This window comes from Lissotriton vulgaris, chromosome 3_1, assembly GCF_964263255.1.
Source record: "Lissotriton vulgaris chromosome 3_1, aLisVul1.2, whole genome shotgun sequence".
Taxonomy (NCBI): Eukaryota; Metazoa; Chordata; class Amphibia; order Caudata; family Salamandridae; genus Lissotriton; species Lissotriton vulgaris.
In genome coordinates this window covers 969,823,825-969,968,003 of record NC_141689.1, presented here as the reverse complement: position 1 = coordinate 969,968,003, position 144,179 = coordinate 969,823,825, and positions in this window count along the sequence as shown.

The window sequence follows — 144,179 nt, the reverse complement described above, 5'->3', positions numbered from 1 at the left end:
TACGCAACCTGGGGGTCAGCTTCAATGATAAGCTTAACCTGGAATCGCATGTCAATAAGCTGGTTGGAACCTGCTACACTCTCATTAGGAGACTCCGGAAGGTGCTACCATTACTACCTCCTCAGGCTAGAGGTGCAGTGGTTAGGAGTGTTATCCTTAGCCGCCTGGATTATTGTAATGCCTTGCTACTGGTGTCCCAGAGGTACTTAATCACGAGGCTCCAGAGAATCCAGGTGGCAGCAGCAAAGCTTGCACTATAAAAAACATGTCAGTCATCAACAACTCTGGCATTACCAGGGGCAAGATGGCGTCCGAGGCGGACGCGTGAGTGGACCTCTCATACCAGACCCTGTAGGAAAGAGCAGCAACGCCTCAAACCCAGACTTATTATGCATTCAAGAGACCCATATACCGTGGCTCAAATGTAATATTCTGAAGGATCTGGGGTTCTCTTTAATATCAGCTTCACAGCAAACAGGTATGATTCGGGGAGTTGCTATTTTAGTTAAACCTAATTTAATAACTATCGGTCGTACTCTATCTGATAAACATGGCTGATGGACTATAGTTGAATGTGGTGTTGGGGGATGTAAAATGACAGTATGCAAAATTTATGGGTCCAATATGGATGATACAGAAATATTAGTAGAATTAAATATGGAACTGGCATCTTGGGAGCAACCTTTAGTAATTTGCTGAGATATTAATATTAAGCTATTGCAGAAGATGGATCAGTCATAGTCACAGCAATATCGTCCGCATAAGCGAATACTGAAAATTGATAACCATGAACCAAAAAAGGGGGAATACAAGAATTATGAGCCAACTGTTCTATAAAAGGATTAATGTAGAGGGCAAATGAAAGAGGAGAGCAGGGGAAGCCTTGTCTGGTACCCCTAGAGATAGATACTACCTCAGAACAAAGACCCATAGCCGGAATTTGTGGAGTTGGTGTAATATAAAGTGCCTGTAAGGCTGTAATAAATCGATTGCCAAATCCACACTGATACATTAATTTCCAGAGATAGTCCAATTCCACTTGATCGAACGCTTGTCCCTCTGTACTCTCATCCCCGTGTCCTACTGGAGGAAGTGTTACTTGCTTGCTCAGCTCTGTGTAAGGTTCACTGACCACAACAGGTCCAGTGTTAAACCTCTGTGGATGTCGCAATAGTGATTCAGTAGGGCATTTTGAGAGTTCTTGTCATATCTCAAAATGCGGATGTCACTGCACACTCATATGACAACATACACATGCACTTTGAAAACTGTGTGGATGGCTCAGTAGTTGTATTTTGTTATTGTAGAAGTAAATCATGAGACCCCCCTGGCCAGATGTGCGAAGATACTGGTTGCAAAAATTAGCGGCAATTTTCCACCAGTATTTTTGTGACTAGTATCTAGTTTTACAAATCGTCCTACATAAAAATAGGTTGGTTCAAAAAGTTCTGAATAAACTTGGGACGCAGTATGATTTGTCTAATTAATATTCATTAGGTATGTTGCAAACTGTGACTCACTTGTATTGGTCATCGTCACAGGGATTGAAGACCTGCAAGTGTCAACAGACCACCAGCTTTTGATTGCTTAAAATGTTTTTTTTGTTTTAAAGCAGCACAATTTCATTAAAAGAAATGCGATTGCTTTAAAAAAAAAGGTATTTAAAAAAAAAAATTTAGTGAGAGTCAGTACCACTGCCTACCTCTTTCCCCTAAACTTGTACATAACATTTGCAACCTATTGATACAATATATACATTTTTTTGTAAAAAAAATTCTATAGCGCAGATTAGACTCAGGGTAGGGCATCAGAGCGCATTACAATGAGTACACAGAACGAATAAAACAAGTATCAAAATGAAGCAATACATAAAATCAGCATGTTTTGTCAAAGATCGGAGGGGCACTGGAGTCAACAGGTAATAGGGGCGAGGGAGTCCTTAGTGGAGGAGAAGAGGCAAGTATGAGGGTGTAGAACTGGAATTTTTCCTGCGAGAGTTTACAGGAGGAATTTGCACACCAGGAATGATTTTGCTTCTCCTTTGAACAGGGGAGTAGAGGAGATTTTTCTGACGTAAGGAGGAAGTTCCATATTCTTGGTGCTGCTCTGTAGAATGCTCTGTCAGATGTCTTTTTCTTGTTGAAATGTGAGGGTTTAAGGAGTAGGTTGTCGATGCTCCCAGAATGTCTGATTCCTCCAGAGAAGGTAAGTTTTTGGGATAGGTACTGGGGCGTATTGTGGTGAATAGCTTTGTGAGTGAATCATGTCATTTTTAGGTGGATTCGAGCTTCATAAGGTAGCCAGTTGAGTGCTTTCAGGTGTGGTGATATGTGGTCAAATTTCCTAGATCATGTTAGGAGTCTTGCTGCGGCCTTGGGACAGGCTTTTGGGGAGGGGAAGTTGAGATTTTGGGAAGCCCCGCGAGGGTGGTGCATCCACACTCCAGCCTTGAGATAACTAAGGACTCAACTGCAGTTTTGAGGTCTGGGTTTTTTGATGAAAGGTTTCATTTTTCTAAGGTAACCAAGGTGAAAGTGTGCGTTTTTAGCTAACAGGTTGATGTGTGTTTGCATGATAATTTTCTTATCTAGTGTAATTCCGAGTGATTTGGTGGATTCCACCAACGTTGGCGTGCAATACAGAGCAGTGATCAACTTGATCCATTCCTTTGTCTCCAGGGAGGTATTGGGGGGCGGGGAGTTTAGAAGAAATTCCATTTTTTGCGAGTTTAGCTTGAGGAAGTTGGTTGTTAACCAGTGGACGGTCTTTTTGAGTACCAGGTTCATCGTCTTTATGTCTTCAATGGAGGAGATCTTGGTGTAAAGTTGAGTGTCGCATGCGTACATATGGTAGGCAATGTTCGCTTGCTGTAGTAGCTCAGTTAGTGGTTCGACATATAGGTTGAATAGGGTGGATGTTAGGGTGGAGCCTTGTGGTACTCCCAGAAGGTTCGGTGAGGAGGGAGAAAGACTTTTGTTCACCATGAACGATTGCATTCTGTTTTCCAGAAAGGATTTGAACCATTGAAGGACTGTGCCAGATAAACCCATCCTGTTTTCCAGTCTTCTTGGAATTGTTTTGTGATTGACCGGGTTGAAGGCTGAGGAGAGGTCAAGCAGGACTAGTAGAAAGGTTTTGTTGTGGTCAAGAGCTAGGAGGGCGTCGTCAACTATGTGCAGAAGGGGCGTTTCTGCCCTATGGTCGGGCCTGAAACCTATTGGGGTCGGCGGAGTTTGCTGTCGGTTTCGTTAATATGAGGGTGACTTGGCCCATTTTTAGGTAGTCCAGTATGTGCCCTTGTGCTAGCGATGGGTTGATGATTTTGGTCCAGAGAGGGGAGATGACTTGGTAGATGTGGGGAAGGCAATTTAAGGGGACTGGGTCATTGAAGTGGTTGTTGAGTTTAGTAGTTGCTGAAGTTTTGATGATGTCATTAAGATCGTAAAGTTTGAAAGTGGACCAGTGACAGTTATTTTTTGGCAGAGGTAGCTTTGGTTTTTTAGTGTTTTCGGTTTGAATGTTTTTTGGGGTGACTGAGTTAGTTGCTGCTCTGTTAAGCTCAAGTTGGAGGGAGCTCGTTTTTGCTGCGAAGAAAGAAGAGAATTCTTCACTGCTAAGCTGTGATTTCAAAGTCGAGATTGAGGATTTAGCCAATTTGTCAGATTGTTGTTTAAGAATTTCAAAATGTTTCTTAGGTCTATTTTTGGCATTGTCTAGTTCCGATCTAAAGAAGTCTTTTTTAGAGTGTAGAATACGTTTGTTATAGGAGTTACTTGCTTTCCGTAGTAGTTTAAGATGGAGGTGGGGGGGATATTGTTTCCATTTCTGTTCTGGTGATCTAAGTTTACGCCTTTCTTCATTCAGGGCTCAGTTGAACCATGGGTTTTTGTCTGGAATTTGTTTGAGTTTTGGTGGAGCAGTTTCTTATCCAATGTTTCAGCTTTTTTTGATGCAGGAACATTTTCATCTGATACTAATTCCGTATTTCGAAGGGATGCCTAAAATGTGCCCCTCTCAAATAACAAATCAGTATCAAATCGCAATCCTATTACAGTAGGTGGAAATATATTGACAGTCTCCTAAAATGGATTTTGTGCATGGACAAAAACGTTTTTCCCATGCACACTTTGAATCGTAGCGTTTGTGACTGCAACGCAGTTTTGTATATCTCTGTCCCTGTTCCTTCCAGTGAGGCACAGCATAGCAGATAGGAACTGCTTCTACCATGTAACAAATATATTTAGCTCCTGTGTACCCATTGAATTTTACATTTAGAGAGCACATGTTCCCATAGGCACATGTATGATTCAATGTTATTTAATGAATGGAAGCCTTTAAATTACAGGAATTGCCTTATAGTTTACATTCGGAACTGAATGTAGTGCCTATACATTTGAAAAACTGTTCTGTAAAGTGCGCTGTTTTACCTCAATTTTTCTTTTGACTTTATTTGACAAGCAGAGCAAATGACAATCGGCACACAATACTGCAACCCAAATTTAAGGGGTCCTCTTTCATTCTGCAGAGATCAAATTGCAGGCATTATATAGTTGAAATGGTACTTAGGTTTTCAGAATCAAACAGTCTTCATCCAGATCCATGGGCGCCACAGATTGTCAGTACCTTCACCACACATTCTTTGGTTTCTGAGCAGGGTGCAACAGGCTAAGAAAACATTAACTAGCAACATGTCATCATTTCAACCATATCTGAAAGGAAGATAATCCGAAAATCAATGGTGTAGCTAGGGGATCATGAGCCCTAGTGCAGACAATTAAACAAGGACCTCCAGTATTAAAATACTGCTAAAAATGATGTGTACACGCCAGTCACATTCCCATCTCTAGACTTTGATTTTTGCTTGCATTTGCTTTTCCTTCGCGAGATTGTTGGACAATTTGACACTCTGATCTTGTTGTTTTGTTTATTCTGCTTTGTATGCTTATGCCCCTGTGATGCATAATCTGTATAATTCCCTTGCGATGCACAATCTGTAAAGCGCTCTGATACCCTCGGTGGCCATGTTCGCACTATTAAAACTTTCAAAATAAATTAAAAAAATTCCCGGACCCCAGTAGTTTACAGGTCTCCAAGTTCCTCATTTTACTTGTCTTTCCTTCTCACCTTCCTATATTATCCCCGCTCTCCTTTCATCTCCTTCAACCATTTATTGCTCTTCTCTCTATCCCCTTCCTCCGCCTCTCTCTCTCTTCCCCCTCTTTTCTCTCACTCATCACCATCTTCTTCCTTATCCCACTCTTTATTGGAGGTTCCTTTCTCTTCCTTTTTGTTTGCTTTGATCATTCTTACCTATTTTTTCTTTCTCGCTCAAACGTATTCCTTCCCGAATTCTGTTCTCTTTTCCTGCACTTCATCTCTTCTTTCACTCTCTCCGTTTCTTTCATACCTTTCCTCTGTCTTCTTTTATGTTCCCTTATCTCTATTCCTTCTGTTCCAGGCCCCCTGTAAAGTAAACACACCCAAACCCCTGGCATGCACTGTGTTAAAAACTAAATAAAGAAAAATCAGAACAGACAGCATCTGAAATAGCATCAGCTGGTACAGGGCCCCTGTTCATTGGATCAACTAGACTAATAGTAGCTACGCCGCTGTCAAAACTCAATCAAAGCACAGCATATCCAGACCATGTGATAACTATCTGCAGCAGCGAGATGTTGTGCATAGCTGGAACCTTGTCAGCTTGACCAGGGCGGGATTACTCTGGGTAATATCCCTACACTGTATGATATTAAAATCTTACATTTCTTTACACTCATTTATTGTGTGCAAATCTATCAAAAAAAATTATAATGTCTTAACACATTGCCCATGGGCCCAAGTTGGCTGCCAGACACCATAATTCTAAAGTAATGTATAAGTGTTAGCCTACCTGCAGCACAAGCCACAATTCTAAGCAAGAAATGTTACTGTGGACCTATGGCGGCTCCCATTTTAACAAGGATCAGTGAGCCCTCAAGTATACTTTCAGTTGTGCATAACCCACAGGGACAAAGCGGCCCAGCATAGCTTCTCCCTGCTCCTTGGTGATGAACATATTATCATTGAACATGTTATCTAGTGATTGCATAACCCTGCATGCCACGACTGGGCGCAGGCAAAATTTTCATTAGGCTGGCATAATCTCCCATACTTTCTGACATTTTGCGTCATGATTATGACACAAATGATAAAAATTACGCCAATAGGAAACATTGCGTATTTTTAAGGAGGAAAATCCTATCAAGGAAGCACAAGAACAACTCGAGTAAACCGAATTTAGGGGCATATTATCAAGGGGGTTTATCTCCGCTTTTTTGGCTTTAAAAGCCAAGAAAGCAGAGATAAAATTATCTCCCTATTACCTAGCTGTCGCTAACACCAGTTAGCGACAGCTAGTAGGAGATAGCGACCATCTTGGGCCCCACTTTGCATGTCAGTGATATTTATCACTAATGACATGCAAAGTGGGCGTGCCAAGATGTTAGCGACTGAAAACAGTCGCTAACATCGCTATCTCCTATTACCAACTTTTGGGGATATTCGCGCTAAGCGCGAATATCTCCAAAAGCTAACACCTGCCCTGAGCAGTTCTTAGCCATGTTATCCAATGGGAGGTGGATAACATGGCTAAGAGCATTAGCTCGGTAATGCATGAATATCGCTGACTTTTCAGCGATATTCATGCATTGCGGCGATTTTTATCGCATTTGCGATAAACCTTGGTAATACCAAGGTTTATTTGCGGTAATAATCGCCGCAGCTCAGCGGTAAATTTTAGTCTCAAACCAAGCAATAGCGATAATTATCGCTATTGCTTGGTAATATGCCCCTTAGCACCTGCTGTTCCTGTCATTTGCAATTTCTCTGTATTTTTTTTATAGCAAAATGTATCCTCACATCCAAAATAATTAAATAGAAATAAACGTGTTTGTAGTTCACATAACTTTGTGAAATTTCAGGCAATTTTCCCAAAATGTTACAGAAATACCCCAAGGGGAATTACGTCAATTATGCACACCCCTAAAAGCGGCAAAGGTGACGATGGTGTTTGCAACCGCACAAACCTGGTGCAAAGTCAAAGTTCCGCAATGTCCATGGAGATGGATTTTATCTCGAACTGAGGCTCAATTTATCAATTCAGCAACATTTCAATGACAGAGACGCCTATGTTGACCCACAGTAATGACACAGAGGAGAGAATTTATGATGGTTTATTAACAAATTAGTAAAATTACTAATTTATATCAAATTAGTTCAATCATAAATCGATAATCATCTCATTACAGCATTTGTAAATATAATCCAGGCAAGTCAATTCAATTCAAAATGCTTTTATTCGGGTTGTCAAGAAAAACCATATAAGCAAAACAGTAAAAACATACATTTATTAGGAACAAGAATAAAACATCAGAGTTACAGATGTCTCGTTACAACTCATGATTAAAACAACATTAGATAACAAGAAATGGTTGTCATTAAATATACTGTACATCCCTCCTTAGTACTATACATATGTACTATGCCGTGCACCTTTCAAAAAAATCTACTATATTTCATTTTTCCATATAGTATTTGTTAACATAAAGTGGCGAATGCAAAAGATTTATACAAAATTTGCATCAGTGCAAAATATAACAGTAAAGTGCCATATGCTTCCAACAAATACAATTAATTTGTGCAAGTTAACTTCAGTGCAAAAATACATTAGTAAGGTGCAGTGTGCTTCCTTATTTACCAAAATATTTGAGTAACGTGGTATATAAAACAGACTCTGGTGACAGCAAAAAGTTTCCATCTAATATACTAGTGCAAATTTAGCAATAAATTAATGGTTGAGTGAATGCTACGCAAATTCTATAAAAATTAATTAAATTTCAACAATATAAAGATACTTAATTCTCACTAACAAGATGAAAATAGGATTTCTGTTTAAAACTTTTTGTGGTTAACCATAAATGATTGCATCAAATAATTATAGATGGCGGCTATACATTTCATTATATACGTTGCAACAAAAAAAAACAGATATCTGGACTTTCTAATGACAACATTAATTTCATAGCTGATTTTGTGGATTGAACATTGTATTTTAAAAAGATAGGTTTTAAATAAAATTTCCGTAAAAAATTATAAAATTTACAAAACAGTAAAAAATGGCAGCAGCTTTGTCTTGAGGGAAAGTCGCATGGAAGTTTGTACCAGTTTTCATGTGTGAAAATGCCACCAAATGATGCACAATTCCTGGCCTAAGACGAGTTAAAACAAATCGATGGGAGTTGTGTGTAACCATGGATAAGTAAGCCTGGAACCTTTGTTTAAATTTAATTCCAGATAAAAACAAATGTTGATAGCTTCCTGGACTGCCTTTCTCTAACCTCCTTCTTATATGATAAAAACCTTTCTTTTAATTCCTTCTTAGTAATTGTAGCTGCAAGCTCGGGTGCAGAGAGGATATTACAGTCAAATAGGAGGTTATACCAGTGTTGAATGTATTTCCACCACAGGATGTGGGAAAAATTATCAAGCCTCAGGCAATCTCTGATTATTTTTTGTGTAAATAGCGTTTCAGTTTTTGACCATATGGATTGCCAAAGTGTCAAAGGGCGTAGCGCTGCTAAATCCGAAATGTCATTTATGCCTACTTCCTCATGTACAAGTGCAGTTGATGTTGAGGGAAGGACACACAACAATCTCTTAAGAAACGTATTTTCGTCGTGTTGTAGAGATTTCCCGCATTGATGTCCCCAGATTCCTGCCCCATAATGCAGATGGCACACATCTAGCGTTGTAAATAGTTATCATATCTTTAATTCTTCTGGACCCCAATTTGGTTGAAAAACTGAATATACTATTTGTGTTCCTGCTCATTTTCAGGCTTATATTATCATGTTCATTTATCCATCTCCCATCACCAGCAAATGTTATCCCAAGATAACAAAAAGTTTGAACTGATTGCAACTTGTTATTTTCTAAAAAGAAAGAGCTAGCTGACTTGGCTTTCTTCCCGCATGACATGGCAAAGGTCTTACTTTTGTTGATTTTAAGTTTCCTGCTCTTTATAAATGTTTCAAAGTTATCTATGAGATGCTGTAGACCAATTTGGGTGCACGATATTAAAACAGCGTTGTCCGCGTATAATAAAATTGGGACCGCTGCACCTTCTATAAGCGGGGCATCTGCTGAAATCTGACCTAGGGTTGAGTATTTTTGGTTGATAAGTAATGAAAATAAAAGACGTGCCAATACACAACCCTGGCGTATGCCTCTTGTAACCTTAAAGAAAGGGGTGCACTCACCAGATAAACATTATCGTACTTTACAAGATAACCTTTGATAGAGCCTCGCTAAAAATTGTACTATTTCCTTGGGCGCACCTTGGTCAAGTAAAATCTGCCATAATATGGCATGATCCACGAGATCAAAGGTGCTGCTCAAGTCTGCGAAGCAAAGGAACAGATTAACCTCCTTAGCAACAGTGTATTTATTGATCAAAAGATCAAGATTAACGCACTGTTCTAGAGTTCCTAAGCATTTTCTGGAGCCGTATTGTGCTTTAGATAAAATATCATGCTCTTCTGCCCATGTGTCCAGCCTCTTTAACATAACTCTACTCATTACTTTGATAGAAGCGTCTAACAAAGAAATGGGGCGGTAGTTACACGCCTCAGTTTTAGTCCTTTTCTTAAAAAGCGGGATAATTACCGATTGACCCCATGATATTGGTAATTGCCCCTCTGCCGCCACATTAAAAAACCTTGCTAAAATAGGGGCCCAGAGGTCCATTTCTGTTTTTGGAACGGTCTACAGGGACCCCATCCGGGCCAGGTGCTTTGCCTCCTTTGCTATTGATTAGGCCCTCATATACCTCGTCTAAGCTTATTAATAATGGTAATGGGTGCCAGGTGGAGACATTGCAGCAAATATAGTATCCCAAGTAGAACCAAATAAAGGTTCTGATCCAGACAATGAGAAAAGTGGTTGATCTGTAAAGTAACTCTATGGGCAAAATATAATAAATCGGGGTCTCATGAGAGGGAAAAGGGTCGCCCTTCTACAAAGGTGGACAAAAGCAACTCTAACTAATTATAGTCTGAGCCCTGTAATGAAAACATGAAATCACCTCTGAACGATACATTGCAGGAGTTCTCCCAGAGAAAGAACTAATCAAATGTACACATTCATGGTGAGTTCCATGTCGGCCTCTTTCACAAGATTAAGGTAAGAAACTGCCCCAGTCCCCTGCATTCGGCGATATCAGACTTCCTCTGTCTCCTCTGACTTCTTTCCTTCTCAGATAAAGAAAGATAACATTCAACTAATTAAGTAGCAAAAATTGCAGTCACATAAAGTTTTAATAAGACCATTTCAAACTAAGAAGATCACTGCACCTCTTTGGGCCTGAAACAAGAGAAATTTGCACAAAAAATGAGAACACAATTCTTCATCAAAATGTTGCGGTTCATTCTGAGGCCTACCACTACTCACGCTAACTTAATGTGAATATACTCCAGCTACAGTTAATTGTTTTATGTGAAACATACACATTAATGTCAATTTAAGTGCTAAATTCCTTGTACATATAATGAAAGTATTGATTATAAGTGTTGTATAGTTGGGGGTGTGGCTAACGCCCAACGAAGATGGCGGTGATTCCGTGACTCTCCAGGGGTGGCAGGGATTCAGATGGAATGAATTTCATAATATTCCACACGCATCCTATTTTGGAGCATAGGATATGCGTTGAAGAAGTCCTCAGTTTTCGGAGGTACCTTTTTTGCGGCTTTTTCTCGACATATGGCAGCGTTCTGACATGAGCATTTCGCGGCGCTGCTCTGATGAGCCCCCGCCCACCATTCTGCTGTTCCTGAGGTTGCTGATGGAGTGTCTCTCCAACGCGACGTTGTATTTTCACGGCTTGCTTCCTGCTCTTTACTGCCTGCGGTGGTCCTCCCGAATTTCTTCAAACATATTTGGATTGCTTTGAAGTATGTAGGTCGCTTTCCTTTTCATCTTCACTACAGCGCGACCCTGCCGAGTGTATATGCGCCATTTCAGGGCTCCTCCACATGACGTTCTTCTCCATGGTGGTGCCTTTTCATGTGAGACTGCGGTAGATAACCACTGCCTGCCATTATTCACTTTCATTTAATTGCACCAAAACTTTATGGGCATATTTCCTCAAATGTACTCGCACTTCTGCCTTTCTATTAGTGCCCTTCGTTTTTTTCCTGCTGTGTGCCACCTCATTAATAAGCGCTGGAGACATAGTCTTGTGCCTCAACTTTTTCCATATCATATTGTATTATTGTTATGATGTTACCTTGCTGAATGTCTTTATTATGCTACCTATGTCATACTTTTTATTCAACTAAACGTACTTTATTGTTTATGTTTATCAACTTTAAACAACTGCCTGTAAGGATCATAGTACATTCATAGTGGCAAGAGCTAAAGGATGCTAGTGGAAAAAACGACTCCAGGCTCTTTTGGAATATTGAAAAGTAGGGTAGGGGGGAGTACCCGACCGTCCTAATAACAACGTACCTGAGAAGGACTGGGTTAACTATTTCAGGCCCCAGTATGCTGAAAGACAGTCTGGCATCCTGATGGCTGACTTTGGGCCTGTTTATTACAAAGAAAACTCTTTCAGTAGTAAGGAAGTAATGATAGCCCTTAGTAAAGTCACTGGCGGTAGAGCCCCAGGCTTAGACGGGATGCTGGCGGATCTCTTTATTAATGATAAAGTGCGCTGCAGTAAGTATATCTCTCTCCTTGTCAATGCAGTGTCACAGGGCGCACATATACCAACATCTTGGCAAGGTGCAGTTATAATACCCGTATTTAAGAAAGGAGATCATTCCCAACCAGGGAACTATAGGCCCATAAGCCTAATTGACACCATTCAAAAGGTGGTTGGGAGGATGGTTGTCAATAGGCTTCTGGACTGAAATGAGGAGAATAACGCCCTGTCTCCATTTCAAGCGGGGTTTCGCAAATCCACCAGTACGGTGGACCAAGTCTTCCGATTTACATTATTGCAGTGGAGAACTGTGTTGCTGGGCAAGGGCAGCCTGTATGCGGCTTTTGTAGATTTGCGGGCTGCCTTTGACCTGGTTCCTAGGTCTAAGCTGTGGTCGGTACTGAAGAACCTGGGCCTACCAGAAGAATTATTGACAATGTTAATGCGGCTCCATGAAGCAAACTTTGCTAAGATTCAGTGGGGGGCAGGGAATGGTCACTGCAGACTTCCCGGTGGATCGGGGAGTTCGGCAACGGTGTTCAATGGCTCCCACGCTCTTCACCCTGTATATTAACGGAGTTGTGGCTCGCATGTTGTCTGCAAATGTGGATGCACCTTCATTAGCTGGTACTAAGACACCGATTTTAATGTTTGCAGACGACACTTTGATTTTATCAAAGACTCCGAGTGGTCTACAGCGTGCACTATCCATTTTTGACCGATTTTGTGAGGAGCACGGCTTAGAAGTTAATGTGGTCAAAACTAAGCTTATGGTTTTTAATCCCCATCAAAGCTTTAGATCTAAGCTAGTCATGAATGATCGCCCACTAGAGACAGTTAATGCCTTTACGTATCTGGGTATCCATGTAACAAATGATCCTAGATGGTCCCAACATATAGATACTGCAGTCCTAAGACATAGACAATTGGCTGGCGTTCTTGGTACAGAGCATAGAAAATCTAGGACTAAACCAATTAAACCGGCACTGCAGGTGTATGAGGCCAAGGTCCTCGGCTCTGCACTATACGGTACTGAGCTGTGGGGTTTTGAGAATCTACAGTCATTACAACTATCGGAAAATAAGTTCTACCGGTCTATTACTGGTCTCCCTAAAAGTACCCCACTGCTTTACTCAGGTATGATCTGGGTAGGAAGGCTGTTGTAGATCTGGCCAGGCTCCGTCCAATTTTATATTGGCGGAGGCTATGGACTACACCTGAGCTTTCACTTTATGCTGAGGGATTTCTAGACATAATTAAAGCGGATGTGTTCCACAAAATAGGTTGGTTGAATGTTCTTAGAGCAATGCTGGGTGATCTCGGTCTCCAAATGCTTTGGGAAAACCAGATTGGAGGCTCATTCCCAACTAAAAAAGTCCTAAAAAAAATCTACTGGGAGAAGGTGGCCGCTCGGAATTGAGAGGTACTAGTGCAGTGTCTATGGCTGGAGGATTCCTAGAAGCAAAGCTAAATCCCAGCCTAGAACTTTACTGGGATGCCATATCTACACCAAGGGACAGGAAGCTCCTTTTCCAACTCAGAGCAGGTGCCCTTCCCCTTAGATCTCTGACAGGCAGGTGGGGGGGTTCATCTATCAGCAATTGTCCAGCCTGTGAAGCACACAAGGAAACAACTGGTCACTTCTTATTTGCTTGCAACACCTATGCAGAACCCAGGCATATTTGGCTATCACCAGTGTGTAAGAACCTAGGTACCACTAGTAGTGTTGTAGCTCTAAGAATCATACGCACTATCACTTTATTGCCTTTAGTAATAGCTACAGCCAAATTCCTTGGATGGGCATGGACCATTAGACAGAGGTTTTTAGGCATCTAATTGTATTTTATTGTAACAAAAGTTAGTCTGTTTTTTACTTGATAACTCTTATCTGTATATTTATCTGTACATTTATATTTTGAAAACGATATTTACGTTTTAAACTATCTGATTGTTATTCAAGTTTTATTTAACTGAAGTGCTTTCTTAATTAATGTTTTTATACTTGTGATCGTACCTGCTTTTATGAGAAAAACTCGAATAAAGCAACTTTGAACTGAACTGATCATAGTACATTCATAGTGGTGCCTACTTTTAGTACAATGTTACTATTTAGATCTCATTACCTGCCCTTTTTAGTATCTTTTTGACACTTATATTAGTACTGTGATGCCCTTATGATAACAAAGTACTTTTTTTGCATACAGTTTTCACCATTAACTTTTATGCTTATGATATGGAGATTTTTCTTTGGGCTGTTGTACTTTGACATGTGATTATTGTGGTTATGTATTATTAATATGACTTGTTTTTAGGTATATGAGACGTTTATCTAGGAATTTGCCCTTCTCTAAACCTTCACCTGGTGGATTTTTGATTCATACCAGTTCGCGTTATAACTGCTTATCCATGGATGACCCAATCATTTCCTCACCTAAAGGTGTATCGACATCTCAGGTAACTGTGGGCTCTAATGTCACTAAAGCTTCAATGAAAAGGCTGAAGAAAGATCCTCCTCCTCCGCCTAAACAATCTAATTCTGTCACAATGGACTTGCTTCTGGAAGAAATTAGAGCCCTGCACCCTTTTATGGAGGAGACCAATTACACACTTCAGATGCTCTCTGATAAATGATCAAATATGGACCAGCGAGTCACTACATTAGAGCAAAATGTTGATTCCCTATCTGCCTCTACTTCCAAAGTGGACTCTATCTGTTCCCAGGTTTCCATGCTCCACAAGCAAATTGAGCATTTGGAGAACAGAAATCGGAGGAACAACCTTCGTATTTATGGGATCCGCCCACTTTCTTCAAATCCTTTCTTCCAAAACTTCTTAAGCTACCTGAAAGCACTACCATGAATATTCAAAGAGCTCATCGTCTGGGACCACCATCACGTCTTACGTCTTCTTCATCATCACAAAAGCCACAAGGAGTGATCTTGTACTTTCTTGAATATACTGATTTATGGAAGATTTTGTCAGCAGCTAGAGCAATCAATTGCATAACTTGGTCAGGAAGTTCCTTATTCTTTTCTCAAGACTATGCTAAGCCAACTGCTGAATGACGTAAAGAGTTTTTGGCACTTCGTCCGCAACTTCGCTCAATTGGTGCAAGATATGGTCTTTTCCACTCCTGCTTATTTAAAGTGACCATTAATAATAGAACCACTACTTATGAGAATCCAATTAAGCTGAAGAGTTGTCTATACTCTTACCACGCTGATACAATGGATACTAACTCTTCACTTAGCTCTACTTAGATAGTATATGGATTCTGTTCCGGTTCCAATCTTTTCATGAACTTTGATTTGGTTCTTGATTCAATTGTTAATTATTAATATGTAAGTGGCAGTTACCTTGTGCTGTTTCTTGTTTTCACCGCTTCTATTTCTTGTTTTTTCTCCAAACAGATTCTACCTGCGTGTTATATCTTCCTTATGTCATGAAGTCTGTTCGTTGTGTCTTCCTTCCCGCCTTCCCGTGTGAGTTCTGGACACGCCATTGTTCCGTGTGGCTTTCCATCCCTCCACCTCTCGTATGTCCTGGATCTTGTGTACGTTTTTTATTCCAATTATTCTTTCTCTTCTTTACGATACTCTTCTTTCTCCTTGTTTCTCTCTCTCTGAATGCTTTATCTTCGCGCTTACTTTTCTCCTTGCTTCTCTATATATTGCAATTTTCCGGTTCCTTTCAGAGGCTGTTTGTTTGTTTTCTTCCCTTTTCTTCTTGCTTTCGTTTCCTAGTTCAATGTTTCCATTTTTATACAGTTGGTTGGTTGAAAACCATATTCTAATTAGTTCAAGATGTTTTTCTTATTGGAGTTTTATGTATCTTCGTAATTTTAATCTATAACTTTAAAAATTGTTTCATGGAACATCGGAGGTTTAAATTCACCCATTAAACGACAGAGGGTTTTCACTCATTTGGCTAAACTGGAAGCAGACATCGCTTGCATACAAGAGTCTCATTTAACAATTGAGGAATCTACTAAATTAAAAAGAGGTTGGGTGGGTGAAGTTCTGTTTTCCCCAGGTGATGTCAAACGCAATGGAGTTATTGTTCTTTTTCGTAAATTCCTTTCTGTTAAAATATTTTCGAATTGTACAGATCAAATAGGTAGATGGGTACTTGTTAAATTTGTGTTGAATAATGTTCCGGTCTCTTTATTGAATATTTATGCACCCACAATTGGTAATCCCTCTTTTTGGAGTTCTTTGACCCAACAAATCACACAATGCTACGATGACAACTTTATTTTTGATGTTGATTGCACTGAAATTTTAGACCCCTTCTTGGATCGAAATTCATCGACTCCCTTTGTACCTCACAAATCCCACAAACTATTTGAACAGATCATAAAACAACACAAACTCATAGACGCTTACAGACTTTGCAATCCTAACCTAAGGGAATATTCCTTTTATTCACCTGTACCTCACACTCAGTCCGCCTAGATTATATCTTCGTATCTCATAACATTTCTCAATCTTTGATGAAGGCAGATATTGGTTCCATTCTGATATCTGATCATGCCCCTGTTACCATACACCTTGACGCTTTGCATAAACCTAAACTGCCCCACAAATGGCGTTTTAATAATGCCCTTCTCTTAGATCCACTCTTTAATCCTCTTTCACTTCCTTTTTTAATGAATATTTCACTATTAATCAAACATATGATTTGTCTTTTCATACAATTTGGGATGCCTTTAAGGCTTCAGCCAGGGACTTTATTATTTGCTTTGTCTCTAACAAACGTAAAAAAGCACAGCAACCTACCAATGCCTTACTAACCAAAATTAAAAAATGGGAACACTCTTATTACTCCTCCAAATCAAAGGATTGCTTATCTGAACTTCTGAAAGTCAAATTTAAATTTATCGGGATACCACTAATAATGCTTCCAATTATTTATTGAAATCTAGCGCAAAATTTTATGGTGGTCAAAATAAAGCTGGTAAATTATTGGCCAACTATTTAAAAGCTAAAACAAAATTAATTTAATATAGAATCTATTTTTGGCATTGATAATTCATTCAAATTTAAGGATGATGACATTTTGAATGTATTCCTTCAATTTTATAAAATGTTATACACGTCTGAAACCCTCTCTTCTGACCACTCTTTCTCTCAATTCCTTTCCAAAATTCATTATTCTTCTGATTTGCGCCCAGATCTCTCTCTTTTAGAATCTAATATCACACAGAAAAACCTTTATGCCGCTTAAAAAATTCTTAAAAAGGATAAGGCTCCCTGGCCAGACGGCCTTACTGTAGAATTCTTTACTCATTTTGCTTCTTTATTGATTCCCAAATTGCATACCCTTATACTTACATTTTTACAATCTGGAGAATCTAGTGGATCTTTTTCTGATGCTCTTATCTGTCTCATCCCTGAAGATGGTAAGGATCCTCAACATTGTAAAAATTATCGGCCTATTTCCTTGATCAACATAGATTATAAAATCTTTTCGAAAGCTTTAGCACAACGATTGGAGTCTCAGTTGCCCGAATTACTAGGGACTGAACAATCCGGCTTTGTTAAGGGGAGGCTTATTACGAATAGCACTCGTTTATTTTTCGACATCCTTTTTAAAGCTTCACATATCTCTCACCCTTTAGCAGCCATAGCTTTGGATGCTGATAAGAGCATTTGATAGAGTTGAATGGCCTTATTTTTTCTGCACTCTTAAATGGTTTGGTTTTGGTCCCAAAATGATTGCTTACATTTTTATCTTATACTCCAACCCAAGAGCTGCTGTGACTGTGAATGGTGGGATCTCTTCTTCCTTTAACCTTGCAAGAGGAGTTAGACAGGGATGTCCTCTTTCCCCGTTTCTTTTTAATATTGCCTTATAGCCTTTTTTGCTTAGAATCCGTCAAAATATTTACATTCACGGCTTTACTTTTCAAGAGACCAATATTAAAATGGCATCTTATGCTGATGACGTACTTTTATTCTTATCACAACACCAAGGTTCCCTCCCTGCCTTTCTGAAAGAGGTGGAATCCTTTGCCTCTGTATCTGGTTACAAATTGAACAGAGACAAATGTGGAATTTCACCCTTGACAAAATATACTTTTAGTGCTGACTTTACTGTTTCAGGTTTCTCATGGAGTCCCCAGTTCATTAAATATTTAGGTTTACACTTTAGTCCATCCATAGTAGGGACGGTGTCACGCTGTATAGAAAATTGCATACATAGATTATCTTCTTTGACAGCAAAATGGCATCCCTTGTACTTGTCTTGGTGGGGTCGTTTGGATACCATTAAAATGATGCTCTACCCCATAGTTTGATACACAATTTCTAATATCCCGTTGCCGATTCCTCTCAAATATTTTAAGAAAATTAATTCCATTTTATCTTCTTTTTTTATGGGAAATAAGAAATAACGTATGCCCACTCGCATGTTGACTCGTCCAAAATCGGAAGGGGGCACACATTTTCCTGATTTCCCTCTTTATCATAAATCTTTCCTATTAACTCAGTCATCACGTTAGCTCTCTGATCCTTCCACAAAATGTCCTCTTTAGACCACATTAGAACGGCCTTTCATATCCCCTTTTTGTTTTCAAGAATATTTACCATTCACATGTAAACCACAATCTGTTTCCACTCCTATTCTTAAACATACTTCCAAAATCATTCCAATGGCTTCCCTGACATCCTTTCTTAATTTTCCTATAGGGCATAATATACACATTTTAATAAATAATAGACCTTTCTTTTGGAAATATTGGAGACAAAGGGGGTTGATGTGGGTGAACCAATTATATAGTCGGGATATGATTATGTCCTTTGCACAAGCTAGCACTGTTTTTTGCTTCCCTTCATCCTTTCGCTCTAAATATTCTCTGTTAACACATGCTATCCAATCTGCCTACTCACACTACATAGCATTCCCTCTTAGCACCTCTCCTACACCTACTCATGCAGATAAATTACGCTCTTTATTACTTCATGAGTCTAAAGCTTCTACTATTTATACATTTTTACAAACTTCACCTACTCCAAGAGACAAAACCAAGATAGAATTATCCTGGGAAAAGGACTTAGATATCTCCTGGACCGTGTATTTTTGGGATAAAATATGGCTTAAACTTAGGAAATCATCTAGGGGCGCAATTAGGACACAAACACTTGTTTTCATATACAACAGACTCTTACTATCTCCCCTCGTCCTTAATACATATTGTTCTGACACTTCACATGCATGCTGGTCTTGTTCGTTACCACATGCTGACCTGTTTCATCTACTCTTTGCATGCAAGTTTGTCTGACTTTTTTGGGAAAGGGTGTGGTCACAGCTTAATTTGATTTTTCAATCTAACCACTCCTTCTCTGTTTTACATATCTTTTTGGGTAGTTTATCTTCTATTTGGGAACATTCTGACACAAATGTAAGAATAATTGAACTATTATTAGCAGTATGGTGGTATGCTGTTTACTACAATCATAGGCTAGACACCACATTTGTATACCCAACACATATGGCATCCAAACATTTAGATTTGTGGGCACCGGTTATATTATTCATTGACACTAGTGCTAAGTGCTTTCCCACCTCTACACCTCTGCAGCAAGAAGTTGCTAAACCTCCATGACTTCCTTTATGTTATTATATAGTTCTATTTATATTTCATGTATATTATAATATTTTATAAATTCTGTAATTTTCTCATTTTTTCACCTTACCGTGGTATATGGTATAGTTATATTGATTGTTTATGTAACATTAGATTGATTCTTTTATATTTTGGATACTCCTCCAATCCAACTGACACAGTATGTATAGTCTTATTACATTCATTGTTCTTATACTCTGTACACTATTGTAATCTTTTATTCTAATACATTTCTTTGTGAACTATAAGTGTTGTATAGTAGTGTGTTATCAAAAGCAAATGGAAAATAGTGACATTGCATCACCAACCCTAGACAAAAAACACTACAGCTGCTCCCATCACAAGAAATCTCACCACACTGAAGAGAGGCAATGCAGGACAGGCAAGTGAGGATGAACACAAAAGATATACAAAAGTTAGACATAACAAAGAGTTTGGTAGCTCTCAATATGAGGACTCGAATCCAAGGATTAATTTTTGTCTGGAGAATGGATAGCATATAAAATAGTTGTGGTGTCAGCCCTAAAACTATAGGTAAGAATAATTATCTCCAGACACTTAAAGTCATTGGTGTTCTAACAAAAATCCACCTCTCCCACAGAACATGCTTGGGGGTAGTTAACTGGTAGACCTACAACTTTTACAATGTAATCATTAATCCAGCAATTGCTGCAAAGTAGTGAAAGAGCTCAGGAGCCATATGCAGTAAGACTTGTGGGTTAACTAAGTGAATTAAATCACTGTGTGGACTATGAGATAATCCACTCAACCCCTGTCTGTATGTTAGTCTCAATGGCTCGGTTGCCAAAGAGACAACTAGTGGAGGCAGGCATTAACACTACCTCATTTCACATTACAGTTTGAAGGTAGGAGAATGTTGTCTGTTGATTTGCACATTAGCCCCTAAGCCAGCATGGTGAAATTTAATCCAGGGGATCCAATTAGGACAAAAACTTAAATATGTCAATACCCATATGATAAAGTCAAAAGCTTTCAATGAATCAATCACAGCCACAACAGGATTCCTCTCCAGCTTATACCGCCTCACCACTGCAAACAATCATGGAATATTGCAAATAGAAGCTCAGCCTACTAAAAACCCGATCAAGCTGTATTAGCACAGGGGTATTCGAAGTATGGCAGTTTTCAAAAGCCTTGCCCAAAACCCAAAATGCTCATGTTTAAAAGGAACAAAAGATGGAAGAAGTCACTTATTGCTGAGTCATTGTCTGGCTTGTGAAGAATAATAGCTTGAACCTCATTCACCATAGGAGACAAACATGCCAAATTGAGAGAATCTTCAAACACTGCCAATAACTGCATACAATCTATAAAACTCTGTAACAGAGCCACCAGCGCCCTGCATCATTTTAGCCACCAAAGTCCTATGACTTGCAGATCCTCAGAAGTAGCCAACTGGACCTCCAGGGCCTCCCTATTATCCCAAGAGAACATTAGGATAGTAAACTGATCTAGGCACACTCACGAACCCACATGTCAAATTTATTATGCTCTTAACTTTTTGCAAAAATTACATATTAATTTCTCATCCCTAATTGCATCTCTGAGGGTGTGATTGCACAAGAGACTAGTGGGCGGTATGAAACAGGACAGTCACGCAGTGAAAATTTATGCACAGGCGTAAGGTAAGTGCAGGTCTAAATCGTAAGTCTCACTATATTCCTTTTTTGATCCCAAGAGGATGCACTTTGATATACCAGGGTGAGTGTTGAGTCTTTAGAATGGAAGATATGCCTTAGTAGCCTGAGAGATAGTAGAATCCAGAAAGTCACGGATGTCATTAGTCTTAAAATGCAAATGAAGATGATTTGGGAGGCAACAAAAATAAGTAATGGCGTTTCCAGCATTATAAGCTCACCAGATATTAGGCAGCTTATAAAACAGGACAAGTCACTTATCAGTACTGCAGACTTAAACTGTTGACACCCTCTGCTGAAGATCAGCTAAGAGTACTGTTGTGAGTCACAATAAGGTTACCAACAATCATAATACCCTGCAAGATAGCAGAACAGCTTAAGTGTAGAATTGTGTCAGAAATTTAAGTGAGTTGAAGTTTGGGCTTTGAAGGCAAGACAAGGCCACAGGTTCGCAAGATCCCCACATTTCACCTTTAGTTTTCATGATACATTCAATTGAGGGAAAAGCATGTCTTCTGGGAAACACTAAGGGCCCTATGTGACGTCCCAGTCTGGTAAGAAAAGTACTCAAACATGCCCCACGAGGTACAAAACACTGATGTCCAAAATCCAGATGAGTCCCCTGTAGCATTAGGATATCCACAGACTATTAACATAAGTAGGTTTCATCTTTATTCATGTACGTTTGGCATCTACCCACCATTCTGCGAGAAAAGCGAGTGGAGTGAAATGACTACTGGAGCCATTTCACACGCCCTTGTGGGCTTTCAAGAACAAATGAAGCACACTGTTATGCCCTGTAAAAAGTCAAACACTGAGGGCCTTAATTAAGAAGCCCTTACGCCGGCGACGAGTTAGTCTATTTTTGCGGTGTTAAAAATGCACCATATTTACAAGGTGCAGCATCTAGGCAGATGCGTCATTTTGTAAACCCTGCTCTACATTAAACGTCCAACAAGTATAATGTATGCAGGGTAGGTATTCTGACAAAGAAAAGGTTCGTAGAAGTGTCGCAGTGAAATCTCGGAGATTTCACTGCCCCACTTCTACAGCCTCACTGCATAAAATCCTTCTGCCTACTTGAAGCAGGCGTAAGGAGTGATGCAGGCCTTTTCACATGGGGATTGCCCCATTGCAAATGACACTTTGCCGGAGTTGCATCTGTTTCCAGACACTCCAGCAATGCTCCATTTTTGCACCGAAAGGTACCCGACGTATCTGTCAATCCTTGAGATATGAAGCGCCGTGGAGTAAATCCGGCGCATCCATGGTGTCCCAAGGAGGGCGCACTGAAAAGTGTAGCATCGCTGTTTTACAGCTGCAATGCAACTCTTTTCATAAATACGGGCCAGAGTGTAGGCAGGAGTGAGAGACAGAACCAGCATCGCTGCTATTCTACTAAAATCCTTTAATAGATACAGACAGCATGTACCCCACTCTGTGAAAAGCCTTGGTTTCAGCTAGATCAGGGCCTCCGCTTAATCAGGTACATGTCAGAGTTTGCCAAGTCTTGCATCTTTAATCTGCAACTGTCAAGGACTCTTCTGAGTTTCCTAAATGTTTAGGGTATAATACGTTCTAGGCTCACCTATAGCAATTTACTAGACATTGGGGATCATATTGTACTTAAGGTGCACTGTCCCTGTGCGCATCTCATTGCACCTTAAACAAGGTGCGCCTTGCACAAACCTAGACAATGCGCCCTATTACATGTAATTTGCTTCTCTGAGGACAGTGCATTAGTGAAACACAAAGCTACTGTTCAGCCCTGCCAAGTACCACTCATCAGGCATTAGACTATCGCATTTCAGTGTGGTGGTACGCATCACCACACTGAAAAACAAAGTCGCGCATTATAAGCACATGTGCCTGCTGGCTGTTATTATAATAACACTAGTGGCAGAAGCAGGCAGCTCGTGTTCCCGCTGCTCGGCAGACTTTTTGGGGGCTGGGCTCTCTGAACTGCCCACTCCAGTCAGCTATAAATTATGAACTTCGGAAAAGGCTGCACAGCAGTGTAAGTTTATTTATGTTGTGGATTTTTTCATTGTGTGGCATAACGTTTATTGGCTGGGATATCAGTCTGATGATTCAGGCGTACTGACTGCTGGGCTCGTGCTGCAGGGATCATGCAGTTGGTCATGGACATACTGCTGGAGAGGGTGTGCGCTTTCCTCGCTGACATGATTGAGGACCCCCTTGCTCTCTCTGCCATAGTCTGCTGTTCCGCTCTGTCCCTGGCTCTCCTGAAATGGATGAGGAAACAGAAAATCCTGAAGTAAATGGAAGGGGCCTGGCATGTGGAGGCCGGGACAACGTAGTTACGCAAGGTGGGGAATGTGGTACATGTTTCAAACAGCAGGTACTACTGATATCTGCATCTTCTTGCACTTGGTGGCCTAACGGAGAAATGAATTTATGCCGAGAAACGTGCTTTCCTTTGTGATACACTTTGGTACAGATCTAAGATGCGTTCGTTTTATGAAGAAAGCCTGTAAGAAAGGATTGCTTATGTGATGAACTTTGAACTATTAAAGTTAACTCAGTGGGTTGAGCATCCGGTCTCTGAAGATATCTGATAATTATTCCCAATGTCAGACCCCGGCAGGGCCAACACATTTCTCCATCCGTCCAAGGACCATATAAATAAGCACCAATTTCGATTTGGTAGTGATAATTTTTAATTGAACACAATTTTTTTTAGGTTTTACACGTTACATTGAGAATTTACCATATTGAAACATAAGTATTAAAGATTGCAGGAATCTGTTAGCATCAGCTGAAAGACATTTTGTACTTGGCAGCCATTCTAGTTAGCCATAATAATCCACATTTGTAAAGCGCACAATTACCCGCAAGCTATTGCCCAGAGTCACATGGTTCTGGGCTAATCTGCCGCCGGTACTGGGTATCATACCATGATCCCCAGATTCCGGAGCCAGTCGCCCTAGCTCTAGCCCTAGCCGCTGCGATGTGCTTGCCATGTGATTTCTCCCTCTTCTAGATCCTTGCACATGCTTAGAGGGGTCTAGCTAGTAGAATGCAGTTGCTCCTAGTATATAACTGTCAGGCTATTCTTGCTGATGTAACGAGAAATATCTCTCTTCCCACTTTCTTGTATACCCATAATAGTCATTTTGCATGTTAGTGTATGCCAGGACCTCCCCTTGGTTTTATGCTGACTAATGCAACCTATGCATATATGAGGCCTCTGTTTTCTGTACTCCTTAGAATGCCTCCTACAGTTTCCTGAAGGTACTGTGTGACGTAGTCTCCCTCATGTGAGGTTAATACATATGTTTTTTTATATTACAGCTTCTGTGCCAATCTCTTCTTTGTTAGTTTAAAAGGACCAGGTGTATCTGTGAACCCCTTAGGAGGTGTATATTTCTTCATAGGGAGGTCAAGGATTTACAGATTAATCAGTTGTGCCCCGCAGGCCTGTCTCCAAGTCTACTCTAGGCATGGGTGATCCATGGGGTGGGACCTGGCCTGCAATTGTCCTGTAAAGGCACCATCCCTTTGGGGGCCAGCAACATCAGGCACATTGCAGATTAGCCCCAGGAAGACAGAACGGCAGGCGGCAGCATTGTTTCTCTTTGCAGCACCTGCCATCAACAGACCAGTAAGTGGTGCTTTCTGTGCCATCTGACCCCATACAGTGTTGCGGGGAGGGTCATGGTGCAGGGTGTTTGTTTTGAACCTGCTAGGCACATGCCCTCCTAAATCCCCAACCAGTCTGGCCATATATTGCTACAGGTTTTTGTAAAAAACATCAGTTTCGTAGCTCTTGCCCTCCAACCTGTGGTTTCAAGAACGGGACACCGTGTTTGTCCATTCTCCTTATCCCAAGCCTTTTTATGTCAGCACCCCACACAAGTGTTTAAGCTTGCCCTTTACTAGCCCAGGCTGTCAACACCTCCAGCTGAGGCTTGTGCCTTCCCCATCCCAGAAAGAAGGCGTCTGGCTGCACTGTAGAACCTGGGAGACAACTCAGCCCAGAATGAGCATGCGGGCAGCCAGAGGCAACAATTTTGGTAACACCTATAATTGCAACACCTTGAAATACCAAATTAGTGTAACATTTATTTTACTACACAATGTATTGCTAACTTACTGATCAAAGGGTATATGCAGCAGGCCCAGCTCCAGGAATTTTTATTTGGATGGGCCATGGGTGCATTTGGGCAGGCCACTGCGGGCCCAATTTGTTGCTTATATGTCTAGCCAGGTCTGCTTCACAGCCCTCCTTTATCTCACCTTAGTCTTAAAAAGGCCCAGTAAAATGCACACTTTTTCAAATCTCTTTCTAAATGTTATCACTCTCAAAACATTTTTTTTTCCATGTAATGTCCCTTTGATTCGAAGGGGAGGTTTTTGAGATGGGAGTATCAGCCAAGTGACACTTCTCGGGCTCTGTTGCGTTTGCTGTTTGAGCTCTTGCAGCAGTGTCTTCTTGTTCCACTCTTTTTATCCTTCTTGTGTGTGATAGTCTCACTCTTCTTGATTCCCTCATCGCCGTTCCATTTCTGCTTTCTTGTGCCACCACCTGTCTTCGGTGATTTTTTTCTTGTTGATGTTGTGTCACCTTTGCTACCAGTTCCATTTCGTTGCTATCTGAAGTTGGCCCTCTGCGCAGCCTCCGGTCAGCATGTGCTGGGTCGTCCTCGGCCGTCATGGCAAATCTGATCTCTTTCAATTCTTTGTGGTGCTCTTCGGTCCATGTGAAACGTTTTCCTTTGTTTGTTAGCCCCTTCAGTGGGGTGCTTGTGGCAGCATCATCTTCTTCCAGTCTTTCAGTTGCCATGAGACCCATCATTTGCGTTGTGATGTTGCTCAACAGGCACGGCGCTGTTTCTTCTGTGAACTTTCTTCGCTCCATTTCCTTTGCATCTGCTGTCGCTCTAGCCTCCGCTCTTGCTAGGGCCAGGATGTTTTCTAGTGATGTTGGCTCTTTTAGTATTTTTGCACGGAACCCCGTGTCATGGCAGCCTTCTATTATTCGCAATCTTATTGCTTGTGTGTTGTCAAATTTGTCAAATTCACAATGTGTTACAAGTTTCCTCAGTCTGGTCGCAAAGTCGTCTGGTGTTTCGTCTATTTGTTGAGACGCAGTTGCGAAAGTGTATCGTTCAAGATCAATATTTCTTTGCTGGTCAAATTTTGTTGTTAAACATTTCTTTAGTTTTTTATAAGTAGTTGTTTCTTTTGTTGGTATCGTCACTAGGAGGTCCTCAGTGTCATCGCCTGCAAAATTTAGTAATAGACCCAGTTTCTTTGCCTCTGTCACATCAGTCACTTCCATGTATCTCTCCAGACGTCTGATCCAATTCTCCCACCTTATTCCTACTTGTGGCTCCGACAAGTTGAATGGTGGTGGTTTTCTATATTGAGCACTTTGTCTTTCTGGCTTGGGGTCTGTCATTTCTTCTTTTCTGTGCTCTTCTTGACACTCTTTCGTGTGCTCTTCCTGGTACTCTTTTGTTGTTTCCCGTGCTCTTTCTGGCACTCTTCTGTTTTCTGTGCTCTTCCTGGCACTCTTCTATTCTCCGTGCTCTTCCGGCACTCTTCTATTCTCTGTGCTCTTCCTGGCACTCTTTTGTTATTTCTTCTGTTATCTTTTTCTTTTGTCCTCTTTTCTTTATCGCCTGTGCTTGTTTCTTTTCCTGGTGCTCAACTCAGCACTTTTCTTTTTAGTCAGCACTTTATCGTCTTTATTTTCTCTTATGTGTCTTTATTTTCCTTTCTTTCTTTTTATTTGTTGTCTTTTTCTCTTATTTACTGTTTTTGTCTTTGCTTGTGCTTTATTAGCGCTCAATTCCCTTAGTTCAATTCTCTTATTCGTCCTTGTCACCCTTTGTTCTTTCTTTATTTTCTTCTTTGTCTGTGCTTTGTTCTCTTGTATCTTCTTTATTTGCACCTGTACGTTGTGCTGTCACCTTCTTTTCTTGTCTTTGCTCTAATGCTGCTTGTTCAACCCTTATTTTCTTATTTTGCCTCTTTTTGCCTTTGCTTATGCTTGTTTGTGCCTTTTTCTTAATTTCCTTTCTTTTCTTTCTTTTGTCCTTTTATTTGCCCCTTTTCTTCTGGTGTTTTTCTTATGCCCACTTGTTGTCGTTATTTATCCTTCTTTGTGCCCTTTATCCTCTTTGATCGGCCCTTTCTAATGTTTTTCGCCCTTTGCCTGACTCCAAAATGGCCGCCGCGCTGTTCTCCACTCCTATTGGTTCATTTCGCCTGACCTTAAGATGGCCGCCGATCTTCTCGTGAGACTTCCTGTCCAATTACAATGCCGCCTGACTTTAAGATGGCCGCCGCGCTTATTCTTCGTTTCTATTGGCTCTCACGCCTGGCCCCAATATGGCCGCCGAGACTCTCGCGAGAGCTCGCGCTGGCTTTTCAGCTCTTCAAACTTTGCGCTCCTGTTGCTGGCGCTTACCGGCTTTGTTGCTTTTTCTTTTTGCGGCGGTCGGGGTGGGCTCCCACGTCGCTACTGATTTCTTGATGGCGCTTCACTCTTCCCTCTTCCTTTTGGCCACGACGCGATCCAGGGTGGTCTCCTGGTTTCAAATCGCGATTTCTGCACGCAGGGACCGGATCCGTCCTTCGTCGCCAGATGTCGTGTCCTACCGCCCAGGAACTCACACAGGACACGATGTGCATCTTACAGGTATTCTCTTTATTCGTTGGCTTACATCATGCATGTATCACGACCTCCTTCCTCGAGGTCCAGCTCCAAAATGTTCCCTCTCCCCGCCCCTTGACCGGATGTGGTGTCCGGTGTCCCCTCGCCCCTGCGCTGTCCCAGGGTCCTAGTGCCCTTGTCCTGGACAGGACATCCCTTATGACCTCCTCCTCCGATTCCCTCACTGCCACGCTCCACCAGCGCCCCTCATCTCTTGATAGCCACTCTCTCATATGCATTTCATTTGTTGCATAGCGCTCAGGGGCGTAACATAGGCCCCCGCAGCCCATGCGGTGCGGGGGGGCCCCTAGCTCCAAAGTCCCCGCTGCACTGAACTCTGGCCGGAAGAGCTCCTGATTGAGCCCGTAGGGGGCCCCCCTAAGTACCGTGCAGGGAGGCCCCCTCACTTTTTGTTACGCCAGTGATAGCGCTACTCATATCAATGTAGGTGTCACAGTACTTTACATTATGCAAACATTATTCAGAGACAATAAATCATTCAAGTATGTAAATCAGTCTACATAGAATGTCACATAAGCCACTGAGGATTATTAGGTGTAGGAATCAAAAGTCATCCATACTGGTGGGCAGTATATTTTAAGAGGATTTCGTCTGGAAAAGCACAAACTCAGGATTTACAGAGTTCTTCAGTGGTTGGGGGTTGACTTTTCTGATAAAAATGTATATGAATAATGAAAGACTGGGGAAGTGCTAACTATATCACAACACAAAAAAGTGAATTTCCTACTATACCATTCAGGTTTGTATGCAGCTCTTTGATGACAGTTCATGGGTCACTGCCTTTGTTAGGATTGTAACTTCTGAACTGCAAGTAAAACAAGAATCTCTGTGACAAACGCAGTAATCACGAGCTATCCACATAATATACAGTTTATCTGCATTTCAAAACTACCAACAGAAAAATGTTTGTTCTCCAGCAGGATCATAAATCATCAGTGTTATCTGGATTTTTTTTTTATTATAAATGAAGCATACACGAAGAATATGTGTCTTGCGGCCCTTCCCTGATTTTAAAGGGAACAAATACCACACATTCTCTTACCTGCTCGGTTAAGCAGCTGCAGGGGACAGGAAAGGTGAAACAGGAAAAAAACTTTTTTTCTCCAGCGTGGAATAGAAAAGGAAATAACCACGCAGCAGGACGGTAGCAAAGGTTACCCGGTGCCAAAGAAAGGATTTGGCTCCTTCACCATGCCCCTATTTTAGCTGCACGAGTGGGCGGAGACACAGTCCACCTTTAATAAAAGGAGATGCATGATTGGTGGTGCCTGTGAGTAACAGCCCAGCCCCAATCACGCAACTTCTAGAACAGGAAGAAAAACAACGTTCTGAGGACCGTTTTAGATTTAAGTGGCCATTTTCTATTGGCCTTCGTGCAGTCACTGCGAGGGCCAAGGCTCAGAACCGGGCGTGATATATAGGCTGACACTGAGATAAGACAGTTGTTATTTGGTATGGATTGCCAGCCGAATTTTATTGAATGCTACTAAATAATATTAGAGCCATGATACTCAAAGTACGTCACGGGGCCGCATGCCATTTACATGCGGCCCCCCTGAGCAGCAGCAGCACTGGGCTGCTGTTTACTCAGCTCAGCACGAACATTAAAAACATGTTAAATATATAGCAAGCACTTAGTTCAGGGTTAATTAAAGTTACACAAAAGGAAGTAAAAGGCCCTTAATTTGAGGAACACCTTCATTTTTTAAAAGCAGCAAACGTAAAAATACCAGAGTCTATTCAAAAAGTGTATTTCATTGACAGTAAAACAATTTCACCTCAGTAAATGAAATTTTAGCAGTGCATTGAGAAGTAATATTTTAAAGTGATGGTTTTCAAACATTAATTTTAAAACATTCATGCTTCCCCCCATCCTGAAAACAAGGGAATTAGTGATTACATCTAAGCACAGGACATGGTTTTGTTCAACATGCGTCCCGAAGTCATGTATTTCAAGATCCTCATATATGTTTTAAGAAAGAAAAAGGAGGGAAATTGAAATTAAACAATTGCCCAAGGTCACACATTTGGCCAAGTGGAGAAGCTGGGATTCATCCCATTTTTTCAGATTTCACATTGCCAGTTGAGTTTAGCCACTAGATGTACATGCTTCGTTTCCCCTACCCCCACTTTACACCCCACCTCCCCTGATGGCATTTGTGCGGCCCTCGGTCACACCAAAGACCAAACTTTGCTGCCACCAGGAAAAGTATTGTGAATACCCATGTATTAGAGGAAGGAATGATATGATAGGAAAGAGCGCAGGGAAACTTCACAAATCATAAAATATCCAATGTCAGGTGTGAGTGGTTTATTTAATCCAGCTACTACACTGTATTTACCAAAACAATATTTGTTTTGTACCATACATTTTCTTAATCCACTGCTTGTTATTAAGTGTCATTGAAGGTGTCGCACAGGAGATGTGAATATGTCACTCATAGGTGTCTTGAAAACATGGAAATGTCACTCATGCGCGTAATGAAAAGTTGGCAGCTATGTTTGGGCCGCGCCGGTGAGGGTCAGGTGACTGGTCAGTGGTGTCGAAGATAGTGTCACTCATAGTCATTGAAATGTCACTCATAATTACACTCAAATTATGAAAATGTCACACATAGCTGAAACCTTGGCAGCTATGACTGTTTAAACTTAAGCATGTCCTCTGCCTTTCATAGTACAGGTGGCACTAACCCAATACTTCAAGAGGAAAGATAGAGATCCCCTTGCAGGTGGATGCAGTGAGTGACATGGAACTTCCTTTTTCCCCTTACGAAGCGCTTCCTAGGGGTGGGTGGAACACTGAGTGTGTGCCACCTCTTTTTCATGGTCTCTTAGCCCCTGTGTCTGCATCATTTATATGGCACAGGCAGAGTGACAAAATGCTTCCCGCATTAGCATGAGGCCACAACCTGTGTTAAAGAGAAGATACAGCTTCAAAGTAGCATCACCACTATCCATATTACAGAAGGGGCAGTAGAAGTTACACTACAGCGCATTGCGCCCCTGGTGCACTGTATGTCAAATGACCCCAGAAGCCGCAGATGTGTAATTGGCCTCTAGTAATGTGTGCAATATTGAGCCATTTCAATTATCTGTATTCCCAGCCCAGGAAACCAGGTGGCAGCAAGAGTGAAACCCCCGGTTTTCACAGTGGCTTAAAGTGCTATGACAGATAGCTGAGTTATCTCACGGAGATGCTACCCAAACAAAGATCATTACCTAGCATTTAGCCTGACCTTGGGAGTACTATCTACATGACCAGTTATATAAAATGTTGGTGGGGGTCATTCCCATAACGTTTGTGGGGCTAGGTTTTGCAAAACCTTAGTGCAGGGTTCTCCAATGTTGGTCCTGGAGGGCAGGATCCATGCCAGATTTTAAGATAATTACATTTATCTAAATGGGAATATGCCAAAAATATTTGGAGAACCCTACCTTAATTGGTCTCCTGTGGAACTGCAGCCACTTGCTAAACCTCAAGTAGTGTTAACTTACTGTTGCTTCCACAGGTTGCTTTTTCTGTGGGCTCTCAGCATCAAATAAAGGGGCTAAGGGTGGGAAAAGTGTATAATATATGATGTCACTAGAGTTTAAAGAGTGTTTCTTGCCAATTCCATTACCCCTGACGTTGATGTGTTTTATCTAGGACCCCGATCAATATTGTGACCTCATGCCCCTATACGGCTATAATGAATACATATCCCTATAAATGGCATAATAATCAGAGCCATATTTCAGTAACTCGCCTCTGCAGTCCATGACAGTCCATGACACAGCAGAAGCCACTTCCTTAGATTTCTAGATAGCACACCAAGTTCTTTCAACATACCAAACCCCCAGCAACCTGGGAAAGCCCCGCTTGCTTTGTTTTGATTAGTAATAGAACTCCTGCGAGCACTGTAAGAACGACCAGTTCTTAGTGACATCTTTATTGACGTCTTATGTCCAACAACTTACGTCAAACTCTGCACCTTTCAGGTATAAATATACCAACGTTGCCTTAAGCAAGCACACGGTGGTGGTGAATACTGGAGCAGAACAGCTGTCCCCTTGCAGAGAGCTCAGCAGATGCGAGAAGCCCACGGATGCTGCCCCTTCTCCTTGACGCGCTGAGGAAGAGCTGTCTTTTCTCTTCCCGAGAAAATCCAGCTCTGGCGTTTCCAGCCTACTCTTGCGGGTGACTGGGATATCGGGTCCTGAGAGGAGATACCAGACCTCCTGCATTCTATTCCAGAGGTACGGTGCTGACTAAACCCTTAGAGAGAATTCTTGAAACAAACTCTTGGCAAAACCAACTTAACTTAAACTGCTACTTACTCCCTCCCATGTATTAGGCTTAGGTCAGGTAGGCGTAGTTAGAAGCACCTGTTGAGGTCGTTAGCCAATGTATATATGAATGTATATATTTTATTCATTTTAACTATCGTATGGCTAAGAAACCATATCAATGCTTTTACAGTATTATTTCGTAATACTCCTTTTACTGTACGCACTTTTCATAATAACAAGTCTTGCAATTGTGGCAATTCATTTCTCTTGCATGAGAAGGACGACTGCTCAATAAATAATATCTTTTATTGAAAACGCCCGTCTCTCTATTCTCTGCACTCTGGTGAAAGTAAATCTGCACAACTGACTGAGTGAAATAGCTGTCTATTGTTTCACACGACTCTAGAGATTGACTCTTATTCCGACGAGCAAAGTTGTCATGTTTATGCGGTTGTCGGAAGCTGAATCCCTTCTAGTCTGAGCCAGGGAAGCTGATCACTTCCTATTCAGTCAAGAAAGTTTCCAGTGACCTCTGAGCTAGCTGGCGCAAACCTAAATTAAGTCTAACATAGTCAGTAGAGACCTAGAAGACCGCAGTCCTACGTCTACACTGTTGTTTATGTTATTCCAATGCGCAGGGCCTATAGGGAAAATAGGAACTACACTACAACGTCAGTTCGAAGATACTGACCAAGAAATGAACACTTCATGAGTGATGCCTTCTGCAGTATGCTCACCATTGCCAGCAAAAGACCTCCCTTTTTCATCTTGTTCAGGGTATCTCTGAATTGATGCCATCAAAGGCCTGGGAGTACTTGAATAAGGAGACATACAATGACCCTCTTTTGAGATCTGGGGTCTCACCTCAAGTGCAAGGACTTAGTTCAATGCATGAATTAAAAATCCATTTCAACTGTAACCCATACACAACTCACTAAGCGATACTGGGCAGATGGGTGTTTTTGCCCATTGTTCGTCCCATTAGATGAGTTAAGGGACACGAAGGAACTACAATTTCTCTTTGGTAATGAATAGCACACTCAAACTAGCACTAAGAAACACAGTTGAAACTTTAAAATATTCATTTTTGAAAACCCAAGCCTAGTTCTTAAAATATGAAGGATAAGCACACAGAATTAGAAAATAAATGTAGTAATGCATGACAAAGCCGGCGAAAACAAGATAAACATTCTTAACACGGTTAGCAAGTTCCTGGTATCCCAACACCCTATCACTACTTCTAGGGTATCTGTTCAAATTTATCAGGAGCAAAAAATATCAAGCCTATAATTAGAGGTTCTTAAGATGGGCAGTTCAGGCTGGACTGTTCCCATGAGGCACAGGGTCAGACTGATTTGCATATGGCCATGTCTGAACTGGGGTGGCAGAGTGGGCTAAAGAACGGTGATGGATTAAACCCAGATCTGTTGACTGGGTGTGAGTGTTTGATTGGTTCAGATGCTCCGTCCATTACCACCCCCTTTTGTACCGCTTTGTTCGCCATAAGTTGGCAGGGTATGCTCAGACGTGAGTCCCTTGCTCACTTTGCCACTGGATTCAAGCAAGCCTGGCTGAAGACGGCTGGAATGCAATGAACCAGTCCTAGGAAACTTGTTTCCGGTCCAGGGAAGGCATGGCTTGGCAGTCCGGGCTGGACTGTTCCCATGAAGCACAGGGTCAGACTGATTTGCATATGGCCATGTCTGAACTGGGGTGGCAGAGTGGGCTAAAGAACGGTGATGGATTAAACCCAGATCTGTTGACTGGGTGTGAGTGTTTGATTGGTTCAGATGCTCCGTCCATCACCACCCCCTTTTGTACCGCTAAGATGGGTAGCACAGCATTTCTTGTCTCAGTAAAAAATAGCTGTTTAGACATTCTGTGTCACAGCCCTTGTGTGGTATGATAAGCTGTACCAGCTGAAGGCCACTTCTGTCTACTGCTCCTGAAGAAGCTCCTGACTGGAGCTAATTTTTTACAGCAAATTGGTGTGACCTGTGTCTTGATAGTTCTGTTGTGAATCCTCCCCAATCAATGGTCAGGTACCTGAGTTTTTATAGTATCTGATTGTGAGAAATGTGGTTGTTGGTTGGTTGGGGTGTGAGACCCATCCTTGTCATGGTGAGGGACACACCAACCCTAAATTAATTTATTTTAGAGTTTTAAATACCCCTATCTAGCCTGAAGATATGTTGTTTGTTGTTGCAGTTTTGGAGTTTTATATAGCGCAATCTAGACCGGAAGATAACTGAGCTCTTTACATGAGAACCAGTTGCGTTACAGATGGACACATTTTTGTTATGCACGGGGAGATTAAGTGATTTGCCCAGAATCACAGGATGCTGAGCATCCCTGGAGACACGAACCAGGTTCCCCAACACCGAGGTCGACTGCTCTGGCCTTTAGGCCACATCCTGTCCCCTATAAGAGCACTTTACATGTTATGCAAAGAAGTTTACTCGAGATACATGTGAGTATTTTTGTGGGTCGTAACAGTTTACCAAAGAAACATAAATAACAATCCAGCATTAAAGTAGTTAACAGTCAACAAACATAAATAACAAAGCAGCATTAAGGTTGTGGCATTAATGGAAGATTATGAGCAGTCACCTTTATGCCCACTTTGTGCTGAATATCGGCTTAAACTTGAAAATGCTTGGCAGGTGTTATCAGAGGGCTGATTAGTCATTGGCACAGACTACAGGCAGCTGTAGTGCTCTCCTGCTTACAACATGGAATCTGGAATATCAAATTTGGGTTGTTTGATTCAAAGATATCAAGAGTTACCGCTTGAAGGAGATGCTTGAACATATAGGGGACCCAAACTAAGACTAACCGGTGCGCAACCCTCTAGTAGCTTGGCACAGAGCAGTCAGAGCTAATTTAGAGGCAATGTGTAAAGTATTTGTGCAACACTTCAAACAGTAATAAAGTGAAACACCACAAAAAGAATCCAATTCCATATTAGAAAATTTAGTTATTTTTAATGATTAAAACACTGAAGTTATGCAATTTTAAATATTTCACTAAATATGGTGCCAAAGCGCACAAAGTGCCACCTATGAATATAAAGTCACGCCGGACTGCGACAAAGTCACAAGTTCAGGCTGACCACAATGGAGCACGACTAAGCTACAGGGGCCCAGTTAGGCCAGCTGATAAAAACGTACCCTAAATTTCAGTTTGAAGAGCTGTGTGAGGGTTTGTGTCAAAGATTCGTCCCACAGCCGAGGCAATGCATTGGTTTCTGAGATGCAGCAAGGCTGTGCTGCAAGGGTGCTAGTGGTGCGAAGTCCATCATTGGGGATGTGCTGTGCAGTCAGATCGATGGGTCAGTTCATGGAGCTGCAAGACTGTGATGCAAAGTCTGCCATTGTCGATGATGCTGAGACATGTTTAGTGGGCTACTTAAGTGGGTGGCACAATCAGGGACACAGGCCTACTGGTAGCAGTTAATTTGCAGGCCCCATGGCACAGGTAGTGCCAATTTACTAAGGACTTATGTGTACATTATATATGCCAATTGGGTATAAGCCAATTCGACCCTGTTTTAAGGTGAGAGCACTTTAGCACTGCTTAGCTATCAAAGTCAGCAAAAAGGCAAAACTTTAGGGGGTAAACCACACCAAGGATGCCAGATCTAACACTGATCAAGAATTGTATCTCACGTTTATCAGTCGTGAGACCCTAAAATCCCAACAAGACAAAATATGTATGGTGATAAATGTGTCATCTGGATTTGCACATAGATAATTTGCATGTATAACTAAAACAGTTGCAACATGGCATCTTTCATTCTAAGCGTCCAAAATGTTATGGCAGTGACCATACTTAGCAATGGAAATATGTCAACCTAGTTTGGAGGCTGATTTGATGCTAACACTTCGGTGCAATTCTAGACTTCACACTCTCTAATTGAAATGAAGAGTCTGCAGGGAAGCACATGATAGAAATAGAATATATTTAAACAGGTCCTGTCGCAATGTTCATGACACCACCTTGATATTGAGTCACAACCATATCTAAAATCAGACTGCTCTTTAAGCAATATATAATTTTCGGTATCCCACTTACACGTAGCAAAGACTGTGTTGGAGGGCTTGACTAAGCCACTGAAGATTGTGGTTGAAGGTTGGGTCAGCTCCGACTGGCAGAGATCCTTTTTAATCCTTCAATGATAGGACCATGAATGCAGTGAAAGTCTGTCTGGGACAATAGCGACAACCCTGTGAGAAAAACCGATGTTAAACTAGCCCAATGAGGTAAATCACTAAAGTGATGGACTGCTCTGTAGCAAAGCTTGGGGGGGGGGCAACTCTATATCTCATGGATTGGTCTATGCTCCGCCATACCTGGCAGGAAGTGGGTTGTGGTTTGGAGTGGCCCCTTCTATGTGTAAAGCCTGTGGCAATGCCATTGATACTGGAGAAGCTGGACATCATTCTGCAGTCAAAAGAAGCTCCGCATATGAACGCTGTGACTGTGAAGCGGCTGCGGCTACTTGGTCGGAGGAGTGAAAGGTGGGCCCAATGGTTGCTCCGCCCACCTGCCAGTTGTTGCCTGGAGACTTCTCCTCCATCTTTAAGTGGTGGACTCACTGAAAATAAAAGAATGGTTTAAAGCAGATAAGAAGCTGTGTTCACTTCTCAGAGCCCCGTAATGTGTGCTTAATGGCCTAGGCAAGGCCTCTTCTTTGGCCCCATACTGTGAGCTTAATGGCCCTGGAGGGTCCTTTGTGAATCCTACCTAAGCCTCACAGACCCTGGTGAGTTAATGGGTAAAGTTATCACTTTGTTAGCCATAATGCAGTGAGTCTGGGGCTGGAGGGCAGGCAGAGAATTCATCTTACAGCCTTGTCAGGAAGAATATTGTGTCAAATGCATGAGTTGATTGACAGTTAACAAGGCAAGCGTAATATAGGGAGGAGGGTGCCATAATGCTGAATCTGCACACCTAATCATCACCTAAGGTGCCACCTTTAACACTTAGTGCTGAACCTGTGCAGCCACAATGTCATCTAAACAAAGTGCCGCATTCAACGTATCTATAGCAACACGCATGAAAGGATTTCAGGAGCACGGGGTTTGATAAGGTGGCAGCGACTATCAGTAGAGAAACCAGAGCAGCGTTTGCACAGGGAGGCCGGGTAAAAGCACATCATATCATAGTGGTGCATGCAGTGCTAGAAATTTAGGCATAAGAAATAAAATTCAATAAATCAATCAACCATTTAAATAGCGCACTACTCACCCATGAGGGTCTAAAGGCGCTGAGGAGGGGGAGTAGCAGCTACTGCTCAAATAGCCAGGTCTTGAGATGTCTCCTGAAGGTCAGCAGGTCCTGGGTCAGACAGAGATTGGTGGAGAGGGTGCTCCATGTCTTGGCAGTGAGGTAGGAGAAGGATCGGCAGCCGGTGGTGGTTCTGTGTATGTGTGGGACAGTGGCGAGGGTGAGGTCGGCGGAGCGAAGCTGCCGATTTGGTGTGTAGAAGGTGAGATGCTTGTTGAGGTATGCTGGTCCGGCGTTGTGGAGTGCTTTGTGAGCATGGATGAGGAACTTGAAGGTCATCCTCTTGTTGACGGGGAGCCAGTGCAGGTCCTTTAGGTGGGCAGTGATGTGGGAGTGGTGGGGGATGCCGAGGACGATGCTTGCGGAGGCGTTCAGTATACGTCAATGTCTTTTCTGGAGTTTGGCTGTGGTTCCAGCTTAGAGGGCGTTGCCGTAGTCCAGTCTCCTGCTGCTGAGGGCGTGGGTGACCGTCATTCTGGTTCCAGTGGGGATCCATCTGTAGATCTTGCGAAGCATGCGGAGGGTGTTGAAGCAGGAGGAGGAGACGGTGTTGACTTGTTTAAGTCATCAGGCATGGAGGAATATACAGTGCTTATCACACACGGTTCAAGAAGTTAAGACAGCTCACATGTTAGAAAAGTGCGCAGAGATCCCTTTTGTGTATCTGGTAATAATAAGGTGCACATTACTCATTGTTGTGTAATTGGTAATAATATCAACAGCCGCAGCTTTTCTGTGTAGGGTGTAACCAACAAAGTAAAATAGGACTGGTTTAGAAGCAGACAGAACGTGAAGCAGAAGCCTGCATGATGAAAAGTACTATAGTTGAACAGGAGGGATAGCTACTGCATGCTAAAGCAAGCCTGCTGTTTTAAGAGCCAAAATACCTATAGTTGTTTTCAGAACTAAGGAGTGTGCGCAGTAAAATACACAAGATCTTGCACAAAGTCCTGTAGCACATAAATCCATAACAGTAGACTAGCTGTTTGAAGTACAAGTCGCCCTCTGCTATTAAAAGTTGATAATGCTGACATAATTGCGAAGAGCAGTTTACGAAAGACACAGCATCTAAAAAACAAAAATCATGGGTAGAATTAAAGTACATGGAGGCCACTCCCACCCACAGCCCCAACCGCTACATTCACCAGACCGTTGTAACCAGGGATCTGTGCAAGGCCATAATATGCAAGATTCTACTGATAAGTTGGATGTCATATTACAAGCTATAGAGCCCTCACGGATGTCAGTACAGTCGCAAATCTAAGATATTTGAGTGGACTTTGGCCTCCTTTGAGAAGATCAATGAAAATTATCCAATATATCAGACATAGTGCCAGGGATAGCAGACCAATTAAGATCACTCTGCAGAATAGAATGCAACTACTGGGGTACCAGGTGGAGGATGCCAAAGGAAGAGTCTGTAGAAACAAGATCTGAGTAGTGGGCATGTTGGAGGGTTCAGCGGGATCTCATAACACAATTGATTTTCTGGAAGAATGGGAGAAGACTTTTACACCAGCACTGACCCTTTCACATCACTTTTCCATGGAAAGGGCACACAGAGTACCTGCGTGCAGGTCACGACCGGGGGCACGTCAATGTACAAGAGTTGTGAAACTGCTTCACTATAAAGACAGGGACGCAATATTAGAAGCGGCCAGAGACGCTGCTCCCCTCTAGTATGAGAACAGTAATTTCTCTATTTTTCCTGCTCATAGATTGTTGACCTAACTGCAGAGCTCCTCGTTTCTCCTTGAGGTAATTGAAATTTTTATGGTCAAGTATGTCCCCTGACGTGTACCCCAACGTCTCCATGTACGTGCTTCAAGTACATGTAATTTCCCTCCATGACCAGATATGAAGACGCAAATACATTTGAGTCCAACGTTAACATGTCCTCTTTCAGATCCACCATGAATGGATCGATAATTCAGTTCCTAACCATGCCATGCCAACGTCTTTACATGGTACACTTTTACGTTTTTCCTGGCTCTACTGAGCTAGGCCCTGATTTCTGTCTCCGAGCCCTTTCTGCTTTCTGCTTTCTGCCTCTGAAAGCTGCAGCATGGACACGTATCCCTGACCCCTACCTTACTTCCTGCCAAGCGACGCGGTGCCTGGCTCAACCTGGCCTGCCTGCCAAGACAGTATTTTGCCTTCAAGTTATCTGTTCAGCCTCCTCGAAAATACATTCCTGTCTAGTGATTTAGGTAAACATCTCCCCGGCTGCAGAGCAAAGAGCAAGCCGTCCTGTCTCCATGCAAGTAATTTACAGTTCCCGTTGCCATAGTAGGCCCATGGCCCTGCACGTAGACACGTAGACACATATGCACGCACTAGCATTCAGTATGGAATAGCCTCTGCCCGAGAGACCTTTTACTCCAGATAATACATCCTCCAAACATAAGATACCAGATATGTTATAGGTCCAGGTCATTCTGACATCCCAGACTTCTGTCTCCTCTACTAGTGTTAAAGTTCTCCCCCGTTACACGACCATGTCACGTCATGCTAGCTGCGCGCGCATCCGCACTTCCTGCTGACTCTGCAGAATACCTCTGTGCACACACCCACTTATGACACTCTCTGTGACGTCTACATTACGTTCACATTATACGCCTCCGTGTACGCCTATTACACGCCTTCTTTCACGCCCCCTGTTACGCACATGTGTTCTTATCTTCTCCTTTTCACCTGTTACGCCTACTGTATTGAATTCAATGATGTATTTTACTATATATAATGTGTAATGTTAATAAATCGTTGACTGTCCCTTCCCGAACCCTAGTGGTGACGGAACATGATCTCCAACCTCGAGGTTTATTTATTTTCCATTAAAACCCGTAAGACTCAGATACCACGGACTCTGCCTCTCATTTTTATGAGCTGTCTTGTAATGATAATTATACGGAAAAACTGACAAGGTAATTTTATTTACCACATAATTTGGCGCCCGAATAGGAACCCCTCCCCCACCCCACGCGCCGGCGATGCGTCGCAGGCCTTGCCCCCTGCCACAGCCGTGACGGACATCTATGCGCATCTGCAGGTTTTCCTGTATCTCCCTCAGGCCTACGGAGGTGACGGAGACTGCGGTCGACATCCAGACGAGGCGGTGAGGAGTGCGGAGGATCCCGGCCAGAGCCCAGCCGAGAGTAGCAGTGTCCGAGGTATCCAGAGGCCCACCTGTTCCGATGTGACGAGGCGCATGCGTAGTAGCAGTACCAGTAGAAGTCCAGTCCAGTCCGAGGCCTTCAAGTTCAAGTTCAAGTATTGCTCCCGGTGAGTACCGTTGCTAGGGACGCATCTAGACGGGTGCATTAGTTTGTGTCCGGTCAAGACAGGTCTGGGTACACAGTCCTGGTCCGTACGTGTTCACTTAGGTGAGCACGGTATGACGTGTCTCTTTATGGGACCGGTCTGTACTGTTTAGCAGTGCATCTAGTGATTCAGTAATTCAGTGATTCAGTAATTCAAGCCCTCAAGTATTATTTTCACGTAATTCCAAATATTGTGTTCTATGTTCTAGACAGTATCTATTCGAAATGTGTTAATGTGTTTCATGTCGTGGTATGAATGACTGTTTGCTTTTCATTATTGTGTTTATTGTATAAGAAGTCAAGGTAAAAATGCCGTTATTTTCAAAGTTACGTCAGATAGGAACTAGGAAAGGGATACTCGAAGAAGCAGTGCCTGTCCCGCCTAGGGACACTCCAGGATATTTTATGTACCACAAGCACGGCCTAGACGCTGTGTTGTATTTAGATTTGTGGGTGGACTACACCAAGCACTTAGAAGAGAAGTTTAGATGGCCTGTCTCAGGGACATGGGATGCCGAGTGCATCATGAGAGTAGAAGAAGTATTATGGAAAAAGAAAGCCAGACAATCTCAGAAAGATGCCATAGAATTGTGGCGTAAAGAATCGCATAGAAGAACAGAAAAAGAATTCAGAAAAGCAGAGAAGAGTAGAGAGGAATCCGAAAAAGCCAAAGAAAAAGAGTTACTAGAACAAGGAGAACAGGTCAGATCAGAACAATTAGACCGTCAAAGAAATACACTCATTACAGGCATGTATCCAGTTCTTGCCGAGGGCCTGCCTAAGGCCAACCCGGAAGTATCCCGTAACTTGCCACCACCATTGGTTCCGACTAAAGTACGTCACCATAAGACCGCAGCAGATATTTTCCTTTCTTCCTATTTAGATGATGTAGCTCCCGCATATACCAATGTACCCGTACAACCTGCTAATAATAATCTGCCACAGCATATTCCTGCTGATCAAGCCACGACCCCCCCACGTCAGCATTTTCCCGCACCTGTTGTCACTCCCCCTACTGTTCTCCCTGTCCCTGGTCCGCATAATCCGTTTGGCACAGCTGCCTTACAGTCAGGTTATGCTCATGCTTCCGCTTCAGGAGGTGCCACAGGAGGTCACCACCAAACCCCGCCACAAGTACAGCGACTGACAATGAGAGAATTAGCTACACTGCGTACCCCGAAAGCGACCCCTTCTGAAACGCTTAAACAATATCTTACCGATTGTAGATATGATTCAGTACCTGGCAAGACAGGACCCATGATGTTAGCCTCGTTACGTTTAAGACGTGTTGCAGATTACCTGATTACACTACCAGGGATGCCTGAACATTTAGACAGGATATATCATTTTATTCAGACAGGAGAAGGCCCTGAAAGTGTTTGTGAAGCCATGGCATATCAGAAAGTTGATACACAAGCTTTAATATTGCAATTTTTGATTAATTGTTTGATAAGAGAACGAGATCGACCAGGTTTTGATCAAGAAGAGATGGAGGGATTGACTAAATGGAGTCAGAATATTGCAGATTGTAAGCATGACAGAGAGAAATGTATAGAAGCCATGTCTAGAAAAATCCGTAAAGAAATAATAGCCATACATACCCGACAGAATGCCGAAAGGACAGCCGAGTCAGATGATAAAGATACCTCAGAGGAGGAAGAACCAGAGAATGCCACAGTAACTCAAGATATGATAGCGTATGTAGGTAGGGCGAAACCTCCTAAACAGTACCCTTTAGGTAATCCTTTTGACAGACCCATTCGTCTAGAAATCAAGAAACGATACCTTTCCCCGATACCAGAGCAATGTTCTCTTGAACATATATTCCAAGTTACTGATAAAATCCTGAAAGAAAGAGTAGGATATCATGAACTCACTACCTTACGTGATCAGGAACTAGCCCGGTCAGCAGTCCAATGGGCCGGGAATGACAATATATATACAGATGACCTAGTAGTGCAAACGTTTTTGAGTCTTACTCCAGAAGAACAGCGACTGGCTGGTATATACATGACCCAACATCTCATTATACAGTATGAAAACCAACAATCTGATCCAGGTCCATTGTATAATCTATTGCAAGACTTACTCTTGAGAAGATGGAGAGGTCTGGGTACCGATTTAATTGACATCATTTTAGAACAACGTCACAAATATAGTACGTTCCTGACTCCACGTCTTGTTTCAGTTCCACCCCCAGTTAGACAACCATATCACCTAGACAGACAGAATCCCTTACGAGAAGTACACCCAATCCGGAAGCCAGATGATACGCTTGAACGAGTGTTTGTATACACTCCTTTGACTAAAATGGAATTATTGGAAATGAAGAAAATTGTTCCTTGTCACGATAAAGATCCTGCAGGGTTCCACCGTGAATTGAAAGATATGTTACTTATGGGCGATTACACATATTCAGACATTCTTAAAATGGTAAAGGTATTATTGCCAGCAGGGATTTATGAAAAACTGAAAGAAAAGGATTGGGAGGTGGGAGATAAAAAGATTAATTGGACTGAATTAGAAGATGAAGAAAAAGGACGTACCCCAGGTTTGGGTCTTGGGGACAAGACTAAAGCATTACCAGGATTGTTAGTACAGGTTTTGCCTAGATTATTGATGGTTAAAAGGGAAGATTGGGATGCAATTTCAGCCTGTAAACAGAAACCAGATGAAGACACTAGTGATTTCTATTCCAGATTCGAGAAATGTTTTATTATTAATAGTGGCCTGAAAACAAGTAGCGAGTCTTTCCCACATCTATTCGTGACCCAATTAGTTGAGAATTCCTTACCCCAGGTTAAGAACAGAGTATTGAAAGTCGAAAGTACATGGCAAGCAAATACGCCTTCCCAAATGTTACAAATGTTACAGTACCATCAGAATAGAATCAGAGAGGAACACGATCATGAACAGAGACGCTTGAAAGACACTAAAATGAAAGTATTAGTTGCCCAGTCTGTTCCAGCAGATGGTCAGAAGAGGGGTAACACGCAGAACACACAGTCCAGTCATTCGGCAGCTCCTGTTAAAGGGAATTGCAATTATTGCAAACAGCCAGGTCATTTTATTAGTGATTGTGCCATTCTGAAACATAATATTGCTACAGGCAAAACGAAAGAAAGACCACGTCAACCTAGGCCAGAATATGTTCAACAAAATATTCAACAGAATCCGCAACCTGCTCCACAACATGTTCAGCAGCAGACCGTAGCGGTACCACAGCCCCAGCCCATTGCCGCAGCACAGCATGTCACACAGCAGATGTACCAGTATGCACAGTCAGAGTATCCAGATTACCAACAGTATTCATGAAACAGCCTAGAGAGGGAAGTGGGTTTGCCTCTCATCGAGATTCCTGTAGATCAAGAGGGTCCTTATGTACATAGTCAGGTATTAGGAAAAGACAGAACATTTTTGATTGACACAGGGGCAAGCAGAACTACCATTAGTCATGACGAGGTTCCAGGGGCACCCCTCTCAGGCTCACAGAATGTTTCCCTTGGATTTTCAGGAAAACCTATTGTTAATGAAGTATCGAAACCAGTTCCCCTTGCAGTTGGTCCATTGTCCCGTACTACAGATTTATTGCTTACGAGGTCATGTCCAGAAAACTTGCTAGGAATTAAAACGCTAAAAGCTCTAGGAGCTGTAATATGTTGTTCTCCGGAAGGAGTGAGATTGTTTTTACGTGACTTCAAAGGTCACTATGTGTTGAGAGATTTTGATCCCCGATTACAGAATGTACCACAGCATTTATGGGCACAAGGCCCCACTGATGTAGGTTGTATGCACATCACACCATATCGTGTTACACTCAAGCAAGGTGTTGTTCTGCCCAGAATCCGACAATACAAATTACCACCTGAGGCTGTAGCAGCCTTATTGAAAATCATTGACGAGCTTATTGCTCAAGGAGTAGTTGTAGAAACTGACTCCAATATTTGTAATTCTCCAATCATTCCGATTCTCAAACGTACTGATCCAAATGCTCCCCCAGTTTATCGTCTAGTGATTGACCTTATAGAGCTTAACAAATGTATCATACCCCAGTTCCCAGTGGTCCCAGATATTTCATCCCTATTGACTGCCATTGATTCTGTAGCGGTGTTCTTTACTGTAATCGATCTCAAGAATGCCTTCTTTAGTGTTCCTATTGATCCGGAGAGCCAGTACCTTTTCGGATTCAGTTTAAATGGCTGAAGCTTTAAATTTGCACGTGCACCTCAAGGGTTCACGGAAAGTCTGAGTATCTATAGCCAAGCATTGAAAAGACAACTTGACAGTATCCACATGCCTGCTAACACTGCCCTACTTCAGTATGTCGATGATCTATTGATCACCGCCCGAAGTGAACAAGAATGTGAACATGCATCTCTGACAGTCCTATTTTTTCTAGCCGACAAGGGACACAAGGTGTCTCCTTCGAAGCTGCAATTCTGTGTTCAGCAAGTTGTTTATCTTGGTCACTTGCTGTCCAAGAGGGGGAGACAGCTAACACCTGATCACATCCAGTTAATTGTACACATGCCACAGCCCAAGACACAAAAGGAGGTACGGGCCTTTATAGGCCTCACTTCTTACTGTAGACAATGGATCCCTCAGTACGCATATCTAGCCAAACCCCTTATACAGTTGACAACCCAGGAGGCAGCGTCATCGACTGTCCTCCCTTGGACTCAGGAACATACACAAGCTTTTGACGATTTGAAGAAAGCCCTATGTCAAGCACCCGTTCTAGCAACACCATGTTACAGCAAGCCTTTTACACTTTTTGTCACAGAGCGCGAAGGTACTGCATTATCAGTTCTCACCCAAGATCAAGCAGGTTCACACAAACCATGTGCTTATTTTTCCAGTACATTAGATCCAGTAGCTCAGGCCCTGCCTGCGTGCTTGAAATCTGTAGCAGCAACAGCTCTAGCAATCAGACAAAGTGATTCCATAGTATTAGGACACCAATTGACAGTACAGGTTCCACATTCCGTGGAAGTTCTATTAAACAGAACACAGACTCAGCACTTGACTATAGCACGACTGACAGGCTATGAATTGACGTTATTCCAGCCACACATAGAAATCAGACGCTGCAATACACTGAATCCTGCTACACTTTTACCGTTAACTACAACAGACCCTTTGTCACATGACTGTGTAGAAGTCATTAACACTATGACAAAACCCAGACAAGACTTGACAGACATCGCATTACCAGATCCGGACCTGACACTTTATGTGGATGGTTCATGTATGAGAACAAGTACAGGAGAGTTAGTGGCCGCATATGCAGTGACCACTGAAACTGAAGTCATAGAAACACATCGTATTGACACACTGTCTGCTCAAGCAGCAGAACTCATAGCTCTGACTCAAGCCTGTATTCGAGCCAAGAACAAGAAAGTCAACATATACACAGATTCCCGTTATGCATTCGGAGTTGTACACGACTTCGGAGTCCTTTGGCAAGAGAGAGGTTTTTTAACTTCCCACGGTGCCAAGATTCAGCACGGTCCCCTCATTCAAGCTCTGTTAGAAGCAATACATTTGCCTACAGCCATAGCCATCATGAAGTGTAAGGCACATACGAAAGTCACAGATACCATTTCCCAGGGTAACGACCTAGCAGATCGAACAGCCAAACATGCAGCTCAGACTCATACTCATACGATTGATATGTCAAAGACAGTAGTTCCAACCCATTGCATGACAGTTAGGGATCCTGCACTAGATGTAATTGACATACAGACACATGCTACTCCAGACGAAATCAAGAAATGGACAGAATTAGGAGGGATCCAGACAGAACAAGGATGGATGACGAAGGGAAAGGCCACTTGGTTTCTCCCCGACTCTATGGTTCAAGGTATCATTAACACAGCACATAGTCCTGCACATTTAGGAGAAAAAGCTATGTTAGACAGTATTCAAAACCTTTGGTTCAATAAGCATTTACGAGCAGCAGCAAAACAGAAAGTGCGTACTTGCATGATCTGTTGTCAGTTCAACCCAGGTAAAGGGATTGCCGTAGAGCAAGGTGGATTTCATCCTCCTGATCACCCTTTTGAAGTCCTCCAGATGGATTATATCCAGATGGACCGTTGTCGAGGATTCAAGTATGTCCTCGTAGTTGTATGTGCACTTTCCCGATGGACAGAAGCATATCCAGTCCCAGATTACACTGCCGTGACCACTGCCAAGCAGTTGGTTCGCGAATTTTTCCCGAGGTTTGGTTTGCCTTGTGTCGTGTATTCAGATAACGGACAGCCATTCTCGTCCGAGCTCATGAAGCAGGTTTCCCTTTTGCTAGGTTACCAATGGAAGTTCCACTGTGTTCGGCATCCAGAAGCAGCTGGTTTAGTAGAGAGATACAATCAGACTCAGAAAACTCGTCTTGCCAAGGTCTGTGCAGAAAAAGGAGTAGACTGGATAGTAGCCCTTCCAGTTGCCCTCTTCTATATGCGAATGGTAGCCCATTCTAGGACAGGGCTATCCCCGTATGAGGTGGTTTTTGGCCGGCCACCGAATATGTGGGGGACGCCTCTGCCCAGTAAATTAACCGATGTTGACAGTAATATGCTGACAGATTACCTTGCTTCCTTGATGTCTGCACTACAATCATGTCGTTCACAGGTCGCAGCAGCCTTTCCAGACAACACCGAGGTGAAGCCACACAAGATCGTCCCTGGTGATTATGTATACGTCCGTAATTTTGACCGGTCAAGCCCTCTGGAACCCCGCTGGAAGGAACCTAAGATCGTTTTGATGACCACAAGGACTGCAGTGAAACTCGAAGGCAGGAAAAACTGGCTCCACTCGAGCCACGTCAAGAAGTGTTATGGACTTCCGCCAAAAACTGTTTCCCAGGACTGCCGCATTCCAATGACTGATACTAAACTCCCCCTGGTAGAGAAAACTCCGTCCCAGGAGTACAGATTAAAGTTGAGGTCTAGTATGTCAGACAGTTTAATTGTTTAAGTCCCCCCCTGGGTGAAGCGGTTAGACAGGTTCCTGACATGTACAAGCTAGACCCACATAGTGAGAGAGATAGACAGGAGATCAAGAAACAGAAATATTGCAAGAATCTCCGCAGTCGCTGTATTGTTACTTTACTTGTCATGTTTTTTCTGAGTCTTACGATTATATGCCTAAGCTATATGTTACATGTATATTTTCCTATACAAGCACATTCTTCTTTCAATGACACTGCAGACCACACCTTTAGTGATCTGCCCCCGCAAGAACTTTCTTACCGACTTGCACTGCGTAACAATTCTTTCATCCGTATGTTACATCATTCACACCAGACCAGCAATGCCACTAATTGCTGGGTATGTGGCCGACTCCCTCCGTACCAGAAAATGACTGGAGCCTTGCCTCTTTTTCCCTACCCGTTTACACACAATGGTTCATGTGGTGCGTGGTTTACATTAATGTCCTCGTTGGACAGTAAGTCCAAAGTTTCCCAAGGTAATTGGATATGGGGAAACCTGAATACAGTTATGAATAAGGCATGTTTTCCTGACAAGGAGGGTCTTCCCCAAATGACAGGTACCGATCTAGAAAACGAAGTATATGGATTAGGTAATTTTACACTTAGCCTCATGATTTTGAATGTCCAGTCAGAAACTAGTACGAACTCACCTTCAATATCAGTCTTGCCAGTGAAAGGTGACCTATGCGTTAGAAAGAATGGTTCAGTACATCTAGGACACAGCGATTGTAATACAGTGATTGAATTCAGTGATAATGGCAAGTCTACATTCAAAGCTTCCTGACATTCCTATTTCATCTGTGGCCATACAGCTTACCTACGTTTACCTCTAGACTGGGATGGTACTTGTTACATTGCATTCCTACTGCCACCTGTTTTTCTAACCCCACCTGATTACCATAGAAATTCTCATCTCGTTCATGTCAGACCCAAGAGAGAACTCCCGATTGTCGATTACACTGAAACCACATGGGAACAATACACAGATTTCAATAAAGGATTCTTTCCTTATTTAGGAACTGTCTCAAATAGTAAACTGATACGTAAATTGACCAGAACCCTTGAAGCAGTAGTGAATGAAACTACTTTTGCCCTAGGTAACTTAACAGAAGAGCAGTCTGCTATGAGACTTGTCGTTCTTCAAAATCGTCTCGTCCTTGACGTCATCCTGGCAGATAGGGGCGGGGCTTGTAGAGTCATCGGATCCAGTTGTTGTGTTTTCATACCAAATAATGCACCGTCAGTATACAGAGCCATAACGCGGCTCCACAAGATTGCAAGTCAGATACACCAAAATCCAGGCACCTACACTTGGTCCGGTTGGCTCTGGAGCGTGTTATCAGCCTGGGGATGGAAAGTCCTATCCTTCCTTGGGATAGTCCTGCTCATAGTATTCAGTTGTTGTCTATGTCTACAATGTGGGCCAGCGATTTGCGGCTTGTGCGCCACATCATGTATTCCCCATCCCCATCCACGTTCTCGTGCCCTAATGAAAAAAGATGAGCAAATGATGCTATATGAACAGTTAGATGGACTCATGAAGATAGATATATCCTGAAGGGTCCGTAGGGGACAAGGAGGGAATGAGGTAATTGAAATTTTTATGGTCAAGTATGTCCCCTGACGTGTACCCCAACGTCTCCATGTACGTGCTTCAAGTACATGTAATTTCCCTCCATGACCAGATATGAAGACGCAAATACATTTGCGTCCAACGTTAACATGTCCTCTTTCAGATCCACCATGAATGGATCGATAATTCAGTTCCTAACCATGCCATGCCAACGTCTTTACATGGTACACTTTTACGTTTTTCCTGGCTCTACTGAGCTAGGCCCTGATTTCTGTCTCTGAGCCCTTTCTGCTTTCTGCTTTCTGCCTCTGAAAGCTGCAGCATGGACACGTATCCCTGACCCCTGCCTTACTTCCTGCCAAGCGACGCAGTGCCTGGCTCAACCTGGCCTGCCTGTCAAGACAGTATTTTGCCTTCAAGTTATCTGTTCAGCCTCCTCGAAAATACATTCCTGTCTAGTGATTTAGGTAAACATCTCCCCGGCTGCAGAGCAAAGAGCAAGCCGTCCTGTCTCCATGCAAGTAATTTACAGTTCCCGTTGCCATAATAGGCCCATGGCCCTGCACGTAGACACGTAGACACATATGCACGCACTAGCATTCAGTATAGAATAGCCTCTGCCCGAGAGACCTTTTACTCCAGATAATACATCCTCCAAACATAAGATACCAGATATGTTATAGGTCCAGGTCGTTCTGACATCCCAGACTTCTGTCTCCTCTACTAGTGTTAAAGTTCTCCCCCGTTACACAACCATGTCACGTCATGCTAGCTGCGCGCGCATCCGCACTTCCTGCTGACTCTGCAGATTACCTCTGTGCACACACCCACTTATGACACTCTCTGTGACGTCTACATTACGTTCACATTATACGCCTCCGTGTACGCCTATTACACGCCTTCTTTCACGCCCCCTGTTACGCACATGTGTTCTTATCTTCTCCTTTTCACCTGTTACGCCTACTGTATTGAATTCAATGATGTATTTTACTATATATAATGTGTAATGTTAATAAATCGTTGACTGTCCCTTCCCGAACCCAAGTGGTGACGGAACATGATCTCCAACCTCGATGTTTATTTATTTTCCATTGAAACCCGTAAGACTCAGATACCACGGACTCTGCCTCTCATTTTTATGAGCTGTCTTGTAATGATAATTATACGGAAAAACTGACCAGGTAATTTTATTTACCACATCCTAGTGAAACAACGTCTTCAAGACCTAAATGTTAAGTATTGTTTAATGTTCCTGGCGAAGTTGAGAATTACATATGAACAACTTCTTTTTTGACCAAGAGTCAGCCTGGGATTGGATGGAGCTCACTTCGAGGGGAGCTGCAGTCTGCCAGGGATTAGCAATCAAGCACCACAGCATTGTCGGTGAGGGGGCTGAGGAATTGGTACTCACTATAAGCTCAGGGATACTACACCATTACCCTCCCCAAATGAGCTCCACTTTCTAAGTTTCACAGGCCTACAAAATATATCCTGTTGGCTATACTGTATTAATCCACACACATGCACATGCAATGTGATTTAGTTTGCAGATCTGCAGGTTGCCATCCTCCCCCCTCTGAGATTCGTCATGACACGTGAATTGTCACTGCCCCAATTTTATGAATAGGCTTTAGTACACATGTTTGGGCATGCAGATATTGTCTGCAGGCTCTGGTTCATGTTAGAATGACATTGGTTAAACCCCACTGTAAATACCTACAAGGCATAAGCATAACAATTTCACACTCATGAGCAAATACAATGGGGCCAATGGGACTGAGGGTGGGGAAGCTCTAACCACAGCCTCACTTTCAACTTCTCTTCAAGAGCCCCTTCTAGTTCCCCTGCTTAAACCAGATGAATATCCCACTAAACTTACTTCATAGAGGCCAGTAGCTATAGTAGGAGCAGACTATAAAATCCTTTGGTAGGTACTAGCATAGTGTTATGTGTAATAGCTGCCTACGCTAATCGTACCAGATCAGAATGGATTTGTTCCAGAGCGTTGCACCTCAAACAAAATCAGACCATTTTTTCTATGTAATAGATCAGAACTCTCTCTGCTACCCTAAGGCAGCATCCCTCATATTACACCTAGAAATGGCCTTTGATTCCCTGTCATGTGAATACCTGTTTGGTGTTCTGAGGGCCATGTGGTTGGGGCGGCATATCTTAGCCTATACAAAGCTATTGTATAAAAACCCTACTTCACGAGTGTGTGTAGGGATGTTCTTCTCAAACCTATTTTCCATAGGTCGTGAGATGCATCAGGGGTTCTTTCACCTATCCTGTTTATCCTTGTGAGTGAACCTTTAGCGCAAAGAATACGATTAGGGGGATGATGCTGCAGCATCCCACAAAATGATGAGGTGACTGTAGTGCCCCTATATGGAGCGATGTGTTGCTATATCTTCGTGTTGCAATGAATGACGGGCCCACATTTCTGTGGCATTCGGAGAGTTTAAGAAGATAGCGGGGTTACAGGTAACCTCGTGAAAAGTGTGTGTTTTTGCCGCTGAGTCGCAATATTTCACCGCCGGGAATCTGCTTAACTGGGAAAGCACGAAATTGACGACAGCAGCAGTTAGATATATTGGGATCCAGCTTTATTATACTCAGCAACACCTATTTGAGGGCAACCTGCAGCGGTTACCACTAGCTCTGGCTGACAGAGTTGCTCTTTCAAAAATGATTATTCTCTTCTGTCTACTATACTACTTTATCATTGTTCTCGTATTTCCCAGATGTCATGTTTTCATTGACCTGGATTGGGCTACAGAGGATGTGCTCTGGGATAACGGGAGATGTAGGGTGGCCTTAACCAAGCTTCAATTGCCTGTGATAGGTGGAGGATTAGGGGTGCCACACTTTGAGTCTTATTATCTTGCTATACAGCTTTAATGGGTGGCAAGATGGTTACCTGGAAATAATCTTTATGAAACTAGCACAGGGGATGGTCCCCTCCCTTTGCATGTATTACAGCAATTTCTACATCCCACAGTGAAGCTGTACCATTCGTGGAAGATCTATGTGTGGTTGGCTCGGAGATGCATCACAAGAGTGTTGCAACTCAAAAAACACATTCATCTCTATTCACTGGCCACAACATTTCAGAGTTTGCCAGGCTCTCTGGGGCACTTAACGCCTGACCAGCTGACATGCTGGCATGAACACTCCATTGACATGGTTGGGAATTTGTTCCAGGACACAAATTTACTGCAGTTTGACCAAATTTGTCAAGGTTATAGCATTCTGCCAAATCAACGTCTTACATATGCACAGTTGCTAGGAGCCCTTAGAATACTGTGAGGTGTGATTGATGTAGAGCCACTCACCCATGCAGTAGTGCATGCACTGCACACCATGGGAGAAGGGCAACATCTTATTACTTGGTTTTATAGAGCAATTAGGGAGCATACTGGGGTCTCTCTAACTCATCTCCGGCATGAATGGGAGGAAGATCAAGGGTGGCCCTACATTATACGGAATGGGTACAGGAACTTGAATCTCCACATTTATTTCTAGAAATGCAAGATTTAAAAACTTACAATATAAGATACTCCATAGGGCATACCTTACACCATTATTTTTAAACTGCATGTATATATTGGTCAAGCTCACTTGCCCCAGGTGCCAAATGAATTCAGCAGATTTTCAGCACATTATTTGGTCTTCCCTCAGAGTAACGGGATGTTAAAATTCTATACACACTCTAGTGACTGCTATTACAGAGCTCACTACACTCATAACCTGGGAAGCTACAGCATTAGGCATATTACCCAGGAGGAAGAGTCATAGGTGAGGGTACATTTTCTGAATATGGCACTTCTTTTCGGAAAATGTTTACTGACTATGCATTGGCGAGCACAGCAGCTATCGACTTTCGTTCAGTGGTGCAGGGCTCTGTCCCACTGTGGTGCTGTGGAAAGTACTGCACTAGGAAGAGGCCTGTAGAATCAGAAAATGCCCCATTGCGCAACCTGGGACACTGTGTTATTACAATTCAAAGAACTCACAGCTGAGAAGCCCCCAGCATCTAATGCATCCTAGGAGCTCAGCATCTAATACACGCAAGGAGCTCTCCGGCTCTAGATGCTTTTTAATGTTCCTCCAGATGGGTGTTATTTATGGTGATCGGTGATAGGGTGGTGTGGTTCCTTATGGTGTGCTGGACGTCCCCCTGCTTCTTGATACCAAACTCTACAAGCTGCCAGTAGAACTTTTAATTTCACTTTTTTTGTAGAATTTCGAATCCCCAAATTTGAATAAGAAAAACCTAGCTTGGGACTGAAAGCCTAATGTCAATGCCCAAAATAACGGTGTAAAATAGGTAGTATCACCCAATAGTTGCCTGAAATTTTTTAAGTGGAACGCCCTCTGATATTGCAAAATATATGGAGTAGCAGTCCCTCCATTTTCCTTTCTTGCTCTAAGCTTGCACCAAGCTATCCGGGTTTTTTTTTTTCCCCACATAAAACTTGTGAAAAGAACTTGGACCTTAGTTATCCAGTCCTTCATGAAGTCCAAAGGAATTGAATTAAATAGAAACATGTATTTCGGTAAAATTACAAGTTTTTAACGGGTTAAATTTTCCAAGAAAGGATAGAGGCAGTGACTCTCATTTCTGTAATTGTGTCCTGACTTTAGATGTTACTTTATCGAAATTTACCTTCGCCATTAATTCAAGTTTCTGAACTACCTCTATTCCCAAATATCTGATACTACGCCGAATCTGGTCACAGCTATAGTGTGTATTCCATTGCATTCCCCCTGTTTCTTAACCATTGTTCTCCCAGGTGGTTGATGTGAAGATCAGTATGTATTTGGGCTTACTCCCTGCCCAGAAAATTTCTCCTGATCATGTACCCGCATGTTAAATGTTTGTGCACTTCTCTTTGTTTCCCCTATGCAAGTTGAAATTCCCTATCATTATTTACCTGGTGTGTAATCAGCAAAATATGGGAGACTAGAAGTTTTGGAATAATTGAGACTTGCCTTTAGTGAGACATAGTACAAGTGATAACAAAAGAATGCAACTTTATATTTATTAACATGTTTGCCTACTGAGGAATGTTCCCTGTGGAGTGATGCTTTTTGAGTAGGCATATTGTGTATAACAGCATTAATTAATTCTAAATCAAAACAAAAAATATTTGAAACATGAAAGACTGTGTTGGCCTTCCTGGAACTCAAATGTGTGTCCTGCAGTCCCCACCGATTATTAGCAATGAGCACTGACCTCTCCGAACTGTCTTGCCCGATAGAAACCAAAGGTTTATATCACCAAAAGGAGCAGTGAAATCGTTTAAATGTGAACAAGGAGATACCTTTTACCCGATTTTAGATGAAGAACAGATACATAGTGAACCCTATAAAGTGGTCTAAAGCATAAAATAAACGCAGCATTCTACCTACATAAACAAAAATGCTAAGTTCACTGATAATATTGTGTAAAGGTGTTTTGTGGCATGAGCCTAAGATTTCACGACGACCTGCAGCAGAATAATCGCCAATGTGGCGACGCCACACGGTGGTCACATTCTAGCATCCACGGTGTACAAGAAGCACCATACTGATCTTCTCTCAGCTGGGTCCTCTTGCTTCTTTTGTCTAGAGCCTGTAGAAGACGACGATAGTGGGGTGGCCACGATCATCGCTCCTTAACATGTAGACAGTTACTTTGCACTGGTGCTAAACAGTTTGAAACATTTCCCTTGCACTGGTGCTAAACATAGCTGCCTAGCACCAACACAGACACCCTTGCAGGATAGTGCAAGGGTGCCTGTGTTGCAGGAAATCATTCCTTATGGTGCAAGGACGTCTGTGTTGCAGGCAGTGATTGTTAATGCACAGGAAGGGACACTTTCCTGCACATAAACAATCTTTAAAGGCAATTTGCTCTTTTTATGTATGCTGCAGAATACAGCACAGATAGAAATAGCAAAAACGAGGAGAAATAAAAGTATTTATGCTTGTTGGGCAAATCTAACCCCTGCTTTTGCACGGCATTAGTTTTTGGCGCTGCCTCAGATTTACACATCCTTCTAAACCTGGAGCAGCATCAAAAAGCAATGGGTGTTGCAGTGGAATGCCCACAACAACACCCATTGTACGCCTCTTTCACGCAGATACCTGCATGAGAGGGTATCATATTTACAAAGCAGTCTTAAGCCACAAAAAGTGGCTTAGCGCCACTTTGTAAATATGGTGCAGGTAATTGTGCCACCTCAATGCCAAAAAAGTGACGTTACTGTGGCCCTTGTAAATATGCCCCATTGTCTATAGAACTATGGATTATAGGAAAGGTATTCACAATCACACAATCACACAAGTATGTTAGTGTGGTTGTTTTACGCTTTAGACCACTAGGTAGGACTCAATATTTAACTGCTGTTGATCTAAACTGCCCGTTAATTCACATGACACGAGATTGTAAATTTTGCTCCGCAGCAATGGTCAAATATATTTTAATCATCTTGTTTTAATTTTGGTTATTTAAATTTCTAATCTGCTAATCTATGGGCAGGTCACAATTATACATCCTATAGGATTAGAACTCGACATGAGCGAAAATATTCAAGGGTCATCCAATTGGTTGAGGTCTGATGTCCATGTTTAGGCTATGAGATTAATATTTAAAAGTCGATTTTGTTGAACTTTATGAGTAGGGCAGACAGACGCTATGGTTTTGTGATGGTGTATTGCAGCTGTGAGAAGCAAGAATGCAGCTTCAATAAGCAAATACATGCGAATACATGCAGTTGGAATTTATATTAATGTATCATTTAGGATTGGACTCTTGCTGAGCTGACTACCGAGTTAATAGTCTCTCACACTAAGGGTGTTCCTTTCTTTTCTTAGTTGCATAGAAAATGGTTAGTGTCCTGAAAGACTTGTCAACTTATATCTGGTCGAAACGCCGACACGATACCCTTGGGTGGATTGCAATTTGTTCATGGGGAAAACCCTTGTAGATGGTCTGTAAGGATTCTTTTTGTATAGAATATAAACCTCAACATTGGGTTACTGAAAGTTCTTTTATATAAATCTGTACGTAGTATCACACATTCCTAAGCACTGAGCCATCTGCATTGTGGGCCATATGCATGAAAATTGAGTTTTGTGATTCTCAAATTGCGATTTTCAGTGCATCGCAATTTGAGAATCGCAAAATGCAATGTATGTGGGATTTGCTAATAATTTTGCGAATTCCACATACTCCTTATTAGTGAATCGCAAATTGAGATTCGCAAATAAGGAATATCTTCCCATTCATTCCTATGAGCTAAGAGGCCCATAGGAATGAATGGGTAGGCATTCTCAATTTGCGATTAACAAATAGAGAATCGCAAATTGAGAATGCAATTTCAAGGGTGCCAGGGAATCAAAAGGACACCCTGTTACACCCCTGAAATGTGCATGTGTGCACATGTGGCACACATACATGCCCTAAGTGCATGTATGTGAGACACCTGGCACTTTAAAAAATGCAAAAGAGTGCATTTTTAAGTGAAATTGCAAATTACAACCACATGAAGTTGGTGGTTATTTGCGATTCCTGAGGCCAAATCGCACTTTCTCATGGGCTTCTCACATTGCATTTAAGGAATGGCAATTTGCGATTCCTTAAATGCACTTCCAAAAGAGGGAATCATAAAATCTGCGATTCCTTATTTTGCGAAGCGGTTTTTGTGTGCTACATTACACACTGCTAATTTGCGATCGCAAATTGGCTTCATAAATAGGGCCCCATGTCACTTATTGCATCGCACCACCTGTTTTGTTTTGATGGAACAAATACACTCCGAAAGAGAAGGGGAGGCTGGTGTACCTTTTGTGCATTTAATAATGATTGATTCTTTTAAGATGGAATTTTAAAAGAGTACACAAGAGAGCCATGGAGCATTGTGAATGGCACATCTGAATGAGTCCCTGAGAATTTAAAATCCTGACACCAACGGATAACCACCTTGAGATCATTCCCTCACATTTCCTGTAGATACAATTACAAATCTTTCAATATCATTCACCAGTCGTTATAGATAGATTTCCGTGTGCATAGGGACTGCATGCGAATAATGCTCGTGATGTTGTAAACATCTTGCTCTTTCGTTTCTTTTTGAGTAGCAGGAGCAAGTTACAAATGGTGCAACATTTCCTGTCTTAAGTAGAACATGTTTAATACCATTATTTGCATGTTGTGCTTGAGACACGTGCGCGGCCTGTTGTAGTGCACTACACATAAAGCATCCCCAGATGTATTCTCCACTGCTCCTTCACTAACCACTCTCCGTGCCTCTTCTCAAAGCCATTCTTTAGCAGAAATTACCTCTCGACGAAAGCACATTAGAAGTACTTAAGAAAATGTTTACAACATTCAAGCCTCCGCTCAAACAGCATTCAACGACACAAATAAACTACTCAAACGACTCAACCTTCAATGTCAGTGCGTGGAATGGGAGGAAGGCAGAATCATTTCATTTAGCACTTGTGTAAGATCTGACGGAAAGGGGAGGGGAATTACAGACGACAGGAATTTGAAAAACACTGACTTTTTAATGAAAATGAATAAACAGGATATGCGCTGCAAATGGACATAATTAGGTGGAACAAAGATGTTTTCTGATTGTCTGTGCTCTCTCCTTTGAACATGCATTAAATGAGCCTGTCCTAATGGCAGATTGATGTGTCTGCAGCTAGCACAAAACCAGTTTTGGTGTTTGCATATTCAATTCATAAGTGCTTAAGAGTATACAGCATTTCTCACCTTTTCTGTTTGCTGCATTTGTACGCCTCGAAATGCCCTTCAGCTGTTTTTGTCTGTTAGAGGTTTGAAAGTCACCATGCTTTTTATTTTCATTTTTTGCAATGTATAATGAGCTCACATGGTAGAAATAAATAGGCAGATGGAGGGAAGCAAACAGACAAACACACAGTCCTACATATCCTACTTTTCATAACCAAACATACTCAGACGTGAAAGCAAGCATTTAAGAGGATGTCACCAGGAGGGGGGTATATTGATCTAAAAATCACATTTGTTACTTCCAAATGACTACTTTATATGTTTTGAATTTAGGCAAAGTGTACTGCAGCAGTACAAAATAAGGTTCTAGAGGATCCTTCCACCCACCGCCAGCTCTCACCCACATGTCAATAAGCACTGAAGTCAGATTTACTGCCGACGCTACTGGGTTCTCACTCATCCCTGAGCCCCCTTCCCAACTCACTGTGTCTCCAGAGCCAGTCCAGGAGCTGTTGAGGCAGTTGGTGGCTGGGCAGAATGCTATCCTGCAGGCCCAAGGGAAAGCAACTTATTTGCCACAATCGAGAAGGGATTGGGGTCCTGTAGGATGTGCAGGATGCTCACCACTGGAAGATGGTTTGCCTCCTCTTCTCCAAGACTGCCTCCATGACCTCTTCAAGACAAATTCATAACTGCTTTCCTGTTGTCTCCCTGAGACCGTACCATCCCACCACTCTTGGCCCTGTCCTTTTGTGTGTTCCCACTCAGGAGATGCCTGGTCCTGACTGCACGATGGCAGGTGGTATCATTTATTATCCAGCCTGACAGTGAATAGGATGGTCAGCAGCTTATTGCTTCAAACCAAGACAGTCAGGGCAGCACAATTTCTGCGTTGGGGGACTGACTGTGTTTCACGTTGATTTATGATGTGTTTCTTTATTTAATTTATGTTGCCTTTTTGGAAATTGATTTTGCACATTTCATGTCGAATATGTATGTGTGGAAATTTGTTATGTTTGTTTAAGTTTAAAAAAAAATATCAACTCACCTTTCAGATAGTAGTTTCTTCCATTTTTAAGGACATATATTTTTGTTTGTACTTATCATGAACTACTATTATTCCACATCACAAATCTATGCTCTGTCCGGCCACATCTAATACAAATTGTATTGATGTGTGATCTCTGTACTTATTTGTACATTGCGTTTTATTTGTGTGCATCCTGCATGAGAATGCCTATTGATGTTTGTCTGATAGCATTTTAGTCATTGTTGCTCACATATGCACATATTTTCCACACATCTAAACTCATACTTATATCCATGTAGTGACATAAGTGCACAACAGTTGACCGACAGCATATAGGTTTGTGCAAAAATATTTATTGGGCGAAGGGGTGCAGGTAGTATCGCTGCCTGTTTACATGTTGAATAAAGGTGCACATACATGAAGGCATGTGTTGTGTGAGAGAAGATAGTGACTGTAAGTGGTGAGGGATATGTTTAAGAAGGTGGGGCTTGTTGTTCATGTTCAAGAGTTGGGTGATCCAGATTCCTAATTACAAAATATTGGGTCTAAGTTTGGATCTGGATCCAGTTCTGCACTGGAAGCAGATGGGTGGAGGTGTTGAGTGCACCTGTATATAGATGTCAACCATGCGGAACAGGGACATGACGGGTCCCCTTACAGTGATAGGTGACTTATTGATAAGGGAGATAACACACTTTAGGACCTCATTGTGCCATGTGTATCTCCCATGCCATTCAGAGATTTTCCATGTGCTCTTCCAATGTGTCCTGCAGGATACATTATATTTTTTCAGGAGCTTGTTGTGTCTCTCCATATTTGTGGTGGGGTTGTACCAACTGTCTTTCAAGGTTCCTTTATAGCTGTTCATAGAGTACATGACCTGCTTCATGTTGTAAATGCTACACTGTACAAAGTCCTGCTGGTCAAATACCTCCTTGTCAAAGACAGCTGCCCTTCCCTAAGTTAACTCACAAGGAATGGCTGCCATTCTCACTTAGCCACTTGGTTGGTTAAGGTTTAGAGGGCGGCATTTAGGAGGAGACTAAGGGGTGTGTGATAATACTAAGTGGCATGTGTTGGATGAAGAGGCCCAATGCTCATCTGTGGAACCTGGTCTCGGTGGCTGATAGAACACTGGAGTTGCATCTCAGATTGTAGGTGGGACTGGAGACTTATTTTGTGGTTTGGCTAGATGAGTCTGGTGTAGCTGGTCCCTGTGCTTGGGGACTTGCAGTCTGGATGATCCCTGAAAATAACAGGAATATAGTAAGTCATTTAGTGTAGGACTAACAATTTCCTTATCCTCTGTGATGTTGTATACTGCCATGATGGTGGCCATTTACTTCCAGAACTGCATATCGGTCTCTTCCCATGTTATTGAGAGAGAGGCTTATTTGTTCATGGACTTATAGAAGGCTTGTGATCGGGTGGGATGTGAACAAAGTTATTCTGAGAATACATACATGAGATGGTGTCACATGGCTGGTACATAAGACAGCGGCAGGGAATTTCCAGACAAATAACGGCTGTTAACTTCATGGTGCTTGCAGTGAACTCCACGTCTTTAGACAGGAATATATCTTACTTGCAAGTACAACAGGTTCTGTGATTGTGGACAGACCCTGTGATAGCTGCTCTCTGATGCTGGGGGCAAAGGGTTTGTTAGACCTGGCACCATTGGCGTGGGTCTCCTTCTAATTTTTTATGCTGTTGCCTCATGTATTTTTGCTGGTGTTAGATGGTTTGGGCACCATACCACTGCTATCCAGTGCCACAGTGCAAGTGCTCTCTATTGTAAATTGATGTATTAATCAGTGGTTCTATGTTTGGCTATTTGTTTTACTTGTCAGACCCTAGTCCAGTGCACTGAGTGTGCTCAGGGCGTGTAAATCCAAATGCTGCTGGTGGGCTTGCAGCACTGGTTGTGCCACCCACAGAAGCAGCTTTGTAAAATGTGTCTAAGGTCTGCCATTGCAGAGCCTGCGTGCAGTCTGGTACTGTCATGCTGACTGGGCAAGTGCACCCACTTGCCAGTCCCTAAACCATCCCTTTTCTTCATACCAGTCACCCCTATGGTAGGCCCAGTGCATTGTAAGTATAAGGTAGGACAAGCCCTGATGCCTGTGGCATGTCCTAATCGTGAATTACAGCAATTTTCGTTTTTCACTATTGTAAGGCTACCTGTTCTCCATAGGCCAGAATGGGCTGTTAGATTATTACATGTTGATAATCCAAACTGTCTCAGAGAACATGGAAGAAATTCGAGTTTAGTATGCCTGAATGATAAAATACATCTTTTAGTGAAGTTGGTTTTAACATTCTGTTTGCAATTACCACTTTTAGAAAGTAGGTATTTGGTTGTCTAACCTTTTAACTCTGCCTCTGCTAGGTTGTGTATTCCTTGCCTGGTTTTGTGAGTGACAGGGCTGGGGGATTCCAAGAGGCAGGATGAGTCAGCCCAGTGGTGAATAGAGAGATCTGCATCTAGATGGGAGGGAGGAATTGCACCTGAACCCTGAATAGGGCTGTGCCTGCCTTCCACAATCCTGGCTCCACCTCCTTAGGAGCGGCTGACGTGTCTGCCCTGCACACTGAAAGAAGAGAAGGAGTCCTATAAACAAAGTGCTCCAGGACTGTACTTGCCTTCCACAATGCTGGCTTCACCTCCTGTGGGGCGTCTGATGTGCCTGCCCTGCACTGTGAAACGAAAGGAGAAGTCCGGTAAACAGAGTGCTTTAGAACTGGTTTGAACTGGGCAAAGGCCCCTCTCCCCTCAGAGAACAAAGGATTTTGGGGTATAAATATTGGGACCCTGATCCCACAAAATTAGATCACTTTTGGACTACAAGAAGAAACCTTTACTGAGGAGAGGAACCTGAAGAAACTGAGGAGAGACTATTCCCAAGCTGAAGTGCTGCTTGGGGGATTGGCCTGCAGCCGTTGCCTTACTGCCACAGGAAGGAGAAAGGAACTTAGTGTACTTTGCTTTCAACTTGTGACCTATCTCCAAGGGCTTGGAAAAGAGCTTGCCTCCAGCTGAAGTCTCAGGGACAACAGACTTTATTCCTCGCCAGAGTTCTTTGGAAGTGCCTGCTGCTGTTTTGGGGTCTTCTGAGGGACTGCGTGTTGCGAGAAGCTGGAAGCGTGACTCATCGAAGAAGAAGCTTGTCGCTGTTCCTGCCGTCTCAACTTCAAAGCATGGTGTCGCCGCTGGAACTGTGGCACTGCACCGCATCGAGAAAAGCGTGCCGCAGCGAAGAGGAAGCGTGTCGCCGTGACTGCTGCTGATGTCGCAACTCCGAAGGAGGGTGTCGCCGCTGTAGCTGTCGCATTGCACCGCCTCGAGCGAAGAGTCTCTCAACGCGGTTGGAGCGTGTCGCTGCCGCTGTGCCTGCCGTCGCAACTCCGAAGGAGGGTATCGCCGCTGGAACTGTCACACTGCACTGCATCGAAGAAAAGCGCCTTGCATCCCCGAGAAGTGCTGCCGTCGCAGCTGCTGCCCTCGCATCGTGGATGTCGCCGCTGTAGTTGCCGCATTGCACAGAAGCTACACGCATCGTGGGAGAAGAGTGCCGCAGTTGGAGCTGTTGCCGTCGATCGCTGAATAAGGATGTCGCTGCTGCAGTCCATGCATCGAACCGAGAACTTCTCGCAACCCCGGAGAAGCGTGCCGCATCTTGAAGATCTTTACGTCTTTATTTCTTTGCACCTGAACTTTGCTGCATTTCCCTTGCTGCAACATTGCTTGTCGTTGAAGCACAAAGCATCGTAAGGTACATTAACGCAAAGTATTGCATCTTAAGAACTGAACTTAACTAAGCTAAATCTACCATCTTAAAGTAACAGTATTGTGTTTTTTTGTCGTTTATGGTCTTGTGGTAAATCTATATAAAGCATACTTATTTTTTATATAAAATCTTGTGTGGTGTCCATCTGTAATGTTGTTACTGGGTTACTGTATGTGGTCACAAATGCTTTACACACTGCCTCTGAGATAAGCCTGTCTGCTGTTGCCAAGCTACCAAGGGGGTGAGCAGGGGTTATTTTAGGAGTGTAATCCCCTTATCCTGACTAGAGGTAAGGGATCCTATTTGTCACAATTACCTACCTGTGCCAACTAGAGACCCCCAAATCTAATAGGCATGATGTCATTTGGACTTGGAAGAAGACGCTGTCATATAATCACATTTAAATATTGCCTTGTAAATAACACTGGTGCACTATATGCTCACTTTATTCACTTGTACTGTGCCGTCACTTTATAGGAGCAACAAATATATCAATTTAAGTTGAAAGGTTCTTTATATCTTAAGTGCTCTTAATCAGTATTTTCTGTCTGAATGTAAATAAAATGCACAAATCGCATAGCAAAACTTACCTATGAGGAGGATTATTTGTAACTATTGCCGTGGAAGTCAAGGGCTATACTTCCCCTGTAGGAACTCTTTGCGATGACAGCAGGTTTTGACCCACCTTTTTGTGTCATTAAAGCTTGTGCACTTCTCCCAAAATTACCAATTGTTGATTCTGAGGTAGATATGTCAGAATGGAGAAGGAAGTACCCTTCATTCATGATCTTACTGTTCAGTCTTTGACATTGACTGTATCTCTGTGGAGGTGAAGTCTAACCATATTGAACTCCTGGTATACAAGGCAGCTGTCTGATGCACACATATTTCTAACAGGGCACAACCCATTTGTCTCCGACATAGGAAAGGGATAATTTAAAATGGCCCCCTTTAAAGGCGAACCAACAGGCATGCATTCACAAAGACAGCAATACCAACAGGCCTGGATCGGACCATGCAAAGAGACTGTACATATGCGGTCACTTATACAAACAAAATAATAGGCATGCAGATATCTAAACACAGTACCAAAAGACACAGAGCCTAACACAATAGCAGAGAACACACAAAAACGCAGACAGCCCCAAGACACAACCAACATACAGTTAGATTACGCACAAGCAAAGACACGCATAGAGGGTAAAAGGAATGGACATACAGAAGGATGAAAGGCCAGGTAGAAAGATGTAGAGTTCATAGCCAGTTAATCTCTGTTAAATTTGAGCAGCAAATCAGTTTTTATTTAGATTCTAATGATTTTTGAGTCCTTGCATGCGCCTTAAAAGAAAATCCTCCTATGTAGTGATAGAATAGTTTAGTCTCCATGTCTCTCCAATGGTTAGACTGTAAGGAAAATATGCAACTCTTAGCAAAAGAGAATCCTTGCCCGATGCAGAGGTGTGGAAACGTGTAATATTTAACTTAGTTTAAGCTACAGCCATTTTTGACTTTGGTGTCCATTTTGGTTCCGTCATAAGTCTTTCGTCCTCTGCTGTTCACCTTTTCATTCGACTTGTACCATCTATTTTAGTTGGCCTCCTGACATGGCTAAGCAATGTACGTGCTGGGGGTCTGTGGCTGCCAGTGCACCTGGTCTTACATGTTATCTGTTGACTGTTTACTGCTGTCATAAGCATTCCTGCTCCCCTCCCTATTTGCTGACCAAGTGGTTATCTATCTGCCATTGTTTGCTGATAACAATTTGTAAACGTGTTCTTTCCATTTCTGTCCACATACTTGCATTGCAGAAAAAGAGTATATCAAGATGATGGTTTGTGAGTTCAGGGTACTTCCTCTTGCAACACTTGAGAGTGTTGTGTGGATGTGGTCCCACTTATGAGTGATTAATAAACCTGTTATTTTTTTCAACTCCAGTGCCAATCTCTTTTTGATAGTCTTTAGAACTCATGGACAAGAGGGTGACCCTGCACCAATGTACCCCTAAAAAGGTACATTTCGACAGGTGGTGTGATTACGTCACGGGTACTGTGTCTGTCACTGGCCCAGTCAGTTCCCATGTACTAGAGGCTCTCAATTCCAGGAGTACTATGTAATTGATAGCAAACGTGAGAATGTCCGGTGGATAACTTAGAGATGGGTACAGACCTCTGCTGTCTCAACACTTCTAAGGCCATATTCCCAGCACGAGTGGCACAAAATGGAAAAATGTAATTAATTTCAAAAGTTTTTTAAACAAAAAACATGTGGAAATAGTACTGGAAAAGCAATTTAACGTTAATATTTGATGCCATGCAGAGGCTGTGGGTCACGAACAGGCAGTAAATCATGGGATGAGATGGATTTTTTTTATTTAATTAATTAATAAGTGCCCTAATAAACACATGTACACAATAGAATTGAGTAAGCAAAAGTCACACTCAAGATCATGAAAGTCCAATACAATCTGGAAAGTTGGCAAGAGGCAGATTATCAGTAAATATTTATTTATTATTAAAAAATGACATGCAAATACAATATTTGTGAATTCGATAATACATATAAGTAAAGAACATGCTCTCGTTTAACCATGCATTTCTTACAAATCATTATCCTCATATTGGATTTTTAGTTTTTTTGTTTGAAAATGCTTTATTGAGAGATAAGTATAAACAATGTGGAGGTACAGCAAACAATAAGTTAAAGTCCAAAAGACAATTTAAACAAATGTGATTACAAATACAAGATATCAGTGAACTACAAGATGATAAAGGGGCAGATTAGATGGGAATAACAGCTTTGATTTCCTGTTATCCAAGAATGCTCTGCTTTCTTGTCTTTCAAATCAGAACTGGCAAAAGGTACTGCATGTGGCAAGGGCCACCTAGAAGTTATGCACATGGCTGGATGAATATACAATTTACTCTCTATAATTTTTACATTTTAATTTGGCTTTCTTGTTGTTTTCAACAGTTTTTCATTGTTTTGTGCCACCGTTTGCCTTAAGAACCATGAGATAGTCAATTGTACATGTTTCAGTTGTATTTCTTCCAAAGAATAAAATGCTTGACATAATGCAAGCTACATGGAAAGAGCAAGCATATGTACATTCTTTTAAATTCTTACCTTTCATAAGAATGTGTGCCTTTCATCGTAGACAATGAGTGTCATGTGATAAATCTTTCTAACGGGGCCAGGGACGTAGCAAGGCGTGACATAGCCAATGAAGCAAACAAGCAAAATAGGCTTTGTTGGAAATCCACCTTTTCTGTGGGTTACCCCGATTTGTTCGCCTTTTGCTGGCTTTAGAACGCTGGGCACTTTACCCTTGCTACCAGTGGTAAAGTTCCTGTGCTCCTCCTTTCTACATGATGAAATTGGTACCTCCTAATTGGCATGTATAACTTACCTCTAAGGCCTTATTATATGGTACAAAGTGTACCCTTTTTGTTTTGTCCTCAAATTAACTCAAATTATCATATACTCAAGCTAATATAGCCTCCAATGCTCACCATTGGTTGTAGTCAGGGGTCAGTCTCTTTCTCTCTATGGGACACCAGGAAACCACTATACTGGCATCAGCAATGGGGGTATAATCATTGGATATTATCTCTTTCCAACGCTCTTTATAGAAGATCCCAAATAGAACGCCGCGGGGGTGGCCCGGAATAGCCTCCGTTTTCTTATCGATCTCATAAACGTAAATCACTGATCTCCACCAGTCTGATCGTGTAGGAGACTTTGGCTGGTACCATTTCCTGCATATCTCTCGCTTTGCGAGGAGAATCAGAAAGGACCATAACTTGCTCAGTTCATGATGGTTCATGCCCCATTCAGCTACTTCACCCAATGTCCTAAACAGTATCAACTTTGGGCTTACCTCTACTGCCCATCCAAAATTGCTTCTGATCATCTTACCCACCTGTTTCCCAAAATTGGATCAGATCCGGCCAGCTGAAAAGCATGTAGATATCATCCACATCTAGAACAAAGTCCTGTGCACACGTATAATGATAGTGGTTTTAGTTTAAAAACTAAAATGTAAATAATTTTTCTTGATGATATTATGAAGGTCGACATCAGGAGTATCATAAATGGGGATTTTTATATCAATCCAGATCGATACAGAAAGAACAAACCAGCCGACACGTGTTTCGTCACAACATGGTACAATTGTGACTCTTCAGGGCTGTATGGTTGGCACAATGTCATGGAAATCACTGCACCAGTGATAATTCCAACCCAGTAGTGACATGGGTTAATCAAAGGTAATGTCGGGAAAGTAGACGATAGTCCTTCCCGGAATCCCAATAGTCAAAGGGACACGAGTGAAAGGACGTGTAAGTCTGTTTCACAGGAGATCTGCGCTCCAGAATCCCGCGTGTGGGATTTGCGTTGTCATGTCCAGGGTAATGGACGCTGATGTCGACCTTCATAATTTCATCAAGAAAAATATTTTAATTTTGTTTTTTACACTAAAACCACTATCATTATACGTGTGCATAGAACTTTGTTCTATATACACTGTGTAGGTCTTGACTTACACACTTGCAGGGGTTGTTTTGTTAGGGTGTGTTCCCCCTGACCTGTCAGCACCGTGCATATTCATTTGCATCCTTGCGTACCTGCCAGAGTGCCATTTCTTCCTGTCCTCAATCTAAACCCTTCTCCGATACATTCATCCACATCAACACTCCACATCTTTTACACCTGGAATCCCTGTTTTCCTTGATCATTGTAAATTTCATGCTGTTCCAGTAGATTCTGTGAAGAGTGAACAAATGTTTTTTGCTGAGAGGAACAGATTTTACTGTGAAGTATAATAAGTTAAAAGATACTTGTCAGAGTTTCTGTAGCTCCTCTTGAGGCAGATAGTCTTCACATACACTGTATGCTGGTTTCATACTTATCTCAGCTGCTTTTAGTAGATGGAAATACCACTTTGCTACTTCCTTCTTCATGGTCTTTACTTCCTGCAGCTCAATTTTGATAATGCTGTGAGACTCACAGTTTGTCCAATCTTTAGTCATGAACCAAGTGGAAAGCTGATAATATTTAAATCTGAACATTCCCAACGTTACAAGTCTTGACCAGTCACCCAAAGGCATTAATGTATATCCCTCCATTACCTGCCCCCGGATATGCCACGTTAGTTTGCATGCATTTACAACAACCACGTTGGCACCTCGCATACCATTACAACGCAATGTCTGAACAACGACATGCTGTAGGGGACCACTGGATTTCAGAATAGTGTAATTTACTATTCCAGCTCCAGTCTGTGCAACAGTAGGGAAGGTGTAGGATTTTACATCCAACACCTTCTGCCCACCCTGGTCCAGGCATGTTGAATATGCATCATCATAATGTTTGTGCTGTCAGCAGTGCATGAATGCTTTCTCAAAGGAACATGTCATTTCCATTGGATGATTGTGGCTGAGGGCGGGCTCATGGCTCGCTGGGTTGAGTCAGGCTGGGAAAATGTGTGTGTGTGAGAGAGAGAATGTGTGTGTGTGTGCGTGGGTGTGCATGTGTGTGTGTATGTGTGTATGTTTTCACGTAGGTCATCAAAATTTGGACTGTCTGCTGGGAGAAACAGAAGTGCATGGGTACAAGAACACATTTATTAAAATAAATAGCCAAAAAGAAATAGAAGGGAGATATATATATATATATATTCACTGAAAAAACCATAGGTTATAGACCATATATAGTTAGGGATTAGCATTTAAAAAACCTTATTTTATTTGCACAAAACCATTGAAATTCCATATATAGTTAGTTGCACTAACTATATATCGCGGACCCGCAATCCACTGCTAATGATGTCACATATTACATCATTCATGACATGGTCAGTGACATCACTGATGACATCACTGATGACATCTCAAATGACATCACTGATGACATCACTGATGACATCTCAAATGACATCACTGATGACATCACTGACATCTCATTTGACATTACTGATTACATCACTGATGATATCATTTATGTGATAATACATCTTCAGACTCTAATATAACCTTTGATACACTCAGTGTAAACAGGCACTCACAGACTGTCACACATCCATGGAGTTACTCACACACCTATTCAGTCATGCAAAGAATCAATCACATCTCCATTTCCTTAACTATACAGTTATACACACCTTACTTATTCAAACATATACTAACACATATTTACTCTCTTATACAATCCTTGATACAAGTTCACAATGATTCATACAGCCACTCTCACATTCACTGACTCTTATGTTCAGTTATTTATATATGTCAACTCTCACATGGAGTGTGTTTTACATATGTACTTACTTTGACATGTAGCACTGAGATATCCATTCACTCACCAATATACTCATGCACACAGTCAACTGTCCATACAGCTGTTTCTACATGCACTTTTGAACCCATACACCTAGGGAATCAACCGCTCACACATCTATGCACAGAGTTATACACCTCCCAGCCACCCACACACACACTCAGTCTCCCATACAAATACTTGGGCAACCATTCAATAACCCATATAGTTACTGATATAGCTACTGATTTAAACATGCAGCAGTTTACAGAAGAACATAAATATTGATTGCCAAATTAAGACACTTTAATCACTAACCCATGCACTCAGTGAGACACATTTAATCATTCTCTCATACAGTCAGTCATGCACCTACTAAATCCTTCATCCAGACACTTATACATCCACTCATTCTTCAATATGTAAGACATATTTTAACTTTACAGAAACATACAGTCACTGGGTGTTGTCATCAGTGATGTCATCAGTGATGTCATTTGAGATGTCATCAGTGATGTCATCAGTGATGTCACTGACCATGTCATGAATGATGTAATATGTGACATCATTAGCAGTGGATTGCGGGTCCGCGATATATAGTTAGTGCAACTAACTATATATGGAATTTCAATGGTTTTGTGCAAATAAAATAAGGTTTTTTAAATGCTAATCCCTAACTATATATGGTCTATAACCTATGGTTTTTTCAGTGAATTTTCATGGTTTTGTAAATGCAAATTCCTAACTATATATGGTCTATAACCTATGGTTTTTTCTGTGAATTTCATTGGTTTTTTAAAAGCTAATATCTATAGCTGTAAAATATATTCTTTATTAAGTGACGTATCACGTAGCCCGTGAGACGCCTCATGATGCATCGCATAACCGTGACGTATCGTCTCTGCAGCGCAAACCAAACCCAAAACGTAAGCGCGCCAGAACACGCTTAAAGATATATATATATTTTTTTAACCTTAAGTAGACAAAATCCACACGTGCACATATCACAAACGTTCAAAAAACACAATATGTCGGACTCCCGTTACGCTGCCGGTTAGCTGCCCGGTTAACGTACCAGGAAGCACCTTTACCGCGAAAATCGCACATTTTTTTTTTTTCACCCCCCAGGTAACTTTAATAGCCCCCTCATCAATCCTAGGGGTTCAGGAGGGGTCTGCCTTACCCCTTTCATTCATTTACACCTTTTTTTTTTCCACCTCTTGTCTCTCGATCCCACAGAGAGACAAGATGGCGGCTACCAGACTGTTTACAATGATAACAGCCAATCAGCTTCTCCTCAGACTCCCGTTACACTGCCGATTAGCTTCCCGGTAGCTGCCCGGTTAGCTGCCCAGTTCGAGTACCAAGACGCGTCTCTACGGCGAAAAAATCGGATTTTTTTGTTTGTTTTTTTTTGGCCCCACGTGGCTTTATAATATCCCCCTCATAAATCCTAGGGGGTCAGAAGGGGTCTACCTTGCCCTCTTTCCTTCATTTCCCCCTTTGTTTTGGCATCCTCTTGTCTCTCGATCCTACCGAGAGACAAGATGGCGGCCGCTCCGGACTGTTTACAATATTGACAGCCAATCAGCTACTCCTCAGACTCCCGTTACACTGCCGGTTAGCTTCCCGGTTAGCTGCCCGGTTCGCGTACCAAGACGCGTCTCTACAACGAAAAAATCTGATTTTTTTTTTTTTTTTTTTGGGTTACACTGCCGGTTAGCTTCCCGGTTAGCTGCCCGGTTAGCTGCCCGGTTCGCGAACCAAGACGCGTCTCTACGGCGAAAAAATCTGATTTTTTTTTTTTTTTTTTTGGGTTACACTGACGGTTAGCTTCCCGGTTAGCTGCCCGGTTAGCTGCCCGGTTCGCGAACCAAGATGCGTCTCTACGGCGAAAAAATCGGATTTTTTTTTTTTTTTTTTTGGGCCCGGCGTGGCTCTATAATATCCCCCTCATCAATCCTAGGGGGTCAGGAGGGGTCTACCTTGCCCCCTTTCCTTCATTTCCCCCTTTGTTTTGGCCTCCTCTTGTCTCTCGATCCTACCGAGAGACAAGATGGCGGCCGCACCGGACTGTTTAGAATGTTGACAGACACCGGAGAGCCAATCAGCTTCGCTTTGCAAAGTTCCGATACGCGAAAGGTTCGCTAACCGGATAGCTGCCCGGAGCGCTGTTACAGATATATATCTTGATTTAAACGTTAATTTCTCAAAATCCACTGAAGCACATATATTGAGACCTAGCAAAGGCACATCGGGCTAACCGTCCCTACAATTTTGCCAAGTTTCGTGGAAATCTATTCAGCCGTTCGGGCTAAAAGTGAGTCCAACCGCCCTATGGAAATTAACATGGGAAAAACGCGTTTTGGGACCCCCCTTTTTTCTCGGCCCCCCCTTGACGAACCCCCCCCAAATTTTCAGGAGCTGCTCAGAAACAAAATGTGCCATTTTCCTGAAAATTTCAGCCGATTCCGTCCACAAACGCCAAAGTTATTAGACATAGAATTTTCAAAAGTCCCATAGGAAAAAAATCCTAACTATATATACCTACTGGCTATCGCCAGTAGGTAATATATATATATATATATATATATATATATATATATATATATATATATATATATATATATATATATATATATATATGTGTGTGTGTGTGTGTGTGTGTACATGTATATGTATATATATATAAATATAAATATTTATCTGAGTCAGAACAAAGAGAGACAAATGGAGATTTACAACAAAAAAGACCCTCTCCGGGTGAGGAAATTGTTTTTTTATGCCAAAACAGACTGCAATCACTAAGACCTGGGACGCGAAAAAATTACAGCGAAGTAGGAAGAACTACATCTCGAGGAAGAGGAGGAGGGCAAGGCAGCGGAGGCAAATCAAATCAAGCCACGTGGAAAGGCCGGGGCAAATGGGACAAGAAACAATAACCCCGCAAAATAATACAGTGATTAATTTAACCAAAATGAATCTAACACAAAAAGAGGAAAAAATCCTACAGCTTGGATTATCGTTCGCCCCCAGATCCAATTTGGATTACGCCAAAACAAGGACAGACATATACAAAGCGGTAAGAAAGTTAAAACTCAAAAAATACCATAAGCAAAGGCAAAAGAAGGGAGATGCCTGCCAGGATGAAGAACAAGGCACTCTAACACAGGAGATGGAGGACTTATGGTTGAATGATGGTGAAGAAACGCAACCGCCTCTGCCAGATATTTTTGGTGGTACAAGAAGGAAACAGAAGGAGGGCGAAACTGGGCTAACCAAGTTGAAACCACCATCAACGTTTTGCCCGATACTACCACGAGATGGAATAGATATCTTCCATGAAAATGTGACTAACGACCTCAAAGAATTGCAAAAACGCATAAACAAGGAACGCTACAAAAATAATGATCAGACCAAGGAATATGAAAAACTAATAACAAAACTGAGCAAGGACAAAAACATAGTAGTGCGGCCAAGTGATAAGGGTGGCAACGTAGTCCTGCTCACCAAGGAAATGCATGAGAAAGAAGCACTCAAGCAACTGAATAATCGACAACATTATGAGAGAGTGAACATGACAACAGTCAAAGGTTGGCAGACGGAATATCATGGCTGGTTGTCAAAGTGGAAAAGGAGGAATCTCATATCGGAAGCTGAATACAGGTATCTAAAGGTGGACTATCCGGTGATGCCATGTATTTACTTCATTCCAAAAGTACACAAAGACCGTGAAGAACCCCCGGGGAGACCTATTATCAACGCAATGGGGGGATTGCTTGAAAATACATCAGTGTATATAGATCAATTTCTACAATCCTTTGTAAAAAACTTGGACTCATATATCCGGGACTCAAGTGATTTCCTTGGCAAAATGCAAAATATTGAATGGCAACCGGGAGACTGGCTGTTGGCACTAGATGTAAGTTCTTTGTATACAAGTATTAAACATCTAGATTGTATAAATGCGGTCAAATACTATCTATCCAGAAGATCTGCTGACTGTAAAGACCATACTGAAATGTTGCTAGTTATGCTGACTTACTGTCTTGAACACAATGTCTTCATATTTAACAATCTTTTGTACCGACAATGTCAGGGGGTGGCAATGGGGGCCAGTTTTTCACCAAGCGTGGCATGTTTACACATGGGGGCTTGGGAGGAACTGGTCCTCAGACCCAACTTTGAAAAAGAAATGAAAGAAAACATTGTATCTTGGTATCGTTTTATTGACGATCTGGTTGTAGTGTGGAGAGGGACGCAGGGAGATGCAGAAAGATTCATTGAAAATCTAAACAAAAATGAATTGAACATCAACTTTACCTATACAATGAGCCAGATTAAGATCCCTTTCTTGGATATAGAAATATACGTCAGTGAGAACAAGCTAGCAAGCAGATTATTCCGCAAAACAACAGCAGGGAATACGATCCTACACGCCAGCAGCACTCACCCAGCTCATCTTATACGGAGCATTCCGTACGGTGAGATGCTGAGGATACGCAGGTTGTGTAGTGAACCCAGTGAGCTGCTAAAAGCACAAGATGAATGTGCCGAGCGGTTCATGGAGCGAGGCTACAGTAAAGGGATCATCCAACAGGCTATCACAAAATCCATGGCCAAGGACCGTAAGGATTTATTAGGTATCAGAGGGACCTCGGCTGAGGAATCAAATGATGAACCCGTGGCTAACCCTGACCATAAAAAGCAGCCGGAACCCTTCCGCATAATAGTGGGGTATTGTAATCAACACCAGGCAGTACGCAAAATTATCAACAGAAACTGGCCGATTGTCAGCAGTGACCCTTTAATAGGGCAAGATCTCCCTAAAAAAGCCTCCTTAACCTTTAGCAAAGCCCCCAATATGAGACAAAGATTGGTGGTAACCTGCCCAGAAATTATTGACAGTAGCTCTTGGTACCAGAACAATCAAGGCTTTTTCAGGTGTAAAACCTGCAAAGCATGCGTTCATGGAGTGAACAAAAAAGTGTATAAGGATGGATTCAGTGATCAAGAGCACCGTATCACCAAAGTCCTGACCTGTAAAACGGACTTTGCCGTGTATGTCCTTGAATGTCCCTGCAAACGGCAATATGTGGGAAGCACGAAGCTTCCCGTGCACAAAAGAATATTGCAGCATTTAAGGGCAATAACCACGCAGGATAACACCTATCCCGTGGCGAGGCATTTCAAAAGTCATCACCAGAGCAATAACAAGGACTTACAATACTGGGTGGTGGATGCAGTAAGTATGAGTAGGAGGGGAGGCAATAGGGAAAACAAACTGCGAAAAATGGAAACCAACTATATACTCAAGTTCAACAGTAAACAGCCGGTAGGTTTGAACCTGACAGAAGATCTGTATACATGTTTGCACGATTAGGGATAGCTAATGATAGAAATGCCCAAAAGAGAGAAACAAAATAGAGCTAATATAATGAATATGTAAATAGGATGTGTATATATATGAATTGGAAAAGATAAAAAATATAGAGGTGTATATATATTCTTGAAAAGGGTGCTATATATATTTGTAATGAAATGTAGTTGTATATAGATGATTTAAACTTAAGCTGTAAATAATGAATTTTATAGAGTTAGTTGGGCAACTATCATAACAGTTACTATGGAAACTAAATAATGTGTAAAAGGAGTATGAAGTTGGAGGACCAATTTTGAGGATAGAGAATGTTACAGATAACAACCTGAGATAAATGAAATGGATATGAAGAGTCATGTAACTGGGAACAATAATGACAAAAAGAATAATTAAAATATACCTGTCGTGTGAAGTAGAATGTAGAAACGTTATGGCGGCAGCTGAATAAAAACAACTAACCAGCATCCTGAGTGTGGTCCGTGTCTGTATCCAGCGCAATCAGGGCAGAGGTGATTGTGGCAGGAGAACGGAGGTTTTCCATATATATATATATATATATGTATATATATATATATATATATATATATTTGAAAATCCTGAAAAGCTTGGCGCATGCAGCGAGAAAACAGGACACCGACCCGAATTTCCTTCTTGTGTTATTTTATTTTGCCCAAAGTCAATATATATATATATATATATGGATGTGGAGTTCGAGGCGTATTGGATTGGGTGTGTCAACCATATATATATATATATATATATATATATATATATATATATATATATATATATATATATATATATATATATATATATATATATATATATATATATATATATATTTATATATTATGGCGTGGGCGGCTGTGGCTGCTCTTTTGTTTGTCTCGGAGGTATCGGATGGCTGGAAGCCACCTGCTATCCGGGAAGAAAGAAACGCGATGCTGAGGAAATCTTTCCTCGCTCTGGGACTGGTGCATTGGCATACGGACCCTCGTGCAATTGATTCCTGGTGGCACGGTTTATGCGGTGTGAGGACCCAAGGAGGTCTTTTATGAACTTTATTCAGGATTGTGGCATTGTTTTACATCTCCTAAATGTCCGGATGCCTCACCAGGTTCAATCCTGTTTCCAGCTTAGCCCAGCACCATCCAGGGGCACTCTGGGACTTATGGTCTGCTGCAACACAGTGGGCCAGCTACACAAGGACACACCTACTCACATGAGATCACGGTGCTAGGGTGGAACCAATCAGTGTTGAGGAGGACTAATTAACAGGAGAAGGAACTCGCCTCCTGGCAACACTCACCTGGCACTGAAGAAGGCAGTTTTCGCCGAAATGCATTTGCCGAGTGTATTCAAATAAAGTTACCTCCGACCTGATCCCCGCTGTGGCTTCTCTCTTTTCAAGGAAGGAGGTGTTTTTGCATATATATATATGAAGGCCGTTTCTAATTTACAAATTACTTTTGACTTTAACTGATGTGAAAAGATGAGCGGATGGGCTCATGAAAGCCATAAGCAAAGAAAAGCTTTAAAAAACGGTACCTATCATCCAGAATGAAATGGATGCCTTTTGATTTAAAATGTTAATGCCAATGGGCTGAAGAAGGTTAGCTAATGGCACAAAAGTATTTCTGTATATGATTTACACATGATTGCAGCATTGCCTCTGCAGATGACATTTTTGTTTAAAATGTAAAAATGTTTGTGTGCAAAAACAGGTGGATTTCTGAATAAATTCAACTTCCACTAAACATACGTTATGCCAAGGGGGCCTGAGTACTTTTTCTGCTTAAATTGTGTATGGGTGTTTTTTTTAATTTACCTAAAGTTCAATCCAGAATCCCACACAAAAGAAGCTGTGGAACGCGACAGGATCCTGTAGCCTACTGGCTGCAGCTGTTGACCATGAAACACAGGGGACTTATTTACAAACCTCTTGCGCCGTCATTGAGTCACTGTTAATTTGGGTATGAATCCCTCGGCTCAGTGCCTTACTAAATCCAACAAATATCCATTTGCATGAAAAAAACTATAATGTTTTCTCAAATATTGAGAAGTGCTTGTATGCCCTCAGTCTCAGATTCCACCATCCAAAACTGCTAAAATTAAAAGACGGATTCTGCCTGTCACCCCAGCTTTGATCTCGTCAGATATGACCTAAGGAAAAATAATTAAGATTTAATGCCAGGAAGAGATACACATTTGATCTTTTCGGCTTAATACATTGTGAAACTTGAGAATCTGATGTAAAACCCAGCTTTCCAGCTTGCCCAAATCATGCAAAGACAAGTGCTTTATTTCACCAAGCTTTAAATGCACTTTCTGCTTTAATTCTTTCCAAAATCTTTTTAGAGTTAGAACCTCCTATCAAAACTTTACTTTAGGAAGGCTCGCTCACAGAAGTTCAGACCAGGTACTACTCTTTGTTTTCAGCCATGCTACTGGTGGATGTGTGTGGCGTCACAGGTGGAAGTAGGTGGAGGCGGAGAAAGAGGGTGGGGCCTCTTGAGAAATATGTTGGCACCTGCACTTATGTTTTTTTCAAATTAAGCACTGACAAGATTGGCCATCCATAGACCATCAGAGGTAGGGCCTGCCGTTTAACCATCAGTTTACCCCTTCTTTCCTCGCTCTCTTCAGGTTTCTTTCCACAAGTCGATTGAGATCTTGGACTACACTCCAAGGTGTCTAATAGTTTCCTTAAAGACTCCTCCTTCCCACTTCATAGTCCAAAGCTTTTCCTCAGTCTTTGTCTCATTACTTTTATAAGCTGAGGAACTCACAAAAAGAGCCAGTTCCTGTTTTATATGAGGGATTGATTGTGTAATGTCTGAAGTAAATATCATCTGGTTGTATGCATAGAGCACTACCTTCCTACTTATTTCCCCACACCTGAATGGAACTATGTCTGTGTTCTGTCTTAAACTTTGCACCATTATTTTCTCTATAAAAAGTGAACAGAGGTGGAGCTAAAAAGAACAACTGCCTAGTTCTTCTCATCAGTATCGGTCAGTGGTGGGAGTAGCTGCCGGGCGGTGATGTGGAGGGACATGGTGGGGGGTAGTAATCTATGGATTACGGAGGATTACAGAAAAATGAACATATAAATAAATAAAACAAATTTCGTTGTGTGCACTGCATCACATTTGGGGATGCAATGGGCGCAAATAAATTTGTTTTATTCATTTATATGTTTACTTACCTGTAATCCTCAGTAATCCATAGATTACTACCAGCCACCTGCCCCTCCCCCTCCCCAAGTCACCGCCTGGCAGCTACTCCCACCACCGACCGCTACTGCTTCTCATGATTATAATCTCTGCAGATAAGAAGCCATCGACCAGAACTCTTGCCTTTCAGAAGCGCTACATTTTTTGTAGGACCCCTCCTATTCCTCCTCAAAACCCCCTGGTGTTAAAGAACCAACATAAAATATTCCCAATTAGCCCGGTTAAAAGCTTTTGCAGCATCAAAAGTGAGAATGGCCAAAGCAATTGAGTGCATTGTTGCTGTATCAATAGTGGCAATCAAACTATGTGTTAACTCTCTCAGGTGTCTTCCTGGCAAGATGCCTTTTTGGTACCGTTGTATCACACTAATGGCTACTTTGCTCTCATGATTAGCAAGAATATTTGTAAACACCTTGTAGTCGCAGTTTAGCAGGAATATTGGTTGGTACGTCTGACACTCTCGGGGATTTTTGCCAGGCTTCAGGATCAAAGAAATAGTTGCCTCATTTCAGGGTAGTGGGAGGGAAGAGCCTTCCAACAATATTGACTTAAACAGGGCTATCTGGAAAGGAACTATCTTGTCGACTAAGGTACTACAAATTTCATTTGGGATTCAATGTGGGTCAGTTGCCTTCCTCCTTTTTAGCTTTTTGATTGCTGCCAATACCTCTGTCCCACTGATCTAACGAGAGAGAATGTAGCCCTTTTGCTACCATCCATTCTCTTCCTTGGTCTAAGTCTAGAGCCGTTGGTTCTGAATATAAGTTATGGAAGAAGTTCACAAATGCCCCTTCAATCCCTAGGTTGTCCTATAAAACTGTCTTTATTCCTTCATATTGTTTTACTTTTATGTATTTCCTATTTCTTCCTCTTTTTGCCATGTATGCCAACATTTTTCCAGTTTTCATCACATTTGAAACTCCTCACTCTACTGACTTCCCATCGCTGTTTCTCCTTGCTCTCTATTCTTGCTCTAAACTCGGCATGACTTTAATATAGCTCTTGCTCTATTTTCTTCTCATCTCACCCCTCTGTCCCTTCTAACTTCAACCTGCCTTCCAACTTGGCCAACTCTTCCTCTGACTAAGTCATCTCTCTTCTCTCTTTTCTGTTCTGGGACACCACTAAACTTTGCAATATCCCCCATAAGTAAACTTTACACCTTTACACACAACTTATATTCTTGCTGTTCCCTTATTTTATTCAAATAACTCAGCTGTTCTCACCTGAATCTCTAAAACCTTTTCTGCATGGTGGAGGAGCTTCCTGTCGAATGTCCATCTTGTAACCTTTTTATAACTCGACAGAGCAACGTGCATAAGTAAAGGGGCGTAATCAGAGACATAAATTGGCAAAGAGCTACAGCCTCTGTATTTTACCCATTTTGTTATGTTATTTTAAATTTGTAAGGCGCACAGCTACCCCAAGGGGTTTCCCGGCGCTGGCAGGTAGAACGAAAAAGAGTAAGTAGAGATTATTGATTACACAACCAGGTCTTCACTTGTCTAAAGAAACTACTAAGGCCAGTTTCCTCCAGTATAAAGATAGGAAGAGAGTTCCACGGGGAGGGTCCCAAAAAAGAGAAGGACCTTCCGCCCACTCTGGTCAGTTTAATTCTGGGTATACCAAACTTAGACTGTCCAGCAGAACGCAAAAGACGAGAAGGAGTCTACATCTTGATTAAAGATTGCAAATATTGTGGTTCTGTTCTGGATTTAATTTTAAACGTAAAGCTCAAAGCCTTAAATTTAATATGGTTCTCCATTTTTAGCCAATGTATTTTGCGAAGAGAGTCAGTATCCGACACATCCTGCGTACCTGACATAGCAGCCTAGCTGCTGCTTTTTGCACCACCTATAGCCTTCGTATTATGGTTTCCATTAGAGCCTAAGTATAGAACGTTACCGTAGTCAAGCCTGGTCGTAATCAAGGCCTGAACTATGATAGAGCGCGGGCTCACCTGCTTGGGATTTTACCATACTCACCTGGGCCCATAAACACATACACACTTCAAACAGGTAAAAATACGCTAATCAGAAATTTTTATTAACCATTTAGGACCTATATCATTTCACTTACCAATCCTAGTCACTGGTACCTAGAGTCGTAAGGGATCAAGGAAGTTAGCATAATAGGCAGTGGATAAACATTTGCACTCATAAAATAACCACAGACTCGGGAAAGATTTAAACACTTTATCTATGTAAATTCTTAAATGTCAGAGTCCATACTAATTCAATCAAAGTTTGTTCAATTAGGAAGAATATAATTAAAGCAAGATGATGTGAAAATATTATGAGACTTTCTTTAAGCATAGAAACATAGGAAGGGTAGAAATGGGAAAGAGTACAATGACATACCCACACTAATTTATCTTTACCTAGAATGGTGTGAAGACCAACCCTGGCCATGGGCTGGGATAAAGGACAGGACCCCGATAGTTCAGGTGCCAACAGGATAGAACAGGTGCAGACCAGAATCAGGATAAATATGGATCACATTGGAGCAGGACAGGACCACAGCAGGTCTGACCAGGCACCCACAGCTAAAGTGCAATGCCAGCATCGCAACCCTCTCTACAGCTAACAGTTGGACCCCGATTGGGTTATCAAACTCCTTCCCAGAACCCTGATTGGGTTATTAAACTCCTCCCCAGAACCATGATTGGGTTATCAATTCTATCTGACAGAGTACTTCGCCAGCACCTCTGCTCTCAATCGCCTATTAAGTGCATTGGGTCAGTGACAGGTCAGCTATTCGGACAGGTGGGACAATCCAACTAGCTAAGCCTACCTTAGATATACCATTTTCCAGGGCAATGTTCCACCCCCCAATTATGCAAGTTCGTGTATTCCCTCAATTTCATTGGTCAAAAGACGAGGAGAGGTCATTACACCATACCAGTTATGAGGTCACTTAATTCAATAATGCAAATTATCTTTCCCGCCCATAAATGTATTTTAACATGCATTTTATTGCACCCAACAATGGAGGTTCTAATAGTAAATACAATGTTAAACAATTTATCAAATGGTCTTCCTCTTGGAGGTTCATAAGGTTGGGTTTCCAGGTGCATCACAGGCAAGACTGTTGTTGGCAGGGTTTCAATGCCATGGCTTATGGACTTGAGGGATGTCAGCACATGCGCAGTTGTGGGACCCAAGATGGAGCAACATTGTACTTGATTGGTCGAAACACGAGCTAATAGCAAAGTCAAAAAGAACAATTTTAGAACAAAGAATAAATTAATGCACTGTATAACACTTATCTCTACTCTATTCCCATTACTTTATTTTAACTATAGCATTAGGAATTAAGCAGAACGAACAATTTAGTAAAAGCAATGAAACATAGAGCAGCCACCTTGGGTGAAACATAGAGCAGCCATCGTTAGTTCTAATGCACAGAAGCAAAGTTTTCCCACCAAGCAAAGAATACGTCACGTGGGTGTGACAGACGCATGCGCAGAAAAGTTCCCACATTACGACGCCCATTTTAATGCATTCGAGTTACTGTAGTAAAAGCGCATATGCAAGCTTCCCCTAGATACTAGAAATGTTGTGTGGTGCATTCTTAGTAAGACGAAACATGTTTATCAGAGTATTATGTTTTATTTCGAGAGGGTTGAGTCCAAGCAAGTCTCTTTATGAGTGAAACCTTGCTCCATCAATCCCCTCTTTGATGATAGTTTATATCATCACAAATTACAGAAACCTTTCAACAGTAACTCATTTCTATTTCCTCAAACACTCTTTTAGGTTTTTCCCCATTGTTCATGTGGAAGTTTTTCATTCTTTTATGCAAATCCCTATTCAATCCTTCAAGCTCAATTTCATTGAAGTTTCTTTTCTTCCCTTTTTTATTTACTGTATATGCCTTTTTATGTTTGCGGCATTTGCAACAAATTATTATCACTAATATCGGAAGGTCTACTCCAACCATTGGCATCAGTATTTTATCTACAAAACTCTTTCCTATGTTAGAGAACAAACTACCAATTGAAGAGAGACCACTAATTAATCTCTTCCATGCACTGTCAACGTCCAGTGGTTTCAATTCTTCTCTCAAATGAGTAATGTTTCTTGCATATTTTCCAATTTCAAAACTTTCGTCTGGAATGTAAGTGCAACAATGTTGCGTCTTCAACATTCTACAGACTCCGCCCTTTTTTGCCAATAATATGTCAAGAGCAAGTCGATTTTGTAAAACCATGGACCTTACCACAACTATTGATCTTTAGAAATCCACTAGCAGTGTCAGTCGATAAGCGATCCACCACTGTTGACAATTTGCTAATTCTTTGAGTGTTCAGAACCACTCCCACTGAAGGTATTATTGCAGTAAATATGTCACCTACAATTTCAGCAAATGTTGTTCTTTTACTACGAGTTAATCAATTGGTTTCTTAATTGCTTCCAGTGATTTACTCTACATGGTAGACCTTTGGGAATACTATTTCAAAATAGCAACTCCCATACCAATGATCAGGAAATTTAAAATAGGCCTTGTTCCCACAGATGTAATAAATTCCAGAATAAACTAGTTCAGTTCCGTCCTTGAAATCCCAACCCCCAAAAACTTTGAAATTATGTTCACATTTACTGGAACCAATGAATATATTGTTATTATAATCTGTTTTCTCTCTATGGAGACAGAGTTTCCATTTCTTTTCGAAATCCAACAACATAGCAGCTTGAGTCTTGCCATTAGGGTTAAACTCTTTATTTTCAGCCCATTTAGGAATCTTTTGTTTATGATCAGATGCTTTGTAATGGAAATCCTGTCTCCTTTTCACGACTAAATCTAAAAACATATTTTCTTTCTCTTGTAATATACATGTTCGATTATCTTCGTGAGCCTTAGCTATATCTATTCATCCTACTGTTAGAAAATAATCACCCATGAAGAGTGTAGAGTCTCTAGTACTAGAAATATGATTTACATTTCTACGTAAAGGAACTTCAGAAAAGATTACATCAAAATTGGAATAATAATACTGTAATTTTCCAGTTCTATAAAACAAACTAGCTAAAATGCTACATGAAATACTATATGTCAGAGGTAAGTGATGATAAGTGACCCCTTCAGCTACTGATGTAGGCAACTTCATGCACATGTAGCAATGACTGATTTCCATAGCTTCCACATAATGTACTAACAATGTAGAAAATACATTTAAATGAGTTCTATTTCTAGCTCTTCTATAATATGAATCTCCTCCACCTGGTGCTTCTAAACCTACTCCAGGTTGCTTAAGACTAACTGCTTTCTCAGGCGTATGTGTATCTATTTTCTTAGGTGAATCTACTTGCTCAGGTATTTTAGTGTTATTCTGCATTTCTTTGCTCATTAGGTATGGTATAGCTAATGTCAACCCAAACCATACTATAACTACTATTACTATACTACATTGTGCATATTCTACAACATGTCTTTAGGCAATTTCTTTTCGGTCTTCCGTTAACAGTATAATCAGCCATTTCCGACTAGAGAGATTTTAACCCTTCTTTATAACTTTTCCACAGAAATTAACATTTTGAAACTTATTTTTATTGTGTTCCTTGGAATCACAAGCACCATCAATTCGAATTACAAGCCACAGGTGAAAGCAGGTGCAATTTGTTTTACCTCAACCCTTGTTGTCTTTTTACATAAATAACTTTTCCACAGAAATTAACCTTTTGAAACTTATTTTTATTGTTTTTTTTTCAAGTTGGCCTCACTTCATCGTCAATCTGATCAACAATCAGTTTTTCATCACTCAGTTCTAGATTTTCGAAATCCTAAAGTATGACGTAGGTCCATTCAGGTCCGTTGAACTTGTTATTCAGGCTTTTCAAATGTGGACTTCTCATTTTTGGTTTCCCTGTGGACGGTCAAACTTGGCTTGAAATTTCATTTACTTGTTCTAGTTCTTCATTTATTGTTTTAAGGCGAAATGTCAGTCTTTTGACAAAACCAAGCCACTTATCTCCCTTTCTGAGCCTTTTAGCTGGCGCTGTGCTTTGACTTTCTTCAGATGCTCTTTTATTTTCGTTCATTTGTGGCACTACTTGTTCTTCGTCAATTTCTAAATTCCTCTCTATCTGACTTGGTCCTGGTCTTATTCTTGTTCTTCTGCCTAGATACCAATCTGGCCTTGTTCAGGAGTGTGCTGAGTTTGACTTTGACTTTGAGTTTTTTTTACCTTCTTCTTCCTGAACACGTTTTTCTACAACTATCTGGTCCTGCTCACATCTTGGAATTTCTTGATTGTCTTCTGCCTGAGCTTTTGCCCTAATAGCTATCTGTCCCTCCTCAGACTCAAGAGCTTTGACTGGAGTTTCAAATGGCTGAGTATATTGAGCTCTCCTTATCTGGTCCTCATCATAATTACTATTGTCTTGGATTTCTGTAATCTGAGCACCTTCTTTTATTCATGACTCACTCTGTCTATCTAGATAGGTTTGACTTCTGGTTCTCACAAAATCTGCAGGTATGTCTACTACTGGAATCCATTCATCCTGACTGGTGCTTGGTTGCTCTTCATCAACTACTTCAGAATCAACTTCTTGAGACCCCTTAGCTGCACAACCCTCAGCTTCTACTTCCTCAGGTTCTGCCACCCTCTTGGTGTGACTGGCAGTGATCCAATTCCGAAATTCCCCTGCACTTCACTGCTGTTGTGGTAACCAATATCACTTGATGTGGCTCTCCCCACCTTGGTGCCAATCAAGATTCTCAAGTATGTTCTTTTATCACTACCCAGTCACCTGGATTCAGGTCATGTGCTGGAGTCAATTGTCTGGCAACAGTGTCTTCCCCAACCTGGTAAGAGATTGAACGCACTTGGTCAGCCAGTTCTTTGCAGTACTCGAGCACTAAATCATCAGATATATTTATCAGCTTGTGTCCTGGTACCCATGCTTGCCTCATTGCTCTTCCCATGAGTATCCAATGGGGACTCAAGCCTATGTTTCTGTCTGGGATGCTTCTGAGTCCCATCTGAACAAGAGGTAAAGCATCAGGCCACTCCAATCAGGTAGATTCATACATCTTTCCCAATCGTGACTTGATTGTGCCATTCAGTTGTTCTACCACTCCAGAAGTCTCTGGGCGGTATGCACAGTGCAGTCTTTGCTCAATTTGGAATGCTTCATAGATCAGACAAATTATTTCATTATTAAAATTAGACCCTCGGTCTGAATCAATTGTTACTGGAAAACCGAAACGTGGTATGAATTCCCTCAGTAGTAGTTTAGCTACAGTGATGCTATCATTCCTGCGGGTAGAGTAGTCTTCCACCCATTTTGAAAACAGGCAGACAATGACAAAGACGTACTTCAGTCCTCTGCCAGGGGGTAACTGGATGAAATCAATTTGCAGTCATATGAAGGGACCTTCAGCCTTTCCAATCTTTCCTGGCAACACTACAGTTCTCTTACCAGGATTCATTCATTGGTAGGTTATGCACCTCTGGCAAAGACTCTCTGCTACATTCCTGAATCTCACATTGAACCATCTCTGTCTGAACAATCTTATCATCGCGTCCCTACCTATGTGTGTAATTCTATGATGCATACTAGCCATAGGAGCAAGCATGCAATCTGGTAACACAGTCTCCCATCAAGGTAAACAATAACACCATCCTCAACCATTTTTTGACATCCTATTTTCTCTCATTCTTCCTTTTCCTTAATTTCTGCCTCATTTTGCAAATCTCTCACTTCTTCCCATGTTTTCACTCTTTCAAGTAACGTAAGTTGGCAGCTGTTTCCACATGCATCGATTTTCCTATTTATTGACTTCTTATGTTTGGCACAATGCTGGGCTAGTTCGTCAGCATATGGTTTACCTGCTGTCACTTTGTCATTTCCAGATTGGTGAGCAGCACACTTGACCACAGCCACTTCTTTTGGTAATTGAATTGCTTCCAGCAAGTCCATTCTTGATAGGAGTACCCGAAGAAGTCAGAAACCCCCTTTGCATCCAGAGTTGGCCAAAGTCATGCACAACCCCGTAACCATACTGACTATCAATGTATATAGTTTCTTTCCAATTTTTTCCAAATTTACAGGCTCTTGTCAATGCAACTAATTTGGTTATTTGTGCAGATTTGACTCCAGGTAAATAGGATGCTTCAACTGGACCCCACAAAGTACACACAGCATTTGCAGCACTTAATCCTCCTTCCTCATGCCTCATGCATGAGCCATCCACAAATAGTTCATATCCTGAATTTAATAATGACTCTTCTTTTATGTCAGGACGTGGCTTAGTACTGTATTCTGTGAGGTTGATGCAATCATGCTTGACTTCCCCATTCACCTCTTCAAAGTGTGAATTAGGTAACAGTGTGGCTGGATTTAAGACAGTGCATCTGGCAATAGTCACATTCCCTGCACCTAGAAGGATTCGCTCCTACTTAGTCAGCCGACTAGGAGTCAAATACTGAGTAGGTGCTCTGGTTAACAGAATCACCACTGAGTGTGGGACATACACTTAGTGGTGGGTTACAGGGCGTCCCATAATGATGGATTCACTTTGTTCAAGACTCATGCAGGTTCCAGCTACTGCTTTCAGACATCCTGGCAATGCAGATGCTACTGGATCCAGTGTGGATGAGAAATATGCCACAGGACGTCTCATTAAACCACGAGTTTGGGTCAGAACCGACAATGCACAATTGTCGCGTGCATCACAGAACAATGCAAATTTATTTGAATAATAAGGCATCCCTAAGACTGGAGCTGAGCAAAGACAGTCTCGCAGTTTCAAGAAGGCAGTCATGCTTTCGTCATCCCACTATACTGGGTCCTTTGCTCTCTTTGTTGTCATCTTTATCAGGAGTTTAGCTAGGACTGCAAATCCCACAATCCTCTGACTGTAGTAACCTACAACTCCAATAGACATTCTGATTTCCTTCTGTGTTTGAGGTAAATTCATGTTTCTGATTATTTTGATTCTTTCAGAGGTAACTCGTCTGACACCTCTCTCTATCTGGTGCCCCAGATACTTAACTTATGTGGTGTAGAATTTTAACTTTTTAGGTGACACTTTATGCCCTCCTTCAGCCAAATGATTCAGCAATGCAATGGTATCAAAGACACAGTCATTTAGAGTCTTAGACGCCACCAACAGGTCGTCTATATATTGCACCATGACAGACTGTCCTGGCAATACCAGATATTCAAGGCATTTTTTCAATATCTGATTTAAAATCGATGGACTTTCTGTGTACCCCTGAGGGTCACGATTCCAAATGTAAACATGGTCGTCGAATTTGAACGAGAAAATTAATTTGCTATCTGGATGCAATGGTATGGAGAAAAAGGCATGGCACAAATCAATTACCGTGAACCATCCGGCTCCCCACGGTATCTGGTATAGAATCACTGCTGGATTTGGCACAACTGGACAACATGGGATGACAGTTTTATTAACTTTGCGGAGGTCTTGTATGACCCTTTATTTTCTACTCGGTTTCTTTATGCCAATTATAGGTGAATTACATGGACTGCTCATAATTTCTTGTAAAATACCTTGCTCAACCAAACGCTGTATTTCTGCTGCAACACCTGCTTTTATTTCTGGGCTCATCTTGTATTGTCGAATATTTGGGTAAACTGCACCTTCTTTCACTGTCACTTTTACCGGGTCAACATTTGCCATTAATCCTACATCTTTTCCAGTGAAATCCCACACTTCTGGATTCACCGTACGCTGCAATTCTTTTGGGAGGTCTTCCACTGGCATCTTTTTATTTTCAGTTTCTTGTTTGGCCCACATTAATTTATAAACTCCATCTTCATCTGGGGTTTGAATTTCAACACCACTTGGGGTACTAAAGATTGTGCAATTCATTTTATGCAGTAAATCCCTACTTAATAGATTCACTGGACTGGAATCGCACACGACAAATTTGTGCATTACCTATTCTGATTTCCATGGGCTCTGTAACAGGGGTACTAATTTGTTTATTAGAAACACCCACTACTTGGATCGCTTCTCCCAAGAGGGGTAGTTTGGAACGTCTGCTGTTCTTACAGTAGAATGGGTAGCGCCAGTATCCAACAAAAAGGTAACATAATTTCCCCCAACTTTTCCCTCAATATGTGGACCTGACTGATCTACCAGCAAGGATGCGCCAAGCACGCACTCCTCGTCCTCCCCTCTCAGGCACCGTCAGTAACTATCTTCCTCGAAAAATGCGTCACTCAAAAGAAATTGTGATGTCACTGCGTCTCTCCTTCCACTTCCCTCCCAATTTGTGGTATCCACACTGTATCTACCGGCAAGGATGCGCCAAGCACGCACTCCTCATCCTCCCCTCTCAGGCACCGTCAGTAACTATCTTCCTCAAAAAATGCGTCACTCAAAAGAAATTGTGATGTCACTGCGTCTCACCTTCCGCTTCCCTCCCAATTTGTGGTATCCACACTGTACTTTACTTGGCACTACCAAAATCTGGCATAGGTGCAGGTGGTAACTGGTTCTGTATTACCTGCTGCTGCAGCTTCCTTGACACCCCATTCTGCGTCTGTGGATTCAAATTGTCAGTTTGCACATTGTTACTCAATACAGCCTTACACTCGTTTCTCCAATGCCCCATTTTTACGCACCCATGTCAAAGGAACTTTTTCTTTGCCTCCTCCCTGTTCATTCTTACTCTCGGTTTACCCCCATTTCCATCCCCTTGATTCTGATTATTTTTCAATTGATTTAACTGGAGTTTCTGTTGCTCTGCTAATTTTACCCGTGCCCACATTACTTTTTCTTCTAAATTCTTTTGTTTATTGTCAATTTATTCCCCACAATATTTTGCATATTTGGAGTATCTCATCAACTGCTTGTCTTGCCAACAGATTTTATGATCTTTAATCATTTGTAAAATTTCAGGCTTTAACTTCGACACAAACCGATAAATAAAATGTGTCATTTCTTTCGTATCAATACTTTCTTACTCACTGTACTGTTGAATACCTGTAAAAGGCGCTCATAATATGCATGTACTGATTCATCTTTATTTTGGGTAGTTCTATCTATTCCTGTCCAATCTGTTTCTTTTGGGGGTACTTTCCCTTGTAGGAAGGTTATGACTTGATGATACCTTCATCACGTCATCTGATGGAGCTCCTGTCTTTGGATCTCTAGGGTACGCATCACTTGGCAAATAAATAGTAATTTTACATTCTGTCCACATATCTGCGGGTACTACGATATCAAACAACCCATCAAAATCTTTTAACAATACTTTTTTTTTTTTTGTGTTGAAATTTTTTATTGAAAATTGCAGATAGAAATACAAATGTGTTGACAAAGTAAAATGATATAATGATAAACAGATGAAAATATAAGTGATAATGAAACTTACATAAGATATAGCTCTTGACCTGTCTTTACCACTCTACAGGTTTCTCTCTAAGTTTTTGGAAATCATTCGTAAATGATAAAATATCCTGTCGGGACCATGGAACATGCACATAACCTCCTCCTGGCACTTCTCTCATCGGGCATAACCTCTCCACTTTTTCTGCTTCTTTTAGTAAATATTCAGATGCAGTGCTTTTTCCCTGGGCTTCCTCTTTCTCTTTATCCACCTTGCTTTCCATCTGTCTAAATCACCCCATTTTTGTAACAATGACAGCAACTCTTTAATTTGCAATTTACGTCTTGACCCATTCATGTTTTCCAAATCTTTGTCAGAAAATTCAGCTTGGTAAGGTTTCTGTAACACTTTAGATTTATCAATGTCAATTCCCATATCAGAAGCCAAACTCATTAACTTTTCATGAAATGTTTTAGTATTTCGAGTGATACTTCGACATATAAACAACAATTCGTCTTCACTGAAAGTGTTTAACCTTTCCAATCCCACATTTCCAGCAATCGTTTCTTCTAATTCAACTCTTAATTTAAAAATATCCAATACCTTTGGCTGACATTTTGGCTTTTCTACTCCCGGGACCATCTCTCTATTTCTTCCGGTGATACTACAGTGGCCTTCTTGTACCTGGGGATGTTTCCATCAGTACCTCTCTAGTGCCTCCGGGAGTGTTTTTCCTGATCGAGCCACCCACCGGTTCCCTTATAAGTAAATCCATCAGGGAAATCACTGACTCGCATTCACTATCAAGGGTTCGTTTCTAGATTGCGCTACAGGTGTTGTCAGAGCGGGAGTTTTAGGACAAGACTGCTTTTCTCCATATAAAGGAACAACGGGACCTATGGTTACCGGAATGGTCAAGGATTTAGGACTTGTATTCAACTGGGAGATTTTCTGAATTAATTCACTTCTCTGTTTATTTATTGCTCTCCTTCCCTATCCTGTAATACTTTTTCTAATGAGGTTTCATGTATAACTTGCGGAACCCAAGGTGGTGTTAAGAACGGGGCACTAGGGTTAGCTCTTCTTGCTTCCTCATGGTAAGGAGGTGGATATTTCATGAACAGATCTCCCAAATAATCATCTTCTGAGTCACCACTTGTCATTAAATTTCTCGTTTTCTCTGTACTTTTGCTTCCTGATGATTCCTCTAATGTTAATACAGGATACAAGCCTTCTACTAACATAGACTGTCTCCATTTCTTCTTTTGCTTATCTCTTGTCTCTTTAGGAAATATTGGATACAATTTACTCCAATTTCTGTTTCTTCTAGGTCTATCTCGCTCAAAAGCCTCAGTTTCCCATTCTTCTAATGCTTCATATTGGGTCAATCTAGGTCTGGGCTCTAATTCATTCATGCGTGTTCTCAAATTGTACAAAATTCTACCATTAAAAGTACCATTTTCTGGAAATGCCAAAACACTCTCATCTTTAGTGTACTCCATCCAGTTCTCTAACCACACACAAGTGTGATAGCCCCTTTCTACCATCATGTATGATGCAGGCGTATTTGGTGGTGGAATAATAATCCCATCTCTAGTTTTAATCGTTTTATCCTTCTTAAAGAAATTCTTAATTTTCTTGAAAATTCCTTCGGCTTACTCTTCATACACTGCGAGTAGATCCCTTCCGCCTAATCTTCATACAAGCATTATAGATCCTGTTACTCCCTCGGGCTTACCCTTTCTAGGTGATATAGGGCCAAAGTTTCACCAGCGAACTCCTTTACAATCAATTATTCACACATTTAAACAGAATATCTCTAATCAGTGCTTCCAGTTTCACCTAACCATGCATTTACTTCCTTAGGCAAGTGACCTCACTGCAAATTGGCTTCCATTTACCACCCGCTATTCTGCCCCCGGGGATTCCAAAACAAACATGGAACAATACAAACGTGTTTTGGTTAATACATAAAAGCAATACATTTTAACTAATCAATATGCAATTAACTAACTATCTTAACTAAACCCTAACCACTGCTCTGCTACCAAAAGAATACTGATAGAGCGCGGGTTCACCTGCTCTGTATTTTACTATACTCACCATAAACACATACACACTTCAAACAGGTAAACCTACGCTAATCAGAAATTTTAATTAACCATTTAGGACCTATACCAGTAGACTTACCAATCCTAGTCACCGGTACCTAGAGTCCTAAGGGATCAAGGATGTTAGCATAATAGGTAGTAAATAAACATTTGCTCTCATAAAATAACCACAGACTCTGGAAAGATTGAAACACTTATCTATGTAAATTCCTAAATGTCAGAACACATACTAATTCAATCAAAGTTCGTTCAATTAGGAAGAATATAATCAAAGCAAGATGATGTGAAAATATTATGAGACTTTCTTTAAGCATTGAAACATAGGAAGTGTAGAAATGGGAAACAGTACAATGACATACCCACACTAATTTATATTTACCTAGAATGGTGTGAAGACCAACCCTGGCCATGGGCTAGGATAAAGGACAGGACCCTGATAGTTCAGGTGCCAATAAGATAGAACAGGTGCAGATCAGAATAAGGATAAATATGGATCAAATTGGATCAGGACAGGACCACCGCAGGTCAGAACCGGCAACCACAGCTAAAGTGCAACACCAGCGTCACAACCCTCTCTGCAGCTAACAGTTGGACCCCGATTGGGTTATCGAACTGCTTCCCAGAACCCTGATTGGGTTATCGAACTCCTCCCCAGAACCCCAATTGGGTTATCAATTCTTCTGACAGAGTGCTCCACCAGCACCTCTGCTCTTGATCGCCTATTGAGTGTGTTGGGTCAGTGACAGGTCAGCTATTCGGACAAGTCGGACAATCTAACTAGCTAAGCCTGCCTTAGATATATCATTTTCCAGGGCAATGTTCCACCCCCATTGATGCAATTCGTGTATTCCCTCAATTTGATTGGTCAAAAGACAAGGAGAGGTCATCACACCATACCGGTTATGAGGTCACTTGATTCAATAATGCAAATTATCTTTCCCGCCCATAGTTTTATTTTTCCATGCATTTTATTCCACCCAACAATGGAGGTTCTAATAGTAAATACAATGTTATACAATTTATCAAATTGTCTTCCTCTTGGAGGTTCATAAGGTTGGGTTCCCAAGACATCACAGGCAAGACTGTCGTTGGCAGGGTTTCAATGCCATGGCTTGTGGACTTGAGGGATGTCAGCACATACACAGTTGCGGTACCCAAGATGGAGCAACATTGTACTTGATTGGTCCAAACACGAGCTAATAGCGAAGTCAAAAAGAACAATTTTAGAACAAAGAATACATTAATGCACTATATACCACTTATCTCTACTCTATTCCCATTACTTTATTTTAACTACAGCATTAGGAATTAAGCAGAACGAACAATTTAGTAAAAGCAGCAATGCAAGCATTAGCACGTGAAACATAGAGCAGCCATCTTTAGTTCTAGTGCGCAGAAGCAAAGTTTTCCCACCTAGCAAAGAATGCATCACAGCACGTGAGTGTGACAGAGGCATGTGCAGAAAAGTTCAATTTTTTTTTGTAACATCATTTTTATTGCAGTACCAAAATTTTGCATATACATTACAAGTATGGGTATTAATTCAATGCAGCGTGATGGTACACATTTGTTCGACAACCATTATTAATCTGCTCGTGCCCCAAACCAGGAAGCCGAGCTGCGGCAATAGTATGTCCATCTCCTGCATCTTCCCCCGATGTCCATTTCTTGAATGTACAGGAGGACGTGGACCGCTTTAAAATTTTCGCCCCTACCCCTATCAACCACCCCCCCCGAACTCACCAACACCCCCCCCCCCGTGGCAGCGCTGTAGTGGAATCCTAGAAAACGTAAGGTCTGGTATGTGCAAGAAGGAATGCAACTTTCGCTAATGGTGCGCTTCTGGTGCGTTAGTGGGGTCAACTATATCAGAGTCCGTGTCCTCTCCCTCCTCCTCCCCAGTACCATCCCGGAGTGCCTGCACTATAATCTCCCACGCTGATGCCCTCTCCAAAGCTTTCTCATATGCAGCCCTTCTAGCCAGCTGATATCGCAAAGTACTTTCGCATGCCGCACACTTCAAACATTCATTATACCAACGCTTGTACGTGGGCCCCACCCTCGATTTCCAATTCCTGGTGATTTCCCTCTTCGCCAGTATCAATCCCATATCTATAAACCTGCTGGTCGTCTTATTTTTAGGCGTGTGGGGAAACCAGTGTAGTACTCCCACTGCTTTGGTGTATTGTATCTCTCTATCTGTGGCGCTGTTCAGTGCTTTCCCAATCTCCTGCCAATACTCCCTCAACTGGGGGCAGTCCCAGAGCATATGCCCCAAGTCCGCTTCCAGTGTGCCGCACCTAGGGCAGGCCGCTTGTTCCACTCCAAAGTACTGCTTCAGTTTCCCTGGGGTAAGATATGCCCTATGAAGAATATAGAAATGTGTAAGCTAGAATCTGGCGTTTCTCGTGCTCTTCCGCGCCCTCGGCAGCAGTTGGCCCCAAGTGGCAATCGGAATCTCCATTTGGAGGCCTAGTTCCCATTTAGCCTTCAGGGCAGTGAGCGGCTGAAGGGTTTCTCGCAACATTCGAGAATACAGACAGGTCACAGCCTTGAAGGTTCCCGCCGCCATCATCGTGTATTGACATGCCATAGAGGTAGCGGGTTCCTGCAGTCCTTCGCCCCAGTGCTCCTGCATGGCGCCAGTCACAGCCGCGTGCACAAGGTAGTCTCCTCTTGGTAAGTCAAATCGCTCCTGCAGCTCCTGGAACGGAAGCAAGGTTCCATCCTCATAGAGGTCGCCCAGCACCTGGACCCCAGCTTCCTCCCAACCCAGCTGCCTCGACCAATCCCCACCATGAGGTACGGCGGTGATCATGCCCAGCGGAATCTCCGGAGCATACATTCGACGGATTCCCGCCCGTTTGCACGCCCGGTTCCAGCAAAGCCAAAACGTCTGTTCCTCCACAGCCAGGTCCCTGACCAGCAGTTTCTGATGAAGGGTAATATACGCAAGCACATGACGCGAGGTGCCCTCATCCCTGCCCTGTTCTGGGCCTCGGTACACCCTCGCGACCTCCTGGGTAAAGGTTTGCAGCTGTGCAGCCAGATAATAGCACTCAAAATCAGGCACTGCCATACCTCCCTCGTCCTTGGGCCGTAAGAGGGTGTCCAGCGCTATCCGTCGTCGACCCGTACCCCATAGAAATGCTATAATCAGTGACCTCAGACGGCGGAAGACAGAGCTGGGTATCCATATCAGCAAGGTTCGAAAGTAATATAGTAGCCTAGGGAGCGCCACCATCTTCAGCAAGGATACCCGACCCGTCTTTGAGAGTGGTAGGGTGGCCCAGAAGTCCATATTTCCTTTTAAGGCGTTAATGCAACGGGTGATGTTACCATCCAGCATATCTGCAGGTGTATGATATACATATACCCCCAAATAGTGCAGGCAATGAGGCTCCCATCTAAGTTCCTGTGTGGTGAGAGGGCACGGCTCTCCCCGTCTCAACGGAAACAGGCAAGATTTGGTCCAATTGACCTTCAGGCCCGATAACCTCCCAAACAATTCTAGTAAACGCCTCGCGCCCACCAGTTCCTCATCGGCATTAGCCAAAAACATCAGTAGGTCGGCCGCGTATAGGGAGATAGCATGCGGCCAGGCCCTGAAGACCAGCCCCTTATATTAGCGTCCAGATCTGGCTTCCGCTGCAAAAGGTTCCATCGCCAACGCGAACAAAAGGGGGGAAAGCGAGCATCCCTGCCTAGTGCCGCGTCGCACCGGATATGGACTCGAGATCAGCGAACCCACTCGAACCCTCGCCGCGGCGTCCGTATATAATACTTTGGTCCAGCCGATGTAGCCCTCCCCTAGAACGAAGTGCCTCATCACTCCATACAGATAATCCCACTCTAGACTATCGAAAGCTTTCTCGATATCTATGGAGAACACTAGGGGAGTAGACCCTTCCAACAACCGAGCTCCCAGTAGCCGAGTCAGCCTGCGGATGTTATGGGTAGTGTTCCGCTTAGGAATGAAGCCGGACTGATCATTATGAATCAGACCTGCCATGTGGGTCAACAATCTATTAGCCAAGATTTTGCTCAGAATCTTATAGTCCGTCGTGAGCATGGATAGTGGGCGATAGGAGGAGAGGTCACTACTCGCTCTACCAGGCTTCAACAGGGGAACCATAAGAGCCTCACACATGGAGTGTGGTAGTCTCCCTCTCGACTGTGCCTCATTGTAAACCGATTGCAGTTGTGGGGCTAAGTACTCCATATATTTACCGTAGAACTCAATCGGCAGGCCGTCGAGCCCCGGGGTTTTATTTCTGGCCATCTGTTTCACTGCGCATCCTATTTCCCCAATCGTTATAGCGCGGCCCAACTCCTCCGCCTCTGTTTGTTCTAGTTGCGGCAACTGCAGCCCCCCAAGAAAGGCGTCTAGGTCCTCTACCCCGCCCACCGGCCGGCTCTCATAGAGGCCCTCATAATACGTCCTGAACCTATTTATTTATTTATTTATTTAATTTATATGGCGCGTTATAACCACCGGGGTCTCTAAGCGCTGTTTGTCCAGATTTACGTAGTGAGATGTTACATTCACTTGAACCCACCTGTGTACCTAAGATCTGCTCCATGCTTGTTTAAACAGTACAGTTTTTAGTTTTTTTCTGAAGGATAGTAAGTTACTTTCCTTCCTGAGTTCTGGAGCCAGTTTGTTCCATAAGGCTGGGAGCGTGTTGGAAAACGCACGACCCCCCACCGTGGTCAATTTGAAGCGGGATTGGGACAAAAGAGTAGCGTCCGACGAGCGCAAAGTCCTACCCGGTGTGTAGGGGGATAGTCGGGATTTCAGATATTTTGGTGCTTTGCCATACAGAGCCTTGTGAGCGATACACAATTCTTTAAAGATAATCCTCTGACGAATTGGGAGCCAGTGCAACTCCTGCATCAGGGGAGAGGAATGAGCAGTCCTGGGTTTTTTATAGATCAGCCTCGCTGCATCATTCATAACCCCCTGTAGTTTGTCCAGCAGCCGCTGGGGCAAACCTATATATAGGGAGTTCCCGTAGTCCAGCCTAGCCAGAATTGTGGCTGAGACCACGTGTCTCAAAGTAGGGAATGAAAGTAAGGCAGAGATCTTCCTTAATTGTCTTAGAAGGCCTATGCACGTACCCACTACCGTGGTAACTTGTTTTTCCATGGATAATTTGTTATCCACATATAGGCCTAAACTTTTGACTGCGGACGCTGGTTTCGGTGGTGTACCCAGCTCCATAGGCCAAAATTTCTCACTCCAAGGGTTGCCCGAAATAGAAATGGGCAACACTTCCGTCTTATCCGGGTTGACTTTCAAGGAGTTCTCGGACATCCAGTTGACCGTGGCTTTCAGTATGTCCTGCAGCCTGGTAGATGCTCCCGGGCCATCATCCAGCCGGATGATTATCTGGGTATCATCGGCATAGTTGTACACTAGGCAGTCCATCCTATTCAGCAGGGCGATTAATGGCTGCAGGTAGATATTAAAAAGTAGGGGTGACAAGGCAGAGCCCTGTGGGACCCCGCAGGTGATCGGAGCAGAGGTGGAAAGTAAATCTCCCAACTGTACTCGTTGTGTCCTACCCTGCAAGAATGATGTAAGCCATGCATGTGCTGTGCCCATGATGCCAAAGGATCTCAACCGCGACAGAAGCTGTTTGTGACACACGGTATCAAACGCCGTGGAGAGATCCAGTAGTATCAGGGCGCTCGGTGTTTTTATATCAGCCCGAGTTCTTAGCTCATCTAGGATAGATAGCATGACTAGTTCCGTGCTATGATTAGCACGGAACCCTGCCTGATTGGTCTCCAGCAGGTTGTTACTCTCTAGATGGCCCGAGAGTAGAGCTAGCACATGCTGCTCAATCACTTTAGCCAAAAAAGGCAACTGAGAGATGGGCCGGAAGTTTTTCAAACACTTCGTGTCCGAACCAGGTTTCTTCAGTAAGGGAATCAAACGAGCCTCTTTAAAAGCTAGAGGGATCTGTCCTGTACGAAGAGAGGTGTTCAATAGATGCAGAACCTCTTCCTCAATTCCTGGTACTGCCAACTTGAATACGTCAGGAGGGCAGGGATCCACCAAGGAACCCGATTTAACTCGGTCTATGATTTTAAGTAGTTCCTGTTTAGAAATTGGGGAGAACTCAGCTAATGGTGAGATATTTAACGGGCGGTAAGGTCCGGGGGTCCCAGGATCCCGGCCTGGGTGTGGCAAAGCCCGCCTCCTTCCTCCTGAATGGACACAATGGGGGTACCCCAACGAAGCGGATTGGCAAGCCAGGCCAACATTGTCCCCGCCTTATCGCCCTCCGCATGCTCCCTAGTCAGATAGACCTTGTGATCGAAACTACGTAATCGCTCCAACTCCGCCGCCATCGCTTCTCTGGCTTTACTAACCCCCCCTGAAGCTCGGGATGATTCGGGCGCTCCCGTTCCAGCTTCCTCAACCCTCGCTCCGCACGCTCGAGGTCATCCAACAATGTCTTGCGGGCACCCGCAGCAGCCCAATACAGTGTCCCCGAATCACCACCTTAAACGCATCCCACTCCACAGCCCTGGTGGACGTGGTGCCACTGTTCTCCTCGAAGTAACGAGAGTAACGAGATACTCGCTCCCCCAAGGCCTCCCTAAACAACAAGTCATCCAAGGTATCAGGTTGTAGTCGCCAAGTTGGGACACAAGAAACATCTACCATCCAATTCAGGGATAACAACAAGGGATTATGGTCAGACAATGTGCGGGCCAAGTATTCCGCGCTGCCTACCGCTGAAAGCACGGGTGAAGAGCACAGAAACACATCCAGCCTGACATGTAGGTCGTGTATACTAGATTGAAAGGAATAATCCCTCGCTATCAGATGCAGCGTCCTCCAAGCATCACCCAGGTCCCAACTATCCTGCCAATCTAATCTCCGTTTCGCTAACCTATGTACTGGCGATGAGTGTAATGGGGGGTGAGACCTATCCAATGTAGTGTCCACTACCGAGTTAAAATCCCCTCCCATGATCATTGGACCCGCCAAGTAACTCGCCAATTTGCCCAAAAGCGTTGTCAGGAAGGTGGGCAAATCCTCATTCGGAGCATACACACTGCACAATGACACCATTCGTCCCCTAAGTCTCCCTTCCACAGCCACAAACCTGCCTTCTGGATCTATTATTTGTTTGGTGACCTGAAAGGGAACCCCAGCACGTATCCAAATCATGCTGCCCCTTGCAAAGGCCGAATATGTTGTATTAAATAGCTGCCCCCTCCACCGTCTCTGCAGCGCCACTCCTTCCTGTTTCGTGAGGTGCGTCTCCTGAAGAAAAGCTATATGCACTCCCCTACGTGTCAGATAAGCATGGACCTTGTGTCTGCGCACCATAGTATGTAGACCCGCACATTCCAGGTCACACATTTTAAAGCCCCCGAGTTAGCCATACCCTCCTGCATGTCCGGACATACCAATAACAATTTCCGACCATGCGCTCATGCCAACACAATACTGATCCCCCCACCCTCTCCAAACAAAGAAACACCGCACCCTTCCAACCCCAACCTGAGCTTCCCAACTATTCTCGGTTCCCACCCCTCCAGGACAGGACCCCCCTTAATCAGAAGAGAACCCATCCAAACTGTTACAACTAGGTAAGATTCCCCTCAAAGAAACACGCTACAACTCGCAGTCTCCACTGCGATGACCTTAAGGGCCAATAGGGCGCGGTCCGATACCGAAGGAGTCCGTCAATCCAGATTAGCCCCGCATATCCCGTCCCTCGATCCCCCCATGATCACTCATGAAGCTCCGCAATAATGTTAAGCTGCACCCACGGGCACGGCACCCCAGTGTCAGACCATCAGTTCAGTCTCCAAAGCAGGTTCCTCAGGCCTCGGCGATCTCTCCCGATGTTTGAGGTGTTACAATGGGGCCCTTGGCACCACCAAATTCTGAAAGTTCCGTTTCCGACCCCGTATCCTGTTCCTCTGAGTCTGTGCCCTTCCTGGACTGGCTCCGCGTCGTTCCTGAGAGGTCCACCACTGCCTGCAAAGCCGCCTTCCGCTCCTCCTCGGTCTGCGACACTGATGGTTTCCCAGTTCTACGCCGATTCTTCCGAATTCGTTGCGATTTCCTGATCGGCTGTTTCGTTCGCGCCTCTTCTTCCCTGATTCTGGCTCCGTCTGTCCCGGTCTTATATGTGTCCCACCATGCCCAAGCGTCTGCTGAGGTGGTAAAGAAAAGCGATTTATCGTCCACCACCACCCTCAGCTTCGCTGGGAAGAGAAGGGAATATTTGATGCCCTCACCACGGAGTTCGCGCTTAAGTGACAGGAAACTGGCCCTGAGCCTCTGAGTTTCAAAAGTGTAATCTGGGAACAGGGTGACCCTGTTATTGTCAACCTGGAAGGGCCCTGCTTCCCTGGCTCTCTGCAGTAACCAGTCCCGGTCCTTGTAATGAAGCAGCTTAATCACTACCGGGCGAGGGGGCAGGCCAGGAGCCGGCGGTCGGGTTGGGGACTCTGCGGGCTCGTTCTAGCGAGAAGAAGGTAGAGAGTCCCTCTGGCGCCACTTCAGTGCGTAACCAATGGTCGAGGTAGCCCACCATGTCGTCTCCCTCGATTTTTTCCGAAAGACCTACCAGACAAACGTTATTGCGCCTGCTTCTGTTTTCAGCGTCCTCCGCTCTCCTCTCCAATACTTTCAGTCTGTCCAGAGCATCTGCCATCTGGCCCCTTAGCGTTTTATGATCCGGGGTCAATTCTTGCAGGGATATCTCCACGCTCTTGACTCTGTCTTTAAGTTTATTGTGTTCAGCTTTCAGGAGACCCAGGCCTATCGCCACCTGGGCAGTGTCCTGCTGCAGAGTATCTTTTGTGGTTGTGATAGCCTCCAGTATGCGGTCTTGCATGCGCTGGAGAGCAGGGTGATCATGGGCCGCACCGTCCAGCGCTTCTGGGTCAGCCACTCTATCTCCCTTTCCTTTCGCTTTCCCCATCCTGGCGATAGTAATCGTTGGCCCCGGAAGCCCAATCTGCCGCTATGTTCGACCACCGCTCAATCACCGTGCAGCCCTTTAGCAGTTCAGGACCTCGCCTCCGTAAAGTTCCTAAAACAATAGGGCCGGAGGTCCAGGATACACGTAGGACACTGAACAGGCCCCTCCCACTGGCCGATCCGGTTCTCGAATTCAAACACCGGTGATGGGGTCCCCGGAGCCCCGGTCCGTACGTGGAAAGTGGAGTAGTCGCCTCACCAAGCTACCGCCATTTTGGGTCTTCCTCGACAACCTCTCCTGCTCTCCCGTTCCACCGTCGTACCTTCACCAAGGCAAGAAGGAGGGCACCCGTGCCGCTTCACAAGGTTGAGAGAAACGCTCGGGTCTAGCGATCACCACTGGCACTGGAATTCCAGAAGTGTAGGGCCACAAATCACCTTCGACCTCTGCGTCACCAGCTCAGGCCTCAGGGCGCCATCTTAGATCAAAGTTGATCGTTCCTGCGGAACTTGCTGAAGTTCGATTTTCTGGACGATAAACAACCGTAGTCCTCAAACCCAGAGTGCCGTTGCCTCCGTGGCCCCTTCATCCAATGAATTTTCCAATTTTCGTTGGAATTTGCGTGGATTATCAGGATGATATCTGGGATCGGGCGCGGAGCTCCGGGCTCACGCTGCCTACCTCCTCGGCATCCAAGCCACGCCCCCCGCGCAGAAAAGTTCCATTTTAGTGCATTCGAGTTACTGTTAGTAAAAGCACATATGCAAGCTTCCCCTATATACTAGAAATAACGTGTGGTGCATTGTTAGTAAGACGAAACATGTTTATTAGAGTATTACGTTTTATTTGAAGAGGGTTGAGTACAAGCAAGTCTCTTTATGAGTGAAACCTTGCTCTATCAACTACGGTACGCTGAACAGAGAGGGGTATCATGCACAGAATTTTGCTCAACCATCGCAGAATGGTAAAGCAAGTCGCAGCCTCCCTAGCGATTTGTTGCTTCATTGACAGGCGGTCGTCAATGATGATACCCAGGTCACAAACTTGATGTACCGGCTGGGGTAGAAAGCCCATTTCAGTGGGCCAATGTTGCTCTTTTCCTAAAATCATAACATTATAACCTCAGTTTTATCTCCATTTAGTCTGAGCAAGGTAATTTGCATCCAAGATGCAATTTTATTCAGACCTATCTGGAGAGCAGAGCAATCAGATCCCCTAGATGGAGTAAGGGAAAAGATTATCTGCGTGTCGTCCACATAGGAGAAAAGGGACAATCCCGTCTCTTCGGCAAAACATGCCAATGGACAAACGTAGACATTGAACAACAAAGGACTCAGCATCGAGCCCTGAGGAACTCCATAATGAGATGGATGGATATTGGAACTTGCAGAGGCGGAGAAACCTTGAAAAGTTTGATCAGCCAGGAAAGAGCGACACCATTGTAGGGCTGAGCCTCCAAGGCCTAAGGACTGCAAGGCTTCCAGAAGGATCGTGTGAGACACTGTGTCAAAAGCGGCACTGAGAGCAAATAAACTGAGAGCCACTGTATCACTGTGGTCCAAATGCCATCTCAGCATTTCCGTAACACCAAGTAAAGGAGATTCAGTGGAGAAACCTGCTCTAAAACCAGACTGAGAGGGATGGAGCAAACTCTGAGACTCAACTAAAGAAGTCAGCTAATAGTTAAAATATTTTTCAAGAAGTTGGGAGAAAACAGTGAGCAGAGAAAAAGGACAAAAACTAGATGGGATGGAAGGATTAGCATTAGGCTTTTTTAAGAGAGGGAGCACCATGGTATGCTTCCATTCTGGATGAACAAAACCTTCCTGTAAAGAGGCATTAAGAAATTTTGCCACTCTACTAGAAAGAAGTCTTGCCTCGAATAGTGACCATATTTATTTCTAAGAAAGGTGTAGTTCCCTACTTTTTCCCCCCTTCTTCTAACAAGCATCACAAAAGTTCAGGTCTTCCATCAAGGAGAGGAGCTGAGCTCGCATTCTCTGGGAGCTGACATGAATCGCACTGATGGCCTGTCTAGAGCATCGCTTAAAATAATGTTGAACTCCCACCTATGAATATTGGGGATGAAAATCCAATAGGGCTAATATGAGTTTTGGTCACAGCCCACATCTTGGGAACATTGAGCGAGGGTGAGTGACAATAGTCAACTCCTGAAGGTCAGGTTATGAAATCCCCATGTAGTTATGACAATTAGAGTGGAAGGCCAGCAAATGGTGTAGGAAATTATAGCTACTTTTGTTAGCAGAGATTAAAGACTATTTTTCACTTTCAGAAACCAATCAGAGTGAAATCTGTACAAAGTTAGAAGCGAAGATTGATGACTTAGTGCAGCACATAAAAGTACTAGAGAAGGCAGTACAAGACCTTAGTTGTGAAAGCAAGTGCTAATACAATGGAGATCCAAGGCTTGAAACAGAAGTCAAAGACCTCAGTGAGAAACTAGAGAGGTTAGAGAACAGTGCAAAGAGGAATAACATTAGAATCCTGAATGTTGGCGAGGGAGAAGAGGAGAGCGATCTGAAGGCATTCGTAGTAAAATTACTAAGGGCCTAATTTACAGTTTGAGGGACGGGTTACACTGTCACAACGGTGATGGACATCCCATCCGTTGAAATATAAATCCATTATTTTACATAGGATTTATATTTCGGCGGACAGGATATCCATTACTGTAATGACAGAGTAACCTGTCCACCGAGATCTATATCAGGACCTAAAAGAGGCACTCCTACAAGCCATCGAAACGGTTGACTTAGTTTCAGAAATACAGAGAGTAAACAGAGACCCTTTTAGGCTAAATCTAGGGAGGAGGGAACCCTGTAGATTCCGCATGAGAATTTTCTGTTGTACGTGGTCAAACAGAAGGTTATAAAAACCTAACAGTACAAAGGTCTCCATTTTGTATTAGATTAGACCTTTCTAATTCCACCTTAGATGGGCAGTGGGAGCTTGATAAGCAGATAGAGAAACTAAAGCAACTAGGAGTAAGTGTTCAACTCCACATACCAACAATGTTGAACATTATGAGAAATAACAATATGTACAATTTCACTGACCCTGAAGAATATGATGAATTACTACAAAGTTTAAAACAGGTCAGGAAGAACTTTAAAATATAAAGTGTGTTACTTATGATGGCCACTGGGTGGATGTGGAACTCAAATAGAGGCATTCTTTTTGCCCAAGATTTTTGTGGTGTGGGTTCCCACGGGAGAGGAGGTCTGGGGGGGGGGGCACGAGGTAAGGAGCATAAAGGTTTTTTTTTTAAATTGAGTCTTCATTCTAGGTTTAAATGGAGTGTGATAAACCCACAACAGTTTTTTTTGTCTAGTTAACTGTGATTGGCACAGGGTAAGAAATAGGGGGCAACAGGGCGCAGGGTAAGAAATTGGAGGGCAACAGGGGTTATTGCTACAGGTAAATACATTGGAAAGTGAATGGCATCAGGATTAAAAGTAAACAGCACCAGATTTTGAGGTATTTAAGAGAGAGAGGTGTAGGCCTGGGTGTTAAATTCAGCTCTTCAGAATTTGCTGAATTTGGGAACTCTGCGAAGAACGCAGAGTTCACAATAAATTCTGCATTCCAGCATGTAGTGGAATTTATTTTTGGTTGGTGCACTTGATGCAGCGCTGCTTTATAACAATCCTCATAACCGCCTCACTTAACCCAGGAGCAAATTGTTTTACTCGGAGGTGGGGCCCATAGCACCGCGAGTCACACGCACTCACACGCAAAACCCACTCTGCTCCTGAATCAGTGAACAGTAGACGAGCTGCTGGATAAGTGGGGGTACCTTATTAATCTATACATTACCTTTATACATTATATACATTCTAATTTCATATACTTAATAGTCATAGGGAAATAAAACCTCAAGGCACTGCACTATTTGGTCAAGGGACCAACTAGTAGGAATCAGTTGATGGCGATTAAGACCAGCTCCATCACAATATTCCCATAACTTCCCAACATTTGATTATCATAACTTTTTATTTTAAATAAAAACAGACTCAAGTTTCTATTTTACAGAATTTTATCTAACTTCTTTTAGGATAGGACTTTTTTATATTGCAAATTCTTATTAGACCAGCACATTCTAAAACATTATTGAATACATTTAAGAAATGAAAGTTAGAAGAACGCATTACCAATCTGCCATAGGAAGATGACAGAACTGCATAGAACAGGTTCCCAAGCTGCCTGTCTTTCTAACCCTTTCGATGTCTCCCTCCCGACATAGAATCTCCGTGACAGATTTTGCTTCTTTTCCCCATCAAAAGTTTAAAGGCCAAAATTTTTCAGTCTCTAGCATCATAAAATTGTTCAATCCGACAGCATGTTGTGGTGCAAAATCAACTGAACCAAATCTCCAACCCCAACTCTCTTTCGCACAGGCTCTTTTATACCCTTTTCACTAACTATCTAAACCCAAATTGAAACTTTTAGGGTCCGCACTCATTTCTCATTGGTCCATTAGAGGGGTGGTGATGATCACCTCATGTCCCTCTTGTTTAAACCAGTTTGTGATTTTGTGTGGTCACTCTCAAGGTTTTTCTCATGACTTAATGTTCACAATTGCACTTGTCGTTCACTTCTTGTATCTTTTATACATAATAAAGTTTCAGCTCCTTCCTTTCCCAGGCTTTTAAATGCAGACATCATTTGGCACAACTCCTGTTCAAAGGACAGGCTGGCCTTGACATCTCTAGCTCCAGGCAGAGGCCATGCATTCATAATTGGTCATTCGTTACGCGCATACGTGGGGGCCATTTTTGGATTCTGCTCTACCAGAAACTTTCAGACTAGGCCGCACAGGCCGCAATGGGAACTAATATGAAAACAAACACAACAGAAATTAGGTATAGAAATTTAACCATTCTGTTTACCTTCCACCAATCTAATTTGCCTGTGTTAAGTGTTACCTAGCCAGAGTGAACACACAGGCGTTACTTACTTACCATCTGCATTCTTTTTCCACAAAACTTCTAACATAAGCACAAAAACACATGCATTTATTCAATGACATGTTCAAAATGTCATAGCTCTATATCGGTATGACTCATTGTTTTTATTAGCAAATTAATATTTTGCAAAACAGCGGTTAGGTTCCCATGTGTTGTGTAAACTTGAGGTGCACTCGGTTGATTTTTTGTCTCTGCTCCATCAACTCCCCCCCTGGTGATTTTATCACCACAAAATCATCCCAACTAAATTTCTAAAAACATGTTTCAGGTTCTTTTCTTGGTTATAGCTTAAACATTAGTATCTTTCACACTTTCTTTTTGAGTTGTTATACACTTTCTCTTTATATTCCTCCAGTTCAATTTCTCCCATTTCTTGTTCACTTTCATCAGACTCTGTTTCTGTTCTTATCTCACTACCTCTTATTGTGAATTTTATGATTTCTGGTTCCACAACCAAATCCTGTTTTTCTTTGGTTAATTCAGTTCCTTCTCAGGGACTTTTTCCATGACTGGTGCTTGGAGTCTCATCATCTTCGTGAGTTTCTTCCTTTTCACCAGTTTCAAAATTAAGGTTCTGTCCTTCAAATTTTTCTGTTTGATTTGCCGAGTTCATTCTCTCACCAGTTTTACTTTGTTCTTTCTCTGAATCCAAACTGGTATTTGATACTTCCAGATGTTGACTAACAGGTCGATTTTCAAGATCTGGAATTTCAAATATCTTAGTCTCCGCTTCCGATGCTAAACTTGTATCTGATATCTCCGGATGTCGCCTCACAGGTTAAGCTTTCATATCTGGAGTTCTGTCTGTTTAATTTTCTGTGTCAGAATCTGAACTTGTATTTGCTGTTTCCAGATGTCGACTCACATGTCTATCTTCATGTTCTGGAACTCTGATTGTGTAGCTGGAGTGAACCCACCTTTTCACACCTGCACACTTCACTGCTGTGGTACTGACCATGATCACTTGGCGTGGTTTGTCCCAACGCAGAACCAGGCAGTTTCTCCTTCTGTGCACCTTTATTCGAACACAGTCTCCAGGGCTCAGATCATGAGCTGGATAATTTTCCCGAATATTCGCATTAGTTCCAACCTGGTGAAACACAGAGGTCACCACATCAGCCAGTCCCTTGCAATAATCAAGTATAATATCATCATTTATTGCCAGCAGTTTGTTGACAGGTACACATGTTTGTCTCATTACTCGTCCCATTAGTATCTCATGAGGACTCACACCTGTTTAACTGTCTGGTATGCTTCTAAAGGTCATTAGAACAAGGGGCACAGCATCAGGCCATTTGAGTCCTGTGGCCAAAAATATTTTTCCCAATCTGTTTTTGATTGTTCCATTTACTTGTTCAACTGCCCCAGAAGCTTCTGGTCTGTAAGCACAATGTAATTTCTGTTGAATTTCCAGTGCTTCACATGTAATGTAAGCGGAGACATATCATTTGTATGATCTCATTTTGAAAATTATTTCCTCTATCTGTTTTAATTGTCAGTAGAAATCTGAATTGCGGAATGATTTCTCTCAGTAAGAGTTTTGCCCCTGTAACTCCATCATTTTTCCTGGTTGGATAGGCCTCCACCCAATGAGAAAATGAACAAATAATCACGAGCACTTATCGTAGTCTATTACATGGTGGCATTTCAATGAAATCTAATTGCATTCTGGTAAGAGGACCTCCCTCCCAGGCTATGGATTCCAGGCTTAAAACAGTTTTTCTTCTTGGATTAAACTGTTGACATATTAGACATCTCTGACACAAGCTCTCCGCAATTATGCGAAACGTGGGGTTATACCAAGTCTGTTTGAAAAGTCTAATCATTTTGCATCCCTACCAATGTGTGCCTGCCCATGGTACATCCAGGCCATGTTAGAGATCATACTATCAGGCATAACTGGTCTTTCATCTCTGTAACCCCAAATTTCATCTTCCTCTCTTTGTCTACATCCTGTTTCTATCCATTTATCTTTTTCATCCTCACTTGCCTCTTCCTGTAATAGTCTCACATCTTGCCACGTTTCAACTATGTTAGTAAGCATTAAAGGACTTGAAACATATTCTTTTTCTCTTTTCCTATTTATGGACGTCAAGTGCCTAGCACAGTATTGAGCTATTGCGTCCACAAACCTGTTTCCTTCAGTGATGTAATCATCTCCATTTTTGTGAGCAGCACACTTTACAACCGCAATCATTTTAGGCAGCTGTATTGCCTCAAGCAACATTTTGACAAATACACCATTTCTTATGGGAGATCCCGCATAAGTCATATATCCTCTTTGGGACCACAGTTGAACTCCGAATCCATACTGACTATCATTCACTATAGTGATTCGGACATCTTTTCCCAATTTGCATGTTCGAATCAAAGCAATCAGCTCGGCCACTTGGGCGGAACGTATTCCTTTCAAACAAGATGCTTCCATGATAGCTGCCACTGTGCATACAGCATACGCAGCACTCAAAATTCCTTCTTCTGTTCTCAAACATGAACCATCCTCAAACATCACATAATCTGATACTTCCAAAGGTTCCTCTTTGATGTCAGGTCTTGGTTTTGTACAATACTCAAGCACATCTAAACATTTATGATCAATATTGTTTTTGACTTCAACACCCCATGCATCAGGCAATAAAGTGGAAGGATTCACATTTACACACCTTGCAACTGTCACATTGTCTGCACCCAGAGTCATTTTCTCATATCTGGTCAAACGACTATTTGTCATATACTGAGTCTTCGTATGAGTCAGAAGTATTTCAACTGAATGTGGCACATAAACTTTCACCGGATATCCCATTACGATGCCTTCACTCTGTTCCAAACTCATGCTTGTAGCAGCTACATCTTTCAGACACCCAGGCAAAGGTCTGGCTACTGGATCCAAAGCAGCTGACAAGTATGCAATTGGTCATCTCATTCTTCCATGCCTCTGAATCAGAACTGATAATGCACAACCATCTCTTTCACTGAAATATAGTTCAAATTCTTTCTCACAATCAGGCATACCTAGCACTGGCGCTTCACAGAAGCTGTTTTTCAACTGTTCAAAGGCTTCCATTTCCTTCTCATTCAGCACTATAGGGTCTTTCACATCCCCTTTTGTTAATCGCTGTACAGGTTTTGCTATCAATGAAAATCCACGTATCCACTGTCGGCAGTAACCAACCATTCCAAGAAACATTCCCACCTGTTTCTGTGTCTTTGGGGGGTTCATTCCTCTTATAATCCTGATTCTTTCACTCATCCCTCTTCCAATCTTATGACCTAGGTATTGTACTTCTTGTTGACAGAACTGTAATTTGATGGAGACACTTTATGTCCTCCTTCTGCCAAATGGTTCAGTAATGCAATGGTATCAGAAATGCAAGCTTCTTTAGTTCTTGATGCCACTAATAGGTCATCAATATATTGAACTAAAACAGAATTTTCAGGCATATTCAAATATTCTAATGATTTCTTCAGTATCTGATTAAAAATGGAAGGACTTTCAGTATACCCTTGAGGAATTCGGCACCATGCCAAAATACGCTCACCAAACCTGAAGGCAAATATTGGCTGGCAGTCAGGGTGTAATGGAACTGTAAAGAATGCATTACACAAATCAATGACTGTGTACCATTCTGCATCATATGGAATGTGGTACAAGATTACAGCTGGGTTTGGTATAATTGGACAATAGGGAACAACAATTTTATTTAACTTTCTCAAATCCTGCACTATTCTAGAAAGTTCCATTTCAGTTTTTCAGTTCCATTATAGGTGAATCACATGGACTACTCATTATTTCTTTCAGTATCCGTTGTTTAATCATTTTGTTAATTACTGGAGTTACTCCTTCAATAATTTCTGGTGTCAGTTTATATTGTGGGCTATTGGAATAAATGGCATCTTCCTTCACAGTAATTTTTACAGGGCTTACTCTCTTCATTAGACCTATCTCCTGTCCTGTAACATCCCACACCTCTTCTTTAATTGCTCCTTTCAATTCATTGGGAATTTTCTCTTTGTCAAATATAGGGAATGTTTCGCTTTTATCTGAATCAATTATGGACATTGTCTTTTTATACAGAATATCACTATCTGCTGTCTGAAAAGCAATGCCACCTGGTGTACAGTAAATGGCACAATTCATTTTACAAAGTATATCGCGTCCATGTAAGCTTACAGGACTGCTGTCACCCAGTACAAAGCCATGCATTTCTTTAAAAGTACCAATTTCCACCTCCACTGGTTGTGTGAGAGGGGCTTTAACCTATCTGTTTCTTACACCTACAACTTGGATAACTTCTCCTGAGAGAGGAAGGTTTGGAATGTCTACTGGTCTAACTGTAGAACAGGTAGCACAAGTGTCCACTAGGAAAGTAACATTTACACCATTCACCTTTCCATCCACAAAAGGACCCGACTGATCTACCTCTAGAGTTGCGCCAAGCAGGCACTCGACTTCCTCTCCTAGGCACTGTCAATAACTCTCATTTGATTCATTTCCTTCTGGTCTCAACCAATACTGCGGAATAGCAGCTGCAAGTGTGGTAAATACATTTTACCTAATCATTTTTCCGTATAATTATCAATACAAGACAGCTCATTCAAATGAGAGGCAGAGTCCGTGGTATCTGAGTCATACGGGCTTTAATGGACAATGATCCTCGAGGATGGGATATCATGTTCCATCACCTCTAAGGTTCAGGAAGGGACATTCAACGTTTTATTAGCATTGCACATTATATATAGTAAAACGTTACAATTGAAACCAATACAGTAGGCGTAACAGGTGAAAAGAGAGAGATAAGAACACATGTGCGTAACAGGAGGCGTGTAAAAAGGCGTACACATGGGCGTGCACTGTACATGTCAGAGAAACATCACAAGAAACGTCACATGTGGGTGGATGTATAGAGAAAAGTTGCAGGATCAGCAGAAACCCTTGACCTGTATGCGCGCGCAACTGGCATGACGTGTAACTGGGGAGAACTGGGGGCTTTGACTTTAGCACTAGTGGAGGAGACTGGTGTCTGGAATGTCAGGGCAACCTGTACCTATAGCATATCTGGTATCTCATGTTTGGAGGATGTAGTGTCTGAAGTAAAAGGTCTCTCGGGCAGAGGCCATTCAATACTGAATGCTAGTGCGTGCATACGTGTCTTGGAGCAACGCGCGGAGCCATGGGCCTACCATGGTAACGGATTCAGTAAATCACTTGCAAGGAGGACAGAAAGGCCGGGCCCTTTGCTCTGCGGCCGGGAATATGTTTACCTATTTCACTAGACTGGAATGTGTTTTCGAGGAGGCTGAGCAGATAACTGTAGGCAAAACATGAATTTGGCAGGCAGTCGAGGCCGAGCCGGGCACCGCTCTGCTGGCAGGAAGTAAGGCAGGGGTCAGGGATGCGTGCAGCTTTCAGAGACAGGAGAGATGAGGCAAAGAGGCCTCGTTTAAGGGCCTAGCTCGACTGGGCCAGGAAACATGGAGAAAACGTGTGCGAAATTCAGAAATGCACCATGTAAAGACATTGACACCATATGCCTAGAGTCTAATTAACGGGATTTCTTTGCATGACTGGATAGCTAACATGTTAAGGATGGACGCAAATGTATTTGCGTCTTTCTAGCATGTACAGAACAGAAGTTACACAACATACATGGAACATGGGTGCATGGATAGGGTGCGAGTGGGGGACACATTAGTTACCTAAAATTTTCTATTACCTCATTCCCTCCGTGGACCCTACTACACCCTTTAGGATATATCTATATTCATGAGACCATCTATCTGTTCATAAAGCATCATTTGTTCTTCTTTCTTTATTCGCGAACGGGAACGTGTACTTGGACGGGGAATACAAGCTGTGGCGCACAAGCCGCAAATCGCTGGCCCACATTGCAGACAGAGACAACAACTGAATACTATGACCAATATTATTCCTAGGAATGATAACAATTTCCATCCCCAGGCGGATATTACACTCCAGAACCAACCGGACCTAGTCCAGGAGCCTGGATTCTGGTGTATCAGGTGAGCTATTTCATGAAGCCGAGTTATGGCCTTATACACGGATGGCGCATTATTAGGAATAAACACGCAACAACTGGATCCGATGACTCTACAAGCCCCGCTCCTATCTGCCAGGATGACGTCAAGGACAAGGCGATTTTGAAGAACAACAAGTCTCATAGCAGACTGTTCCTCTGTCAGGTTACCTAAAGCAGAAGTAGTCTCGTTCACTACTGCTTCTAAAGTTCTAGTCAATTTGCGTATCAATTTACTATTCTGGACAGGACCTACAAAGAAAAAGAATCCTTTATTGAAATCTGTATATTGCTCCCATGTAGTTTCAGTCTGGTCGACAATCGGGGTCTTGATCTCCCTTCTATGTCTTACGTGTACAAGGTTTGGATTTCTGTGATAATCAGGCGGGGCTAGGAAAACAGGTGGCAATAGAAACGCAATATAGCACGTCCCATCCCAATCCAATGGCAGACGTACATAGGCTGTCTGACCACATATAAAATAAGAATGGCGGGAAGCTTTGAAAGTAGACTTTCCTTTATCACTGAATTCGACAACAGTATTACAATCACTGTGTCCTAGATGTACTGAACCATTCTTTCTGAAGCATAACTCACCTTTCACTGGCAGAACTGTAATAAACGGCAAGTCCGAATTAGTCTCAGACTGCACATTCAGGATCATGAGGTTAAGTGTAAAATTACCTAATCCATACACTTCATTTTCTAGATCGGTCCCTGTCCTTTGGGGAAGACCTTCTTTGTCTGGGAAACATATTTTATTCATGACTGTATTCAGGTTCCCCCATATCCAATTGCCTTGGGAAACCGTGGACTTACTATCTAGGGAAGACATTAAAGTAAACCATGCACCACACGAACCATTATGTATGAATGGATAAGGAAAGAGGGGCAGAGCTCCCTTGTACTTCTGATAGGGAGGGAGTCGGCCACATACCCAGCAATTGGTGGCATTGCTGGTCTGGTGAGAATGGTGTAACATACGGATGAATGTATTGTTGCGCATGGCTAAACGATAGGACAATTCATGAGGGGGCAGGTCACTAAAAGTGTGCTCCACAGTGTCATTAGAGGAAGCATGTACATGTGAATCAAGAGGGAAAAAAACGTGTAACAGTAAACTTATGCAGATTATCGTAAGACTCAGAAGAAACATAGAAAACAATGCGATTATGCATCCACTGTGCAAAACTTTACAGTGCTTTTTTCTTTTCTCGTTACGCCTCTCTCTCTGACTACTTGGGTCTATCTCATACATTGTCAGAAACCTGTCTAACCGCTTCACCCAGGGGGGGACTTAAACAATTAAACGCTGTCTGACTTACTAGACCTTAGTTTGGAACGGTACTCCTCTTGGGGAGTTTTCTCTAGCAGGGGGAGTTTAGAGTCAGAAAGTGGGCAGTCCTTAAACGGAGTTTCTGGACACAGTCCGTGAACTTTTTTCACATGGCTCGAATGCAGCCATCCTTTTCTTCCTTCCAGCTTGACCGCAGTCCTTGTTGACAATAATACCAATTTTGGCTGTTTCCATCTGGGTTCCAGCGGACTCTTCCTGTCGAAGTTCCTCACATAGACGATATCACCAGGAATGACCTCATGCGGTTTTACTTGGGTGTTGTCCGGAAAGGCAGCCGCGACCTGTGAACGACAAGATTGTAGTGCAGACATCAAGGAGGTCAGGTAATCTGTCAACATAGTACTTTCAATATCGGTTATGCGTCTTGGCATAGGCGTACCCCACATATTCGGGGGACGACCGAAAATAACCTCGTAAGGAGACAATCCTGTCCTAGAATGGGCTACCATTCGCATGTAAAAGAGTGCAACTGGCAAGGCGACTATCCAATCTACACCTTTCTCGGCACATATTTTGGCTAGGCGTGTTTTCAGGGTCTGATTATGTCTCTCTACGAGACCTGCGGCTTCAGGATGTCGGACACAGTGGAACTTCCATTGGTAACCTAACAGGAGTGATACCTGTTTCATGAGCTCGGACGAGAATGGCTGTCCATTATCAGAGTACACGACACGGGGCAAACCGTACCGTGGGAAGAACTCACGTACCAGCTGTTTGGCAGTGGTTACAGCAGTGTAATCGGGGACTGGATATGCCTCTGTCCATCGGGAAAGAGCACATACGACTATGAGGGCATACTTGAATCCTCGGCATCTGTCCATCTGGATATAATCCATCTGGAGGACCTCAAAAGGATGGTCAGGAGGATGAAATCCACCCTGTTCCACGGGGACACCTTTTCCTGGATTAAACTGACAACAGATCATGCAAGTACGCACTTTCTGTTTTGCTGCTGCATGTAAATGTTTGTTGAACCAGAGATTCTGTAAGCTGTCTAACATGGCTTTCTCTCCTAAGTGTGATGGACTATGTGCTGTGTTAATGATGATTTGAACCATAGAGTCGGGGAGGAACCATGTGGCCCTTCCCTTCGTCATCCATCCCTGATCTGTTTGGATCCCTCCTTGTTCAGTCCATTTCTTGATTTCGTCTGGTGTGGCATGTGCCTGTATGTCAAGTACGTCTAGAGTGGGATCCTTAACTGTCAGGCAACGTGTCAGTGTAGTTATATCAGTCTTTGTCATGTCAGTCGGAATGTCTGTCTGAGCTGTGAGTTTGGCTGTACGATCTGCCAGGTCGTTACCCTGGGAAATAGTGTCGGTGACTTTAGTATGTGCTTTGCATTTCATAATAGCTATGGCTGTAGGCAAGTGTATTGCTTCTAACAGGGCTTGAATGAGGGGACCATGCTGGATCTTGGTACCGTGAGAAGTTAAAAAACCTCTCTCTTCCCAAAGGACTCCGAAGTTGTGAACGACTCCGAATGCATACTGTGAATCTGTGTATATGTTAACTTTCTTGTTCTTGGCTAGTATACAAGCTTGGGTCAGAGCAATGAGCTCTGCAGCTTGAGCAGATAGTGTGTCAATACGGTGTGTTTCTATGACTTCAGTTTCAGTGGTTACTGCATAGGCGGCCACTAACTCTCCTGTACTTGTTCTCATACATGAACCATCCACGTAAAGTGTCAGGTCTGGATCGGTCAATGCAATATCTGTCAAGTCTTGTCGGGGTTTTGTCACTGTATTAATGACTTCTACGCAGTCATGTGGTGCTGGATCTGTTGTACCCGAGGGTAACAATGTGGCAGGGTTAAGAATGGTGCAGCGTCTGATTTCTATGTGTGGCTGGAACAGTGTCAATTCATAACCTGTCAGTCGTGCTATGGTCAAATGCTGAGTCTGGGTACGGTTCAGAAGAACTTCCACGGAATGTGGAACCTGTACTGTCAAGGGATGTCCTAACACTATTGAATCGCTTTGTCTGATGGCTAGAGCTGTTGCTGCAACTGATTTTAAGCACGCAGGCAGAGCCTGGGCTACTGGATCCAATGTACTAGAAAAATAAGCACAAGGCTTACGGAGTCCTGCTTGATCTTGCGTGAGAACAGATAATGCTGTGCCGTCACGTTCTATGACGAAAAGTGTAAAAGGTTTACTGTAACATGGTGTCGATAAAACTGGTGCTTGACATAAAGCTTTCTTCAAGTCATTAAAAGCTTGTGTATGTTCCTGAGTCCAAGGGAGGACAGTCGAAGTCGCTGCCTCCTGTGTTGTCAACTGTATGAGTGGCTTGGCTAGAAATGCATATTGGGGAATCCATTGTCTGCAGTACGAAGTGAAGCCAATAAAAGCCCGTACTTCCTTTTGTGTCTTGGGTTGTGGCAGATGTGCAATTAACTGGATACGATCTGGTGTCAACTGTCTACCCCTCTTGGACAGCAAGTGTCCAAGGTATACCACTTGCTGGGCACAGAATTGGAGCTTCGAAGGGGACACCTTGTGCCCCTTTTCGGCCAGAAAATACAAGACTGTCAGTGATGCGCGCTCGCAGTCACGTTCGGTCCGTGCTGTGATCAGTAGATCATCAACATACTGTAGTAGAGCAGTGTCAGTAGGCATGTGAATACTGTCTAGTTGTCTTTTCAATGCTTGGCTGTAAATACTAGGACTTTCCGTGAACCCTTGAGGTGCACGTGCAAATTTGAAACTTCGGCCATTTAAGCAGAATCCGAAAAGGTATTGGCTATCGGGATGAATGGGGACGCTAAAGAAGGCGTTCTTAAGATCAATTACAGTAAAGAACGCAGTTTCGGAATCAATGGCTGTCAATAGTGACGAAATATCTGGGACCACTGGGTACTGTGGTACTATGCATTTATTGAGTTCTCGAAGATCGATCACCAGTCGATAGACTGGAGGTGCATTTGGGTCAGTTCGTTTAAGAATCGGAATGTTAGGAGAATTACATACATTGGAGTCAGTTTCTACAACAACTCCTTGGGTAATGAGTTCGTCAATAATTTTCAGTAAGGCTGCTACAGCCTCGGGGGGCAATTTGTATTGTCGGATTCGGGGCAGTACAACACCTTGCTTGAGTGTGACACGATAAGGAGTAATGTGCATACAACCTACATCAGTCGGACCTTGCGCCCATAAATGCTGTGGAACATTTTTCAATCTTGCATCAAAATCTCTCAACACATAATGACCCTTAAAATCACGAAGGAATAATCTCACTCCTTCCGGAGAACAACATATAACAGCTCCTAGAGCTTTCAGCGTTTTAATACCAAGCAAGTTTTCAGGACATGATTTCGTAAGTAACAGATCTGTGGTACGGGACAATGGACCAACTGCAAGGGGAACTGGCTGTGATACTTCGTTAACAATAGGCTTTCCTGAAAATCCAAGGGAAACATTCTGTGAGCCTGAGAGGGGTGCCCCTGGAACCTCGTCATGGCTAATGGTAGTTCTGCTCGCCCCCGTGTCAATCAAAAATTTTCTGTCTTTCCCTAATACCTGACTATGTACATAGGGACCATCTTGATCTACAGGAACCTCGATAAGGGGCAAGCCAACCTCCCTCTCTAGGCTGTTTCATGTGTACTGCTGATAATCGGGGTAATCGGACTGTGCATACTGATACATTTGCTGTGTGACATGTTGCGTTGCGGCAATAGGTTGGGGTTGGGGTACAGCTACTGTCTGTTGCTGTGCATTCTGTGGAGGTTGCGGATTCTGTGGAATATTCTGTTGAACGTGTTCTGGTCTAGGCGGACGTGGTCTTTCTTTCGTTTTGCCTGTAGCAATATTTTGTCTGAGAACGGCACATTCATTTATGAAGTGACCTGTCTGTTTGCAGTAATTGCAATTCCCTTTAACAGGAGCTGCAGAATGATTAGTCTGTGTGTTCTGCGTGTTACCCCTCTTCTGACCATCTGCTGGAACAGACTGGGCAACTAGTACTTTCATTTTCGTGTCTTTCATACGTCTCTGTTCATGATCGTGTTCCTCTCTAATTCTGTTCTGGTGGTACTGTAACATCTGTAACATTTGGGAAGGCGTATTAGCTTGCCATGTACTTTCGACTTTCAATACTCTGTTCTTAACCTGGGGTAAGGAATTCTCAACTAATTTGGTTACAAAAAGATGTGGATATGATTCGCTACTTGTTTTCAGGCCACTATTGATAATGAAACATTTCTCGAATCTGGAATAAAAATCACTAGTGTCTTCGTCTTGTTTCTGTTTGCAGGCTGAGATTGCATCCCAGTCTTCCTTTTTAACTGTCAATAATCTAGGCAAAACCTGTACTAATAATCCTGGTAATGCTTTAGTTTTGTCCCCAAGACCTAAACCTGGGGTACGTCTATTTTCCTCGTCTTCTAATTCAGTCCAAATAATCTTTTTATCTCCCACCTCCCATTCTTTTTCTTTCAGTTTTTCGTAAATCCCTGCTGGCAACAATACTTTTAGCATTTTAAGAATGTCGGAATACGTGTAATCTCCCATAAGTAACATGTCTTTTAATTCACGGTGGAATCCTGCAGGATCTTTATCGTGACAAGGTACTATTTTCTTCATTTCCAATAATTCCATTTTGGTCAAAGGAGTGTATACGAATACGCGTTCAAGCGTACCCCCTGTATTCAGAACGGGATGAACTTCTCGTGAGGGATTCTGTCTGTCTAGGTGATATGGCTGTCTTACTGGAGGTGGAACGGAAACAAAATGTGGAGTCAGGAAAGTTCTGTATTTGTGACGTTGTTCTAGAATGGTATCAATCAAATCGGTACCTAGGCCTCTCCATCTTCTCAGGAGTAAGTCTTGCAATAAATTATACAATGGACCTGGATCAGATTGCTGATTTTCATATAATGTAATGAGATGTTGGATCATGTATATACCAGCTAGTCGCTGTTCTTCTGGAGTAAGGCTCAAAAACGTTTGCGCTACTGAATCATCTTTATATATACTGTCATTTCCAGCCCATTGGACTGCTGACCGGGCTAGTTCCTGATCACGTAAGGTATTTAGTTCATGATAACCTATTCTTTCTTTCAGTATTTTATCAGTAACTTGAAATACATGTTCAAGAGAACATTGTTCTGGTATCGGGGAAAGGAAACGTTTCTTGTTTTCTAGGCGAATGGGTCTGTCAAAAGGTCTATCAAAAGAATACTGTTTAGGGAGTTATTTTATCCTCATTCTCTACTGGAGTCTCTATTTCTTCCTCCTCCGAGGATTCATTCTTGTCTGACTCGGCTTCCTTTTTTAGCCCTCTGTCGGATATGTATTGCTACTATTTCTTTACGGATCTTTCTGGACATCGCATCTATACAATTCTGTTTATCATGTTTACAATCTGCAATATTTTGACTCCATTTTGTCAGTACATCCATCTCTTCTTGAACAACACCTGGCCGATCTTGTTCCCTTATCAAACAATTTATTAAGAATCGTAATATTAACCCTTGTGTCTCAGCTTTCTGATATGTCATGGCCTCACGAATACCTTCTGGTCTCTCCCCCGTTCTAATAAAATGATATATTTTGTCTAGATGGTCTGGCATTTCTGGAAATAACACCAAATAATCTGTAACACGTCGTAGACGTAACGAGGCTAACATCATGTCTCCTTTCTTGCCAGGTACTGGATCATATCTACAATCCGTATATATACTGTCTAAGCTTTTCATATGTCATCGCTTTCGGAGTACGCTGTGTTGCTAATTCTCTGATTGTCATTCGGTGTACTTGTGGCGGGGTACGAAGGTGGCCTCCTACGGCACCTCCTGAAGCAGAAGCGAGGGCATGACCTGACGTCATGGCGGGTAGTAAAGGTACATGTAACGGGGACGGACTCTGGGTTGTATCTGTTGAAAAAGGATTGAGAGGACCAATAGTAGGGGGACCAGTAGCAGTAGCAGTAGGGGAAGTGACAACAGGTGCGGGAAGCGAATCTTGGCGTGGAGGGGTCGTGGCTTGAACAGCCGGAACAGGCTGCTGTACATTATTAGCGGGTGGTACGGGTACATTGGTATATGCTGGAGCTACATCATCTAAATAGGAAGAAAGGAAAATGTCTGCTGCGGTCTGTTTGTGACGGACTTTAGTCGGAACCAATGGTGGTGGCAAGTTACGGGGTACTTCCGGGGTCGCCTTGGGCAGGCCCTCGGCAAGAACTGGATACATGCCTGTAATGAGTGCATTTCTTTGGCGGTCTAATTGTTCTAATCTGACCTGTTCTCCTTCTTCTAGTAACTCTTTTTCTCTAGCTTTTTCGGATTCTTCTCTACTTTTCTCTGTTTTTCTGATTGCTTTTTCTGTTCTTCTATGCGATTCTTTACGCCACAATTCTATGGCATCTTTCTGGGATTGTCTGGCTTTCTTTTTCCACAATGCTTCTTCTACTCTCATGATGCAATCAGCATCCCATGTCCCTGAGACGGGCCATCTAAACTTCTCTTCCAGATCTTTGGTGTAATCCACCCATAAGTCTAAATACAGCACAGCATCTAAGCCGTGTTTGTGGTACATAAAATATCCTGGAGTGTCCCTAGGCGGGACAGGAACTGCTTCTTCGAGTATCCCTTTCCTAGTACCTATCTGACGTAATTTTGAAAACAGCGGCATGACTGGAGTGACAATAAACACAGTAATAAACAGTAAACAACCATTCATACCACAACATTAAAACACATTAAAACATGTCGGACTGAAATTTACCTGGAACACAGAAAACACATATTCTGAAAAATCTCGAGATAATACTGAATAACTAGATGCACTGCTAAAACAGTACAGACAATACCGGTCTCATAAAGAGACACGTCGGACCGTATTCACCTAAGCGAACACGTCAGGACCAGGTCTGTGTACCCAAACCTGTCTTTACCGGGGACAAATTAATGAACCCGTCTAGATGCATTCCCAACAACGGTACTCACCGGGAAGCAAGAAACTGAAGGCCTGAAGCAAGAAACTGAAGGGAAGATAGCAGGAAAACCCGCAAACGTGCACGGTTTCCGTCGGGGCTGTAGAAGGGGTCAAAGGCCGCGTGACTTCACCGGCGAGTGGGGAAGGGGGGGGGTCCCTATTCGGGCGCCAAATTATGTGGTAAATAAATGTTACCTAATCATTTTTCCGTATAATTATCAATACAAGACAGTTCATTCAAATGAGAGGCAGAGTCCGTGGTATCTGAGTCATACGGGCTTTAATGGACAATGATCCTCGAGGATGGGATGTCATGTTCCATCACCTCTAAGGTTCAGGAAGGGACATTCAACGTTTTATTAGCATTGCACATTATATATAGTAAAACGTTACAATTGAAACCAATACAGTAGGCGTAACAGGTGAAAAGAGAGAGATAAGAACACATGTGCGTAACAGGAGGCGTGTAAAAAGGCGTACACATGGGCGTGCACTGTACATGTCAGAGAAACGTCACAAGAAACGTCACATGTGGGTGGATGTATAGAGAAAAGTTGCAGGATCAGCAGAAACCCTTGACCTGTATGCGCGCGCAACTGGCATGACGTGTAACTGGGGAGAACTGGGGGCTTTGACTTTAGCACTAGTGGAGGAGACTGGTGTCTGGAATGTCAGGGCAACCTGTACCTATAGCATATCTGGTATCTCATGTTTGGAGGATGTAGTGTCTGAAGTAAAAGGTCTCTCGGGCAGAGGCCATTCAATACTGAATGCTAGTGCGTGCATACGTGTCTTGGAGCAACGCGCGGAGCCATGGGCCTACCATGGTAACGGATTCAGTAAATCACTTGCAAGGAGGACAGAAAGGCCGGGCCCTTTGCTCTGCGGCCGGGAATATGTTTACCTATTTCACTAGACTGGAATGTGTTTTCGAGGAGGCTGAGCAGATAACTGTAGGCAAAACATGAATTTGGCAGGCAGTCCAGGCCGAGCCGGGCACCGCTCTGCTGGCAGGAAGTAAGGCAGGGGTCAGGGATGCGTGCAGCTTTCAGAGACAGGAGAGATGAGGCAAAGAGGCCTCGTTTAAGGGCCTAGCTCGACTGGGCCAGGAAACATGGAGAAAACGTGCGCGAAATTCAGAAATGCACCATGTAAAGACATTGGCACCATATGCCTAGAAGTCTAATTAACGGGATTTCTTTGCATGACTGGATAGCTAACATGTTAAGGATGGACCCAAATGTATTTGCGTCTTTCTAGCATGTACAGAACAGAAGTTACACAACATACATGGAACATGGGTGCATGGATAGGGTGCGAGTGGGGGACACATTAGTTACCTAAAAATTTCTATTACCTCACAAGAGGTAATCTTTTTACCTGCTCTCCTTCATAGAACCCTTCTCTGCACTGTATCTCTGAGGATTTTTACTCTGTGGGAGAGGTGGTAATGGCACCTGACTCTGTTGAGTAACTACCTGCTGCTGTGGTTGTGATTGATGATTAACCTAATTCTACACCTGTGGTTTCAATGATTTATTTTTGGGATTAACTTTTGGAGGTAACTTACACTCGTTCTTTCAATGCCCTATCTTTCTGCAATTATGACATGGCCATTACTTTTTAGCCTCGTCTATATTCATTTGGCCTTTTCCTTCACCAATATTAAATTTATTTTTGGTTGCCCCATCTCATTTGTCTGATTGATTAATTGTGCTTCTTGTTGTTCTACAACTTTCACTTGAGCCCACATAACTTTTTCTTTCAGCTTACGTTGCCTAGCATCTATGTCATCACTACAATATTTTGCATACCTCAATACCTCATCAACTGAACTGGATTGCCAACACATCATGAGCTGTTTTATCATGTCACTTATTTCAGGTTTTAACCCAAACACAAATTGATATACAAAATGACTCATATCCTTCTCACTTAAGGTCTCATATCCACTATACTGTTTGAAAACTAGAAGTAATCTTTCATAATACGCATGTACAGATTCTTTAGGCTTTTGAGTGGTTCTGTCAATCTTTACCCAATCTGCTTCCTTCGGAGAAATTTTATTTTTCAAAAATGTTATGACCTGTTCATATTTTCTCATTACCTCGGACCTGGAGCTCCTGTTTTTGTATCTCTTGGATATTCCTCCTTCGGCCAATCAATTGTAATTTTACATTCTGTCCATAGATCGGCAGCCACAACTATATTAAACAATTCATCCAAGTCTTCCCACAAAACTTTTGAGACTTTCAAAAACCTTTATAACAAAAACAGTAGGAAGTTCCTAATGAAAAAAACTGATGGAGGTCAGACGGCACGGAGAAGATGTACCCTGATGTGTAATGGATTGAAAGAACAGGAGAAAGGGATTCCTCCTTACAAAAAAAGACCCTCACACACCCAACAAGCGGGAGTCTTGCTTCATCATCGGGCCTGCTCCTACTCGGGTCGGCGGTGCAATACCCAATCAGGCACCCTAGAAGGGGCCTACTCAGCTGAGATCTTTTTTCTTGCAAGCCATTGGGTGCAGTGTGTGTGAGGGCCCTAGGTGTAAGAGTCAGTGTAGGTGATGATAAGGTGCTGTGTGAGCTAAAACAGGGAACAGTGGTCCACTCAGAACAATTTTAATGAAATGTGGCCACTGCCCTGGTTAAAAACAAAAAACGCACCCTCCTACTTCAAGGTGTGTGGGGACGTGTCCTGTTAAAATAGGTTGGCATGTTTCTTGCCTTAAATCAAGTGATGGCAATTCCTCAGGACCAATACAAAAATGATCTACCAACACTTTTTGTTAGTGGTCAAAAACCAAATAAGGTGATGAGTGACCACCTGTATAGCACCCTAAAAAGTGGCACTAGTAGATCTTACTCAACTCAACTTGAGTTGAGAGCATATGGCAGCCAGTGTTGGAGGAGGCTGACACTAAGGATGTTGTGTCGGTTACGCCAGTAAAGGATTGTCTGTATCCTACCCCGGTGCTCCTGCCAACCAGGGACTTTCACAAACCTATCTACTTGTCTATACCATTCTAATGGTTTTTCACGTAATCTTGGAAAATCCTTTGTGAATGATAAGATATCTTGTCTACTCCACGCTTCATGTACATAATCTCCTCCTGGTATTTCTCTCATTGGATATTCTGCTACCACTGCTTCTTTTTCTTTAACCAGGAAAGCTAAAGATGTTTTATCGTTTGCCTCCTCCTTTCTCTTTATCCATCTACTTCTCCATCGATCTATATCTCCCCATTTTCTCAATAATACAATTAACTCTTTTATCTGTGTCAATCTTTCTGCTGTGTTCAAATTATCTATGTCTTTTTCAGTGAAATCTACTCTATAAGTAAGTAAGTAATTTGCACAGTTAATTAAAACCAATGCAATGCAATACAAAACATAAAAATTGAAGCACAATGTAAAATCACATATGTTTAAAACCATCATTGTATGAACATTTATGTTCTTTTCTTAGTAATTTTAAAATCATATCAGCCATTCAGTTATCTCTCAGTATTTGATATTAAGTATGATTTGTGTTACAAGACAAGTTGGAACCAAGTCAATTCAATATTCTGGACCTGGCATTTTGTCCCCCACAGCCTTCAGAAATTTTACCAGGCTGCAGCTCAATTGAGGGTCCTGAGATGAAAAGCATGTTAGTACTCTATAAGGTTTTTGCAAAATGTTTATTTTTGCAAAGTCTATCCCTAATTCATTTGCTGTTTCTTCTAGTTTATCGTGTACATTTTTTACACTCCACGGTATGCTTTTACACATATACATCAGCTCTTTGTCCTGATATATCTTTAGTCTATCTGTCCCAATTTTTCCGATAATCCATTCTTCCATGTCTATTTTTAGTATAACTAACTACATACAAAAGTTTAGGTTCAGTATCTTTCTTTTGTAAAGTTTTAACCCAATCATTTAATTCCTCTGCTGTTGGCCCTACTGGAGTTTTAGACAAATCTATTTTATCTATGCTTCTTTCTGGAGTTTCGGTTGCTGATACTGATCCCATAGGAATCCTATACATTGGGCTTTGATTCATTGTCATATCGGGTGGCGTCATTCTCATTATACGCTTTGTTTCATTGTCAGGATACATTTTCCCCTTATTTTTTGCATACTGAAATTAAAAGGAAATGTTAAAGGATTGTCATCTATTTTCTGATTCTCAAAGACCGGTATTGCAGGACCTATAGTTACTGGCACAGTTACAATAATCCTCTTGAATTACATCGGTTTTCTTTTGCGTCTCGAAATCTCTCTCTTTCCTTTTCATACATCTCATCTTCCCATTCTATCAAAGCTTCAAATTGTGTTGATCTAGGTCTCGGCTCAAGTTTCTCATTTTCTCACTTAAATTTCGAAACACCGCTGAGTTAAATGAACCTACTTCTGGTAATGCCAATACTCCATTATTGTTAGTATACTTGGTCCAATTTTCTAGCCAAATACAAGTATGATAGCCATATTTTGTCATTATGTATGATGCAGGCGTTTTTGGCCGAGGAAGTACTTTTCTCTCTCTAGTGACTATTTCTTTATCTCCCTGAAAGAGATTCTTAATTTTCTTAAACCATAAGGGTTTCTCGCTGTCATAATAATAATCCATTTTCACTGGGTTTTCTTCAAAACAATCGTACGTTCCCTTTCAATCTTATTCTTGATATTCTGACCCATCCCAGCGCTACTCACACTAATGCACCAATCAAGTCAATACACGTCACAGTCTCACAGACCTATTTCAGTGCGGTTCTCGCTAATGCACCAATTAGAACTGTATACGTCAAAGTCACGCGGACCTGTCCCAGTGCGACTCTTGCAGATGTCAGCTCTACTCTTGCTGCTGCTGACCCCTCCATTACAAAATTTATTGGCACAGTATTTATATATTTCATACTACTTAAATCTGTTAATTACAACACAAAACTGTCTAATTCACTAAAACCAAAGAGATAGTTTGTCCAAACATATAAGATTTCTGTATCTCCAGTAGGCAGTGCTTACCTCACTCTACCATAGAATTTTGTTTCACTGATAAAGTAGCACTTCCCTCTACCTTACCCTTGGAACAAACAGAAGCCAAACCAGTTTCTCTGGGGATAAAATACATATAGAGACTACTGCTCCTGAGAATAAAGGCCAGAGTTTCACAAGAATACCTAATGCTATTCATTCAGTTTGATTCACACAAGAATTCCCTAAAATAACACGATCCTGTTTTATCAAACTTTGAAACTAGACAATGCACAATTCCATGTAACTACTTTGTTACATACACTCCCTACTTCCTGGAAGCTTCAAAATTCTGACTACATATAACGTATTACAAACTCAACATGTATTATTAAATATAAAACATCAATAATCAATAACTCCAAACTGACCAATAGAAACCAAAACTCTGCTACCAAGAAATACTGATGCAGCACGGCTTTTAAACAATCCTCATAACCGTCTCACTTAACCCAGGAGCAAATGGTTTTACTCTGCGGTGGGGCCCATAGGACCGCGAGACACAATCACTCACACACAAAACCCACTCTGCTCCTGAATCAGTGAAAAGTAGATGAGCTGCTGGATAAATTGGGGTACCTTATTAATCTATACATTAACTTTATACATTATATATATTCTAATATTTAATAGTCATAGGGAAATAAAACATCCAGGTACTCCGCTATGTGGACGATGGACCAACTAGTAGGAATCAGTTGATGGCGATTAAGTCCAGCTCAATCACAATTGGAAAGGGGCGACCACTCGGTCCCCCCGAACGTATGGCAGAGTGCCTCGATCCCCCCGGGAAGCCATTTTGGGCGGGAGGCGCGTCTCGGCTGGTATGCCCGAAGCGGCGTAGCCGGGGCGCGGTTTTTCCCGCCCTTGAGTGGGCTGGCCTAGACACGGACGCCGCCGGCCACGCCCTCGGGGCAGGCAGGGGCGGGTTTACGCCCGCCCTGAAGATGGATAAAAAGAGACGCAAGACCAGAAGACATCCTCTTGTTCCTGTGCTCTGAAGCTGCACCTTCCCGCTGCACGTGAGCTCGAGACGGAACGAAGAGCCAATTTTGAGCGTTTTAATCGTTCTTGTTTGTTTTTCAGTTACTTTGTTGGAGAATGCCGAAGAAGGTTGGAAAGCGCATGAATACCGACCAGATGCTGCGTGTTCTCATGAAGGAGATGTCCGAGCTAAAGAAGCGGGTGGACAAGAATGAGGAAAGGGGTCCAAAACGTCCTTTGGCGGGAGCAGCCCCGGGAGGGAAAAACAAGAGGCCCAGGACGGGGGCAGCGGGTGAGGAGATCCCCGGTCCCAGTGCTCCGCTCGAGGCTCCAACTCCCGTGCCAGAGGAGGGGAATCCGATCACCCCCGTGTCCGAGGATGATATGCCGCCCGAGTTGGCAGCACAATTGACAGCGTGGTTGGGAAAAGGTAACGAGGGCGCCACGGCTGTCGAAGCGCAGGCGCTGATTAAGCAATTGCGTGAGAAACGGGAAGCAGCCAAGGTGCCCGTGCTGGCTGCAGTGGGGGACAAGACACCAGGGACGGTTGCGACCACGGAGGCAGCGTCAGGTGCAGGTAAGCGGCCATTGCCGATCGCGAGGGATGAGTCAACACCCTCTCGGAGAGAAAAGTTGGGGCAACATGTTCCTTTGGCAATTAAGGAAAAGATTTGGGCAGGGGAGTATGTGAACATTTTTTCGTTACTTGTTGATCATTATGAGGTGGAGCATGTAAAGAGTCAGAAGGATCTCATGCATCCGAGTGTTTGGCGCGCAAAAATGGCCGCCTTTAAAGTGAATGAGAATATCGCCAATTGGGGCAATGCCTGGGGAATCTTTACATCAATCCTGGGGGAACGTAGGCCTGAGTTGCTTTCCGAGTTCCCAATCTACCAATCACGAATCATGGGGTACTCGACATCGCACCAGGGTAATCATTGGTTTTGTTACGATAATATGTTCAGAAAAGAAAAGGAGCATAATAAAAGTTTAACCTGGGATTGTTATGATGCCTTGACCTGGGATAAAATGAAGGAGTCAGGAATGTTAAAAATGCCGTTGGTGGGAAGTAATGCGGGTGAATCCTCCCGACAATATGCGGGGACGCCCTTTCGATCAGGTTCGGGGGCCGACGATCACTCGAAACCTACCGGCAATACCGGAAAAAAGGGTTTCTGTTTTAATTACAACAGAGGTAAATGTACGAGACCGCAGGGATCGTGTAAATTCAAACATGAATGTAGTGGTTGTGGGTCGTCCCATCCTGAGGCCTCGTGCAGAGCCAGAACGGGTGATAACGGGGGGAGAGGAGGTGCCAAACAGGTCTAATATAGTCCGAGGGGCGCCTTTACCCACTCCCATTGATACCCTGGCAATGATCCCTTGGCTCAGTGATTACCCGGATCGTACTTCTGCTGGGGTGCTGCGAAACGGTTTTTCGTATGGTTTCCGCATCCCGGTAGGGGACTTTCAGGGTGTGGATAAGTGTAAAAACCAACTTTCCGTCCTGCAGCATACAACCGTAGTACAGGATAAGATCCGAAAAGAGGTGACTCGAGGTCGGGTCGCTGGCCCGTTTAGTGTACCCCCGGTCCAGAATTTTGTTTGTTCTCCCTTAGGGGTAGTCCCCAAGAAAGACCCTGGAGAGTTCCGACTAATTCATAATTTATCAGCTCCACGAGGTCTTTCCGTAAATGAGGCAATCGATCCAGAAGTGTGTTCGGTGCGGTACGCATCCTTCGATGAGGCCGTAGCCATTTTGAATCGCCTGGGGCCCGGGGCGCTGATGGCGAAGTCAGATATCGAGTCAGCGTTCCGATTGCTCCCGGTACACCCAGACGACCAGCGTCTCCTAGGTTTCATGTTTCAGGGTTGTTATTACATGGATAGGTGTATGCCAATGGGGTGTTCTATATCCTGTGCTTATTTCGAGAAATTCAGTAGTTTTCTACAATGGGTCTTCACAAAGAAAACGGGTTTCCAAGATGTAATGCACTACCTTGATGATTTCTTGTTTCTTGGGGCAGCCGGGGGTCTTGAATGTGGCCGGGCCTTGGCCGAATTTTGTGTGTTGATGAAACAGTTAGGTGTGCCATTGGCGCCGGGTAAAACAGTGGGTCCTACGACTTGCCTCCAGTTTCTGGGGATCGAGTTGGACTCCATTGAGGGGTGTTTCCGTTTGCCAGCCGAGAAAGTGTTGAAGTTCAGGGCTGCGCTGCAACTGTGTATAAATGCATCAAAAGTTACGCTGCAACAATTACAGCAGGTGGTGGGACAGTTGAATTTTGCCTTGAGGGTAATACTGATGGCCCGCCCTTTTTCCCGTTCAATTGCCCAAGCGATGGTCGGCCTTAAAGAAGGCCATCATCGCACGAGACTATCGGCCGAGATCCGCCAGGACATGCGTATTTGGTTAGCATTCTTGGCGGATTTCAATGGTAGAATCGTCTGGAATAAACCAGCCGTGTCTTCTGAGGAGCTGGGGCTATGGACAGATTCGGCGGGAAGCATAGGTTTTGGCGCCATCTTCGGCACAAAATGGTCGGCACAAAGATGGCCGACATGGTGGCATGAGAATGGTCTGACGAGTAATATTGCTTTCCTCGAACTGTTTCCCATCTTGGTGGCCTTGAGAACATGGCCCGATGGGTTCAAAAATCACTCGGTCATATTTTGGTCGGACAATATGACCGTGGTCGAGTGCATCAATAGTCAGGCAGCACGTTGTAAACTGATCTTAAGACTGCTTAAAGAAATTGTTTTACTATGTATGCAATTGAACGTGCTATTCAGAGCAAAACATGTTCCAGGGGTGATGAATCAGGCAGCTGACGCACTGTCTCGTTTTCAAATGCAGGCTTTTTCGGGTTTCCTTCCCTCAGCGGACCCGGAGCCGGCACCCTTTACCGAAGCTCTCTGGTCTCTCGGTGCCCCGAACTTCGTCACCTCGTGGGAGAGAGTCTAGCACCAAGGACGAGGAAGGCATATGAAGGGGCGTTTCGGGCCTATTTAGCCTTTTTGGGGAGTGATAGAGAGCGACTTTGGGGTCATGAGGAATGGGTGGTGAATTTCCTGATGTCCTTACGTAGGGCTGGGAAATCGGTGGCTACGGCCCAGAGGCATCGTGCTGCCATTTCCTTTGTCGCCAGAGCACACGCTATCCAGGACCCAACAGCGTCTTTCGTTGTACAGAAAGCGCTGCGTGGGTGGCAACGCCTTGAGGGTCGCAGAGTAGATGAAAGGCGCCCGATAGGTTTGGATAGGTTGTCCCAGTTGTTGGCTACACTGCCTGCCACATGTTCATCTCAGTTTGAGGCGGTGCTGTTCCGAGCCGCGTTTACGCTAGCATTTCACGGAGCAATGCGGGTAAGCGAACTAGTTGCAAGGAACAAACTGGATGTGGCGGGGGGTTTGTGCCAGGAACACGTTCAGATCAGGGGAGAAACAATGACTGTCTCCTTTGTAAGGTCTAAGACTGACCAAGATGGGATGGGTGACTGCGTCATCATACGCAGGATTCCTGGGTCCTCCATATGTCCGGTAAAGTGTTTAGAGGATTACCTAGCACGAAGGGTGGCATCATAGGGGGGGACTTTGTTAAGACACGCGGACGCCACCCCACTGACGAAATTTCAGTTTCAGCGGGTGCTTGCGATGTCAGTTGCCGCTGCGGGCTTGAACCCAGGCGAATTTGGGACCCATTCCTTTCGGATAGGGGCTGCTACGGAAGCTACAGCCAGGGGTCTTAATGTTGAGCAAGTGAAACGAATGGGGCGTTGGTCCTCCAATTGTTATAAAAGATATGTGCGGTTGCACATGTTGTGAAGCTGTAATTATGTACTCTGTACTCACGCTTCTTGTTTTTGTTTGGTTTCAGTTACGCAAGCCTACGAGGCGGGGCGGACTATGCAGTCGACCCTACACTGGGCCAGCGGTCAGACATCACCGGCTGTGAAAAAGGAGGTGTGGGTCGTGGGCCACTCATACGTGAGGCGTGCCGCAGACGTTTTCGAAGCAGGTGACATGATTCACGTAGCTGGGGAATACGGGTACAGGATGTCCTTCTACGGAAGGGGCGGTCTCTGTATTGACCAGTTTCAAACATTTTTTGAGGGTTTGTTAGGGCGGACAAGGTCACCGCCGTCTATAGTTATAGTGCATGTTGGGGGCAATGATTTGGTCACCATCGGTAGACGACTACTCCTGGAGGCAATGCTTTCCACTGTAAGTTGGTTGGCGAGGAGAGTTCCGGGGTGCACGATTGCATGGTCCCATTTGATTCCACGAAAGGTGTGGCGGGGGGCTATCTCTATACCTGCTTTGAATCACTCTGTTAGAAAGCTTAACAATAAAGTGAGTAGGTTGTTCCGTTCCAGGACATTGCATTCTATTTCTCATAGCTGTATTAATGATGACAGGATGTATTCGGGGGATGGTGTGCATTTGTCTTGGGTGGGGAATGAGTTGTTCTTAGGAGACCTCTTAGCATGGTTGAAATCTTTGAAACATGACCTTTAGGTAGGAGTTTTGTGGGGGGTCCGGATAGCCGGTCAACTATCCGGCCTGTGGCGGTAAGGTCATGATCGGTGAGCACTAATTGGAAGATCCCTATGAGTGGGCGTCACCCAACACGGATGGGAGCGCTCGGGGGAGGTGGCCTTTGGCCCCTCAACGGGGAGGCGGTCCCTTCTAAGGATGGGTCGCCGAAAGAAGAGGAAAGGCGGTCAAGGCCCCTTCCTGTGTAGGAGGGGTTACAGCCCCCTCCTGGGGAATTTCCCGGGGCCAGTGACATCTGCGACGGCAGATGCGGTAAGTTGTGTGGGGTTGGGGGGAGGTCTACGATACCTTCTAGATACCTCACACGAGTCTTCGAACGACCTTTAACTGGCGTCGAGTTGATAAGTGCCCCCGTCAAGACAAGGGAAATTGTAGTAGTTGCACGTGAGTACGCCTCAGTGCTGTCGCCCCTCCCAAGTGGGGGGGGTATGTCTGGTTAGGGATCTTGACACCGGTTACGACCTTGCCGTTGGCCCTTAAACGTTAGGATGTACAATTTCAATATTTCAAGTAAATGTTTTGTAGGATGTTAGATCGGCTAGGAGAACCTCTGTATTAGAGAATCTGTTAAGGTTAGCCAAACATCGCAGTGTGGTATGAAATTGTACATTAATGTTTAATGTTTTAATTTTTTGTTTTAATAAATACGGCCGGGAGGGTCACTCCCTCCCACTTCCAAAAACTTCAAGAACTGTTTCCGGTTTCCCTCATTTGGGGATTGTGTTGAGAGGGGGTGGCGGGTATCTCAGCCATATGGAAAGGGGCGACCACTCGGTCCCCCCGAACGTATGGCAGAGTGCCTCGATCCCCCCGAGAAGCCATTTTGGGCGGGAGGCGCGTCTCGGCTGGTATGCCCGAAGCGGCGTAGCCGGGGCGCGCTTTTTCCCGCCCTTGAGTGGGCTGGCCTAGACACGGACGCCGCCGGCCACGCCCTCGGGGCAGGCAGGGGCGGGTTTACGCCCGCCCTGAAGATGGATAAAAAGAGACGCAAGACCAGAAGACATCCTCTTGTTCCTGTGCTCTGAAGCTGCACCTTCCCGCTGCACGTGAGCTCGAGACGGAACGAAGAGCCAATTTTGACCCACCCACCAGCCCCTGAGGACAGCTAGTTGTTTTAATAAAGTTGATCAGTTATTCTATTTCGTTTTCAGGTTGTTTGGGTGTTATGTTGATATTTAATGTGTAATAAAGATTGGTATAATGTTACAAGTTAGTGATTAAAGAATGTCGGATTTAAGGTCCATTTAGACACAGGTTTTTTCGGTCATAGTGGCCAATGTAGTTTCGTTTAGTTAGCACTTGTCGTATTTATTTCGGTCAGGCGGTAGGCGGTAAGGTCATGATCGGTGAGCACTAATTGGAAGATCCCTATGAGTGGGCGTCACCCAACACGGATGGGAGCGCTCGGGGGAGGTGGCCTTTGGCCCCTCAACGGGGAGGCGGTCCCTTCTAAGGATGGGTCACCGAAAGAAGAGGAAAGGCGGTCAAGGCCCCTTCCTGTGTAGGAGGGGTTACAGCCCCCTCCTGGGGAATTTCCCGGGGCCAGTGACATCTGCGACGGCAGATGCGGTAAGTTGTGTGGGGTTGGGGGGAGGTCTACGATACCTTCTAGATACCTCACACGAGTCTTCGAACGACCTTTAACTGGCGTCGAGTTGATAAGTGCCCCCGTCAAGACAAGGGAAATTGTAGTAGTTGCACGTGAGTACGCCTCAGTGCTGTCGCCCCTCCCAAGTGGGGGGGGTATGTCTGGTTAGGGATCTTGACACCGGTTACGACCTTGCCGTTGGCCCTTAAACGTTAGGATGTACAATTTCAATATTTCAAGTAAATGTTTTGTAGGATGTTAGATCGGCTAGGAGAACCTCTGTATTAGAGAATCTGTTAAGGTTAGCCAAACATCGCAGTGTGGTATGAAATTGTACATTAATGTTTAATGTTTTAATTTTTTGTTTTAATAAATACGGCCGGGAGGGTCACTCCCTCCCACTTCCAAAAACTTCAAGAACTGTTTCCGGTTTCCCTCATTTGGGGATTGTGTTGAGAGGGGGTGGCGGGTATCTCAGCCATAATTCCCATAACTTCCCAACAATTGATTATTATAACTTTTTATTTTAAATAAAAACAGACTCGAGTTTATATTTTACAGAATTTTATCTAACTTCTTTTAGGAAAGGAACATTTTTTATATTGCATATTCTTATTAGACAAGCACATTCTTAAACATTATTGAATTCATTTAAGAAATGAAAATTAGAAGAACGCATTACCAATCTGCCATATGAAGATGACCGAAATGCATAGAACAGGCTCCCAAGCTGACTGCCTTTCTAACATCATTGATGTCTCCCTCCCGATATAGAATCTGTGTGACTGATCTTGCTTCTTTTCCCCATCAAAAGTTTAAAGTCCAACATTTTTCAAAGTCTCTAGCACCATAAAATTGTTCAATCCCTCAGCATATTGTGGTGCAAAATCAACCAAATCTCCAACCCCAACTCTCTTTCGCACAGGCTCTTTTATACCCTTTTCACTAACTATCTAAACCCAAATTGAAACTTTTAGGGTCCGCACTCATTTCTCATTGGTCCATTAGAGGGGTGGTGATGATCACCTCATGTCTCTCTTGTTTAATGCAGTTTGTGATTTTGTGTGGTCACTCTCAAGGTTTTTCTCATGACTTAATGTTCACATTTGTACTTGTCGTTCACTTCATGTATTCTTTATGGATCACTGAAATATTATCGACGGGCACATTATCGACTTACCAAAATATCGTTGACAAATTATCGACGACAAAAATATCGACTTACTATACTTATTACACAAACTACAAAAATATCGAGTAAAAAATATCGAGTACTAACTATATCGAATACATAAATATCGCTTAAATAAATATCGACTACAAATATATCGTTGGACATGAAATTAGCCCTAACACTACAAAAATATCGACTACAAAAATATAGACTACCACAATATCGTTAAAAAAAAAATATCGAGTTCATGTTTGTACACTTTTCTTTCTAAAATACCATCTTTATCATCAATAAAAGTCATTTCTCACTAAAAAATACATTTCACATATAATACCTGTTACTTACATAAAATTACTATTAATCCACATTTGCTATACATTCTATTACATGCATTTTATCATTTTCTATTATTCTTTGCATTTAACTAACATTTTCATTACTTATTTTCACATATAAATATATTTCATTTAAACACGAACCTGCTTTAATGCGGGAATAACCACATACCACCATTCTCACATCAACAAACACTCCAATTAATGTAAAAAAAATCAAACTAGCCTATACTATGCTTCCTTACATCCTACAACCAATCAAATCAAAGCACACATAACACATATACTATAAAAGAGATACATGCATTCTACCATTTGTTGCTGCTACCTCTCTGGAAAGTAGATGCCAACACTTTGAAGATTTTGTTGCAGAATAAACATCTTTAAAGATCCAGCTCACTAGCTAATTAATCAAGTAAGTAACACAGCATTTTTGTAGAAAACTAAATTAGAAGTGCACTATTTTCCTTACATCTCCTAAGTCTTACACTTATTTTATTTTCATGTCTTCCTACTTTTCTGATAGAAACTACTCCAACACAATTCCTATTACATGGTCATATTTCTTCACGTGCAAAATCAGATAGTAAGTATATAATAATTCTCTGTTACACACCAACTGCTGTTTTTAAACACTAATTTACAAGAGTATTTAATTTTTATAAACATTATATTTACAGATATACTGAAATTGTGCTATTTCTACAGCAAAAACGATAAAACTACACTAATTACACTTGTAAGTATAGATGTGTTTGTTATAAAACTGCCAATTTCATTAATGCACATTTTTAAACAACATATCTTGCTTTTTACATCTTCCCTATAGATCATTTGAAAGATCCAACATCAACTATACCAAAACACAAGAATACCCTTCTGAAAAATGTAAGTATAATTGTAATTTGCTAAAAAGTGGGCACAAAAAACGCTAACTATATTCTTAACACCATGTTATATATTTTGAATTGCCTCTACAGATATTCAGAAAACATCATACATCTATTCTACATATCATATGAGAACATCCTACACAAAATATACCAATATAAAAGAATAGCCTTGTAAAAAATGTAAGTATACTTGTCATTTCTCTAAAACTGCCGAAAATAACACAGACTATGTTCTTAACAACATGTTATCTATTTTATATTTCCTCTACAGATATTCTGAATACATCATACAGCTATTCTACCTACAACAAAGAAAACGACATATTTAGAAGTTAGTATACGTTTAAATCTGTTACATTTCCAAACGGTTCAGTATTAAAATTATAATATTTTGCTTTTATTTATTCTATCTACTCTACAGATCATACCTGTACTAAATTGATGTACTCCAGCAATTACTACTATTCTACTATTTAAACAAGTAAGTATATGTAATGTTTACATCAAATGCACTAGTAGGCAAAAATGACAACTGCTTTTGAGTAGGAAATACGTTTGTTATATGTAAACATTAACGTTGCTTTTCTATATTTTCATACCAACAGCAAATAAAGACATACATACAAGAACATCATTGAAAAGACATTTCTGCTTCTGTGACTACTACTTTGATTAACTGTAAGTATAAATGCATCACTAATGATGTTAGCACCACAAAAGTAAAAAAATGTGTTCTGATTTTGTTTCTTTCTACTCTTTCCTAGAACAAGTAAATCAAAATGACTGAAGGTGCAGAATTTGTCATGTCTCAGAAAAATAAATTACTATTATGCTACATGGGTTATGTGTATAATCAGGAGAGACAAAGTGGTAGAAAGGTTTTTTAGAAGTGTACAAAATATTACTCCAACAAATGTTATGGGAGGGCCACTACTGAGGAAACTAATGTGCTATTTACTAGAGAACATAATCATCCCCCAAATGTCACAGAAATTGAAATTAGAGATGCTTTAGAAAGTATTAAAAGTGCTAGCACACAAAGTGACAAACCCACCACACAAATCCTTAAAGAAGAACTGGTAAAAATCCCTGCCCATGCTTCAGGTCAACTACCCTCTATTGACTCCCTGAAACGCACAATTGCACGCACTAAACGACTCACTAGCACAACCCAACCCAACCCAACTTGTTTTGAGGAAATTATTATTTCACCCGAAATGGCCATCACACACAATAAAGATAAATGTATTCTTTTTGATAATGAAAGCAGTACAAACAGAATAATTATGTTTGCAACTGCAAGTAATTTACGAAAAATCCAACAGTGTCCCCAATGGATGATGGATGGAACATTTAAACCCTGCCCAAAACCTTTTTACCAACTGTATTCCATCCACGGTTTATACCATCATTCTAACATACCTTTCATTTACTGTTTGCTACCCAACAAACAGCAAACAACTTACACCGAAATTTTAAATGTTCTCAAAACGGAAATCAATAATTATTTTCCCGAAAAAATAATTATTGATTTCGAATTAGCTATGATTAATAGCATTTTGAGAACATTTCCCCACACAGCAATCCAGGGTTGCTATTATCATTTTAATCAGAGTATATGGAGGCATCTCCAAAAATCTACTTTAAGTATACTATACTCTACAGATAGCACCTTTGCCTATCAAGTTAAAAAGTTAATAGCCCTGGCCTACGTCCCTGTTACAGATGTTGCTGAACATTACAATTTATTAATTGACAGCGCATATTATAAGAGGAATGAGGATAAACTAACACCATTGCTAGACTATTTTGAAGACACTTGGGTGGGAAGGGTGCACAGATCAGGACATCGACGCCAGCCCAAATTCCAAATCCCTTGGTGGAATGTCTATCTCAGTACTTTAAACCAAGAGGCTAAAACCAACAACAGTGTTGAAGGGTGGCATAATGCTTTCCAAGCAACTACAAACAGAGGCAAACCCACATTCCATAACCTTCTAGAAGCTTTGAAAAAAGAACAAAGCTATCAGGAACTAAGAATGGAACAATCAGTGTCACAAATAGGTCCAAAACTCACTAAACAAACCCAACAAATGTTCCGACTACTTCAAAGTCAAATCACATTATACCCTACAACTAGAGGATTAGAATACCTGGCAATAATAGCAAAAAGTCTACTATAAAAATGTCAAGTAAATATACGAATGTCTTCTTACAATAATAATAAAAATTACATGTCATAAACATATATAATGAATTATAAATAAAACATATTTGTTTGACAAACTTTTTAAATTTATGTAAAAAAATTCGTAACAAATATGCAATGTTTATAATTTTTTATAACATTCACATAACATTAAAAATCGACATTTCCCACCCAATCAAAATTGTAAAATAAATACTTACAATTTTTGGACTTGAGAGACGCAATCAAGGAAAAATCAATCCATACAATCCAATCCAATATCTTACTATTCCAATATGGGAAACCCTCAAAAACCCGAAAATAAAATGTAAAACGTAAAAAAACGCTCCAGGAAATCCCGAAAACAGTAGTGTGGACACTTTAGGATTTAAAGTTATATACACACTATTTTAAAAAAACGGTCACGCATATCAATGTATCAATCCGAATCGAAACCCTCAAAAAAACCCGAAAAAGGTTTAAAAAGTGTAAAAACCGCTCCTGCAAACACGAAAAATAGGAGATAAAAGTCAAAATATAAGCATAATAACTTAAACATTTGTTTCTCCGTTAAAAAACACGCTTCCTTCCATGTAGTTTTCATGCGAGGAACCGAAACCTGTAAAATAACATACATAACGAAAGCCACCCACAAATACCCCCTTCACATTTGTAAATATACTAACAATTAACATTAACCATGTAAGAAGACATTTCCGAACACTTAAAATTAGACTTGAAGGAAAAAAAGCACGACACATCTATAACGGAGACTTTTCACCCAAACGCTACTTAAACTATTAATACATACACCAAAAAACACTACAGAGTTCGATTATACCCTCAAACATGACCACTTACTTATAATTTGTAGTTAAAAATAACCTTACCTCTCTCCACGCGAAGCAACTCCCAACCGCGAGCTTCTCCATTCCTGAATGGAGCGCAATAACCTTACGCGGTAAAAAAGTAGTCCCCTTAACCCATTTGTGTAAAAGGATAATAGAATAAACAATGTCATATGTAAAATATATAATACATACACATGTATAATGTAACAAATTAATACACTATACTCATGACAATTTTCCTTTATTAACAAAAATAAATATATTTAATATAAATTAATATATAATATTTATTATATATTAATAATATTAAATAATTATGTAAGACTTTGAATAAAAGATGTTAATATTTTGTTATTGTGTATATTTATATGAATAATTTTGTGTATAATTTTAATAAAAGATTATAAATGTTTATGGTAATAATTAATAATGATAAATAATATAACTTATTTATTGTTATTAATATAACAATTAGAACCATTTAGTATATAAAGAATGGCCTGAAAAAAAGTATCTATTTTATCTGTGAATGTATATATTTTTGTTAATAATAAATGAATGTTTATGTTTATTAATTAATAATAATAATAATAATTAATAAAATAATTATTATTTTTATTAATTATTACAAAAAGTTTTATAATTATTTCTAACTATAACAAAATTATATAATTGCTTTACTAATATTTGGTCAATACCAGATATTATAATTAAACATATTGTTTCCCTATACAATTATAAACTTTACAACCAAATCGATTTATATGTTTTATGTAAAAACAACATTTTGTGAAATATACACCAAGAATTTTTTTTTTTGTATTTCAATTTATCCTAACAAATGTAATAATAGTCATGTTACTTGTTAAAAAGAAAAATGTATTATATATATTTTATTATATTAATATTTAATATTAAAATTATTAAATATTAATATAAGAAATGTATAACAAATCATTGTTTTATGTATTTCTATATAAATACTTTAAATTGTAAGTGACTGATGGGAATATGTAAAATTTACTGAAAGAATCTAGTAATCAAAATCATTTTTTACATTGACCACATGTATATAAATGTAAAGATGTTATTCTGTGAATAATAAAAGTCAAAAAAATGTTATGTTATATTTGTTTGTGATTGTATTGTAGTACACAATAAAATATTAAAAAATTGTTTAATAAAGTTATTTGAAAACATCTATGTTGCATTAATTTTTAATATTAAAATACAGTAATGAACAAATGTATACAAATGTGCTGCACACTGACCAATTTTATATGTATTATTACTACTCCAGTCAATCTAATATCATAAAAGCTGCAGGACACTAGCAAAAAATTATTTACTATTCCTACTACACTCAAGGTAATACCATAAAATGTGGTGGAGACTGACCAATGTATTTTTATTAATCCAACTCCAGTGTAGGTAATATTACTGATGGTGCTGGACACCAACCAATTAATAATTAGAATTCCAACTCCACTCTAGCTACTGTCTGGAAACATGCTAATACATATATTGTTTTGATCAAAATAAAGGGTACTAATGTAAAGTTATACTAATAGCTATTTTCGTGTAATAGATTTAATGTATCAGTGTTAAGTTACACTATACATCAGCACTCTAAAATACCCAAAACTGTCCCAAAACACTAAAAAAAACCTTCACCCTAAAGGCCAAAACTGACCCAGAACCCTACAAATACCCCTTTATCAACAAACTGAAAACTGACCCAGAACCCTACAAATACCCCTTACCCACAAACTGAAAACTGACCCTGAACCCTACAAATACCCCTTTACCCACAAACTGAAAACTGACCCTGAACCCTACAAATACCCCTTTACCCACAAACTAAAAACTGACCCTGAACCCTACAAAAACTCCTTTACCCACAAACTGAAAACTGACCCTGAACCCTACAAATACCCCTTTACCCACAAACTGAAAACTGACCCTGAACCCTACAAATACCCCTTTACCCAGAAACTGAAAACTGACCCTGAACCCTACAAATACCCCTTCACCCACAAACTGAAAACTGACCCTGAACCCTACAAATACTCCTTTCCCCACAAACTGAAAACTGACCCAGAACCCTACAAATACCCCTTTACCCACAAACTGAAAACTGACCCTGAACCCTACAAATACCCCTTCACCCACAAACTGAAAACTGACCCTGAACCCTACAAATACTCCTTTCCCCACAAACTGAAAACTGACCCTGAACCCTACAAATACCCCTTTACCCACAAACTGAAAACTGACCCAGAACCCTACAAATACCCCTTTACCCACAAACTTAAAACTGACCCTGAACCCTACAAATACCCCTTCACCCACAAACTGAAAACTGACCCTGAACCCTACAAATACTCCTTTCCCCACAAACTGAAAACTGACCCTGAACCCTACAAATACCCCTTTACCCACAAACTGAAAACTGACCCTGAACCCTACAAATACCCCTTCACCCACAACTGAAAACTGACCCTGAACCTCAAAAAAACTCCTTTACCCACAAACTGAAAACTGACCCAGAACCCTACAAATACCCCTTTACCCACAAACTGAAAACTGACCCTGAACCCTACAAATAGCCCTTTACACAAGAACTGAAAACTGACCCTGAACCTCAAAAAAAACCCATTTACCCACAAACGTAAAAATTTCCCAAATCCCACTAAATACACCTTTACTCACAAACAGAAAAATGACCCTGAACCCTAAAAAATTAACCTATAACAAAAACTATGAAACTGAGCCAAAACACTATAAATAATAATGAACACAACATTAAACATGAATATATAAAAAAAATTTTTTTTTTACAAAAACAATAATAAAATATATTATCACATTAGCTATAATAATAATTTTGATTAATTAATATTGTTTAATTCCAATTAATTAATTAACATCAACATAAATTAACACATTACATTTAAATGTATCCAATTAATGTAATTAAGTCATTATTATAAATTAATTACCAATTAATTTTTTTAAATGATATGCAATATATTAATTACATCATTAACTAATTATAATTAATGTGTTCGCAATTTATAAATGTAAATAATATGCTAATTCTTAATAAAATAAATCATTAATTATTAATAATTGATAACCAATGTATCAATTAAAATCATATAATAATTAATGTATAATAAATAATTATTAATAATTAATGAATCAATTAATTAATTAAATGATATGCTAATTAATCAATTAAACAATTAACTAATTAATATTAATTAATTACCAATTAAAATCTAATTAAAACAATTACCAAACATATATTAAATAATTAATTATTATTAAATTACTTCCCACCCTATTCCCCTATAAACCCACAACCCGCTCCTAAACATTAAGTACTATTTATTTATATATTATATATATATTATTTTATAAAATCAATATTTTCTAACATTTTCTCGATATTTTTTACTTTCACTATATTTCGATATTTTGTCTGGTCGATATTTTTGAGTCGATATTTTTGTATTCGATATTTTTGGGTCATTTTTACAGTCGATATTTTTTCCAACGATATTCCTATAGTCGATATTTAGTTAATGTCGATATTTTTCCGTCGATATTTTGTCCATTCGATATTATGTAGTCGATATTATGTCCAGTTACCATTCTTTATACAAAATAAAGTTTCAGCTCCTTCCTTTCCCAGGCTTTTAAATGCAGACATTCTTTGGCACAACTGCCATTCATAGGCCAGGCTGGCCTTGACATTTCTAGCTCTGGGCATAGGCCATGCATTCATAATTGGTCCTTCGCTTTGCGCTTGCGTTGGGGCCATTTTTGGATTCTGCTCCAACTGCAACTTTCAGACTAGGCCCGCAGGCCGCAATGGGAACTAATATGAAAACAAACACAACAGAAATTAGATATAGAAATGTAACCCTTCTGTTTACCTCCCACCAATCTAATTTTACCGTGTTAAGTGTTAACTAGCAAAAGCGAACACACAGGGGTTACTTACTTACCATCTGCATTCTTTTGCCACAAAACTTCTAACATAAGCATTAAAACACATGAATTTATTCAATTACATTTATAATATCACAGCTCTATATTAGTATGACTCATTGTTTTTATTAGCAAATTAATTTTTTGCAAAACAGCGGTTCGGTTCCCACGTGTTGTGTAAACTTCAGGTGCGCTCGGTTGATTAATTTACATGCTTCACACAATTAATTATTATGGTTATGAGAGAATGACTTTACAAGGGGTACACAAAAATGCTTGTCTCTCCCCTGCTTCATCATGCTCAAGCCATGCTTTTGTGCGCGGGCACAAGCACTGGCAAGATTTGTCTGCACCAGCGAGATTTGCTGGCCGCCGCAAATGCCAGCGAGACTTGCTGACCGCCTGCTCGTGAGTCTTGGCAAATGCTAGCGCTGCTTTAGGCCATGCCTGTGACATCTATTGCCTTTTTTCTGAAGACAGCAAGCACGAGAGATCACCAGTGACCGTAGCTGCATCCTCAAGCACATTTTTTCCTCTTGGTGCCATTCACATGTGATTTTGAGAACCTGCGCCGCGTTTCCGAATTTAAAAAACAGAACACGAACGGCTGCTTTGACCAACTCTACCCGCTTGTGAAATTCAGCAGAGTCTCGCAGGGTTTTTGGGGTGCTCCGTGGAATTCCACATAGCAGAACTCCACGAGATCTGCCCTGGCCTAGAGAGGTGCAAATATGATGTTGTTGCAAGAATCCTTATGATAGTCTCTAACTGCAATATTTAGTACTTTATTTAGATAGCTCAGTGTGTTACTGCTTTTGTTATAGAGATCCTTTTGTTACTTGAAGTTCATAAGTTACAATCCTTCTAACCTAGCAGATTGAGCAGTGAAGTAGCATCAATGCGCTGCATGCAAAATGCAAGCAAAGTTTTAGAGCCCTATGGTTTTTTCCTCAATCTTTTGTTATTCTTCGATAGCTAAAAATGTTTCATTTGGGTAGTAATACAGTTTTATAAGTGTGACACTCTCAATCATAGTGTTATGTTTCAAATCTTGAGTTTATGCTGTTGACTTACTAACACTTTGTGCCTGGTTTGTAAACAAAAGTGTCACAAACCTGGCGTAAAGTTTTGTTTTGGGCTCTACTTTCCAGCTCAAACTCTGAATTGCAATAGAAAGTAGCGTTAAAGTGACAGAAAGTAGCACTATGTGAAACGTTGTGTCAAGGAGGCATATCATGGGTATTTCATGAATGCAGCCACCAATTAATTTTGAAGCTAATATTTTTCTACAAGCCTTGGTAGAACTGGACTTGCATAAACAAAAGTATGTCTTCTTGAGGCAGACATAAAGTTGTAGGAGATTGTTTTAATTCAATCCTTTCCAACTTTGCATGTATGCTGCACCATACAGCAAACATGCAAAGTGGTATAGAGTTTAACTTTGTCAAATCATAGAATTTTGTCCCCGGAGTATACCCTTCCAGTAAAAAGAAAACTAAGCTTTATATCACATACACCCTTGCATGGGTCTATTTTTTTGGCCAAGGCAGCCTAAAGTATGCCAACACTGGAGGAGAGAGTAACAGTACCATATCTTAGTAGATGTGGTGATGTTGTGCTCTTTCCTTTTCACACAACACAGTGCAGCAATGTTGGTTACTACACTACATGAAAACGTATTAAAGCTTAGTAAATCTGCCCATCCGTTCTCAGGATCAAGCAATCTTAACATATAATGTGTACCTTTAAGGATGACACGTTGGATCCTACACCTTGTCATCCTCATTGCCTTAAGTATAATTTCTATTCACTGAACGACACACTTGTATGGCTTTTTGTCTCCGTATAATATGTTTGCAATGTAAAAATCTATGGCACTCTACATTGAGATGTGCAGCACTATATAATAAATCAATGAAGAGAGATAATTTGCACAACTGGAGGGTGGTGGCAAGGGTAATCATGAAGGACGCCAACAAAGAATAGCACATCAAGTACCACTAACACTAAAGCCATAGGGCGATTTCAGCAAGCCTTGGTGGCAAGGCCCCTGGGCTGGATGGGGTCCCTGTAGATTTGTTTAAAACAAACATGACCCATTGGGGGTCAATTATCACCCTGGTCATTACTGCTAGTGGCCGGGCCCCTTTTCCAACTACTTGGGTGGAATCCATTATTGTGGCAATTTTCAAAAAGGGGAACCACCAGGATCCTGAGTGCTACAGGCCCATTTCATTATTGGATTCTTTGGCCAAAGCAGTTGGTTGAATAATCCTGGAACGCCTACATGATAGGACTGAGGACAAACAGGTCCTATCTGACATTCAATATGGCTTCCATGAGGGCCTAGGGACAACTGAACAGAGTCTAAATTTAGTTATCTTTGGTGGGACATACACCGGGTGAAGAAGAGCAGACTGTTTTTAGTTTTCGTGGATCTCACCGCAGCTTTCGATTCTGTGAGACATGGTAAGCTATGGGAGATCCTTGAGATGATGGGGGTAGATGTACAAATTATCCACTTTGTTAAGCGTTTTTATAACGACGCTAAGGCACAAGTGCGTTTGGGTCTGGGTGGTGAGCGTACGGCTTCATTCCGAATAAGGAGGGGGGGTTAGGTAAGGTTGTGTCCTGGCCCCTTTCCTTTTTAATCTTTATATTAATGGGTTGGCTCAGACCATCCTTAAAGATGACTGAGATTTTCCTCAAGTAGCCGGACACCCAATACATGCTCTCATTTATGCAGATGAAGCAGTTTTGATGTCACTTATGCAAATAGGACTACAGAGGGTCCTAGACAGTTTTTCTAATTTTATGAACGACCTTGGTCTTAGTGTGAATACTTCGAAGACCTTTGCAATTAGGTGTGGCTGTGTTAGTCAGAGGTCCAGGGATATGTTTGTGGATGGACAGAAGAGTTTCTCATATGTTGGAATACTATTTCATAAAAATAATTCATGGGTCAAGCTGTTTCAGCCAAAACACTGCCGTTTCTAAGAACAACCACAGCCCTTGCTAATTTTTCAAAATAATTGGGAAGGAGACCACCAGTAGAGCTTATTAAAATGTATCAAGCAAAATGTATTTCCACCACTATGTATGGGGCAGGGGTGTGGGGTTTCGCTGATACTTACCTGTTACAACTGGTGGAAAACACCTTTTTAAGATACATTTTGTCTGTACAGGTTAGCCCTTCTTCGTATGTTTGCCTCGCTGTGCTGGGG